Source organism: Amphiprion ocellaris, chromosome 22 (genome assembly GCF_022539595.1).
Source record: "Amphiprion ocellaris isolate individual 3 ecotype Okinawa chromosome 22, ASM2253959v1, whole genome shotgun sequence".
Taxonomy (NCBI): Eukaryota; Metazoa; Chordata; class Actinopteri; family Pomacentridae; genus Amphiprion; species Amphiprion ocellaris.
Window position 1 is genome coordinate 7,655,711 of NC_072787.1, and position 144,179 is coordinate 7,799,889.

Genomic DNA, 144,179 nt, shown 5'->3' on the forward strand with positions numbered 1-144,179 from the left:
AAGTGTCTGGTGTTTAGGGGGGAACACAAGTATAGTGCCAGCAACAACAAGAATTATCCAAAAAAAAAATAATAGGGACTACAAAGTTAAATAAACTGCTATAAAATTAGGTCCTGCAGTTTTTATTCTAAGGCCAGGAACCCCAATCCAACATTAAACTATAAGCATTTGTATTGAGCTCAGAACTGATGGTGTATTTATATCTTACTCATCATGACCTTCAGTTGCCTGGAAACTGACTTTGATGAAGACGTGTGAAGAGGCATAGAATACCTTCTATTACAAAGTATACGTCAAACCTTCCTATATAAAATATACGGACATTTTCAGAGTGAAAGAAAAGAACAACTGGAGTGTAGTGATGGATAAATTAACATTGCCTTCACTATATGCTTTGCTTTATTTGTCTTCTATGTTGTGATCTGTAGTTGATATGATTTCACAGGATAAAAGACTTAAAGTCTGGTTCACTCCAATTGTGACTTTTTCAATGAAAATTAACATAAAATCCAAACATACACAATCAGGCATAAAATTCTGACCACCTGCCTGATATTGTGGTTGTCCTCCTTATGTCGTCAAAAATACTCTGAACCATTGGGCCTGGACAAGAGGACCTCTCAGGGTGTCCTATGGGGTCTAGCACCAGGACGATGGCAGTGGATCCTTTGGGTGCTCTTTGTTGTTCAGTGGGGCCCCTGTGAATCCAACTTGTTCCACTGCATCTTGTTGATGCTTGATCAGAAATGGGTGTAGGAAATTTGGACATCAAATCAACATCTTGGGTGATTGTCATGTTCCTCAAGATGTTCCTGACTGTTTGATGTTTTTGCTACGTGGTGGGGTGCATTTTCCTGCAGGTAGGCCAGTGACATTCAGGGTTTTCATTTGCATGAGGGAGTGTGCTTGTTCTTGGACTATGTTTATTTGAGTGTCTAAGTCTCCTCAACACAGACGCGAAAATCCAAGCTTTTCCAGCAGAACACTACATAATACCAATATGATCAATGTTATTCACCTCACCTGTCAGTGGTCATAATGTTGTGACTGATCGGTGTACATCACATCAAGATAGTGCTCTAAGTAATAATCTACTCTACATGCTCAATGCAGAAAATCTCCCAAAATAATCAAAGCAAACGTGTCATTATTAGCTGCTCATTAGGTTGATACCTAGAAGGGTCTTCTGATGTGACACCAATGCATATTGTCAAAACACCATTGTTTTTCTGTGCCTCCCATACGATTACAATTCACAACAAAAAATTATACCCATTTTTAGAATCTGACAACTACATGGTTAAGATTTCGATTTAAGCAGAAAAACAACTTGGTTAGATTAAGAGAAAGAAAAATATCTATGTTTCGGTTAACTTACGGCTTTTGTTTAGGTCATAGGGTCTTTGTTGTCAGGTTGCAATATCAACCATGTCGTTAAGGCTAAGCAACAATCCTGATAAAGCTTATAAAACAGACTTCACTTGACACTGAAGTTAAAGATGCTGTCTGACCTATCCATCCACCCCAACCTTGTCTCTATGCAAACTTTATTGCTTCATAACACAGTTATTTCACTTCTGTCTTTGCTCATGCCATGATGAGTAAGACTTCTAGAGGGCTTTGTCTCTTGAATGTACGCATTCCTCATTTTGTTTTGCAGCATTTGCTGAACTGATGTTGTTTATTTTGGTATGAGTGTCATCCACAGGCATATTGTTAAAAAAAAAGTATGTTAAAGTTTAAGAACTTAACACAAATATCAATATCTCGTTCTGAAACCATGAGCATTAATCTCCTACAGTATCAGCCGCCACTCTTCAGGGACCATAGCTGCTTGGATTTGTCCTATTCAACCTCCTGATATTGGGTGTTGATGCTGGATGATGAGGTGTGGTTCATAGCCGGTGATCCAGTTCATTCCAGGCTTGTTGGATGGGGTGGAAGTCAGGTCATCCTTAACTGGGAAAGCCATTTAATTGTCAAGTTTGTTTTGTACACAAGAGCAGTGTTTCGTTGAAACAGGAAAGGGTCTTCCCCAAATTGTTGCCACATAATTGGAGTGAACCATTGTCTCAGAGTGTGTTTTCAAATCTGCTTTGTTTAGTCTGGTTGAATCAGTCTCTGGTTCACTTTTCCACTTTGACACAATTTGTTTAGGCAGATCTGAAGACAGCCATCACACTTTTGGGTGTGGACCAAAACAAGCAAATCAAGACGCTTAAGAGGAAGTGATCTTGGTCACAAGTGAAATTTGGAGCGTTAGTGGTGGGAATATAAAAATGCTATAAAATATGATCCAATGCTGTAGATGCAGTATAGTTTCCTTTCACTAGAACTGAGAAGTCTAAACCAAACCATGAAAAATATACAAAAGCAAGCAGACCTGCTGTTGGCTAGAAAGCAAGTGCTTCCATTGACTACTTCATACTAAACTTTTCCTAAACGGGAAAGTTGTTGAATAATGTTTTACATTCTTGACAGTTTTCTTTTTTTTTTTTTTTTTTGGCTGAAGGCCAGAGAACGTTTGGGGAGCTGACCTTTTGAATTTAGTTTTGCTTGGCATTCTAAGAAAATATTCTTTATGATCCTGGCAAGAACAGTTTCTGGCGATCACAAAATGGTAGCAGAAGCAGATAACTGTGTCTGGGGGATATAAGAGACAGCATAAGTGAAGCACCAGCAAATGCAGCTGTATTTTATTCTCTAAAATTGCAATATGATCCCAATCCATCCATCCACCCATCCAAGTGAAAAATTTCTAACCATCGCCTATGGTCATGAGCTCTGAGTAATGGCCAAAAGAATGACAGATGACTGAAGCAACCGCTGATCAACCAACCGATGGATGGATGGATGGATGGATGAATGGATGGATGGATGGATGGATGGATTACAACATTACATAATGCTGTAAAATGAAGTTCTCGTTCGCTTTTCATTTTGAGTCCACGGGTGTCCAATTCCACTGTAGATTATTGACGTGTCACTGAGCTGAGGATTGATTTTATATTTATACCTTAGTTTCAGATTTTTTTTAATCCATACATCACAAAGCCCAGTTAGACACAAGGCTGTGCAACTGTGGAAGTTACTGTGGTTAAACATGTCAGAATCTTCACAAAACATTTACAAATATGCTAACAGGCAAAATATAATGTAATGCTACATTCATGACATAATACAATTTGTCTCTGAGATGAATGGATATGAACAAACATGAACAAACACATTCGTCCATCCAATGTGCTGTAAAATATCTGCAGGACTGAACATCTGAAGTAGCTCCATTATTAGTGTTGGACTGACTTACTGCCTAATTTAATTACTATTACAAAAAGTAAGCAGTTCTGGGGAAATGAGATAGCAGTAAACACTAAGCATCACACAGCATGGCATAAATGAATGTGACACTAATAAAAAAAAGGACTCAACAACAAAAACAAGCTTGTTGTGGCCGTCGATGGCTAACAGTCACTTGAAATCAATTTTTAAAAAAAATGTGATCTCATTAGTCACAGTAGAAGGATCCGCCTACTTCTGGGCTTCACAACAAAGCAGTCAGTCACTGTGTCAGTGTCCAGCCCAGAGGAATGACAGATCAATCCATTTGGGCCCACTACATCTGCTGACACTTAACTAATGGAGCCAAACTTCCGCACTCCAGCAAAGGAGTTTTGGACAACCGATCCAAAAGACAAACCAAAAAAAAGAAAAAAAAAAAGATTTCTCTGATAAGAAAATAACTCATTTAATTATACAAATTCAGCATGTTATATTTATTTTCTGCTTTCAAAAGTCAAATTGTTGAATTAAAATATTTTTTTCCTAATAAAGTTTCAAGACGTTCTTAGGAGGGACTTCATCCATTTCCTTGAGCTCCCTATAAGGTCAGAGCTCAAGCATCCTTGTCTGCCTTGTGTTTGCCAAAATTATTATTTCAAGATGACAAAAATGTTTTATTTAACTAGTTTTTCTATCTTGAAAAAAATCCTACTTTTTGCACAAACAATCTTTCACAAGGGTCATTTATGTTTTGTAAAATTCTTGAATGAACGACTGCCTTCCACTTTATAAGACTGCTCAGCCTGATTTTTAAGAATCTCACTCAACCTTGCAATCAGTACTAGACAAAACAATCTAACCACAACCTCCATTTGTTCTTCAGTTTTCTGTTAAATCGCAGAAAGATGTAAATTTTAGCAGATGGAGTTTAGTGGTCATGGAAATATCAATCATAACTGTTACATAAATTTTAAAGATTTACAGTTTCCAGAAAACTGGGCAAAAAATAGAAGTATATATATACATTACTGTAATATCCACCATCTAATTTATAGGTTTAATGGACAGGAAACGTGTCAGATGAGAAGCAGGAGCAGCAGACAGACAGGATTTCCTGCCCTTCATAAATTCAGGCAGCCGTCCTTTAGTTCATCATCGCAGACAGCCAGCCCGCTGTATATGTTGACTTTTCAAAGCAGTGAAAGAACACTATATCAAATGCCATCAGTCCTGCTTGTCACCCCACTGCCCATTGTGTCTTGTCAATGTGTGACATACATTACAATGCGATATCCCATCAGTTTTTCTAAAACCAAAACAAGGGCGGCCAATTCGTGCATCACTGCTATGCTGCGGCTGACATTAAATCGATATGGAGGGCATGTATTTGTGGGTCGCTCTGTGGCCACAGAGCTAATGACAAAACAAGACAAATTAAGTGTCTGCTTAGGCACACTTCCTCAGCTTGACAAGATGATGGGGGCGGTGTAATGGGAAAAGAGAGGACGAGCAGACAAGAAACCATAAAGCTGAGAAGAACTCTTCATTTTATAGGCCTCATTTGGAGAGTTGTTGGATATGCTTGCACACAATGTGATGTGACACTGAGTGCTGCTGGCATGTCGAGGCAAGATAACCTCTGTACATATGTGTCATGCTGGGTGAATATATGTGCTTGTGTGTGCAGTTTGCCTTTAAGGCCCATTGTGAGACTGTGAAGGTGCAGAGTTAGAGAGGCACAGACCAGAACTGATAAAACAGACTGAGGCACATCACTACATCAGATGCTGGCAGTGGAACAAATGGGGTCAGAGGTCAATAACATCACAATGTCAATCTCAGTCTGCTGCTGGTAAGACTGTTAGTCTAGCAGAAAAAGAGGAGCTGATAAACTACCATCTGAGCTGACACACTATTGCAAAACAGCAACAGAATAGTAGCTCATAGTCTGGCATTTGATTCATATCAGTGAAGCGTAAGAGGGAGGGGTTTGTATTTGAAAAGTCAACAGAGCCTGAAATGATTGTGTATCCAATTGCAAATTAACAGTTAACAAGAATGCAATGCGTTGGGAACAAGTGTGTTGTTTGTGTGATTGTGTTCTCACACCAGGCCTCCGTTTTTTAAAGCGTGTGCTGAAACCTTGTGGTGATTACACCCAGCCATATGTCTAGTCTGTGAACACTGCAGCTTCACAGCCATGCGATCCATTTGGCCTTTTAAAAGCAGCCACTCTCATCAAACGCTTTATAATTAACCATAAAATATGACTGGAGGAACTGTGGTGAGCTGTCGCTTTTGTCCGCTGTCCAAAAAACGGGCCTGGCTTCCTCTAGGAGATGATTTCATGAGTCTTTATAGAAAATTAAAACAGAGAAGGGGGGCCTGTCTGCAGCTCTGTGTGTGTCTCCATCCATCTACTGTATCTGTCTTGACAGAAATTCAAATGTTATGAAGACAGTGAAAAATCATACTGGTGGACCACATACTGCATTCTATAGTTTACCACCAGACAGTAGTGTTTAGAGTGTGTGTATATTTAAGTCACAGTGGCCATTCCTCTCGTTAGCTTAAGAAAAGTGAAAAGGCCATAGTGAAACTACTTAGTAACCACCATGACATGTGTTGGAGCCTATACCAATAAACATGTACTTCTGCCGACTCTGCTTCACAGTGCTGATGTTCACCAGGGACCGAGTTGGTTTTCTTTTTGATAACAGTCTTCTCTGTTTAAAAAGCCACTACATCTGAAGAAGCAGTGGAACTGGAAGTTTCAGTATTCCCAAGTTTCTCACTGTCTACTCCTCTCTGTTTGTATTTCTGCCTCTGTTTCTGTCCCTCTGTGTCTGATTTCTTTTATATATATTGGGGCTGACGAGTGATTAAAAATGTAATCGCGATTAATCACATGATTCTGTATCACAATTATTCACAAATTAATCCCAAATCACAGCTGTCTCACAGTTGCTTTTATTGTGTTTTCAGTGTTCCACAGCTTTACTAAATTCATAAAATGTTCAGCGCACACTTCAACATGATGTCTCTTCTCTCATGTAAATGTAGTTTCTACTGTTTGGTATAATCAGCTGTAACCCCACAGCAGTGGTGTAGTCAAGACAACCTTAACCAAGAAGAAGTCATGCCAAAGACCAGTGAGGACCAAGACAAAGACCTTAAGGAGCTGAGACCAAGTCAAGACCAAGACCGATGTGGGGAAAGAGTGAGTCAAGATCAGGACCATACCAAACAAGTCCCACAATGTCTGACACACTCACAATGAAATATGAAACATGCAAGCCATTGTGGTGAAACTAGTGTTTCCAGTAAGTGTTGCACTGCTAAATTTACATACTGCTGTGTGTTTTCTCTTGGATGCTGTTTAGCATATGAGATGTTTGTGGTTTACGTAGCAGAATTTCATTACATAGAATTAGATAGAAAATTATTCAAAATTAGTCGTTATTTGTGCATTTGATGCCAGAAGTTTTACATTCAGTCACAAAATTATGGTAACAAATAGCCTAAAACAGACAGAAACCTACATGTTAAAAGTAAGAGGTTTTGCTGAGGATATGGATCACACAATAAGGCAGATCTGCTTGGTGAATCCTTTGGTGAATTAACCATTTTGATGATGGTATTTGCCTTCTGCATGCAACAAAATCATTGCCTCATGGCACTATTTTACAGGGACACCATCTCTGCATCCTGGGCTTAGCACTGCCCAAGATGTTTGTGATTGGGTTTAAGAAATACAAACAATCTAGAACTTTTTCCCCCCAATAGTAGAATGATAATGAGCTGCTGCCAGACCATTCTCTAGTACTGACACTGTACTGTATAGACAGGCCTGGCTATGCAAGAAGAAACCTTTTGCAGATACTGTTAGTAAGCAATTTTGTGTAATTTGTACCGGACTGGATAACCCTTCACTGTCTGTTTTATTCAGCCTCATGTCCATTCTCTCCTTCCGAAGACTAATTTTATGAAAACAGCTTACAAATATATAGCTTTGTTTTTAAATAAGGCTCTTTTGTGGCCTAAAGCAGATGAGAAGTAAAGGACTTCAAAGCAAATGTAACTGAAATCAGGACTAGACAGTGCATTTCTTGGGAACTATTTTTAGCTGTGGATTATTAAAAATTTGGAGCTCCAGCGAGTATTTAGGGCAGTAGGATGGTGTATGTGGGATTGTCAAAATAACCTGCAGTGTGTGTGTACTCATGGTAATGAAAGAGCATGCACCCCAGTACAAGAGTGCGGTTCACTGATGGTTTTTAATAGTTTCTGAACAATAATGGAGCTCTGTGGCACAGAGGAATAAGATTCATTGCTGTTTATTGTCTTTATTATGGGATTTCTTAACAGCAAGTATCACTATTTTTGTGTAAGCAAGCATATTCTTCAAGATGATTTTTTAAATTAACATGCACCTTCTACATCACAGTATACACCAGATGTGATTAGTATAGTCCTCTGATTCAGTTCCTCATTCTCTCTACTCTACTCCCTTGCTCTATTTCTGTGTCTGCATCCAATTACATTTTTCTTTCTCCCTGTCAGCCTCCATTTCTCTCTCCCTTGCTTTCTGTCTGCATCCAACTCCAAATCTCTCTATTTCACCCTCTCTCACTCCTGCCTTCCTAGGTTTCTCTCTACTGTTCACAATTTCTTGTCCATCTCTCTCTCTCTCTAGATCCAGCTCCATTTCTCAGTCTTGATGTATATATATTTCTCACTCACTGTCCCTCTTGCTGCATCTGACTACAAATATTTCTATTCCTTTCTCTTTGTAGTCCTGAGTCTATTTGTCTATTCCTGTCTCCTCTCCCTCCGAGTCTGTGTCCTGCTGCATCTCTTTCCCTCGCTGTCTGTCTCTATTTGTCTCAGTGGACAGGTTGGTTTCTCTGAGGGCTGCACTCTGACATGGTGAAATGGAGTTAGTTTGTTCCTGCAGCGACGGCGGCACTTTGCAGTCTGGATAACAACTCCAGATATTGACAGAGAGGAGGAGGAGGACTTCAGGGGTCACCAGGAGCAGGCGGGGAAAGGAGATGAAGCTCCAAACTACTGCAGGCATTAGCTGTAGGTACAGTAAGAGGAAAACACAGACGTCACAACTATACATTCTCAGATTATAATAGGACAACTTCTGGAAGCATAATTGTGGATTGGAAAATTACTGGCACACACCTGAAATGTCACAGCAGCAGCACTAGGTTAAAGTCTGTGCACTGTGATGGATAGTTTGGGTGATAATTTTACCAGTTGCCTTGTTTTTTTTCTCTTTGAAATAAGTTTGAATAGCCTGAAGGTTTCTTCACAGCCTGTCTGATTATCTGACTGATCATGTTTCATGCTTCGTTAGACTTTTTAAAAATAACGCCACGCGGTGAGTAATGGTGACTAAAGTTTTATTTACAGCGCTTTGGAAACAGTTTACACACTAAAGGCAAAATGAGGATAATGTAAACAATAATGTCATGTATATTTTATTTTTCAGTTAACTTTATCCAGTGAAAACTTCCTCTCCCTTCTCGAATCGGTACAGTGGTGCACAGTTTTTCAAGGTACTTGGCAGGTAGCTTGTTTCATGCAGCAGCACTGGAGAAGCTGCCACCATTCTTCTGTGGTTTTCAGCTGTCTCATTGTCTGCTGAGCCTTCATAATGTTGACTCAGTGATGCTGACATCAGGACTCTGTGGGAGACATAACTCTCCATTGCAGTGCTCCTTGTTGTTCTTGTGATTCAAAGTAGTTCTTTATGATTCTGGCTGAATGTTTGGGCTTGTTGTCATGCTGTGGTTCTGAGCAGAGGACACTTTGATGGTGTTGCATATTCGGTAAGAATCTAACCATCTTAAACCTTTGCAAAGTTGTATATACTTCTGTGTTAAGGGTTTAACAGAAACTACGTCTCAGCTGACAGCAAGAACTATAATCAATCAGGCAGGAGTTGATTGTATTTTTAATAGCATTAGAGATTGTAGCAAGTAAGGACAACATGGAGAAAAAATATTGTTCAGTTATCTTCTTCTTTTCAGTAGCACACATACAACGAAGCCATGTACACTGCAAACTTTTCCCTCACAGCAGCCCCCACTCACTATCACAATGAATGAAACACTGTAAATATGGCTGTTGCACCACAGTAGTCTCTTATTCAGTCATAAAACATCCATCCATCCATGATCTGTACGCCACTTAATCCTTATCAAGGTCGTGACAGGGGGGCTGGAGTCTATCCCAACTGACTTAGGGTGAAGGCAGGTGACACCTGGACAGGTCCCCTCACCAGTCTATCACAGGAGACAAACAGTCACACTCACATTCACACCTACAGATTTAGAATAACCACTTAACCTGACCATGCTTTTGGACTGTGGGAGGAAGCTGGAGTACCCGGAGAAAACTCATGCATGCACAGTCCATGCAGAAAGATCCCAGGAAGGCTGGGATGCAAACCAGGGTTCTTCTAGCTGCAAGGTCTAAGTGCTAACCACCAAGCCACTGTGTAGCCCAGTCACAGGACAAGGCAGAATATTAAGTAACTCCAGTTACGTAAGCAGATATATGGACCCATATTTCACATCGCACAAATTGGATGAACGCTGAAGAAGGAATATAAAAATGATTGCTGTTGGGAATGCAATTAAAGAACTCATCACACTTATGCCACTGATACCTTCAGTTTCAGTGAAATAGGCTCTTGCGTCATCCAATCTGTGTTTTTCACTTCATATCAAGATCTAGTAATGTACAAACAGCCATCTAACATTGTTTTACAATTGCAGGTGTATAAGGTGCGATCAGAAAGTTATGATTTAGTTCCTATTGTTCATGAACACTTTAGGAGCACTGCATGGTCACGCACATGCAACAGCCATGAGCGGTAACTCTAGAGAGTCAGAATTCTGTGTGACGTCGTGCAGCCACCGTCAAGACCTGGGTTACATGCATTTTTTTGTCCACTTACTGGTGTTCATTTTCAATTTCACCATGGATTTACAGGTAGAGGATCTCCATCTACAAGACAGGAATATTCCAACCTTTATTAAAAAGATCACCACTGGTGGTGAGAGTCATGTCTACAGCTACAATTCAAAGACCAAACAGCAGCCGTCAGTGGAAGAGCCCGAATTATCCAAGAATAAAGAAAGCTTGTCAGGTCTGGAGTGCACGAATACTATCCTCAATTTCCTGAACATTCACATGGTTTTGCGCCATGAATTCGGCCCTCAGAGTCAATCTATCAGTTCTGAGTTCTACTGTCACATCGAGGGTTAACATTTGGCACAAATGACGGGATTTGTGGTGCGAGGGCTAGTGGTTTGTCCATAATGAAAGTATTACTGAAGTTTTTTGCTACACCAACACAATAGTCTCTTCCTACATATCGTACTTGCCAGATTTTGCCCCCTGAAACGTCTAACTCTTCCCTAAAATAAAATTCAAGTTCTAGGGTTGCCATTCTGACATAGTGGAGACAATAGCATCGCAGATGGTGATTGATGTGCTTTATGCAACTGGACGTCCAGGGAGGGCTCCAAGTGTGGCAGGAACACTGGGAGTATTGGTGCACCAGAGTGCTACTTGGCCAAATTTAAATCAGGAAATGCTTTCACTTTTTTTACAGGTGCTGACTCTGAAGTTTTTGACTGCACCTTGTACATCTAGTTAAGTTCACATATCTGCTTAGATTTCTGTAGACACTGTGCTTATAACTAGGTTTATGCAGAAGATGGTAGAAATATGGAAAAGAAATACCAAACTGGACATTTTCCATCCACATAGTGAGAAAGGCTAAATTAGTCAGTGTACTGCTGTAGCTGCTCTCAGGCCAGCTTTGGACCAATGTCTGCATCTGGAAGCAGTCCACTGTACTGGGAATCATAATGGAGCATCATGAGTCTGGAAACCAGGCATGTTGGATTTAGGCTATTGTGTCCAGTTAATGAAAAAAAAACCTGAAACTCTGAACCAAGAAGGCCAAAAAACCACAATATGACATGATGGTCACTTTAAAGAGGAAGAAAAAATACCCTCAGCTCATAGATGAGTTTCTTTGTTAAGTGTTATTACCGGACTTTGAAGAGGATAGAACGTTATCCGTAACTGAACAATATATTCCTCTCTTTTGCTACACCTTAAAATCCCATTAAGCTGTGATGAGGAGACTGGAGAGCCTATTAGCTTTTTAGGGTGAAAGCCAGATTCATTTAGAAAATTTAATTTCAACAAGTCCTGCCCGTTCACAGCCTGAGGATGATGATATATTCTGAGCAGCATGCGATGTAAAATGTTGTGCATCAGTTTGCTGCCAGAGGAATTTCAGTCTTATTGACGAGTTAATCCTTCACTGTGATTGCATTTTTGTGGCATTTTAATTTTGTACCTTCATGTTGGATTGAAAATAATTGTAAGACTTTGACAGAAAAGTACATTTAGGTGAATTTTTGTGACATGGTCACATGGTTTCTGACACAAATACATTTGATGTGAAAAGTCCCCTCAGTTGTTCTGCTTCTGAGGAAAAACTTTATTTAGGAAAAATACGGTAATTCAGCATGAACCAAAACCTAACTGCATGTGACCATCTTTGGTCTTGTGGGGAAATGCAGTCTTGTGATGTGTGTGTTTGTATGCATGAGATATCATAGTGCAACCACTATTTCCCAACCAAGTTGGGCCTGAATCAAACATCAGCTTTTTTCCTCTGATCTCAGTGGCTCAGCTTCTTTAGCCATATCCTGTCAGTCTTCAGTAAATAATCCAAGACTAAATCACCAGTCCTGTCACATGATACAGTGTTATGTCAACAGCAGCTTCATGACAACAATCAGGCCTTGTGACAATGACAAAAACAGAAAGGACATGCACAATAAGATGTTTAAATAGCCACATAAAATATATGGGGATGACAGCACAGATACTGTACAACTGCTCCGTCTCCACTCACACAAGCACACAGACTGATGGAGGTTCCTCCCACCCCTCCAGCAACACACACACTCACTCATGTACAAAGGCAAGCTTCTCATCTTCCTCAGCAGCCCGTCTCACTGTTTCAGCTAATCTTTACTATCACAGGCCAGGCTGCCATTGTTGGGATTTCCTCTTCTTAATTACTAGGACGCTGAGCTTTGTTCTTACTGTGCTGCTGTTTCAGGCTCCATTTCTAACCCTGTTGTGTGTGTCTTTAACCCCCCTGTGAGGTTGGAGGGCCAGAGGGGCATCTAGGTTTACCACCTGTTGAGGCAATTACTAACTGAACAAAGCGTAGATGGCAGGGAGGGGCTGGAGTTCACCTGTCAGCACTTTTAACATTTCCAAGGTAAAAGTTTTAGAATCAAAAGTCACACTACGACTGTTATCATTTCTACTATTAACGTCACAGCTGCTTTGAATTTCTACTTGGTCGGGCCATTACCTCTAACTGAGGAAAAATAACTTAAAAATAGTTCTACTGACAAGCAAATTTCTCTATTCCTAGAAACTAACAGGTCAAAAAAAACTGCATAAACAGCAAGAAGAGAGTTCTTGACAAAGCAGAATAATGACTGGATCAATCTGATGCCTCCACCTTCTTCAGACACAAAGAAGAGAAGCATTCTAGGGTTATGAATGTGCCGTTTAATGGTGTCATGTTGCAGGATTTCTTAACTGAAGTTGTTAATGTTGTGATAAAAAAACCTCTACTAGTGACAAACAAATGATAGCTTTTTTATTAGTCATGCTCATGTGGCAGTTTTGAATAAACAGTTGCAACCTTGGTTTTGGTACTTCTTCAGTGACACTTGAAGAATATATGTAACAGTCAGATTGATGTGTTTTTCCTTGATATGAACCTTGATGAAGACCCAATGACTTTGGTAGGTCTTAAAGGTTAATTAACCATGTCAAAAAAGTCTTTTTCAAATTTCTAGTCTGCTTGGATGCCACGTATCCATATAAAACAATGGCATCTAGATATCACACAATTGCCAAACATGCACACTATTGCTTTGGAGCATAGTAGCTGTGTGGACAGAAACTTGGTGTTGCATGCAGACGTCTGCAGAAAGATCTACACAGAGTCTTGGGGTCTTGGGCAGATGATAAAATTCAGACCCAGATGGACATACTCACAGATGTGAATGTTACTTGCCGTTCACACCTTACTTTTGATGTCAATGTTACCCCTTGAACTAGTATTAGAAAGCAAATACATTAACTCCATTACTGTACTTAAGTACAATTTTGAGGTACCTGTACTTTGAGTATTTCCATTTTTTGCTACTTTACACTTTCACTTCGTCACTTTTCAGAGGTTGATATTGTATTTTCTACTCTACTGCGTTTATTTCACAGCTTACACAATGGATAATATAACAAGCTTTATAAAACAACACTAGTTAAAGATTAAACCAGTGCTTTATCGAGGTCACATCTAAGAAGTCTGGGAGTTGCTTCACCAAATAGTGATTTTTTTTCCCCTCAAAACCTCTCACAGGGTTTCATGTCAAGCAATGTTTCAATTATTCAATATTTCACCCAACATCAAAGATTACAGAAAAACTGAAAACAGGCTTGTGTATCAGAATATTTTGTTCGTCTTTCCTTTTTCAGTAATCACTTTATGAGTCATCAGATTTGTCTGCTTTATACACTACCGTTCAAAAGTTTAGGGTCACTCAGGCAATCTCATGTTTTCCATGAAAACTCCCACTTTTATTCATGTGCTAACATAACTGTACAAGGGTTTTCTAATCATCAATTAGTCTTTCAACACCATTAGCTAACACAATGTAGCATTAGAACACAGGAGTGATGGTTGCTGGAAATGTTCCTCTGTACCCCTATGGAGATATTCCATTAAAAATCAGCTGTTTCCAGCTAGAATAGTCATTTACCACATTAACAATGTCTAGACTGTATTTCTGATTAACATAATGTTATCTTCATTGAAAAAAATGCTTTTCTAAGTGATCCCAAACTTTTGAACGGTGGTGTGTAGTTGGACTTTTCATGCCATGTAGTGCATGAGATATTCATGCAGGAGACCAAAGTTTGTTTTCCAGTCACAGATGTGCTTTGTTATTGTTTTTTTTAATCCATAACAACAACCTTTCCCTAACCTTCACCACACATTAGTTGACTTGAGCAGAATACTTGTATTGACTGTTTAAAATTCTGCTACTGAATATAGTCTGAGTTTATTTAGAATTGTTCAATATCAACATTCCTGTCAGATGATAGGTTGTTCTCGCTGTAAACTGCTATTTAATACACACAGAGTAGTAACTTCTGCTGTCAGCCTTTCCAGTGTGGATAAAGGGAGTGAAATATATTTTCCTCTCAGTGCATGCAAGCTTATATCTGAAGGAGACACCTTCACAGTATTGAAGCTGTGTGACTCAGGTTTCTTTGGAGAACTTGGACAGACTTAAAGTATATGCTGTATAGATCTCTATGTATAGATCCCCCTGAGAGCAGCGGGTTTCTCCTGCAGTCACCAAGGTGATTTTAGGGAGAGTAATCTCTCATAATTCAAGTCGGATGGATTCACCGGAAATCAAATCAGCTTCCCAGACTGTGAGCTGAGGAGGCAATATCCCAGTGCAATTCTTCATTGACCTACATAGCATTTCTTCCTGACAGTTCCCTCCCGCTCTACACCTCCCTCCCTTCCCTCCATTGCCCTGATCTCTGGGGCTTCTCCCTGTGCGTGTGATGATGAGCAGCACAATATTCATCATCTCAGCCCCCAAAGTAGAGAAAAATAAAAAAACAAGTGGAGGATAGAAATTAACCCACCCCAAAAAGAACTATACATATATATATGTGTACACCAAAAATTGGAATTTGCCAGGCGGTTTGCTCCTTGGCTTTCCAGAAATGTAATTAAGCATCAGAGAAAATGGCAAGTCTGTGTGTCTCCCCAAAAAATGATCGCTTGATTAGGTATCTAGGATTGGGTAATTTCCATCAGTGATGATGTGAAATTGGGGTTCTGCAAGAGCGAGTTGGATGTGTGTATGTGTGTGTGTGTGTTTGCCCTAAGTTCACACACATGCCCACATCCATTTGCAGCTAAACACTGTCGCATGTGCAGACACTCATGCAGGCCCACATGCACACCGAGACAGACAGTAGGCTCCCTCATCATTAATTCAGGAGCCATCACTCTCACCCTCCTTCTGCCCCTGAGAAGCTCTCGATGCTTCCCGGCAACATTATGCATATTTATTCATACATCCTCCCCGCTTTACTAAATGTCACTATAAATGTTTCTACTTCTAATGAAGTCATTTCTTTATGTTTTTGCTCGATTCCCTCAACCACACCCTCCGCCTCCCCTTCCTCCTCCCCGTCTTCCTCTGTGTTTCCCCCTGCCTCCGTTTAAAAGAGGAATATCCCTGAAAATGTTTCGGCTTCGTTATTCTTTCTCTATTACCATAATGTCTCTAAACTTCAGAAGGGCTTTATTCAGCCCTCTGCTAATTCCGTTCACACTTAGTTTCACCTCGACCAAACGCCTCCGAGGAGAAACGCTGCCTTTGTAGCAATTACTCCAGACCTTGATCTGACTGAGCCGGCACCCCCACCACCGCCAACCCGCCCCTCAAAAGTCAGTGGTGCAGGGATTTTTCAGGGTCTCCTCTGTTTTCCATGTATTCACCCAGAGCCTCAGAAAGTAAATATAAGAGATCCAGCTCACTTCGGCTTCTGTTTGTCTCTCTGTGCTTTGGTTTTGAATCCCTTCTCCTCCCTTTCCTTTCCCTCCTGCCTCACACAAACATGTGCATTCCACATTCCGCAGAACACAAAAATCCCAGGATAACGACTCTTTGACAGAGCTTGAAGGTGTGTCGTTTGTAACAGCAAGTCTGCTCAAGAGTGTGTGAAACATTCTTTTGCTAGTAATTATCAACAGCTGCCAAAATGGTGAAACGGGTGCAGCAACTTCTATACTGTGAGAGCTGTATAGCCCCTATTCACCTGCACAATAACCTTTCAGCCCGTGGCTGTCTTTTACAGCGGTTGTCATGGAGGAGAAACTGGAACACTATGCGATTAGTAGGTAACAAGGTCTTTTATAAAGTTCACAGTCACCATCTCTAATTCAGCCTTGTAGTGCAGTGGAATAGGAACATGCATTTAGATATTCCTAGTAGAAGAAATGTCATGTCTGTCATCTCCTACTGAACCTAAAAGTCCAGAATATCCATTGCAGAGCTGTCCCTAATGCACTCACTGACAGTCAGAGTACTTGTTGTTTGAACAGAGGAAACACTGCCAAGATGGATATGGTGTAGGACATAACAAAGGTTGGGCCTTTTAGCGTATAAATCCAAGAGATTAAATGGTCCATATGACAGCAGCAAGCAAGACCCAGTGTTTGGCAAAGATTGGTGCAACATACGTTGGATGATATGACATCAGGACTGGCATCCTGCAACCAGTCATTTGGGGCAGTAAGGCTGAAAATATCAGCCCCCGCTGTGCAGCTGCAGTCGGAAAATGGACGAACTCTCTGAATGGGTGGCCCCACTTATTCCCCCCGAGGCTGCTAGCTGGTTTGATTTTCCTCAGCAGAAAACACTTTTGTGTACAGATATGTACTTTCGGCCTGTAGGGGTAACTACGGTAGGGATCAGTGATAATGGGAGCTAATATAACTTTAAGGCATTTCCAGTGGATGAGGTGGTAAAAATTTGTGCGTTTTATGCTTGGTTTGGTTTCTTTTCACACAAAGGAAGTGAGTGAGGTCAAAATGTTCATTTTGCTCAATTGTTAAAAGTGTCTGGGGCAGGTGTGAATGCAGGAGAAAGGTTTCAAAAATGTCATGTCCACCCAAATATGAAGTAGGCACCTGGCTATGGGAGCTTTTCAGCACAAGCTTAAAGAATATGCCTTGCAGTTTGGTCAGATTGAGGTTGGATCAGGTCCAACCACAAACGAGTATGATTGCTGTGTTCAGATCTGCCAAAACAAATTATACCACTGGGGAAACCAAACCAGTGTCCAAATCAATCAGACTAACCAACACAGGTTTGAAAACGCCTATAGAGGGGAGTGTTGAAGAGATGCCAATATGCCCTATCAGATTTTACTTAAAGATCACAGCTCATATATCAAATTGATTTCTTTCTTTTTAATGAAATCTCCTCCAGACTTTTATTTGCTGTTTTTACATGCAAGTGAATGACAAAATCAACATAAAGTGTCGTAACACAGCTTAGTATCCCTGGGAATTACATCCATACTGGAGGTTTCTGTTTCTTCCGGTTTATGCACAGTGTCAATGTTCAGTGTTAATACATGAAGAGATGTAGGTGAGAGGTGCTTAGGCACTGGGGGTAGCAGATGTCAGTGTCATACAGAAGACCAATACTTATATACAAACCTGTATATAAAAATTGCTAAGTCATAATGTGGAATCATGATGCTAATGTGTCCTAGTTTTTAGTTGCTATACCTTACCCATATTTTTTTTTTTGCCAGTCTTCTGAAATGTATTCAAGGGATAGACACCATTCCTTTGAATGATAATCACACATTTATTGTTTTAATGATGGCCACCTATGTTATCAAGGTTACTTTATGTTTATGGATGATCAGAATGGCCTACTTGAAGGTAGAGGAGGTTCCTACTCCATCATGTATGGTAATGAGGTGCAATTATGATGCCCGTTTAATGGGCTGATGAGGTCGGAATCAGGTGCATAATCTCCCATGGGTGTTGAACAAGTTTGGCGTCTTACTGCTCAGGCCATATCATTCACTTACCTCACCATCCAGTGTGCCCTTGTTCCCCATATGGGAGCATCACTTATTAATTTCTTTTCTTTAATTTGTTTCCTGTCTATAATCTGTCACCCAAAAATAGCACAGAGTGTTAAATCATGTCCCAGTTCTTAGCAGGTGACTCCAAAGATAGACTTTTCAATCAAGAACTGGAGGTGAAATGCTCTCTCTGACTTTGTGCCAGATGCTTTGAGCCTGTACATTTCACTCTGACTCACTCACTTTGTTGAATAAAGGGCAGGCTAATGAAATCAAGTCCACTGCACACAGGAACTATAAAATGTCTGCTTTTGTACCGAAGCTAATTATTCATCAGAGCTGTACTAAAGATTACTGTGGATAAATATGAAGAAGCAAATCCTTTAAATGGTTCTTTTATTGTTCCTCTACAATCCCTCCCTCATTTTAGATACGGCACTGGCAGGCACCCTTGTGAAATGACTCTAAGCCATTGTTCCTGCGTTATCCTAAAGACACGAAAGGCTAGTTAGTGCAGCTTTTGATAGAGATGCCTGGCACCATTTTAACATTTGTGTTATCAGCAAGACAGAGAATTACCGAGGCTGGGATGGGAATAAAGCCACTCGATCCTCTGTCTCTGTCTCTGTCTAGGAATAAAAAATAATAATGTGCAGGATTGCGAGCTTATCTTTCTCTATTGTGGCACAAAAACTTTTCAAACAGGGGACATCTCAATACTCTGTGCATAAAGCATGTCAGCCTCCTGAACTGACTAAGTGCTGCTTGTGTTTCCCATAAGGCAACACAGCGATTTGCTTTTTTTTCCCCAAGAACAAGCAGATTATAACACAAAGTACATCAGGATTATTGCTTCACTACTACTGCAAAGAAGGATGAAAGAGCAGCCTTAATGCTGTGGCATGCAAAATCTGAATAAGATACACACTGAATGTAGTGATTGAGTCTGCAAAAACCTTGAATCAGTGCATTTGTTTATGAAGCCAGCTGTGCAATCTCCAAAGCATTGCAGTAAGGTGAGCCTGAGAGAGCAATGGGTGGCTCCCTGAGCTGCTCACCGGCTCTGATGCCCCCTACAGGGCAGAAGGATCCTATAACCACACAGACCCGCAGCCGGAAGCCTCCGCTTATTTCAGTCAATTGAGCTAAAACAGCAGAGAACTCAAGCAGCAGGTTTAACCCTTAACGCCCAGTGAGAGTGCTTGGAGAAGTTGGGTCAGGAAAGTTTGAGCTGTATGAAGCTGAATCCTGTTTTAGTTTCACTTCTGCTTTCTGGAGAGTTGCACAATGAGATAAAGTATGAATGGATGTTCTGAACAGTCTCTCCACTGTTTATGCACTGTACAGCAACATTCTAGGAAGAAAATGTCCTTAAACAAGACAGGATTATTCATAACTAAAAGTTTGGGGCCTGCTACCCAAAGAGAATTAGCTGTCCTGTTTTTTATACCACCAAACTCCTTCCCAGCTGAAGTGGGTGACAGACAGATTGTTCACACACTAGCAGAGAACAGCTTCTTTGTTCACATGTAGGAACAACGCTGCACTGAGTCCCTGGAGCCTCTATATGTTCCCAGAAAACCACATAAGACCATATAGTGTCTCTGTAATATTAATATGTCATCACGATGGGGATTTAACGTGTATGTTGCACTATAGTGGCCTTAATGCATGTCATTGTATTTTTTTTATCTCTTGTGAAGTCACTTCAATGATTCAACAGGGCTCCTAGGGAGTCACAAATGGAATCTGATGTTTGTGTAATAACCTTATAAAAGTATTTCGTTGTTTATGATGAGGGAATATAAAGCTAGAAAAGACTTTCGGTGAGTGATACGAAATAGAAATTAAATTTCATCCAAGATGACTCACATGCGCAGAGACGCCATTAGGTTAGCGCATTTTCTGTTTAATGTGACATTCTGATGCGTGCAATAAAGGCTACGGGCGGGTGGAGGGAGAGAGGCAGCTGGGTGAAATCTGCATATCGATTGCTGAGACGCACACATCAGCACACGCACGAAAACAATCGCGCGCACCCGCGTACTCATCCCTCGTAAAGGGGCGTGTGGAGCTGGCAGGGACTCAAACCCTCCGCATTTGCATCAGTGGAGGAGCCGAGAGCGGTGGCGCACGGAGAAACGGACGGGTAAAAACTTATATTAGATCAAAAAGGACTTTTATTTTCAATTTACTCAGATCTTTCTCTCCTTGAGACATTTTAGAACCGTCGGTTCTCCCTCACGTTGGTCGGATTTCAGTTGTGACAGCGCTGAATGACAGCCAAACACGCAGAGAGAACCGGAGAGATCAGCGGTGAAGAGGCTCGTTTGTACGCGGAGAGGAGAGTGTGTCTCCGGGCATCGGCTGTGCGTCTTTGCGCGGACTGGACTGGACTGCGCTGTGGTTCTTCCTGTGCTTATAGAGGAGGGGATTTGGAGGGTTCTTAAGTTGACTTGCTTTTGTGGAGCTCTGGAGAAGATCTGGTGCCGTTTTAACAGAATCGGAGGAAGCCTGTCGGATCGTACACTCTGCTCCACGCATGTTGGAAGTGGAGACAGCAGGGCTGGATGCCTGCGGGTTTGCGAGTCTCCAAGACGCAGGTGAATGCAGCTGTTTTTATTTGACCTGGGTTAAAAGAAAAAAAAATAAGAATAGCCATTTCTCTTATTATTGCAGTGATTTTACGCACATCACAAATTTGGCTCATATGGTTCCATTGTTGATTTGCTATCTTTTGTTATTTTTTGTTCTAAAACAGAATAAAACATGATATATAGATTATTAAATTACTTTTTTTGTAATCGTGTATTGCCTTGTGTTGTGTTTATACATGAGTTTACAGTGCAATACATTGATTGAGGTTGCTGAGAACAAGCCGGCTCCGTTCCTTTCTGCGCGGTGTGACCCACTAAGGGCAGCCTTGAGTAAACGACTCGAGGCTGCTATAATTTACGCTTTAATTGATTTCCTCTAAATTTTAGAGTGCCAGTCTAATGGTGTCACTGTTGTGGGGCAGGCTTTAACAATCGGCGCATCTGGGCAGCTTCTGGTGCATAAGAGACATTCACCAGAACTAAGGAGAAAAATTACTTTCTGCCATTTAGCTCCGGAGCAAAAACTGGGCCTGCAAACAGCACTGCACTACAGATGTCCTCCTATTAGTGTTGTGTGTTTTGAAAGATTTTAAGACTCAAAGGGGCAGTTAGATGTCAAATAAAGTGATCAGATAGAAGTGAACGAGGGCCACCTGAGGAGATACCCAACAATAACCATTGAAATCCAGAATCAAAATAGTTTAAAGATGTTTCATAGTGGCCTGTTTTCGTCAAGCAGTGTATTTTATAAATGGCAATGTCTCAGAGTGTTTTTAAATGTTCCTGCGGGGAGTCCTGTTGTGTCACTACATCTTCCAATAATGTCAAGCTTCTTTATGTAAAAGAAGAAAGAGGGAGGGAGGGGAGGAGTGGGTGAGTGAGTAAAAGAGAGAGGGAGGAAGAAAGAGAGAGAGTCGTGTCACTTAACGGACTGCTGGTGCTCCATGACTCAGTGCGCTTACATATAAAGACGCGGGGCTTTTCAGACATAGGTTGGCTATTTGTAATCAAGCCAATCATCAACCTCTCCAATCCCTTCTTTGAGCCTATAGAGGCAAAGCGGTCACAGTTTGGGGAAGGGGTGAATCTTATTTGTATCTGCGCTTTTTTGACAGACTGGGGAATGTCCAGAGCGCACGGCCGCGGCACGCATCCATAACCTGCTCACATCTCCGTCTATGTTTCTTTTGCACTCCACAGCCAAGGATTACATCCTGCCCGGGCATCAACTGAGGGAGTAAAGGACGCAAAGTGGGTGTGGAGTGGGTCATTTCTTCACATATCTTGCGCTTTGGCTTCTTTGGAGAGGATATGGCACGGTCGGCGCTGGAGAGAGGAGAGCAGCCGGCACAGGCGAGAGGAAACAGGAGCTGAATGACAGGATGCCAGCGACCTGAGCCCGCTCCCAGATCACCTTCCAGCTTCGTCAAAAGAGACACTTCTGCTTTATTTGTTTAGTTCAGAAGAGGGAAGAAGAATACTTGCCAAAAAGCTTTTGGAGGAGTTATATTTTTGGAGGCGTTTTTCTTTTTTGTATGCGTAATTTTATTTTTTTGTCGATAAAACAAGGATGCATTGTGGATTAGTCTTTATCCTGTTCATGGGAATCCTCTTGGTGGTCAAGGCTTTCAAAAACGGTAAGTGTGACATCTGATATCTATATAAATAAACCTTTTATGTACCCTGTAAAGCTACTAATCCCAATATTTTTGTAAAAGATTAGCCCTCCCTGATCTCCGCTGATCTTTGGGTAAACTCGCAAGGCGCTCACCTGCCCATTCTACCACCGCCTTAAGAAAACCCCCTAATATTATTCTACAGAGACTTAGTGTTGCTCCGTAGTGACTTTATAAATACTTTGTTATAGTCCTCTTAAACACTGCTCTACTGTTTTATTGTTTAGTTTGTATTTATCATTAATATTCCTGTCGTAAAGCCTGTTCATTTTACTTATATTAATACTCTTTAGACATTATCCCCCATAATACAATTAAATGTTTTAAAATATGTTTTATTCATACTACTACGGTTAATTGTAAGACGTGTAACAAACAGCAAAATAGTTCATTAAATGAGTTGAAGCACTTTTCGCAGAAGTAAAGTTTAGGTTCCGATTACGAGCGTCTGTTTGTGATAAAGTTCAAAAAGTCGCTCCAAATACGCGACTTACACAACTTCCCATGTTCTATTCTCACAGCTTTCCTTCCGTTTCTCCTTTTATTTATTTCGATTTAATAGATTTACAAGAGTTAAATTACTAGATAACGCGTGTTTTGTAATAGAAAATAAATAAATGCAAATGAAAATAAATATGAGTAGCAGTAGTCAGCGTCTGAAAAATAAATGAATGTTCATTTACTTACATTTTATGCGGAGTTTTAAAGAAACAGACTGTAGATAAAAGTGACCTCGGGCTTTGGCAAAACCAAACTTTTCTTAAAGCTTCTACCCTGCTGTCAGACTTTGGTGTTATATGGATCACTAACTAAAAGCTGTTCCTTGCCTTCTTTTAATGTGAGTCAGAAGTGGCTTCATCTTCTGTCTGTAACAGTATGACTTCAGCTCCTGCATGTCACAGCATGAAATTAACAACTGTCTAAGTGCAATTTATGAGCTCATTATAAGTAATTGTCTGTTGCTGCTCTAATTTTCTGTTTTCACTCTGCTCTGTTGCTGACTAAACCTCAAACTGCAGCTTTGTTACACAACTAAAAATCTGTGAAAGAATCAACTGGAATACTCTTTACTGTGTAGATTTATGGGTGGAAATGTCTTATAGAGGCTCCCTTATCAACAGAAATGTTCACCTTCATACTATAGCTTGTTTGTCCTGAACATCCAATATTTTACTCTGTGTTACCTAAAGGAATTAAATGATTAGTTCAAAGTGTAAATGTTGTGTAAACTCATCAGCCTGAAGTATCCCTGAGCAAAGATTAGCTCATTTAGTCCAACTGTTGTCTCTCTGTAAGCTGCCGTGGATAAGATCGTCAGCCAAGTTTTCTTTGTTTCTGTCCCTCAAGAGCTCTTGTCACTCCCCTCTGCAGATAAATGTGGAGGCAACATCAGAATCTCAACCGCCAACTACCTCACTTCGCCCGGATACCCCATGTCTTACCCTCCTTCTCAGAGATGCGTGTGGGTGATCTCGGCACCTGGTCCTCACCAGCGGATCCTCATCAACTTCAATCCGCATTTTGATCTGGAGGACCGTGAGTGCAAGTAAGTACAGCATGAGTTAGCGACCTCCTCTATGAAGACCAGATGCGCTTTTGGCCCCGGATAACTCATTCATTCAATCTGATTTTGTCTGAGGGGTGATCTAAAGTTAGTAGAGGGAGACGGTAAAACCTCTATCAAAACACAAAATCTGCATGACTTAAGTCTGTAGTAGTGATGGGAAGCTTCTCAAGGTGCCTGTTTGACCTCCAGACTTTACTTTGGGAAACGCAGAGAAGCTGCGTTGAAGCTGTTTACACAAACACCTCCAGATTTCTGTTTATTTTCAAGCTAAACTATATATACACGTGTCCCATTCATAAGAGTGTGACTATTGTTGCGCTCCTGCGTGTGTGTGACACTCATTCCTCCGTCTCCCTCATGCCTATTGCACATGAAACTGCGCCATCTAGTGTCAGCCTTCTCACTGGGGCTGTGTTAATGTAATCCTGCTCTGTGAATACATAGGGCAGCAGGAATGTCTCACCCCAGCCATTTGGTTTTGGAATGTCCTTGATTTTCGTCTTTGTGGAATGAAGTCACCGGGGTATAATATTGATTTGAACTGCTGTAATTTTGCAGAAGGGGGAGAGCTATAAGGCCAAAACCTCACAAGAGGCCATTAAATGTGGCTGCGTGCTCTACTGCATGAAAACAATATCTATTTTAATAAACCATTTACTTTCATATTCGCCCTTAAAATGCAATTACTCTGAAAAACAAGTGAGAAATTCCAAGAAACAAGTCTCAGCTTATTTAATTAGGCTTTATTAACGTCAGAGTAGGACCCAAGTGAAATGATGTGACTCACATGGTCTTTCTTCACTCAGATTTCCCCCTGAAACTCAGTGAAAATACCCTTTTAAGGTGGATTTCTCAGTGACACTTAGTTACTGATGCTTATTTGACTCGTAAGCCACGAGCTGCTGCATCCAGCGAAAGGCTAAGCGGCTAACCTGTTGTCTGATAGATAGTTTAAGCCGATGAAACCAGAGACAGACAGTAATGTGATGAGCCCGTGTCAGTGTTAGTGCCCTGAGGTGAGCCTTTGCCTGGGCAGACTGCCTCGCTCTGATTGCCTGTCTTTCTTTGTGTGTGTGTGTGTGTGTGAGTGTGTGTGTGTGTGTGTGTGTGTGTGTGTGTGTGTGTGTGTGTGTGTGTGAGTGTGTGTGTGTGTGTGTGTGTGTGTGTGTGTGTGGTTTAGTGCGTGTGTCGGTGCCTCTGCCCTGCTCTGTCTCAGCTGTTTGTTTACGCTGCAGGGCTCGGGAGAGTACAGGGCTTTGCTGGATCCTGTTACTGTATCCCCGCTCCACCCAAAACCTGGACCCTGCGCTTCTTTTGTGCTCCTTGAATGGCCCCCGTATACGCTTGCAGGGTTTGTGTCTTTTTTTAATCCCGGATTTAAATGCCACTTTAACCCATCCTTACTGCTGCCAGAGATTTATGGCAGGCTGGATGCTGCTGTCTTTTAGAGACTGGATGCTCCTTGACACTTCTTCTGGGTCTGATTTCAGCACCAGAGGGACTATTAAACTGTTCAAGTTGGAAAGAGAGCGCGAGGAAGGGACAGGAGGAGGTGGGGGCAGCAGTAACAATGCTTGTGTTAATCAAATTAGTCAGGAATGAGTTTCCTGTGTCTAAACACATGCAGAGGAAGAATTTAGTCCCCTGCAGGCTCAAGGAAGGCAGTTTTTTTAATTGAAAAGAGAGACGTCTTTGAGTTTACTGATCCATCAATGTATCATTTAAAAATTAGCGCTGCTCTTTCATTTAGCAGCCACACTGAATTTGCAGATTGCGGTTCACCAGTTAATTGGCTGTTCATAAATTTGTTAGCAGAGGACGTTTCAGTAGTGGATGTGCTTGCTTGCTGTTTTCTACCCTACATGCATATTCATTACATGTGGAACAGACACAACCTACCAATACTGTGGTCAGAAGGTAGTAAACCGTTTGTATCGAGGATACGTTAACAAACAACCCAGACAGACGGCTGTGAAACTTAAGTCAGTCTCTCATGTGGGCCACACAGATTGCACAGGAAAACGGGGTCGTCCTGACCTACAGCGTTTTCCTATTTTTAACTTGGTGTACCGTTTCATTTTTAATGTTGTTAATGGAGTGGTTTTCATGGGATTTTAGTTCCACTTCACGATATGCTCCAACTTGTGCAGCTTCACGTTGGCTTTAGTCAGAAAAGACAAGCCGTGGAGGGCAATCCATTTTACTATTCCTCCTTAATTTCAAGTTATGGCTCTGTGTAACATGAGGTTGGATTATTGCGGTAATCGCTGACAAGGCATGCCATAGGTAACTTAGTTAAAAGCAAAGGAATAGTAATTTCTATATCTGCAGACAGTAGTTCGGTGTGATTTGTGTAGGACCCATCAGACTTTCTGTCGCAGCTCCACTCACCAAATCAGTCCTTACATAATGGAAACTGATGAGAGCCAGAATGGCTTCCTTATCTGATGGACTGGCAGAGTGGGTGGAGGTGGAGGCGGTGGGGGTTACAATGCATGCTTCAGTACGCTGCCTTGCAATCTAATTAGAGGGCAAATGGAACACACATGCACCACATGTTCTCCAACATGGCTCTTATCAGCAAACCAAACAAGAAGCACTCAAAGTGGTGCTCGTAAAAAGAAAAACAGTCTTTACTGAGTGGAGTCTGGCTGCGGTGGTGTTGTTGCACGTGTGCGCTACCCTTGACAGGTTTGTTTGGGGAAGTGCAGAGGCCTGTATCCTGAGAGCTGGAGGAGGAAAACACTTCATCGCAGAGATAAGGGCACTAAGTGAGCCTTGCGATTCTGAATGCAGAACGTGTTTACCTTTCACGCACCGTTGTAGACTTTCACAGAGTGGAGTTTGAGGGGCCGCCCTCACTGCCTCTCACAGCTAATGAAGTTTGAGGCAAAGGCGCAGCCTGCATCAAGGCAAATATTTGAAGTCAATTTGCTAAGAAAATCGGTGGAATGAGCAAGCTAAGCTCAAGTGAAAAACTGAAGTAAATAGATATGCTTCTTCTGCACTCCCTTACCATGCAGTCGTTCTCCTTTTGTCTGCAATCTGATAAGGGCTGTCAGGCTCGTTTGACTGCAGTAGCTCTGCAATCTGAACAAAAAATAGAGGTTTCAGTAGATTTGAATCTAAACAAGTGACGGGCAGGTTTCACATAAGGCAGACTGAAGGGCAATTTATCTAAGTTAAAAGACATACTATGGTTCTTAATGTTAAAGCAAGATTCGCTGATCAGAACTGTGATAAAGTTTCCAGTCTTGAACCAAAACCAGATCTAGAAATCTTTCATCCTGAGCTGCAGGCTGATCTCTCCCACCACCTCCTCTCTTGCTGACTCAAAGAGGAGAGGCAACTTTCGATAGATACGATGTACTCCTGACAACATTATGAATCATTGATAGCATCGGATTTGCTGACCAGACCAAAAAAAATGTTCTTTCTCCAGCAGACTGAAATCTCCTGCAGTCAGCCAGTCAGTCAGTCAAGGCTGCTCTGTTTGTTTTGGAGGAGCAGAGGAGAGGGGTTAAAAACAGGAGGGAGAGAGAGAATCTGTCTGCTTTCTCTCAGCCATTCCTCGTTTCTTTGCTTTTCTCTCTGTCTGGATGGTATTTTTCTGGACCTCACAGAAATTCCACTGTGACAATGTGTGCAGTAGATGGGTGGAGGGCTGCGGGAGGGGGAGACGTTGGGATGAGATGTATGGCAGGGTGGTACTAGGCAGTGGAGATATTTGAGGAATGCCTTCTCAAGCAGCTCTTTGTGGGGGAGACCGAGGGGAGACTCAGCGAAAGTCTCCCGCCTCACCACGCTTCAAAAGTCTGTGAGAGCCCCCCTGCCTTCAGGTGTCTGTAACTCAAAGCTTGGAAAAGCACTCTTTTCCTCTTTTTAATTGTAGATCTCTCCTTTCTCTGTCCCTCTGCCCCTTCACTCCAATCCCCCGCTGAGCTGCCCCCGAGGAGCTGCTTGGCCTGCTGGGAAGGCAAACATTCTCCGCTGTGTACCTTCTACAACAGACATCCTGCCCTTCCTGGCATTTCGTGACCAGGCCTGGACTCCAGAGATGACTAAGAGGAGCAGGAGAGGGGGGGGCGGGGGGTATTAACCTACACAGTATCTATAGCTGGCTCTTTCTTTGTCATGTGGAATCCCACTAACCCCACTCGTATGTGGCCCACAAAGAGTGCCACCTGTTTCTAGAAGTGAGGAGGGAGGACAGAAGAGGCTTTAGGGAGAAGATCCGCTTGGCCACTTTCCCTAATTCTCTTGTTATGCTTCTGCCCTGATAGCATACAGCAGCTTCATGATAAAGAGCAGCGGAGCTTCCCAGCTGGGCAGCGAAGAGCAAGAACTCCTCCCTAACTCTCCTTTCACCCTCCTCTGCAAGGCGACCATGGGCAAATAAGGGCTGTGTGATTGTTTATTAGCCGTTGTCATGGAGGAAAATAAATAAGCCAGGAACGCAATAAGACACTTTTTTTTAACAGGCCTGTGGCGGTGGCAGCTTTTAAAGAAGGGAAGTGCTGTGACCTCCAGGGCTGAGGAGATGGGGCTTTGGATTGACATGGATTGTTGGAGATACTTATGGCCTGTTAGAGGACATTTATTTCTGCTGTCAGTGTGTTCTTTTCTTTCAAGTGCATGTCACAGAAGCATCCATGCTGGGGGCGTTCAAAATGGCACTGCAAAATAGGCACAGCAAAATAGAGTGCGTAGGGCGACACCGCTTCTTTTAACTACCAGGTTCGACAAAAACAGCTGAAACTGTGCACCTGGTATTTTCTGCAGCAATAGACTCCCACAGTTCATAACAATGGAAATCAAATTAGACCTAAAATTACAATGAAGCAGTGCACCTTGAAAAAAGCTTGTCAGCGGCACCTCAAAGAGCAAACCGCTTTGAATATATCTTGTTTGCACTTTGCAGCAATTATACCAAAACTAACGAGTATTTTGACAGCATGGTAAAACTTCCTGAGACAAGCTCTCTGTGTCTTAAATTCGTCCTGTTTGCTACCTGCAAAATATAACTGTTAATGAAGCAGGAGAGGTTTCAAAGCAAACAGCAAATGAGAGTCACCACGCTGATAAATTTCAAAAGTGTTCACCTTGTTAGTTAACCAGAGGGCAGAAAAGACTGGACGGCAGACAGAGATGTTGCATCAGAAAGACGCTGACCTTCACTCTCATTACTCTTTCTTCTTCACCGTCTCTTTTAAACATAGAGGGGTGACTCCTGGCTAATGAGCAGGATTAAAGTAGGTCTGTGCACATGTGTGCTTGCATGCATGCAGTACATGCATGTGTGTGTGTGTGACCGTGAGGTTGAGGGTCTTTTTTTTTCTTCATCTGCCGTTGAAGTGTTTCACCTTGGCCGCAGCTTAGAAGGGCAGCCTGATTGAAAAGCTTTCTAGCCGTGGCATCTGCCATCCTCCCCGCTGCTCTGTCACCACTTTGATTCATGCACAACCTGACCACAACCGGGAGGCGAGCCACTCTACCTCACAGCGGGAGGCAGGTCCACTTCACAGCGGAGAAGTAGGAAAAGGAGGAACGAGGGAGGGAGAGGAAGAGACGACAAGGCCCGTGCTCATAAATAACCCACTGGATTTCAAGTCTCTTATCTGCGGCAGCACAAAAGCATCATAGTCTCACGTGTCTGCCTGTTTTGTTTTTCATCTCGATATGGGAGTTAGCAAGTTGTGTTTGCCAGGGACTAGTGTCCCCTAAGCTGTTTCTGGCACATGGCTAGTGAATTCGTTTTTCTTCTTCTTTGCAGCCCCAAACCAATGCAAGCTTCCCTATATGGAAGGGTTTTGTGGAGCAGAGCCACAGCCCACACAGCTTAGAGATGTCGGTTGTATGCTCTTTTACTTTTTATCCAAACAGATTGTTTGAAAAGGAGCCGTATGGAGGGACTTATGATTAGAGGACGTTTGGTAATCTCTGCTGTCTATCTGGACTCACATCTATTTACTGTAAGAAAATTCATACTCATTTTCCTTCCAGCACCGATGAAAAAGCATTAAACACTGAGGCTATAATTCAATTATGCCTTTCTGTTTCCAAAGGACAGTTGGCAATAAGTACCGTCTCCCCCTTGCTCTGCTTCATATAATATAATTAGCAACAGGTTTTCCTCTCTTGCCTTTTTTCTTTTCATCAAATGCTGATTTCTCAGTTTATGAGGCGGTATGGAAAACAGCAAAAACAGCGTGAATAAATGAGGAATAATTAGAGTTCAAGATATACGTGGGTGGCAGAGCAGTAGTCAGGGGTGGATTACTTTAAAACAGTACTTCTCAATGTCTTACTTATCCCCCGTCCCAGAGGAGAAAGGAGAGAGAAGAGGCTCTTTAGTTGAATTGATGAGAGAGTTCTGGACACTTTAATACAGCGTGTCCAGGCTTGTCAGACATGTTTCGTTCAGTGGTCTAACCTTGAATGCAGCCTATGATTTTGATTGATGTTGCTGTGGTCCTACGCAGCTTGTTTGTTGCCCTAACGCCCCGGTGCTTACAGATCCACAAGGGGTGGCAGGTGGGAGGGGGAGCTCAGCGACCACAGGGCTCTTTATTCAAACAATCAAGCAAGTCTCCAGAGGGGCTCTGGGTGAACCAAAGTTTGTTTGCAGTGGTTAAGAGGGCAGGTAGTTAGGAAGTAGGAAGCCAAGGACCATCCTGTTTCAGCCCCAGATCCCCGGGGTCATTTTCGGTCACTGTTTTTTGCGCACAGCGGGCCGTTGGCTTGCTGGTGTTTCTCCACCACTATACTCTGTGTGACTCAGCCAGGGCGGCAAGCAGACAGTGATTGATGGGGCGGTACCCCGCTGCTCTCTGATTGAGTTAGAGCCACTCACAATCGCTGGCTTTGTTTGCTCTTTGCTTGATCTCTCCTCACTAAATTGGCAACATTAGTTGTGGTCTTTCTTTTTCATTGCAGCAACCGTTGCAATTTTTTTTCTCACGGTCTTATTTGCTTTGTTAGGTGGCAGTGATTGTAAAAAAAGGACTGTAAATTCTGCTTAACAGCAAACTTTTCTGGCATTATCTCAGTAGGGTAGTGCTGAAAGTATTATGAGTTGCCTGTATCTCTGGCTCCTGCTGAGCTGTTCCAGGATGACCCCTGCCTACATGGGGATAAGTGACAAGAAGGGCCCTCTCCACCATGCACACTTACACAATCTCCCAGAGGGCTTCACCAGAAAGCAAACGGAAATGATACCACTGGACAGACGGCCTCCAAGTTGACAGGAAAGTTTGATTGTCCAGCCAGTAAAAGGAGGAGTCACCTTGCCCTCCAAATGCTGGCAATAGCTGGCTGGCCATCAGCACTTAAATCAGCCCTGTAATGCCAAGTATTCAGCTTCTCTGCCCAACACCACGGAAGAGATGCACTGCTTGGCATGCGGCCCTCACAGCACGGCCTATTTGGCTTTCAAAGTGCTGCATCATTGGAAAATCTTTGCATGTAGTGGGAATACTGCAGCTGTCAAAATGAAATAAAGGATGAGATTTTGAGCATTAGATATTGCATCCAAGAGCTGATCAAAGGACATTGTCTGACTCTGGCAGCAACTGATTGCCTGGCCGTGTCCTGAAATATGTCCTTATTGTAAAAATGCTTTATTTATCACCATCTTTTTTCTTCTCCCTGTTAAGAACTAGAAATATAGCTTGTCTTGTCTCAGGTTTATTGTGTGGTTTAAGGTCAGGTGTGATTGATTCCGTGTGTTGCATACACTGAAGAGGACAATAGTCCTCCGCATCACTCCCACAGGGTCTGTTCATAGTCTTCCCTGCTCTCAGCCAAGTGACTGAATGTCCAGCCAGATGACCGGGTCACGAAGCACCCAGCCCAGACTGCTCTCTGACCCCCTCCCCGACTCCTCCACAGGCTCTGGGGAGGACACAGAAGAGACAGAGGAGGGAGAACGCCAGGGGGGACGGATGGGACGTTTAATTGAATAATTCCCAGTGCAGTTATTATTACCATTGCCCTCGAGCTGCCACTTCAGAGCCATGTAAAAGAATCTCAGAGAAAGGGGGCATGCTTCAGGCCACTGAACCTTTAACTGGATTCCCGTTGGCACCTGTTTGCCAACCACTGCTATCAGCTATTTGCTCTGTTTTTCTCTTTTGTTAAAGTTCCTTCACTGTCTCTATCAACAGCTCCACTCACATGCCTTCTCTATCTCCCTCTGCAGTTTCCCTTTAACGCTCCGGCACCGCTATCCCACCCACACCACACTCTTTCTCTCTTCCTGCCCATTGTGGAGAGGCGAGAGAGTTTTGAACAGCACCCAAAGGCTTTACCTCTAGTTGACCTCGGCCTCAACTCCCCTCCTCCCTTCCATACTCTCCTCCTAGCTCCTCTTGCCTTTTTGAATGCAGCATGCTCCTTACACAGTTCGTTACCCGGCGGGGAGCACCGCTACCTTCTCGCAGCATCACAAATAGATAGATGATTGCCTCTGTATACGGTGCTCTGTTTTCAGGGAGTGCATATTGATGCTGTTGTTGTTTTTTTACTCGTCGGCTCATAAAATGTGAAGTCACGAAGCGCCCACATGACTAATTTTAGTCCCATTTTAAGTTCAGTGGGTCACTCGCTCAAGGTTGTACACAATTATCTGCGTGTTTCCTTATGTTTCTTCTTGTCACATGGTTCCAGTGAGCCTGACCTCAATCATGTACATCCTACACATGTACTCATAGACAGGATATCCAGTAACAGTTGTGCCCTAACAAGCACCCTCCTTTTGTGACATACCCAAAATAAATGGGACACTGTTAACGGCGTCAGGATTCTGTATGGATCTGCATCCTGGTCTCCTTTATTAGAAAGTTAGGCTGAGAAATAGTGAACCAACCGGAGGTACAGACAGGACTTTCTCAAAAATTCTTTTTAATGAAAATTGTACGAAAGTCGTTGTGTCTGTTCCAAAAAGCATTCAAATGTCATATCAACAAGACAACAAATTCATTAGTTCCAACTGTGCCAAATGTGATAATGCACTCTGCATAGTTTTCTTCTTCTTTTTTTTTTTTTGGTGAACCATGAGGCTTTGTGCTCTCATGAGATGCTAGTTGGACGATGATTCAAGCAGGTGCCAGACCAAATAATGTAACAACCCCCCCACTGTCTGCACATATTGGACCCCTGCTTTAGGGGCTGTAGTGCACTGAGGTATTTTACCAATTCACGCCCTGAGCTGAGGGTTATGGATTTTCCAGTCTTCATTATACAGTAGGCTGAGATCAAGCAGCCATTTGCGTCCTCCCTCCCAGCAGGGTGTGCATGTATTCATGCCACTGATGTGTTCCATGGGGTGAGTAGGCAACGACAGCAGGGCGGGGACAGTGTGTTTAAAAAGAGACCATATACAAGTCGGCCCCTTTCTCCCCATGCCCTGTTATTTTTACCCTTGACTTCTCATTGTTGCGACGACGCCATATCATCTGAGCCGTGCCACAGACCCCTGTGGAGGACTATCTCTTCACTCACCTCTGCCTGCCCCTCTCTCCTGTGTAATCAGAGATCCTCTCAAATGTCAAGGTGGGACAAATGGGAGCCATTCCCTTCTGTAATGGCCCCAGAAATGGGCTGAAGTGCTTCTCTTTCCCTCCCGCTCTTTCTCTCTCCTCTCTTTGAGAAAACACATGGGCCTTTTCATCCTTTCTGTCTTTTAGGCTTGCTTTCTTTCCTTGTATTTTTCAGAATTTCATACCAGTTTCCCGCCTTTCTTTTTTGGATCCTTTGTAAATCGTATCACAGAGTTTCTGGCTGTGTTCTGTTAACACGTTGAACCTTTACCGGAGAGGGTGTTTAACTGATACATTGCAGAATAGCCCTCTGTGAAAATGGCTATATAATAAGGCCATTACAACATTTCTGTTTTACTTCTGTGAAGTGTTTCTTTGAAAAATCACCCAAAGGGCTGGTCGCTTCATTTGCAAAAGCACACTTTCAGACTGGAAATACTCATATCTGCACACTAAGATGAATGTGTGCTGTATTTGCTGTATGCAAAGCAGTTTTGTTTCTGAAGCTCACTTAGGAGGGAAAAAGTGCTAAATTTGTATTTCCATTTTGCCATGAGCAGCTCCCTAATTGATTATACTTACTCATTCTCACTGCGTTCATGATAACTAGAAGTATGATAGAAAAAGAGATGCTGAACAAATTCTTAGTGCTACTTACTTTTTAAAAAAAAAAAAAAAAAAACAGGAATTTATGACTTTTCATTTCAAAATTTTAGGAAAGCTATTGAAATCTAGGTGATAATCAGAATAATAGCAACTATTTATTATTGTTCCGCTGAAGGAATAATCAACAGCTTATATGTGTTTTGTCCACAATTTCTCTTGTTTTTTATTTATTCGAAGGATTTTTTGAGCTCAGAGAGAACTCTGCAAAATATGTTGAGCATAGTCGTTTTGAAGCAAGAATCAATTTTTGGATGCATTAGAACCAAAAACTGTTCGAAATATAGCAGCCTTTGATTTATAATCATTGTAAATGCTGACACCTTCAGTTGTCTAATCAGCAGTGGTGAACCACATCAGGAAAAATACCTCAGTAACAGAGAGTAAATGTACTAAATGTTTTGCTGAAGCTACTGACATACATTCACATTAGTGTAATGATGTTATTGTGACCTACTTGTCATGCTTCATGATTTTAATAAGGGAATAAAGTCCAGGCAGGATGGGTGAAAATATGCACAGCCTTGCTTTGGCCCTGTAGGCATGTAGCCGTTCATGGGAACTGAAAGCAAGTCAGCTGAACGTACTTTTGCATCCCCGGGGTTCAAAGTGCAGTAGGCCCTACATGTGAGGTGAGCCCAGGCGATTTAGACAGCCTGCTAACAGTGGGAGCTTTTGTGATCACTTTTATTCCACCCCCCTCCCACCCCCTCACCTCCCGCTTGTTATTTAGCTCCACCCCACACAGCAGTGTGAGCCTGCTCTGTGCTGAGCAGAAAGGATCCCCCCCTTGGGGCAGAAATCTCCCTCTGTCAGTCCGTGCTCATATTTCTGAATAAAGGATTATTGTGCACGTTGCAGAGGGAGGGGGATGCAATAATTGAGTCTAAACAGCCAAATTCATTAATTTGATTGTTGGCGACAGCAGATCTCTCGACAGTGTAATTAGGGAAGCTAATGGATGGAGGCATGCTAAATCCATCAATGCTAATGATAATTGCAGTTTAGGAAAGCGAATATGCTTTACAAACATGTGGCCGAGGCCGCTGCAAAATCGGAAACAGCTACGGCGACTAAAAATATGACGAAGCCGAGTGTAACCGTATGGGGGTGACACCCAAAGAGGCCCTGTAGATGGTTGCAGCTGGGCCATCTGGGCGGGCAATATCCATCTTTTCATCCATCTTTTTTTTATCTCCATCCATCTATGTGGAAACATGGTGGTGAGCAAAGCAATCATGCCCTTCTCCCCTCGCCGACAAGGAACCACTTCTGAAGCCATCAGCTCTGATTGGTTTGAGGTTTTTCCCGCTGGGTGAGTTGCCACATTCGGAGGCCTTCAACTCCTGCAATAATTTCCTGCAAAGTGAAGGTACATCATCGGAGACGGTGATCGCTGAAAAAAACCTGCTGTTTTTTTTATGCTCCATGGCCGAGCTTCTATTTAAACGATTAGGTCTTTCCCTTCAATAAAAACCTTAATGCCAGCAAGTCAATTAGGGTTAATGTTTTTTAGCTGAGGACATTAAGATGTAGACCTGGTTTACTGCCCCATTTTTTTCTTATTTCCTTGTCTGTCCAGGCGAGTTGACATGGGGGTCATTTCAGCTGGACTGGTGCCCAAGGAAAAAGGGGACCTGTTTTTCTAGTCTGGGTTAATGAATGTCATATGCAATGGGGATGCAGTATGGGATTGAAAGTAAACAAGAGACACAGTTTTACTTCAGCAAGTTATGTCCCCTGCAGGCTCGGAAAAAGTAACTCAGAGATCAACTTGTCTTGGGGCCCCTTGTACAAACGTTAATGATGTTTTGCTGGAGCCCCAAGTGACAGTTTGTTAGACGAGACTCGTTAATACGTGGAGTGTCTGGGCCGGAGTTTCCTGACAGCTGAAAACAAGGTCCTTTTTCCTGCTAAGTCTCCCTGGGCCCCACAGTGCTGTCCCCTGGTCCGTTGTTTAGGCATTTCCACTTGTGCTACCTAGAGACGTTTTGACATGTTGTAGGTGACATGTTTTCATGCAGCGGTAAGCTGTACACCGACAGTCACAGAAAGAGAAATGCAAGAGAAAGGGACAGGCATTTGTTCTGTACACAGCTGAACCATAGGGCAGTAGTGAAGAAAGAGCTCTTGTTCTGGGGTTTTCCACAGCATGCTTGAGCTTATAAATGGTCTGATTAAGAAATCCAACCAATTGTATGCGGCTTATACAGTCTGTCATAGCGTTAGTACATTGCCTCAGATTGTATTGCTTTTGTCGAACCATATCAAGCAGACATTTATAGAGGGAGGACAGATTATTTCCATGGGAAAGCTTCAGGCAATATAACTGTTATATTGTTAGGCCGGTGGTTTGTCGCCTTCTCTTTGGCTGTGTAAGGAGGGCTAATGTTCTCGTTTGACACTAGCGGATTGCTTTCTCTCTGTGCCTGAAGAAAGAAGGCAGGCTAATACATTTGAGTCGGTGAAGCGAAGGTCGTTGAGAATTACATTCGCCCCCTCCCTCACCCTCCTACCCCTCTCTTTTTTCCCTTTAATTTCCCCACTGGATTGGCAAACCGTTTTCACTATTAAAACTGTGGTGGGCAACTCATTGTGTGTGTGTGTGTGTGTGTGTGTGTGTGCGTGCGTGCGTGCGTGCGTGCGTGTGTGTGTGTTGTGGCGTGCTGGCAGGCCCACCCAGACCCAAAGCAGAGCAGACAGATAAATAGGTGCGTGGCTCAACTGGATTGTACTGTCAGGAGGAATAACAACAACATCAACAGCGGTGATACAACATTAAAGGTCACCACACAGAGGAGGGATCGAAGTTTAACATGACGGGTCTAGGAGGACAAAGATGAGCTACCAACTGTAGCTGTTTTTTAAGTAGGCCATGTTCACGTACTTCTTCTCTGGTGCCGATAGAGGTTGTTAAGTGTCCTCTGTCTTCCCTGAGGACAGCCCCACAAGTGACTACCCACAGGTGTTTAGAGCACTAGATTAGAGCTACATTGAACACAGCTGGCACCAGGAGAGACTTTCGAAGGCGTCAAACTGCCCAGCCAAGCGTTTCTCATAATGTCTTCCAGATGATAAGGGCCTGGATGGATCTGTGTTAGCAGAGCAGAGTGTGTGGACCTACTGGCGCAGAACCGCTGCAGTTCTGGCTGACACACTAGTCATTTAGGCACAAATAGAGACATTCTGGAGAAGGAGGTCTCTTCTTTCTATCTTTCACAGCGAGGACCCCCAGGGTGTCTTCTCGCTTTCATCTGCATTCTCTCTCCCGCCGCGCCGCCTTGACGAGGGCCATCCGAGCTGATGATGTGCCAGGATAAAAATGCAATAAACAGCTTTTCTGGAGGTGCAAAGAATCGACATAGAAGCAAAAAATAAGTGTTTTTTTTTCTTTCCTCCTATTTGAATGGTGAAAAAGGGGGTCTATGAGGACAAGCAGGATATAAACATTAGTTGTCTTGCTTCTATTCCTGTGCACATACACCACTACTTGCAATACTGTACACAGTATTGGCAATGCTTTTCATCGACACACATTTGTTTGCACATGTATTGGGGCATACACACCACACACACACACACACACAAACACTTGCTCAGCTCCTTCAGCTGTACTGCAGCTCACTCTTCTCTCCTTCTTCATCTCAGTGATGCATCTCAGCATCAATTTTTTAGACGTCTGGCAATGCTCAGCTTTTGGCAGTTGTGGGACGGTGGGGGTGGAGGTGTGTGAGGAGAGGAGGAGGGTGAGGCAGAGACAGAGGCTCTGGGGTGAATTATAAGTCTGCTGATAGTACAGAGCAGGGCCACGAAAAGATAGATGCCCTCAGTTGAGATGATGGGAGCCGAAAGAGGTAGAGGAGAGGAGAGGAGAGGAGAGGAGAGGAGAGGAGAGGAGAGGAGAGGAGAGGAGAGGAGAGGAGAGGAGAGGAGAGGAGAGGAGAGGAGAGGAGAGGAGAGGAGAGGAGAGGAGAGGAGAGGAGAGGAGAGGAGAGGAGAGGAGAGACTTCAAAAAAAAATTAAATGATATTAAAAAAACGCCTACACAAGTATGTTTACCGTCCTTTCAGTAACTAAAACAACCTCAGGACTTTTGAAAGTATTTGCTCTGGTGACTCAACTAGACTATATGACATCATTATAACAGAAATCCGGATGCCAGGGGAGCTCTTTAAACTAACTAATGAGGAACTCCCTGGCTGTTTCACCACAACGCAGCAGAGGATAACACAGTAAACACCATGTGAAACTAGTCTTTTTTACCGAACTTCTGCTGATAAATCAGCTAAAACATGGTGGTATTTGTGTAAGCTGATGTTGCTACAGCTGGTGGTCTGATGAGGGATGAGGAAGAAGACCTGGACTGAAATCACAGCACAGTTATAGGCAAAATGAGAAGAAGCCAAAAATCCTAGTAGAGATTTCACATAGAAACAGAAAAGACTGAGCTCCCAACAGATTTCAGAACACATTAAGAAGTCAAGTGGAAGAAAACCAAATCTTTCCAGTCAGTTGTTGATGAGAGTTGTAATGCAGCTATAATCCCTGTATAAAAGTGACCCTGACTAGAGGTTTTAGAATTGTAGGACTGGCTATGACAGGCTGCTGGGAGTCCCTGGTTTAAAGACAGACAGCTGCTTTCTTGCTATAAAACCTTTAACCCAAAACACTAAAAAATTAAATGAGAGACGAAGAGGAAGAAGAGCTACTTGATGCATCTTGACAGCTTCATATCACCTCAGATCACCCCGCATGAGCAGAAATACGCGTGAAGTCATCCATCCACCACACTTCTGTGCCATTTCTTTCCAGCTCTGCATTTAGTTACATTCTTTCCCTCTAGCTGACTCCCTCTACTTGCCTTATTATTTTGCATATTAAAACCTAGTGGACACCGTTCTGCACCTCCACCAAATCAACCCCAGTAATTCAATTTCTCTTTTACAAATACATTCTTTTAAAACTCTGAGGCAGATGAAGGAAACCATTTACTAGAAAAAGGTGGCAAAGGGTGCATGTTGATACATGTCAAGTCCCACCTGAGGGATTTAGTCCACCCTAACCATCATTCAAAATGTAAATCGCCTTTTTGTGCAAAATCCCATGCATTAAGTGAGTTCAGAATCGCTAAGGAGGTCTGATGTTTTGACAGTAATTTGGGAATCAAGCAAAACTATGAAAATAGGCCCCTTTGCCCAAAGGGCACATATTTTCTGAGGACACGGAAAGAACACGTGTGTGATTGAATGTGACCACACACCTGCTGAACACACGCACATTAAAATTCATTTCTGTATGGAGTGTGTGTGAATTGCATTTTATTTCTTCTGGTTTCTGATGAACATAGACGAACAGTGCAGCAGGCCGTCAGAGTTTGGGCAGGAATATGTTCGCTAAGTGGCCTGCAGAGCTGAGAATAACACGGGAATTCACGTTATGGGCAATTAGGAACAGTGGAAACCTGAACCGAAATCTGCTTTTGGAGCAGCACTCGCCCCGTCATTCACAGTCAAAACACAGTACGGAAAAGTCATCTCTACCCATCATTCAAACATACACACACACACATGCAGGCATTGGAGTGAAAACCACAACTCAGACGTATTTAATGTACACTTTTAACAAGTGCCTGAAAGCGCACACGCTCACACTGATAACCAGGGGCTGTTTAGACCACCCTCGTTGGCCAGGCGCTCTGATTTCTCCTCTACCAGCTTAAGTTTCGCTTGCCAGAATCCATGTATGTGTGTGTGCGTGTGTGTGTGTGTGTGTGTGTCACGACTCTTGTTCCCAGTCCTATTTCAAAGCTGTTTTCCTTCTCTGCTCCTAAACTCTGCGCCGACTCAATTAAGCTGCTGCTCCTTTCAATAGCCGTGGGTCTGAAATTCCATTTGAATGTGATGTTTGAGTGTGTGTGTGTGTGTGTGTGTGTTTCTAATAGCTTTAACACCTGCTCTTTCTATACACCAACCCAAGCCAAAGGCCAAAATATAATTACGTTCTAGTCCCTTATTCTCTTATAGAACAGGCACACACACACACACACACACACACACACACTGAGGGCGTTATCCTGTGGTTAAACAGGAGAGAGACAACTATTCGGCTGAAGTTCAGTAGTTAAAGCAGTTACATAAACCTGACCTCAGTGCTGCTGGGAGTGTGTGTGTGTGTGTGTGTGTGTGTGTCAGGTCGATATAATGAAAGCATAGCCTGCCCACCTGTTCTCTGAGTTTTAACCTGAGACCTCATTAGTACACAGTGTTTTATTTCCACTACATTACCTGCACAATATGCTGTGTTGCTCTGTGTTTGTGGCCCTCTGAGAATGTGTGTGTGCTGTTTGTCTTCTTACATGCGCAGTATAATCTGAGTAGCAATAGTATTCTAATCGCCAACTTATTTAGAAAGAAAATGAACACCAGAGTTAAGAAGGAAACGATTTATACTGCACTGTGGGACTGACACTGCCTTTCTTATTTGTTCAGGTACGACTACGTGGAGGTGAGAGATGGTGTGGATGAGAGCGGTCAGCTGGTGGGGAAGTACTGTGGGAAGATCGCCCCCTCTCCGGTCGTCTCCTCCGGAAACCAGCTCTTCATCAAGTTCGTGTCTGACTACGAGACCCATGGAGCAGGTTTCTCCATCCGATATGAGATCTTTAAGACAGGTGGGTGAACTATTACAGTTGGTTCACTTCATTCCAGTTATTTGAAACAAGGTATGACACTGAAACTATTCATGATAGACCCCAAACCATAGCTGTATTTCATATTATGCTTTAAAAACTGAAATCTTGAACATTTTTCATTATTGATGTATTTGTATGAACTGTAGCAATAATTCTAAGTTACTTGTTATGAACATATGTGCTTTTTGTGACAAAAACAACGACAAAAGTAACAGTACTCTGCCAATTCTGTACATTCCCCCATATGGCATTGTTAGAAATGCACTTTTTTTTTTTTTTTTTTTTTTAAAAGAAATGCCAATTTGTCATTGGTGATCAGAAATTCACAGCAACATAGAATGTGGCTATTTAATATAGATGTACCCACAAACAAAATGACCTTGCACTGAGCACAGGTGTGTGTTATGCATGTGTAGGTTATGTACGGATACTGAATCGTGTGACCTAAATATGTAGCAGGTGACAGGAATTGATGGGACTCAGAAACACCACCACAATTTAACCATTTGTTCCTTGTATCATTTCCGACGGATAAGTACCGATAAGTCCGTAGTGGTGGATTTATAGTAAGATCGCAATCATGTGATCGTCAACAGGCTGCTGATGTAGTGTTCATTTGTTGTCATAGTTACAGTGACGCTGTGACGCTGTCTCGCAATGACACAGAAATCTTTAACAAATCCGTGGATCCAGACTATGAGTCGCTGCCAAAATCTAATCACTTGTTCCTTGCGTCATTTCTGACATTCCCTGAAAATTTCATCCAAATTCATTAATCCGTTTTTCAGCAATGCAAACGGACAGACAGACAAACAGATGGACAAATGTACACCAATGGTTACATAACTCCACCGCATTCCTTGGTGGAGTAACAAGAAGAGCGACTGACAAAACTTACCACAGAGTCAACTTAGTAGCTGTTCTGGAGCTTTTAATCATGTACTGCAATTTTTTTTTTTTTGCAACTTTTCAGCTGTTATGGAATTTATAGCATTTCCATTGAGTACCTTAAAACTTCAATGTTTGCAAAAACACTTCAATTCAGTGAAAGTTAAGCAAACTGCTGCTATGTTATGTGATTTGTGTCCCTAAGAGTTTTAATTCTCTAACATTTCAGTTTTTGTTTGTGATGTTTCCTTTGCTTTGGTCTTTCGCTGTTTTTCCCATCTGTTATTCCACCGATATAAAACAAGCTGTGAATTTTAAAATCTAGTTACCGCGAAGACACTGACTCTTCACCATCTGCTCAGCTTTTACGTGTACTCTGCTACATGTGCTGCAGACTGAGCTCAGAGTATTTGATTATTTTGTGAACCCAAGCATCTATTTCTTCGTCATGTCCTGTTAAAAAAAAATTTAATCAGATAACATATACGCCAACACTAATATCTCTGTGATAGACCAGCTGACCAATATATTAGTCGTAAAGTACAGTGTGCTCTCCCTGTTCAAAGCAATCCTGCAGATTTCCCACGAAAGTGAAGATCACAAGACAGTCTTTGTGTTATCATCTAATTTGTTAACTTGACTAATATTAAATTAAAAAGGATTCATGTGACCTCTTGTTGCAGTTGCTGATAGCTTGGTTTTAGGTTAGTAGAACACTGGTACAAACGCTTCATTTATCTATAGTCAAATCTATCAAACACACAGAGTCTGATACAGTATGAAAACTGGAGGAATATTTCTGATAATGAAGCAAGAAAGAGCCTCTCCATCTAATTTCATGGTTTGTTTGTGATTCAGTCGAGGCATCAGAGCATCAAATTATGCAATTGCAATATGGCAGGCAATATGCTTCATTCAAAACCAATGAATCATAGTCCCATATGTTCCATAATTGTAGCAGTTTTTATCTGGTGTGAATTATTATACAATAAGCAAGGGCATAATTTGCTAAGCACTGATTTAACAAATGTTGTTCAAGTGTTGGTTTTATTGTCAGATGGCAATCCACAGCTCGAGTATGAAGCAGCCATTATAACCGCTGACAAGCTGATTGTGGAGAAAGTGAATTCAATCCACTTAATAGGGTTCAGGCTCAGGAGGTGCCTTCGGTGCTGCAGCGGTATGCAATCAGTGTGAGGTTCCTTCCTCAATGTTCCACCTAAAAATAATCCCAGCTGTGTAATTATAGCTGGGAATCAGGTATGTTCCACCACAGCATCTCAGGATGTCTATCTTATCAGAACACAGCATAACAAGTAGGAGAATTTCCTGTTGGTTTGCTGCCTTCCTTTGTTTGGACTAGAGGAAGGAGGAGGAGGACAGCATATCTGGAGAGTGACTAGTCGGCAGACAGGTGCTACAGACTCCACTTTCATTAATTAACCTTAGCAGCAGTCTATGGGACAGCCCCCCCCATGACCTCGGAGACATGATGAATAGCCCGGCAAGGTCCCTCCTTCCTTTTAATCTGGGCTAGTGTGTGTTTGTGCTTGTGTTTGTGCGTGTCACCATCACGGCAGGGCAGCTGGTGGCGTGTGGGTCCATTTACGAGATCAAAGCGACACTCCACCCCGACATACACAAACCCGTCCGCACATACTGCCTCATTCCCCTTGATAGGCCGGTTAAATCTACATTCTTTCCATGATTAGCTTGGTATTTCCCAGTCTCATCTATTAGCCAGGACTGATTTTAAATGAGGCATGTTAGGGGCCCTTTGGCGATAGGGGAGGAACTGCTGAACACACTCATAGGCCTCTGAGATATGAGGAAATACAGATCTAACTAGAAATATGGCTGTAAGTGTGGACAGAGATAGAGTCAGGGCTACAGAGCTTTCGTGAGATGACAATCTCTGCTGATTGAATCCAAAGAGAAATCAGGACTCTGGGGGGAAAAAGTGGCCAGGGACCAGAACTTTTTTTCATCTGGATGTTTTGCACCCAGTGCTGTGGCCCTGCGGTGAAGATCACCATGGGTGTGCCATTGCTTCCTTAGTGGATCCAGATTCTCGTTATGCTTTGAATTCGCTCTGTGTTTTGACTACTGCGGCGCCAGCTCCCGCCAAGAACAGGGCTCTGAGATCAATTAACAGCTCTGTTTGTTAGAGCGAGGGAGAGAACCAAGCAGAAAGAGAGATACAAAGCTAGCTGATTAGCACAGCTTATCAACAAGCAGGGTATTAGCTGGGAAAACATTGTGTTGGCTAACACATGTAACGTTAATGATGATACACAGATGCTCTGATAACGGATGGAGGAACGGGAGGCTCGTGCTTGTGCATGTCAATGAAGGGAAATGCAAAGAATGCAGGCTGTTTATCAGTGTGATTATAGGCCTGGATCACTGAAGTCAACCTCGGGGACTGGTACCGCCTTTCATCCCCGGTTCAACACAAGCAGAGGTCACATGGAAGATAAATATACTCACAAAGCAAACATACCTAAGCACATATTCCCTTTAGGGATCACAAGCCAACTTATACAAGTGTTTATATGTACAGGTTTACCCACTTAGGCTGTAAACTATGTAAACACACTTTCACACACACTTGAAAATGCTGGCATTCGTAGCCCTGGCTTTTATCAGCAGTAGCCTGCAAAGTGTCTAATTGGAAGAGAACAGGTTGTTTTGCGGCTCTCTATGGCTGCTTCCACATCAGTCTCTACCGCTCTGCACTCCTCAATCCCATCCAACCATCTTAATTAGCATGGGCTATTTATTTTATGGCCTGCAAATTGGCAGCCTCGCTCCGCTGGCTGAAGTCTGGCAAGAGACAGGAGGAGCGAGATGGTAGGGAAGAAAGAGATAGAGAGGAGGGAGAAGTCAGAGGGAGGAATATTTGAGCTGAAGGGAGCAGATTAGCAAGCTGGTAGTGTTTGACTCTAAAGAGGCCTTCCAGACAAAAATAAAATAGTGAATAAAAAAGGCAAACTGTGACCTTGAGTTGGAAAAACAACCACCAGTGTGAATAAAAATCAGAAATGTCAGCCCTGAATAGTTGAGTAAACTGAGTTGACGTCGCGTTGCCCTCCACCAAAATTTCGCTGCTCTCACAGACGACGGAAAGCTGTGTTTATCCCATCATCTGACAGACTCTCACTTAAAATCCTCAGATGATTCTGGAAAGAGCCATCCTCTTAAGTAAACGCATGCACGCACATGCACAGCATATGTTTTCTTTTAGCAGCTCTGCAGTTTGCTTAGAGCCACATCAAGGCTGGCCGAGGGCCCATTGAAGTGGGCGAGGAGGCAGAGATAGTGCCGCCGGTAGCCCCCCTCCCTCCCACTCATACACACACACACACACACACACACAAACACACACACACATACACAAGCTCATTGCTGTCTCAGTTACTCAGCAGAATGACTAAGCCTGCTGGAGGGAGGCCTACCATGTTACGCTGTAAACATCTTTTCATGCAGAGGCTCTGTTTATCAAGTCAACGTGATGCGGGCGCTTTGACTCTCAGCACACCTGTGAAAACACTGTAAAGGTGCGTGTGTTCGTGCTGGGCAGAGCCTAATAGGGGGCACATTGTGGACGGCACGCCCTGATGGCATAGGTCACATCTGGCATGGAGACGCAGTGTCATCGCACACACGCTCAGCCCTCATGGAAACTTGAGACAACAAATCTCTTTAAGGGGAGCCAGAGGGAGACTGCTAAGCCCCCTCCTGTCCCCCCGTCCCCTCAGCCACTGTGTCATCCCCCTTTAAATGGGGAGGCGGGGTGACGTCATGGTCGGCATGCTAAATGCCTTGTCAGTAGCGCGGCGCCTCAGGATGTGTGTGTGTATATAGCTAAATGTAAACCTGCCTTTCCATCTGTTTCCAACACTCCACAGGCTCCAGGTTAATGTTTGGTTTAGTGTTGAAAGAGTTAATTTTCCACCGGCGATTAACCCTTCTGTTGGTGTGGCATAAGGACAAAATGGGTGGGGGGGTGGGGGGGCAGTGATGGAGGTGGAAGGGGGTGAACTGGGCTAATGATCAGCCACAGAGCAACATAAACAGTGGTGATTTACCTCCCCATCCAACAACAACACCTTCAGCTCCTATGGCTCCGGCCACTAATAACCCTGACTTGAGGGGAGAGAGTGATGATTAGATGGAAAAAAGAAAGATTATGCGCGAGAGAGAGAGAGAGATTTAAAAATGCTGATAGGCTTTCACATATATAACACGCATTCCCTGGCGCGATGTTGTTCCAATGATTAACGCCTAGCCTCTGGTCCGCTTTCAGCACTTGGAACAACAGCTTAATAGAGACACGGAGGACAAGTCATCAGGGGGAGACTAACAGCTAAAAGGCACCCTGCTCCCGTAATGTTGAAACCATATTTATTTAAGATTTATTATAAATCTCAAACACTTGCAAAGATTGAAATCAAATATCCATTAAATATCATTTCGCCGGCTGCAACTTGTCCTGTTAAACAAATTCTAATCACTCACAGAGCAAGTCACCAATGACATTTGTTTACTCCCCCATCCAGAGGAGAAGGACTCAATATAAACGGGAGTAAAAGAAGCCATTACAGCCAGCAGTAAACACTGGAGTGCCTGGTTGGAGGCTGACGGTAAACATTCAAGGTTACTTCTCTTTCCTGCCGTAAATTCGTGAGTTTAAAAGCAGCGGTTGGACTGCTGGGTGCACTGTGGCCAAACTATCTGTTTTATCTCAGATGAAATGGAACAGTGTCTGTGTGTGTTTCCTGTGGGCCAAACCTTTCATATTTACAAAACCCTTTTTGTTTTCTGTTTCAACACTTTCTCCCATCGAGGCGATGAATCCACCAGTACAGACACCAACAACTGCGGCGATAAAACAATAGGGGGAGAGATAGAGAGTGAGGAAAGGGCAGGGAGTTAGCATTTGGCTGACAGCTGGATATATTTGTTTCCTGAAGCTTCTTGTCAACACAGATGCATGCACACACGCTGTATGTACGGACGCTGCCACAGAAAAGCACGACTGCTATCAATGAATGCCTCTCACACAGACATCAGTACAAAGCGTTCTGGGTGTAGCGAGGGGACGAAAGCCCTCCCATGTGGAGGCACTAGATAAAAGAGATCTGTTGGATGATTATCTCACCGGTGGGAGTGACCAGAGTGCTCGGTCTTTCTCGCCACTATTTTTTTGTTGTATGCAGCCAGGCACACAGCAGCTGACAATAGGGACAATTTGTCCTTGGCTCGGCCTCAGTCATGACCATTTAGAAAGAACACAGGAGCAGGGAGACTTAATGGTGATGGTGAGGCAGGTACAGTAAACTGTACACTAGTGTGTGTTCATTGGACGTAAAAGACAAGTGACTGACATGAAGACAAAAAAAAACAAAAAATCAAGTCAGACTGACATATTTGAGTGAAGGTATAAAGTAGAATGGTCAGATTTTCTTACTGTGTTATGCAATAAAGTGAGTATTTGTGTGTATGGGAAGAAAATTTAAAGACAAACAGAAAATAAAGAATATAAAAACAGAAAAATATTAACTAAGTTAAAAGGGGGGCATTACAAGCAGTGACAGCTATAATGACAAAAAGCAAAAGTGCCAGTCTAGTGCTTGGATTTCGACAGGTTTTCAGAGTGAACCATTTCCAACCACCAAATCTGTTCTGGTCAACTGCTGAGCTGAGATAAGGGTCATGGTGGAGGCTGATGAAATGGATGGAGAGTGGAATTCTGAGCCAATATCCACAGGAAATTCAACACACTGACCTGAATTGCACTTTGGATGCTGCAGCTGTCTAGAGCACTCAGGCACCACAGCCACCTTTTTTCAAAGAAGTGGCTTGCATCTGTAGATTTTTTTTCCCCCAGCAAAAAAAAAAAACTGTCTGACATTTCTCCCAAAGAACAGAACTGCAGCATCCAGCAACCCTCTCATCCTGGGAAACTCACTCGCTCTCTCTCCGACGACAAAATCTCTCCATTTTCCAGAGGTAAATACGAGGGGAAGCTGTGAAATTAATGGCGCCTACTGTTCTCGAAAGCCACATTTTAGCTGCCGCACTAAATGTCAACTCTGTTTCGAGGCAAAACACCGCTCACCATGGCTTTCAACTTGGGGAGGAAGGAAATCCACATGGCTCTCGGTCCCTTCACTCAGTCCGCCGGTGGACAGGCTCAAGTGGGCCTGATGGTCTTCAATTAGGGGCCCAGCAAGATGCCTGAGTGACGATAGAAAAAAGCAGTTTGCCACATTCATTTAAGTGATCTAGCTTATCTAGCGATAACTCCCTGCAATTTTGGTTTCGATTGGCCCCATCTGCACCCATCATGCCAGCTGCCAGCCTAGCATGAAAATGATGTTATCCTGGGTACATTTCTGCCACTAATGGCTCCAAATAATTGCCCTGAATGACAGTAGTTCTCTTTTTTCCTGATGGTATGTTTGTGTGAAGCCCACTCTGGACCAGTGCTTGTGCCTGCATAGTGAATACGTCTTACTGTCTTTCTCGCCGTCGTGCTCTTTAAAGTTTTCCGGCAGCTGCTTACATCATTTTTTATCTCATGTCAATCATTCTCAAATCCTAATCTCGTGCTCTCGATGCTGTATGAAGTAGCTAACTTGGGAAATGTGTTAATGCTCCTCATCAGCTGAAAGGCAGCTCCTCGGGGAGCTGTGCATAAATATTTTGACTTTCCCCTGTGTAAAACTGTGTGTTTAAGTGTGCCTGTAAGTGCTGATGTATGCACAGTCATTGCCCTCGCCTTCCATCACTGACGCTGTAATTTTGGCTGAGCACCTCTCATATGTTTCGCAGACATGTCCTGATGAGGACGTGTGTGAGAGGTTTGTGCAGCGCGAATCAAGCTGTTTATTCATCGCTCCCCGATTCTGGTGATTGAAGCCTTTCACTAATGTTTACTATTCTCGGTCCAGATGTCTCAGGAGTCTCATATGTAACACACACACAGTGATGGAGTGTGATGTTTGTTCCCATAAGGGGAAAAATGCAACACAGAGGAGAGTTGAGAGATCCAGATGTAGCTTCTATTGAAGACAAGAACTATCAAGGTGGTCTCTCAGCTGCAGGCTGTAAACTGTCCTCCTGTCAATAGAGCAGCTGGGCAGCAGAGCATCTCAATACCCACCACATAAAGAAACCCAAAACACATCACTTAAGCAGCGGTCATTCAAATGAAATACCTCCACCCTTTCTTTTGTTTCCTTTGTGTCTGATCTTCTCACTTCCATCTCGTTTCCTCTTTTTGTTCTTCCTGCAGGACCCGAGTGCTCCAGGAACTTCACCTCTAACAGCGGTGTCATAAAGTCGCCCGGGTTCCCTGAGAAATATCCAAACAACCTGGACTGCACTTTCATGATCTTTGCCCCAAAGATGTCTGAAATCATTTTGGAGTTTGAGAGCTTCGAACTGGAGCCCGACACGACGCCCCCCACTGGTGTGTTCTGCCGCTACGACCGGCTGGAGATCTGGGACGGCTTCCCTGGAGGTGAGCAAAAAGCAAACATTACAACTTAAGACTGACCTCTCTGATTCTCTCTTTTACATGTGACGTAAAGTGAGACGATGCAACAAACAGTAAAGACCTCCTAAGATGAAAAGTTCTTTACCTTGTTAACATGTCCATATGGTGTTTTTTATATGCTAGAAGACATATTAGCAAAACAGGCAGTCAGTACAGTGACTGAGCATTTCCACCTTGAAAATGTAGTCTACCAGTGACCATCTCAAAAACATGGAGTCAGACTTTCGAGGTTTCAGACCTAACAAACCCTAAAGAACTAATCCTGTCAACTTGCAAAGTCAGCCTCAAACACGTATGGGTAAATTAATTTGAATTTACAACGTGTCATTGTGTAGCCCTAAGTAGTTTCACAGAGTTTAAGCAGAGTTGTATAGCGGAGAGTTATGCTCAAACTCCAGCAGAGGGATATATGGAGAAAGAGGTCAATTTGCATAATCATAGATCTGTGAATACAAAAGGAAGCAGAGGTGTACACTTGCATTTAAGCCATTTCAAAGCATCACAGGATGTTTTCACCGCCAAAAAACTTTTAAATATGCAAATCTGATGAACAGAGATGAGGTTGAAGGAGTTTAATCAATGCCAGGAGAGGAATTTTAACAATCTTTCTGCTGTTAATGAAAAGTTCATTTAACAATAAAGTGGGCCATTCTTTATTGAGTACACTCACGGGTTTCTCCGGCTACTTAATGTAATATTAGTAGTAATGTTTGATGGGAAACTGACATTAGCAAACTTAAAGTCGTTGATTTAAGCTCAAAAACTCAAATCTATGTAGCACAGTTACATATTAGAAGTTTTTACCAAGAAAATAATCAATTTCTGTCCTAGAATTGTTTAGATGTAACTCTACATTGTTTTCTTTTACTGGATTGTGTGAATCTATGAATTTCCTGCCTCTCTCTCTCCAACCACCCCCTCCCTCTGTAACTGTCATAACTACTTTAAGCCAAAAAATGTCAAGTTTTTAATAACCAATGATATAGAAAGTCCCACCCTGCAAGTTGACAGGATTGGTTCTTTAGGTTTGTTACATATGAAACCGCATAAGTCTGAATCTGTATTTTATTTTTGAGACTGTCTTCTGTAAAGTGCAGTTTTGAGGTGGAAATAGTCAACCTTGGCTTTGGGTACTTGTCACAATGCATGCTGTAACATAAAAAAAAACACTATATGAACATGTTAACAAGGTAAAGAACTTGATTTTCACTGAAGGAGAATTGAAGAGAGAGTTGTGTTACTGTTCTTTCTGAGTTAATCTGCTCTTTGTGACTCTACTTGTGCTTCAGTTACACATTTCTCTGGTTTTATTGCTAATCTTATTCAGCTACTCTAATATAATCATTCACTACTTTTCTCTGCTAGTATTAGCACGGTGTGTTTTTTTTATTTCAGAAAAGACTGAAAGAATATCACTGCTATTAATAAGTAATCATTAAAATGACTAACAGTGTAGAACACAAAAGACTGACTGTTTCAACACCAGCACAACAAAGATGGGAAAATGTGTAATATCTCACTGCTTAAAGATCTGTTATCCTGCCATGGGAAAGGGAGAATGTGTGTGGGGGGAGTGGTGGGTTTCAACTTCACTTCTCACTGCTTTTCCAGAGGAAATGAACAGTTTTACACAATACGATGACATTATCTGGGCCAGTGGGCTAACTGCCTTAACCAGACTTGGCAGGGGTTTCCAACACTCATCATGAGTGTAATGCTTCATCATCGCTCAATGCCAAACATTTCCTGATCAGAAGAGCCTCCCACCCTTCACTTCCCAGTCCCAGGCTGCATTGTGTGGGACAATTGGTTGGTGCCCATACATTTGGGAGTTCAAGGTCTAATCTCGGCTGTGGTGTTTAAGTTGGTGTTTCTCTGTGCCCTGACGCATAAAGAACACAGTCCGGTCTTGCAGGAAATTTCTATAAAAGGAATTTCCTCTCTAAGATTCTTGTGTTTCCCACCCAAGACAAAAACTTGCTCATTACACTTGAACTGAACCAGTTTACTCCCATAGTAGCCAGCATCTCCTAGTTGCAGGATTTGTCAAAGGTGTAAATTCAGACACAGATTCAAATATTGCCTTAGAATGGCATCCTCAAAATCCATCCATCTAAAAAATCAGCAGGTGAGCGACAGAGTGAGAGAGGGTGAGCAGTGTTCAAAGCAATGCTTCCATAGCCTGAGATGAGGCTTTGAACTCAGTGAGCAAAATCATCTCTTGAAGTTTTCAGTTTTTCTCCTGGCTATTCCAACACGGGGTGCAGACAAGATGAAAGCGTTTCCCACCCATCAGCGGCTGACAATTGAAAGAATTTTATCTGGTAGTGTTCAAACTGGTGCGCATCGGTATTCTCTGCTGTTGCATTCCAGGTGATAAGGTTGAAGTGTAAATCACAGCCCCTTTTCAAGTGAGTTTACTTAAAGTTCAGTTTTCTCTGAGCTCAAGTCTCTGAAGATGTTAATTTTTCGAAGTTGACCTTTGATTCCACAAAGTATTTTTGTCGCTAATTTGTATGCTTTCCCCTTGAGGTGAAACATGTTTCATTTTTAAGATTTGTGTTGATTAAGGAGATTCACAAAGACTTAGAGAGCTGAGAATATGTCACATTATTATCACCTTTTAATTATTCTTTTTTTTCTTACAAAAGACCTCAGGTGTTTCAAAAGCACAGATTTCCTATATTACTTCCAACTTATTAAGATTCAGAGATATCTCAGTTCACTCAGCTGGAAGTGTGGCACAAAAGAAGCAGAATGAGATGAGCAACAATTTCTTTTGTCTAACACTGAGCCTGTTCAGGGCAGAAACTGGACGCTGCCACTTTGGACTCATGTGGCATCAAACCCTTCAAGTGTTGTTGTGTGTGACAGACGGTCCTGTATAAAAATAAGCCACAGGAAGAAAATAGTGTGTCGCCTCTTGCCAGGCGGTTCCTGTGGTACCTGCTGGATCGATAGTGCATTAGCACAGAAGGCTGGAGGCATGCTAGCCAGCAGGGTGTGCAGAGGTGGGAGATGTCCAGGCAAATGCTGGCCTCCGTAAAGCAGCCGGGGAGTCGCACCTCCCAGTACCACTCACCTCTTAGAGTACACCTCACTGGACAAGCGCTGTGGAAGAAGAACCTCCACTCTCTTGCCTCTCTTCCCCATGGAACAAGGAGGCAGGAGTTCATAGCGCAGTTCTTTAAAATTTCATAGCGCTGGGGAGTCATGCAGATAATCCAAGAGATGGCATTTTTTTGTTCACCTCAGGACTTAGTAGGTTTAAAAGCGCACATAGATTCATACAGCAGGCACCTGGTTTATGAAGATTAATATGAGCCGTCACACCGCTGCCCCATAAGTCCCTGTGGCCTGGCCTTTGCCTTTCATGTAGGAGCTGTGCTGGAAGTGGCATGTTTTGGATGACAGGAGGCCGCAGGGAGGCAGGACTGTCACTCGCCGCTGATCACAGCGTTACTAATCACAGATAAGCTGCAGGTCCCCACACACCAACAGGAACACACACTCACAAATGTGCATGGATCATAGCACACATCAGAGGCGTGGGGCAAGGTCATTGTGCTCCCTTGCTCTCCTGCACCCCCCCTCGTTACCCCATCACTCTTTCCTCACACATCTCTGTCTCCCCCTAACGTCCCTCCTCCCTCCAACTTATTCCCGTTTCCCCATTTGACTCAGTCTGCTCAGTGGAACGTGTCCCTCTTCTTCTTTTATTGCTTTCAGTCTTTTAATGCTCCCCTATTGTCTCTGTCCAGTCTTTAGTTGTTTGATCTCCTTCACAAGACCCACTAGGCCGTGCCTGTGTCCGCTTCAAGTCTAAGAAAATGAGTGTGGGTACAGAAGGTTTGAGGTATTTACAGCCAGCAAACAGACAGAGACGGTGACCTGCCCCACACTACAGGTCCCTCTTCCGCTTTGTGTCCACCAGGCGAGCAGGCATGGAATGTTGGGAGTCTTTTCTCACGCATCTTTATGGGGTCAGGGGTGGGGGGGACGAAATGCAGCCGGTGCCATACCTCACTGACACACTAGTTTTCACACCTCCACAGGGGGGAGTTGGTAGTTGGCAAACAAACAAATATTGAGTTAACCCAAGTCTAACCAGAGGAACAATATTTGTGTTTTTCTCTCCTTTCTAATCACCAGTGGGTCCATACATCGGGAGGTACTGTGGGCAGAACACCCCAGGCCGAATCATCTCCTACACAGGCATCCTGGCACTGACAATCAACACGGACAGCGCCATTGCAAAAGAAGGCTTTTCTGCCAACTTCACTGTCATTGAAAGGACCGTTCCAGAAGGTGAGCTGTCATTAAAACACTAAAAATTAAACAGATGGGGATTTTAGGGAAGTAGAATTACAGGTAGCCAAAGAACCTACGTCCAAAAGTGTTATAAATAAGGTAGAAATTAACAATCCGGAGAGATTTGTTCAGTGAAAGACCACTTAGATGAGCCTGTAAAAGAATTAAAGGCCATGAAAGTAATCACCAGAGGAGTATTACTGAGAGTAAGAGGCAGATCCTGTCTGCTCCTGAAGGTACACATGGTCCTATTAAGACAAATTCCCACTTGTTAAACAGAGCTTAGGAGTTATTAAATAAACACCTCCTGCTTCTTCACTTGGGAAATGTGTAACAGGGTACAAGTCTACCTCCCGTGGTTTACAAGACCTAAGTTTACACACAATGGGCCCTGAGAGGTTCCAAAAACCTGCCTCCCCACCAGAAACCACCCTGGACACACACTTACACACACCCCCAGGGCTTTTACATGCTCCGTGGTTGTCACGGGACTCGACCCCCCTGACCCCATTTTGCAAAACGCTCCATCTAAACATTTCATTAAGGAAGACGAGCTCTGGTTGAAGTCATAAATCTGTCCAGCGGCTAGACCACCCCATATACACACACACACGCAGTCAGTCTTTGAATAGAGATGGATGACATTCAGCCAAATCTACTAATCATCTCCAAAAAGGATTTTGTCTTGCCCAAAGGGAAGACAGACACTGTGTACACACACATGTACACACACACAACAAACGAAACCACCCCGCCTCGAAGTAATGAGCGCAGCGATGAGTGCTGATGTCATTTCTCCTTAGATTCCTCCGAGTTACTTGAGTCGTTTTAATCACACATCTAAGATCAGATTACGTAAATCAACTTTTCACGTTCACCATTAAGAGGCATGGTGAAATATCTGACCTGTGATCAGTAAATACCCTCATTTAGAAGTGAGTTTCTTGGTCTTACATCACCAACTGAGACGCATCCAAGATTTAAAAAAAAAAAAATCTCCAAACTTTGTCTTTGCTTTTCCAAGCTTGTACCACTTAAATCATTCATAATCCCCTTATGCATAATACACGGCAGATTTTCTCGCTTCTACATGGCAAGGGGAAAGGGAAGGGTACACTCTAGCTGAAAGCTACTGATGAGAGGTGATAAGGTGCTGAAAAGAGGCCTTGTCTTTTGTTCTTCGCCGGTTTCTTTTGCTCCCTTTCCCTCAGTCCACCCTCACTATTTTCTCTGCCATCAACCCTGCTTTGTTCAGTAACCCACATGATCAGATAACATGCTTAGCAGCAAATAAACGCCTCTTTTGTTGATCATGGTCACTAATCTAGATAATGTGGGTCTGAGTACAAAAGTTTGACAAGAACAGGCAGTCTCCTCAAAGAGGGCTGAGAATGAGAGTGGAGAGGTGCCAGACAGTTTTCTCAGCCTCACGCAGAGACTCCGACGTACTTGTGTGTGCGAGCACACGCATATGCGACTGCACGTTGACACTGTAAAGCACAAACACACACACTGACCCAGTGACTGAGGTGTGTTCGCAGTGTGGCAGATGGGGAGACCATCTGTGTTAGCTCTTAGGCAGCAGCCACATAGCAGTTCCACACTGCTCTACGTCCTGAGCCCTCTGTGTGTGTGAACGTACACATAAGCACATGATTGCATTTTTGGGCAAAGGGTTTCATATTTTTGGCAGTGGTAACCTTGCTCGTAAAGAAGCACACTTGCCAACTTCACCAAAAAATAGTAATGAGAAGAACTGTCTACATGAATGTGTGAAAGTGTGCCTTCGCATACCTTCATGTTGTTGTGGTGACGTTATACAGCCCCTGCCTGGATCAAAAGGTCATTTTCTTAGTCTTTAGTCGCAGAGCCCCGGATGCCTCAAAACGGCTGCCCCATGTCAACACAAACAAGGGAAGCCACCTCCTGCCATTGGTGGTTTGGCCCCGAGTGTGATATATGGCCCCTAAATACAGATCCTAAAGACACCTAAACTCCCCCAAGAGACCAAAGAGAGGAAAATAGTTACTGTGTGCAAAAAAGATAAACTGCCCACAGGGAGGTGAGGGAAATGGATCCAGTCAGTGGAAAAAATAACTGGAGTGAAAGTCACTCTAATGCCTAATACGAGCATAAACTTAGCCCACACTGAATGTTTTATGAAGACATTTTTACGTCTTAATGTGGAAGACTTCCATCCTGCTTCCATTAGAAACTAGTGAGAGAGAGAGAGAAAGGATATGACAGATATAACAGAAAGGATTTACTGAGGCATTGCTGATGTGCTGTTCTTTTCCGGCCAGCAGCGCTGAGTGCCTGTCGTGTGGTGGCCTCCTCCCCAGAGATGAGCTCTGATTCTGGGGGACACTGAAAGCACATGCTGGGTACATTGTGCCTGCTCTGAATCCAACTAAATATCTTTTACTTTCTCCCTTTTCATCCTCCTCTATCTGTCTTTTTTTCCCTGCTTCCTCCCTGTTCAGACTTTGACTGTAGCGACCCTTTGGGAATGGAATCAGGAGAGATAACATCAGACCAAATCATGGCTTCATCCCAGTACAACCCCAGCTGGTCCCCAGAGCGCTCCAGACTCAACTACTATGAAAATGCGTGGACACCGGCAGAGGACTCAAACAAGGAGTGGATACAGGTGCGTTTTTAATGTCATCCAGAGGAAATTCTTTATACACCACAGATAATTGCTACCTGAAAGGTAGTTTCAGCTGCACAAGAGAGGTAAATAATATCTGAAAAGTCAAACACGGCAGTGCAGAAGAATTCCCCAACTGTCTGCAGAATGTTTTTAGAGGTAAGTCACCGTCTGAGGGTGTATCAGAAGTGACTGCTGCCTGCTTGAACACAGTAGGTGTGTTCTGTGTTTGTCCTTCAGTCTCTGGAGGTGCAGTTTCTCTATAACACCCCACAATTTCGGTGATGAATGTCAGCCGTCCTGATGGACCTCCGGGTGGTGGAGTCCACACCTCACCAAAATTGCCTGTGTCCACTCTCTCTGTCACTGTCTACCTATCTGTCTCTGTCTCTCGCTCCTTCTGTCTTCCTGTCTACCTGATAACTTTCCTTTTCCTTGATAACAGAGACTGCCTCTAGGGATGCTGGGATTTAGTCCAGGCATCCTGCCTAGCTTCACACACACACACACACACACACACACACACACACACTCAAACACACAAACAGACTCTGTCATATATTTCTGTCTGTCGGCTTATCTGCACAAAGCGATCATCACCCACCAAGGGAACTTTATGTGGGAAGATTAAGGATTTAGTTCCTCCTTCCCTAGATGGGGATAAGTCACATATCCCAAGTCTACTCACAGCACAAACCCCCCAGTGACACACCTGCCACAGCACTACCTAGATGCTTTTGGAACGTGTTTGATTTATTAACCGAAAGCCTCCAGGCCTTGTAAATGCTCAGACTGTTTTTCTTTTTCTACTCGTTTTCTACAGTCTTTGCTTCATTGCTGAAAAGTTTGGCCCCAGCATATTCCTCAGGGGATGAATAATAGAGCTGACCCAAAGCCAAATATTTGCTTGGGGAGGGCCATAAGCAAGCTTTTCCTTTATTATTGCAATGAAAATATTGTCCCGGGGGCCCCTGTAGCTCCTTCAGACTAATTTAATCAGTATGTGACTGAGTATGTGTGCAGGTTTATGTGTGTTCTCCCATGCTTGTGTGTGTCCATGTGTTTGTTCTTGGCTTTGTGGGTGAGTAGGAGGGTCTGGCAGGGTCCATATTGTCCTGCAGAGGACCCCAGCATGTGTCTGAGTGGATCAGAAAGAATCGTGGCCTGCCTTACCACCTCCTCCAGCAGTTCCACAGTCTGTTGTATGAAAGTCTTTGTGTCCTGCAAAGGACAATCCATTGTTCATAGTCTGATGTGTGGGTTAAGTGTAACAGCATTGATGTGAAGTCTGCCCTGCCCCACTTTGCCTTTTTGTCAGCGGAAATTACAAGTAATCACAATGATTTGTTGCCACTCTAGAGTCTCTCTGTTATATTATTGATCATATTGAGGATTTGATTTGGCAGTAAAAATCTGGATTTGAAAGGGGATGTGCTCTAATGGGCGTGCTGATTTCCCAATACTAATCAGATGAAAACACTGAATGAGACTCTTCTAATTTCCAATTTCAAATGCAGTAAATGAGCCAACTCTGTGGTTGCCACGTAATTTATGTTTTCTAAGGAGTGCGATGCACTTGTGCCGAGCACTCTGAGCAGAAGTCCAATTATCACAAGTGGTATTAAAAGAGCAGAATTCTTCATTCCTCTTTCATTAAGCCTGTCCATGGTGTTGCAACAAGCTCAGGCCCCCTCGCGGCACGTACAAATCATCTCAGTGTGCAGTCAGATGCATAGTAATCAATTCATTATTTATTTCATTTATCATTCCCTGACTGCAGTTTGAGGCAGACAGTTTTATTATTCATGACAGGCGGCCTTTGATTCCTGGGCATTTTCCTTCGCTCTGCTTTCCTTCTTCTTTGCCGAACATAATCCAGATTTGTCATCCATTTTAATGCTGCCTCATTCTGATGCATGAAGGGAAGGAGGGCAAGATGCTCGAGTCTGTGCGCTCTTCACCGGGTAATTAGATTGGTGTGGTGTGGTTCAGCATCGAGTGCTGGGTTAGTCAGGTCATTAATCAGCCTTTTGGTGTACACAGAGATGGACAGATGTCCTTTGAGGGGGTTTGCGGCTGGAGGAGGGAGTAAAGAAAGAGGCGATAATCCCTCAAAACAGGCCTTCATTTCATTTTTTTCTTTGTTCCTTTCAGATCTATTCCTAATCGCTCCACTCTTTCTCCTTCGTCCCTCCTCTCTAGGTTTACAGATCTACATCAAGGTATAGAGGGAGACTTGTGAATATTATCTGCCTGTGTGACCCATGTCTTTCTCTGAAGCTTAACAGTATGAACAACGGTGGGTTGCAGCAAAAATTAATGAGTGTAAACCAGCAGACTACCCAGTCAATGGGCTGCTCCTTGCTTTATGAACTGACACAACACTGGCGAGGAAATACCTGCATCTGTGCAACACATTTGTCTTGGAGGGGAAGGTGTTGTATGTTTATGGACCGATGTCACGGAAATTGCTAAGAATTTCATATAGTGTGTCTTTGTCAAATAGGAAGCATCTGATGGCCACCAAGAGCCACTAGAACATCCGAATGACACAATAAAAGACTGACTGAATCTATGTCAGACAGCTGCCATTGATTGCACGTACACACAACATGAATAATTTACACAGTCTTGGAAAGAACCCAACTGTCAATACCTGAAAGCCTCTCTGTTGAGCATCTCATAATGGCAATATACAGTACATGTCATCCCATAGAGCAGGCTGGAGTTTTTCATCCTCATGAGTTTGAGCTTGCTCTCCATATCTATAATTTAGCTGCATCAGCTCTTGCCGTTTTCCTCAGTCTTCTTGCCAGGATGCATTATCCCTGACTGCTTCATCAGTATTTATGTATTTATTAGCCTCTATGTGTCTCTGATCATCTAAATTGTTTAATCATAGCAGGAGATAATGAGTCTTTTAACTCTTGTTTTGTGGGAAATGCTTTAATCTCACCTTTCTGACAGATGAAAGCAGTAACCTTGAGTGTATCTGTGTTTGTTGACACAGTATGCATCTCTATCTCCAATATGTGATATTAATCTCGAGGTAAAGTCAGCCATTTACAGAGCAACTTGATGTGGGAGGCTGAAACATGAGGGCATGACCTGTGTGGGCTGTGTGTCTTGCATATCTATAAGACAGACAGTTCTGTGAGTCCTGGCTGGATCACAGGTTGAGTTCCACCACTTGACCAACCAAACAACCACTAATTGCACTCTTCCTTGATGAAACTGCAGTCCTGGCCACCAGGTCAGATGCTAAACCAGCGCCTTCTGCCATATCCTGTTTTCCTTCTCATCCAAATGTGCTTTCAATTACCTCAGGTCAATGATTTCCAAAAAATGCCCCCTTCCTTGCTATCGTCTCTCTCTCTTCGCTTCTGTCCCGGTTCCAGGGCTTACTACCATGCTGGGTGATGAGTAATTAGAATATGGACTAGTAATTAACAGCAGCTTCTCGGCTGATGAAGTCTAGCGAGAGCAGAGGAGCGTAGGCTGGCATGCGGCTGCCGGTGAGATCATCATCATGCCGTACAAATGGAAACAATGGATGCTGTCTGAGCCTCGCTGCTTCTGGGCCTCGCTCTCAATTGGAAAATCAATGAGAGGATAGAGACCCACACTCGTTTGGAGTAGCCCAAAAGTGGGACTAGAAATCGAAACATGCGGGATGGCATGATGTAATGAAATGAAACAGCGCGGCATAAGTACCCAGATACAAAAACTCAGCTCAGCCGTAATCAGTGTCATTTTCAGTGTCTGCATTACAGAGCAGAGAAGTGCCTGAAAGCCCTGCAGTCAGTCATCATCACTAAATGATCATGTGCAGCTGTATATCCAGGGATAGGATCATCAGGCGGATTCCAGACGTGACATACCTTCAAGTCGCCTTCCTTTCCGGCCCTATCAGCGTGTCTTGGTTTCATAATCATTACTCAGAGCGTTAGTCATATGTGTGTGGCAAGGATTGGAATGACCCTGGAGTTAGAGTCTTAAAGATGATTCACAAACTTTAAAACCAGACTTCCTCCAACAGCTGAGACCAAAACCTTTAATCAACAAACAGTACGCATGTAGCTGACTACAACACCACAAATCACACAACCTTTGATTTTATTCTTGCTGTTGTCTTACCTATACATCCCTCTTTGTCAGGAACATAGATGATCTGTGCATGGGAAGACATGCATAATTTAATGCCACCAAAGAGGTGTCGAGGTGCTAAAAATAAACTGTAATTCCTGTCAGGTGAATATTGTGATAAATGGAAGGTCATAAGTGGAGCTCACAGGTCCTGGAGCATTTGAGTAATACAATTTTCATGAAAAGAGAATTAATTACACTTCAGGTAATGGAGCTATTCCTAAAAGCTTCCGCTACCAACCCCAAAGTAACTGTAGGTGAAATTAGGATGCAAATTGTTGAAAGTTGCTTTATATATGACATCTGGGGATAGAAATGCATCTCTAGCTGCATGTCAAAGTAGCTGTGTGTTTGTCAGTTCACAAAAATGTCAGCTTTCTGTCATTACCATACAAGGAAGAGCCTTGTCAGAATTTGTATGCAAAAAAAAAAAAAAAAGCAGGTGACTTGAGGCTTTGCATCTACTTTATGACTTCTGACGATACCATCCTTTGAGATCCATAAAGCATTTCCAGAGATTGTTTCCTGGACCTAGAGCATCTGTCTATGTCTACCAGCTGCTCTTTGACTTTGGAACACAGAGGAGTTCTCCCTTCCTTCTCACCCTCAGCATTTCTCTTGTTGTTGTTTTTGGTGGGGGAAAACGAATAAACTCATTCCCCAGAGGCCTCGGTTATTCAGTCAGCAGCCCACACACACAGCTATTTTTCCCCTTCTGTTGGGAAAGCAGAGAAATGGATTTAAAACAAAAGTCTCTGGTTCTTCTTCTCACAGAGTGCAGATTGCTGCATGCAACTCCTTGGCAACTCAATTATAAGCCAATCAAGCAGCCAGAGATAGAGCTTTTGAGCCTGTACTGTTTCTTGAACTGTTTCCCTTCCCCGGCCATATAAACTGCATGTCTGCTTGCTGCACCCACACAACACTGACGAGGCTTTAGCTTCAATTACATATCATGTGGCCTTGCTGGACATCTGAGTCATAGAGCGCAAAGACAATACTCTGAGCAATGATTTTGAAACTAAACTTGTACAAACATGCATAAACACATAAATACACTGTCTAATATTTACCATCATTTATTCCTAAAGCCATATATATATTTATATATATGAGCCCCTACTGAGCCCCCCCCCCCGAAGTGGATTTCAGTATGTCGATATAACTGCACACACACCAGGCTTTAACTGGCTGATGTTACAAGCCTGAGCATGACTAATTCTTTTTCTGCCTTTCTGGTTTCATTAGTTTGTGAAACCACTGGAGCCGTTCACACTGGCTGTTGTTGTGAGGCAAGGGGCTTTAAGTCATCAGTTTGCCGCACAACTGGAAGGTAGAAAACACCCACAACACACACTCTCACACACACACACATACACAACTAGTCAAGCATATTTTGGAGCAGGAAAAAACTCCTGGGAGACAAGGACACATTGAAGTCTTGCCCACATATCAGCCTGCCACTGCTTTATGGAAAGATTCTGAGAAGCCTGGGTGATTTCTTACCCAGCCTGGCATGTTTATGGCTCAGGTTGTGTGTCCCTCCAGATATGAGTTATTGTGCACCAGCATGCCCAGAATGTATAGTGTCATTTGTCTATAGGTGGGCCTGAGTCCAAACACTCTCATAGGAGAAACAACAATATGGTAAATGTGGAGGAAATACCTGTTCTGTTAGATCAACAGTCTCAAAATGCAGTGCGTCTCTATAGATGCGGGCATAATTCACACCTTTCCACAGAGTGATTACATCACCCATTAGGCATGATTCAGCCTTTCAGGTCTAGATGACAAATAGTTTATCATCTGTGAGTGATATATTTACTCAGGATACACTGTGGACTCCTTGTGATTTCTAAATACTGGTTACTGGTTTATGTATATAGGTCAGCAAGTGCTGTCTTTGGCTTTGGGATAAAAGGAGTCCCACTAGTAATCATTATCTGAGCCTGTTTGTTTTCACTGTGGTCTCTGTGGTGTGGGATGGACTGTGCTTTACATCCAAGCGTCCTGGCAGCCCGTCTTCTTTCCCTGACCCATGTAACCTCAGTCTGTTAGCGCAGCCTCGGCCTCGTTCTTCTGCCTCTAACAAGCAGCCATTAATAAATCATGCTTCACTCATTACCCAGGCCCTGTTATCAGCCCTTGTCTGTGAAATTGATCTAGTCTGTGCACTTCTTCACTGGAGACCCCATGCTTCTGTCCTTCACATCTTGCAAGGCATCACTGTCAGTGGCTTGTTTCCCCTTCCCACCTTCCCCCCTTGACTTTTCTCTCCTTTATCCTCATCTCTTTCCTCTCTCTCCAGCCCTCCCGCTGTCTTTCATCATTTCTCCTCCTCAAATCCTGTGACAACTAACCCGGATGCCTTTTTCAAACTGAAGCTGCCTAGAATTTGAACTTTTGTGCCAAAAACTTTCCCAAAAAAATCACAATGACATGATTTGCTTCAGCATCACTGTGGTTTGTGGAACTTTCAAACTAGTGAACCACAAGGTGATGAAAGTATGTGAAAATGGGAAGCTAAACCACACCCATCAACTGGCAGAACCCTTCAAAAAAATACAAAATAAACTTGGACTAGAATATTGATTAAGGTCATATATCAGTCCAACGCTCTTCAAATGCACCATATTTCAGCATGCTCATGTCCTCATATTGTTCAGTCTGAGCACCCATGAGTGTTCCCAATTAGCCCCGCCACTCATTTCATTCCCAGAGGCTCTTCTTCTCCATTACACCTAATGAGTTCCTTTCAGAGAAAGCATCCCAAGGCCAAGTCTTCCTATTAGACCATTTTTAGTTAAGCCTTTACAGTAAGCCACTTTGCCAGTGGGCCAGACTGGAAATAAACCAGACTGACCATTTGAATGAAGATGTTAAAGACCTGCCTGGTCTAATATATTGAACGCCAGTGCAGACCTTGCTGCCATCCTCTATGCTTTCCCCATCCAGCCCTGGCATTCACAGCCATTTACCCAGCAGAGAGGAAGTCAGCTCCTGCGTTATTAAATGGGAACTGTCGAAAGCTGACAGGATTTGATTTTGTTGCTATTTGTGGACCCAAAAGAAATGTGGGACTTACTGTAAAAGCCCCTTGAGCCTGTAGACAGGAACACAAGTATTCTGTCTCTGTATGTGACTGTCTTTTTTGTTAGTCTCCATCCATCCAAATCCTTTGAGTGGCCAAGAGAGAGTGAGAGAATATCCTGGTGGAACCTCTTTTATTGCTCCCATCTGTTTATGTCTTTTTGCTTCTAGAAGTGAACTCGAGGAGCAGGAATGACCAGCGTGGCATGCAGATGTTCCTTTCCTGCTCTTAATCATTAAGTGTGGTACGGTGCTATATATGAGGTTGGCAGCCAAACCTAGCCGACTGTCTGGTTTTAAGATGCTGGAGCTCTGTTAAGATTTTCGCAGGCAGATAACCCTGGCTTTGATTTTCTGAAATATTTGCACACTACTGTGTCTGTCTGCTCTCTCTCACATGAAGGATTTCACTGCTGTCGCTCTTTCTTACACACCCTTGCACATGCACATACCGATGATCTCCTCTGAGTCGATTCAGTAATCTACTCAAGACTCTGGTCGCCATGCATCAGAGCCCGAGCCCATCTCACGTCAACATCAAAGGCCTCGTCTCTCATCATGATCTTGGAGACCTGTTCCACCAACGCCCCGGCTTCCCTGCATCACTCCGTCACGTTTTAGCAGCGTCTGCACGCAACACCATTACTCCTCATTAATGTCAGCTCAGCCTGTCAAAGATGGTGTTAACGCTTGTTAAAATTAAGCATGCTGCTTATACACTGAGGGGTTGGAATTCTTTGAAAGTTTTTCAGGTTCGCACCGCACCCACTTTTTGCTCCTGTTATGGATGAAGGGATGGTTCGTGGGGTTAAGTAGCCTCCACAGTGGTCAAAGGGAGCCCATTTGTTATTTCTGGTGGCTGAAAAATTGCGTGCGAGTCCCAGAACTAGAAACAGCTGACATCTTCTCCAGACCTGTACTTTCCCGGTGAAGTTAGACAGCAGCGCTAACATGATCAAAAGCCAGTTTGAAGGCTATTTCGGGTCACAGGAACAGAAGCCAGGGTGACATATAGAAGGACTTTGCGTGTGTTCTTTCATTCCTGGCAGTGATGATGGCGTTTGTGAACAGGCGTGATGGTTGGCAGACAGACACTGTGCTCTTTTTCCAGGTCTGATGTGAAGCAGCCACTCACTCTGCCCAGCATCATCTCTAAATACAGCACAAATACATTTTTGGAAAATATATACATGAACATGACTTGCACCCAGACGCTCACACATGTGCCTCTCTGACCCCGCGAAAATATAATAGCCCTGCAGTAATGTACTGCAGTTCATGATTACTTTATAAAGCCCTGCATATTTTAAATGCACAGTATTTGATATTCAATCTGTATCTCGCTTTCCTCCTGGCCGATTCTGATAATGTGATTGCAGACCCCATTCTATTCAACATTCACTTTTATCCAATAAGCTCTTGTCTCCCATCTCAGGAAATTAAGTTGTCATCTACTGTCTCTTTCATTAATGTGAATATCATTTCATTGCTGTTTATTAAATTCCAGGTAGCCGCTGATGAGCTTATGGCCAGAGGTGATTCTGATGGTAGAGCTGTATTTTTTACTCTCCAGATTGTCTCTGTATTATTAATACAGTCTGTGTGCATTGAAAATATTTTCTACAGAAGTTATTTATGCACTTGAACACACAAAGAACGTTACATTTGGCTCTATGTAGCTCAGTTAATCAGTATTCTCCTCAAAACTGAAGGGAAAGAGGCTTGCAGCAGCTACTGCAGAATTTTCTCTGTAAAATGCAGTCATTTAAAGCAGTGTTTTCTCAGTTGTCTCTTCTCTCTTTGCCCTCTTCAGGTGGACCTTGGGTTCTTGCGGTTCGTTTCAGCCATCGGTACCCAGGGCGCCATTTCCCAGGAGACCCGGAGGGTTTACTTTGTCAAGTCCTACAAGGTGGATGTCAGCTCTAATGGAGAAGACTGGATCACTTTGAAAGAAGGCTCCAAACAGAAGGTATTTCTCAACATTTATGTGATAAAACTTTCATTTCAGCCAGGGATGGTGTAATAGCTTCACCTTTAAGCTCTAAGTTAAAAAGTGAAATCAACTGTGAAGCCCCAGCAACCTTTCTGGATATGTTTGCAGCCACGAGCTCTACATGGGACTATTTGCAAGAAGCTAAATGATAACAGTAGTGTTGTGGATTTTTGCATCTCCCTGACCAGAGACTGGGCCATAAAAACTGCTCCTGCATATTTACTGCACTTGGAATATCCCAGTTCAGTAAAGGAGCCAGCTGAGTTGAATTGTGGTCTGTTCCAAGTTTCCTTTGAGCTCAACAAAAGGGAAACTACGCGGCTACATGTACTTTAGTCTGTCTCCCAGCATGCAATTATACCCTTTGATGATATGGTAATATACCCAACATCAGTGTTAAGTGGATGGTATTTACAGCAAAAACTGTGGTGCTAATATAGCACTGAAGCAACTACAGGGAGGATTCTTGTATGAATGTTGCCTCTGTTTTATGTCAGGCACCCATCAACTTGTCATAAAAGGACAAGGGATGACAAAAGACTTGACAAACAAGAGTTAAAGGGGGTGGATGGAACTAGGAAAGGCTGTCAAGTTTGAGCAGCTGGGAGAGGTGGGCCCAGAAGAGAGGGACAAGAAAAGGAAGGAAGGGAGGGATGGCATGCTTGACCGGAGCATGACAGGCTGTAACCATTGATCGCTGATCAGCCTGTCAAACAGACCAGGTTTTGTCCATCTGGAGGCAAACACAGCCTGCACTGTGGGTGTCCGGAAGGTCATGGAAGCATGTGTGTGTCTGACAGTCCTCATGTTTGCATGACATGTAAATACTATGAGACATTTTTGAGTGAAACAGTGAGAAAAGAAAAAAGTTCCCAACAGCAACAGAGCATCCAAACAAGCGTGTTTGTGCTGCTGTGTACATATGCCCCAAGGCTTGATTCTTTTATGGTCTCTCCAAAGTACACAGTCCCCTCTGTAAAGTGGCAGCTTAAAGGTGCCGTGGTAAGCCCGGCCTGTGTTTTTCCGGACTCTAAAGTGCTTTTGTGCGGAGGGGCACCATTTGCTGCATGCTGAGCCTGCAGTTTGGCATCTTAGCGCAGCCCTGGAAAAAGCCACTTTACAGTTAGCGAGTGGAGAGGAGACTCGGCGTGACATTTAACAGAGTGGATGACTTTGTTCCAGGGTCCCTTAGTGATGTAGTTGACAGGTATTGCTGGAGGACTGAGTGGCGAAAGGGTAGGCTGGCTATATAGAGTAATGGGTACGCCCTTGTGACGTTTTAGTTCATGCTAGATTAGCAGAAAGGCTATCTTTCTATCTTTCCATCCTGCTCCTCTCAGCTGGATTTCTCTCTGCCCCATAGCTCCTCAGTCAGGCAGGTCAGGAGGTCGTACGGTCACCGTTGTGATTCAATTACCCAGAATGAACTGTGATGAACTGTAGGGAGTCGTTCGGATGGGTGGCCGGCCCCTCGTATGGTGCTAGTAAACTGTCAACTGACCCTGGGGGAGAACAGTGACATCTCTGACCTTTCAACAAGACACTGCAGTAAAACCTACACCAGATCTGGAAGCAGAGGACAGAGAAAGGGCATCTTGAGCCAATCTGGTCTTTTAAGTGTTACACATCCCGCCTCAGGTTTCATAGTCACAGGAGACTGCCTGATTTGGCTGCAACATGTGGTGCAAGAGGAGGAGCAGGGGCAATTCCAGAAGTAGCAGGGTAACTGTTTATCTGTGCGGCAAGCTTTCATACTATCCTATGTATTTGTCTTGTATAAAAAATAGTTATTGAACCTCAAGGTAAAGATCGCCCCTCTGTATGTTTCAGTAGATTGTCAAGTTTACTTCTTGTGTCAATGTCTTGACTGAGTACAGACAAAGTTCGATCTCTCAGCTCCAGTTGTTTTGTTTATTTTATTTCAGATTCACAAGAAACATTTTAAACATTTGTTAGTTGAAAAAGAATGTGAGTCTTTCCTTGAATTGTCTGTTTCTGTATCTAATGCAGCCAAAGCCTCAGAGAAATTCTGACTCTGCATCTCAACTCAGCATAATCTGTCAATAATTTACTTTTCTCCTGCTTCTTTCACAGGTTTTCCAAGGCAACACCAACCCAACAGACGTTGCCAAGACGATGCTGCCTAAGCCCACGCTGACGCGCTTCGTCCGGATCCGTCCCGTTACCTGGGAAACAGGCATCGCACTGCGCTTCGAGGTGTATGGCTGTAAGATATCAGGTTGGTTACTGCTGAGATCCCTGCTGATCCACATACATATACAAACGCATTGCAGCACTATCTTTGCTCACAGCTACCACTGAACACTGACTACTCTATTATAGAGGTTTTGCTGTAACTGTATACGTAACACTTTCAAATGCAGTAGCCAGCTGATGCCACCAACTCTGTATGACTTCCGCACATGTCTGTGTTTTTTAGCTTCCTTCTTGTTGCAACACAGTTTATTTCCCATCCAGGCCCCAGTTGGCCAAACACCTCACTTCTGCCAGGTGTGAAATGAAGCTCTATTTCTGCAAGAGTCCCCCTCTAAGGCTAAGAGAAGCTGCTGCATAATAGAAAAGTGGCACATGAAGGAGGATTACATATTTATGTTTCCCCATGTTTAGTTGTACGTCATTTAATATAAATGGAGCCAACAGCTGGCAGGCAGAAGGAGTTGGAGCTGGGTGGGCTCTGCATCGCCCCATCCCTTATGCTGATCTCTTCTCAGCCTCCTCTTTAGTCTGCAGTCTGTCTTTTACTTACGTAGCTTTGATTTTGGCAACACTCTTCTTATCTTTGCCTTTTTGTTGATGTTATTTTAATATGTGGTGTGTGCAACTGCCTTTTGCCTGGTTTTAGCACATCTGTGTGCATCTCTGTGGGATTATGAGCATGTGTATTGAATTCTAATTAGTGTTTGCCAGTGTGTTTTGTTCTTCTGTACTTAGATATGGAATATATCTTTCAAGGACAGACAAAAAAACAGAAAGTATCTGCTTTTTGTCAATGTTGTTAGTTCAGGCATTAAGGATTGGATTAAAGTTGGGGTCAGGATTGGTTGTGGCCCACTAAATGCCCTCATATGTGAAGAACGTGAAGAGAGTGTTTTTGTGGAGCAGTTACACATTACATATGCGTGGCTGTTCATGTAATAGCAGAGGGCACTGTGGGTACAGCAGGGTTACAGCTGGGGCGTATGTTTGGGGCATACGACCAGACCGCTGCACAGAGCGTAAACACATCACAGAATCGAATTCACCACAGGGCCTCCGTAATGACGTCAGGACCCCTGGGTGCTCTGAAGACGCTGCCAGCTTTACTGCATGCTAGCAGCACTGTCAGAGAGACAGAGGGAAACTCTGAGGCTCTTGAGGGCTGCATAAACCCAGTGACTCACTCATTTCTACACTGAGTTATGGATCCCTGATACCAGACCTTTAATGAGAATTAAAGTATGGAGAACTTTTTAAGTGGATCTCCACATTTCCGGAAAAGTGCTGCCATAGCAGCAGCCGACCACTGCACCAAATGTGACGGAAACTAGGGGTGTGGAGCTTTATGAAACTATTCAAATGTGCATTTCCATCTTCCCACCCTCCAATTTTGTTGTCAAGACTTTAAGTCAGGTACGTCGAGGAGTTAAGCCCCAGAATGTTGCGGGATGTTCCTTTAATTATCATGGTCACAAGCCCCTGCTGATACAAACAGCTACTCATTAATAAAAAGATCCACCGCCCTGCTGTTTGTAAATACGCCATGGTATATAAATATCACTGATGAACCACTGATGCTCCACCCAAACCCTGAACTCAGCCCACAAAGCCATGTATCTCCCTCTCCACGCCTGCACTCCACAAACATACACACAAGTGTTTGTTCCTGTGGGTGTGTCACTGTGTGCATGCCATCTCGGCAGCTTCTGTGATCGCAGCTGAAGACGATTAACAGCTCCAGATGACCCGGGGAGTTCACTCGAGAGTCTAAACTCAGCTCAGTGTCACAAACGCACACAGACACACTCTTAATCACACACGTACCTTTCTCTATAGCCTCCCACTTCAAAGGTGTCCAGTGTGCAGGGTCTTAGCTTTGCTCTGCCACGGGCTAGCTCTTCTGATCACTCCCAAATAGATCTCGGCCAAAGACGAAAGAAAGCAAAACAGTCAAGAGGCTTCCACACCGACAGCATTTGTTACTTGAGCTCCACTTTGGAGTTTTCTAGAATGCAGGACCACAGATTTGTCTGATGGGTTGGCATTGGAGCTGCTTTAGATATCCAGAGAGAGAAAGACATGTCTGAATGAGGCTTTGTTCTCCAAGTTTTCACTTGCTTTTCCCAGATGCAGCTATGCTATTGAGTCCTGCAGTGGTACAGTGCATACTTTGTCTCATGCAGACACAGAAGAAGTAATAATGCCTGGATTTATCCCTCCGTGGGAGCAAGATAGTAAATATGTTATTGCTTACCACAGGTCTCTGAGTCAGTGTCCCAGGATTAAGTGTTGGGAAAAGTTCGGACACGGCAGACAGGAAGGTTTAAGCCTAATACAAGTATCAGACTTATAGTGTCAGTTGCAACATCGGGAAACTTCTGTAAACTCCTGCGTGTTCTATGAGCTTCACAGAGATGCATTTCAGAAGTGCATAAGATTAACAATAGGATTTAGATGTAAGACTTAAGTTGCACCATTAACCACTGATCATAGTACCCGTGGGACACAAAGACTGTGAAGAAGTTTCACAGACCTTAGTACTGTAAAATGTTACATGAATATTAACAAATAATGCTGTATGCCTTGATATAGTAGAATCTTGTCTCTTGTTTTAATCCAGATGCAAATCCCAGCAGGGGACAATTGAACTATGAAAAATGATTAAATACCTATCTATCAAGCAGTATGGAAGTCCAGCGACGTGATACATCAATACAAATCCAAAATAAATGTACTTTACTTTTTGCTATATTTTAGAAATGTGTAGAAAGGTTTTGTCAGGTTGTTGGATTGCATCTGTTCTTGTTGACAGTGCCGGTAGAGATTTACAGTAAATAACATTTCACTAGATAAGGGCACAACTACAAAAACTTTGCAAGCCAGAGATTTTGTTTGCTACTGTTCAAAGGCAAAAACATGTGTAAAACTTTAAGAATCTGATTCATGCATGCAAATGCATCCAAGCTGTAGCAACAAGTTGTTACCCAATTCAACTTTTAATACAAAGGGTTGTCACCAAGAAGAAGGGATGCAGAAAAATGGGAAGACAGCCATTTCCCTTTGTAAACAAATTGGAAATACACCCAAATATGCTAAAACTTACACACTTACGATAGAATAAGATCAGAGAAGTTGAACAAAAGGAGGAGAAGAAAGTTTGAAATGTGGACAGGAAACAACGAGGTGTTCAAAGATGTGGTCCCACAGATGTTGACAGCTGTGGAGCAGAAGGTAGATGAGTGCAGCAGTGGATAAAACACAAAGAGAATGTGTTTTTGTGTGTGCGTATATGTGAGTCTATAGAGGGAGGGGTAGGGAGATGAAAAGAAAACGTGCTCCCAGAATGCAGGAGGTGGAAGCACCAACAGAGAGAAGGGTTTTAATTGGCTGCCTGGAGACAACTGCTTCAGGCAGAAGAATTAGTATTCATGAGATCAGCAGACAGAGAGAAACAGAGAGAGAGAGAATAGAGGGAGAGATCACAGTAACATCACAAAGAGTTTGGGGACTAGTCCTCCTGACTCTGACTTTGACTAGCCCTGTTGCCCCTAAATGAATCTCAAACTCACCAAACTGGAGTTGTGGCATGGTAAATTATGTTGAACATCAAGCCTTTAGATATAGATCAAGACTTGTTTTTTTATCCATCATCTCTGCAGGTTTTCTTTAATTTGTATCAAAAAGCTAACACCTTTGCCTTCCCTTTTGTCTTTTAGAGTACCCATGCTCGGGCATGCTGGGTATGGTATCAGGCTTGATCACTGACAACCAGATCACTGCGTCCTCCCATACGGACAGGAGCTGGGTACCAGAGAATGCTCGTCTGCTGACCAGCAGGACAGGCTGGACCCTGCTGCCCCAGCCACAGCCCTTCACTAATGAATGGCTGCAGGTGGATCTAGGTGAGGAGAAGCTGCTGAAGGGGTTGATCATCCAGGGAGGGAAGCACCGTGAGAACAAGGTCTTCATGAAGAAATTCCGCCTCGGCTATAGCAACAACGGCTCCGATTGGAGGATGGTGTTAGACACGAATGGGAACAAGCCAAAGGTGAGGGTTTGTTGAACACATGCTACAATACCCTTCAGCAATGCTAAAGACTGTCCAAAACCACTGTGTTGTTTGTTCATTTCTAGTAACAAATTAGAAGCAGAACCCTAACCAAGGAACCCTTGATCTTTTCTTTCTGTGTGACCACAGTTATTCTGGGGAATAGGCTAGAATGGATGGAAAATGATTTGAATACATGCTTCTAAAAATGTTTCTCAGACACGTCAGAACATCGATTCTGATTATGACGCATTTAGTCAATTGTCACTAGAGCGTTGCGCCTGGTAGTTGTGAGTCATTCAACAGTCATAGCGAGTCAATTTCAGCAGTGCTTTGAATCACATTAGGATAAGCATCTCAAGTCTCTCAGAGTCCTTTCCCCAGTTCTCTCTTCCTGCTTTGTATTCTGCACGACACACGGCGTTCAACCCTTTCAATGGGTAGTGAAACCTCTCCAGAGAGAAAGGAGGGGTGAAGGGAGTCAGCGGAAAACAGGGGAGGAAAGAACAAGCAACGTAGAGAAGTGACCAAAGATTTATCTGCCTGCACAGAAGACACACACCAACACGCTGCTCAATGCATGCACACACTTACACACAAATAATACATATAAACTCTTGTACACAACCACACACACCTCCAAGAAGAGCTGCAACAGCCCATCCCCAATTACAAGTGTCCCTGACAGGGCATAAATCTGATCTAGATGGGCTGATGGTTGATTTATGAAGGGAGTGAGGAGGATCCATATCCCGCCTATCCTAGTTAGCTGCCTTTCTCCTTTTGCCTAAGAGGTTCCCAGCATCTAAGGCTCACCAGGCTCCTTCACGTGATCACACCCATTAATCCACTTCCATCAATCCTCTATCTCCTTCTTTTCTTGCTTTTCTCACACCTCCCATTCTCCTCTTTTCCCTCAATTATTCCTCCCCTTGCGGAAGATCTGAGAAAGAACTGAAAGAGCCGAAAGTTGCTTTTGACAGAGGTGTGTGTCATGCTGTCGTTGCCGTTGGCCTCCTGCGTCACTCACCTAAGCTGTGCTTTAGATGTCAGCAGGATGAGAGCGATCTGGTCATCTTCTTTTCTTTCCCATCATCTTTCTACTTACCCAGCTCTCTCCACCCCTCCATATCACTTCTGGTTTTTGGGAGGCAGGAATAAGTCTGCCTCAGGGTATATGCAGTCGGAGAGCTGTATCGTTCAAATGCCCAGCAGTGACATTATTAGCAATATGCCACTTTATGCCTCCTCTCTTTTCCCTGCCAGATATTTGAAGGTAACAGCAATTACGACACTCCTGAACTGAGGACAGTGGAGCCCCTGCTGACCCGTTTCATCAGAATTTACCCAGAGAGGGCCACTCCTGCTGGGATGGGCCTGCGAATTGAACTCCTGGGCTGCGAGATTGAAGGTAAATTTTAAGAGATGGAACTTCCAATAAAATGTATTGCATTGTTTGTGCTCTGCACCAACAATATTTCTGTGTATGTTTGGTGTCATTACTGCCAATGGTGCTGATTTCTACATCAGTAATTTTGTGGTGGCAAAGTTACTATCTAGAGAGCAACCTTCCCTCCAAGGTGTTGACATTTTCAGCTGTAGTAATGCTTTTAAACGTAGTAATGACATTATACTCATGTTGTTGACGTGAAAATCGTCTCCAGTTACGCTTGCATTTTTAGTAAGAATAGTAATCTTCTACCCATGATGATGACCTTAGTAGACACACCTAGATCTCAGTACCTTAATTCTCAGACTGACTGTACATGTGTTCACATCTGAAAAGTCTTGACGCTCACACAGGTGAGCGATCTATCATCCCAGCTAATGACATGGCTGTAAGTAGCTTGCACGTCATGTCTTTGCCACAGTCCTGGTTATTTAAAGATGTGTATGAGGGCTCCCTGTGTTGAGCCCACAGCTGTCCAGCTCCTGCTCTTTATCCCTACAAGGGACAGTTGTCTTGTCTCCATGTAACATCAAAGCTGCCCCCATAGCTAGCCACTTCTGGAGGGGATCAAATGAAAGCCCACCTGGCCCACTAGGATTATTGCATCCTGGCCCTATCACACTCCTCAAAACCCCTGCCTGTCTTTCTTCTTTCAAAGGACATTCACTTTGCTATCTTTGAAATTACCCCTATTTTTTCCTGCTCTTTATCTGCCTCTCTCCAAGCTGATGTAGCACAGAAACAGCTCAGCAATATACTGTGGAGCATGCTAGCCCTAAGTGGATTTACATATTGGATTTCAGGGAGGCCCGTTCTCTTGTAAGCCTCATGGACTCCCACCGGGAGCTTTAGTCAGATGATAATGCTTGTTTTCAGTGTTAATGCCAAACACACACATACTCGCACAAACGTATGCACACAGCGCAACCGCAATCACCTTGCCAAACATGTGGTTACAGGCAAGCATACACAATCATGCATGTACACAGGTGCTTGTACAAGTGTGTGTGTCCGTGTGGCAAGCCATAACAGGAGGGCTAAATCCTCATTTCTGTGAGAGGCTCCCCTGACGCAGCGCTGACCCCATCCCTGACCTTCCCCACCCTGAATCTGACAGGAGCTGATCTGCCTCATATTTCATCTAGCAGAGGGAGAGAGCACGGACATCGGCTCACACACACTCACAATCTCACACACACACAGATACAATACACATTTTTCAGGCCTATCTGTCTCTGCCTGTCTTTCTCCCCCTTGCTGCTCGTTCTTTTTCCTCCGTCTGCACTGGGGAAGCCCGTTCATTACTCAGTCAGCGTAAACACACACAAAAGCACCCACACCACAGAACGGTTGTGCAGCACTGGAGCGTGGAGTGGATCTTGGGCCTTGCCCACATCCAAGTGAAGCAGGGCCGTAATGATAGGCCACAGTGGCAGCCAGGGGCCCTGCCTATAGCCAATCCTAAGTCCTGTTTCTGCATCTTTGAGTTTGAGCCGCCCAAGCCCAGAGCACCATGCTTTAGCTTCAGCTCTATTTATACACCTCCACAGCTTGATAAAAGGAGGGATGCTAATAGCTCAAGCCTATATTAAGGCCCAGAATGTAATTGTGGACAAAGCATGCTGAGATTACAGACACAGGCAGGCTGAAAATCTACTTTCTGAACATGCTTTTAGTGTTTGTTGAGCTACCAGTTTCTGATGACATCTAGTTCTTTGTTTTTTGGGGGGGTTTTTGCAAGCACTATTGTAAGTCGCTGTGGATTAAAGTGTTTTCCAAGTGAAAGATTTCCTCTCATACTGAATGTGTTGGCTGAGGTAATAACATGATCAGACAGTGACTGGACCAAATGGGAATGTAATCCTATACATGATCAAAATTCTCTACCCTACCTTACTGTGCCGTCTCTGCAAAATAAACGAAAACATGGATGACTTCCATGTTTTGCTCTTTTAAATGTGGTCCAAATCAGAACGCTTTAAAGCCAAAGCTTCTCTCGTCCAGCCCCTATCCCAGTGCATTTTTCATTTTTAACTTAAAATCTAATCCATGTTGTCTGCTGTCTCTTCTTCTCCATCTTTCTAGCTCCTACACTCCCGCCCATCACAGTAGTCCCGAGCACTACCCCGTCAGACGAGTGTGACGACGACCAGGCGAGCTGCCACAGCGGCACAGGTGATGACTACGACGTGACAGGTGCTAACATCGCCTTCATGAGACTGCGACCAACTCTCCCCTCCCCTTGTTGCCCTTCCTCCTGCTATGGCTCACACTCAATCTGCTCCCCTCGATTCACCACCTCTTCCCCAGCTTCAGCATTCTCTGCCACAGTTTGATTTCGATACCGCAGCTAATCTGCCATCTATCGTGCACACTCGCATGCATGCACGCACCCACACGTGTGCTGGCATCCACACAGCCACAATTCGCTGCACCTGTCGCTCCCACCTCTCTGTTCAGTCTACGTCTTCTTACCTCCACCTGTGGAAACTCACTGGGGGGGAGTTATTGCACTTGCACTAGAATTGATCCGCACACACCTGCTCCTCAACCTACCAGCAGCAAGCTCTGCCTCGCTCTATCATTTCATCTATCACCTGCTTTGTCCTCCCGCTCCTATTTCCCCACTTACTCCTCTTGGCCTCATTTCCTACTAACCCAGTAACTCTCTATGCCTGCACTGCTGCCTGCACTCCCCATTAACCAGCAGTCTCCAATGATGAGCATGGCACAGTCACAGTCACGTGTTCTGAAAGTATTACATCACGTTAGATATACCAAGAAAGAGCATTTATTAGAACGAAGTGAAAGACAAAGCATGTGTTTATTAACTGCAATTAGACAGCATGGATATATTAAGTGCATGAGAACAGTTTTTTAGGAAAGGAGCCTAACTGTTTGCAGACTATTCTAACTATGCAAATGTTCTGTGTTGTGACAGGTGGCACCGTGATGCCAGAGACCACTACTGCTGAAGTGGATACCATCCCAGGTGTGCAAAAAATGATATATTTTTCATTCCAATCCACAGTCAGACATCTTACTTATGACTGAACATGAAGATTATGAGTGATGACATATAGAGTAAATATTTATCTGTTCAAGGTTTGTTTGGAATTTATTTTTATAGATTTATTGAGAAGTGTACCTTAGCTAATGATTGCCAGCTCAAGGCGGTCTCTCGCCTCTGATGTGTGTCTGTTATTAAAGCAGATGATATGGCCTTGAGAGGCAGCCACTGACAGAGTGAGGGAGGTTGTGTGATGCAAGGATAGCTGATGATTAGCACTGGTGCTCTGCTGCTGCCTTCTCAGCATAATCACTAATCACTGGGCCGACACTGACACACACAAAACACACACACTCTGCAACACAAAACCGGAAAGCACAATGCAAATGGCCAGAGGAAATTTGGCGTACTTTGGGGCCACATGCACGGACAAAACACACATATGAGGGTCTCCTATAGCAGGTTGATGAGGCAGCAGCCAGCTGAGAGGCTGTGCCCCAGTCTGACCTTGGCTAATGGGCCATGGGCTCCACCCAGCCCCCTTCGCTCAATCAGCTGGCTCTGTGGTCTGTCTGCACTCTGCTGGGGCACCGGCAACGATAATAGATGAGAGCTGAAGTGCAGATGTGTGTAAGCATATATGCATAAGTGTGTGTATGGATGCATCTACGTGTCTGTGGGTAAAAACATATCTGTCTGACTTTACAATTCAAGAATCTCAAATCATGCATGCTAATAAGCTCTGTGTGTGTGTGGGTCTGTGAGTGTAAGTGTGCACGCACCCTAATCTCAAAAGATGTAGCTTAAGTTGACATTTGGCAAGAAAAAGCTCTTTTCCTTTTATGAAATGACCAAATGAAACATGTGGCTGCTCATCTTATCCAGAGCTTGTTGGTAGCTTTGGTCAAAGCCTCCCTGTAATGGAACAAAAAAAAAGGAAAAGCCAAAGCCTTTTTAATTGGGAATGGGATTTCTATGCAAAAAAAAAAGGGGCTTGGAGGCTGAAATGCGGTTCCACATGGGAATTCCATCCTTTGTGTTTAATGGGTAAATAGAGTCTGCAGAAGCTAGTTAAAACCTTCCCATTATTAAAGGGAATATTGGCTGGTATATTCTGTCTTTTGGAGAGCCGTATCTCGAAAGACATCTCATGCTGGAGTATAAAGCCATGGCTAACATCCCAAATATCTCACTCCCTTGTGTTCCTTGGAAGTCTTTCTTCATGTAATTTGAAAAACACTAAAGCCTGAGCTCCCACACATACTCTGGCCACTATTGAGGCTTCTTCAGCGCGGCGTGTGTCCATGGGGGATTGCATTGTTGGAGTGGGGCCCCGGCACTGTTACCATAGCTGTCTTCAAATCTCAAGTCCCTGTTCTCATTAAAATCCTCAGCTCTCAGCGGGTTGCTATGAATGTTTCTTCCTGAACTGGACACCGTGTCCAGACTGTGTCTTCCTGTCCCTGTCGTTGTGCCGTGCCTATTCTCAGTGTCTCCTTCTGTCCGTTCTTTACATACCCTGTTACATTCATTAAAAGACATCATTAAACACAGGCTAGATATAAGGTCCGCATGAGGTCTGCGCTGTCAGTTCACTCTCTTTTTCATGTCAGAGCTATAATTTGTCTTCTATCCCAGTCTGTTTCTGGCTCCTGAGTTAGCAGCTACAACCTCCCCAACATGTGGGTCTCTAAACTCACGTCCCATGATTCTTTGCTGCCCTCTAGTGCTTGTAGCTGATCATAGTAATTTGAAGAAGCCCCAAAGAATAGCCTGTAGTCATATCATGACAGGCCCTGCGGTCATTGTTCAGGGAAAGCCCAGAGCTACTGGCAATTTCTCCTTTATTAATAAGGAGGATGATTGGTTTGATCTCCTGTGACACAAGATCTTGACATTTTCTTCAACACACTTGCAGCTTTCCTGTGGTTTGCCTGCGACTTTGGCTGGGCCAATGATCCCTCCTTCTGCAGCTGGACATCAGAGGACACTGGCTCTAGGTGGCAGATCCAGTCCAGTGGCACCCCCACCCTCAACACTGGACCCAACATGGACCACACAGGTGAGACTCTATATATATCTATAATTTAAAAAATTATAACCTCCACTTTATGCTGAAAGTCTGATTTCCTTTCAGGAATTTTGTCTGTCACTGACGCAAGTTAATTAATCCACAGGTGGATCAGGGAATTTCATCTACACCTTAGCGACGGGCCCACAAGAGACTGAGGTGGCTCGGCTCGTCAGTCCTGTAGTGAGCTCCCCAGACTCTGACCTGTGCGTATCCTTTTGGTACCACATGTTCGGGTCACACATTGGCACACTACATATCAAACAGCGCAAACAGACGGTGGATGGACCTGCAGACATCCTGCTGTGGACCGTCAGTGGTCACCAAGGCAACCGCTGGAGGGAAGGTCGTGTCCTTGTTCCACGCACCAACAAACCTTATCAGGTAAGTCAAAATTCTCATGAATTTTAGAAGAAAAACTGCACCACTATTCAGTCTATACCTTAGTTTGGGCATTTGCTCTTTCCATTGTGTCACTCAAGAAAAGGGAGCTGAAAAGTCACTCTGTGCTTTTTTTGAAGGTGGTGATCGAAGGTATGGTGGAAAGAAAGAGCTGGGGAGACATTGCTGTGGATGACATTAAGGTTCTAAATGGACTCAGCATGTCAGACTGTAAAGGTGAGGCTTTTAGTGCTCATAGCTCCAATGCCTGCATTCAGTTCCTGATGTGAAATAGGACTATACAGGCCTGACTGCAGTTTATTTTCCTTTGGCATTGAATTTAATTAGAATTTCTGTTTAAAGATCCTGACGTGCCCACTGAGCCGATGCTACCGGAGGATAGCTTCAATGAAATCCGTGAGTCATTTCACAGGGACAGTGTTTTCACACCATCCCTTTTCATTTGCAAACTCTTCTCAATTTATATTAGACCTCTCTTCTCATTTTTCTCCTCTGTTTCTGTCTCCAGTTGAGGAAATCACAGAATATCCAGACTTTGTAGAAACCAACCAGATCAGTGGAGCGGGCAACATGCTGAAGACGCTCGACCCCATCCTCATCACTATCATTGCCATGTCCGCCCTGGGCGTCTTCCTGGGTGCCATCTGCGGTGTGGTCTTGTACTGCGCCTGTTCACACGGAGGCATGTCGGACAGGAACTTATCAGCTCTGGAAAACTATAACTTTGAGTTAGTGGACGGTGTCAAGCTAAAGAAAGACAAACTCAATGTACAGAGCTCATACTCAGAGGCGTGAGCTGGGACTGAGTGCATTCATGTGACTGTATGACGGGCAGAGCTCGCACAAGACTGTCTCTAGACATAACCTCTCGTCTATCTGCGAGTAGACGGGCTCAAAAGGACTGCCAACACCCTCAACTCACTGGATGAGGGCCAGGTTCAGGAACCAATGGGAGGTTTGGACTGATCCATGCTTTTCTCAGGAGCTGCAGTATAAAGAACCCACCAGTAGGGGACACTGTGTACAAATAAAATACAGAAAAAAAATATGTACAGATGATTTAGATGCTATTTTAATTTTCTATTTTGATTTTCATTCATTTTTACAATCGGATGCTGGTGTTGAGACCAATTTATTAATAATGTTTAAAGTATTTATCGTTTTCTGGGAAAGAAATGTTTTTTTTTTTTAATTATCAGTTCATGAAAGCTGTTGTTTCTTTTCGAGTTTTGAAAGAGACGTATCAAAATCCTAAATGAACCATATCCGGTAAAGCTGTAGAGATGCCCCATAAGCGAGGCATACAGATGTGCCCATAACCCATGACCCCTTTCTCCTTTCACCCCTATCCCTCTAAAGAGAAGGTCCCATTCATGGCAATGTATGGTTCTGACAGTGCCTTTAGTACATTTTGGTTGGACTCCTCTGTTGAAATGGGTGTTTTTTTACTGTACTTGGCTTAAGTTATGATGACAGGAAACAGGGGCACATTACCTTCTAAATACCTGCAAAACAGGAGAAACGTTTATCACTGCGCTTTGTTTTGTTATTTTTTTTGTTTGTTTTCTGTCCAAAAACCACACACTGTAAATACGTTTTAATATATTTTATTGCCCTTTTTAAAGAAAGTAAAAAGGAAAAAAGCTGCAGTATCCCTTTTTTTCATGGGTTTGTGTGTGTGTGTGTGTAAATACAATCTTCTGACTGTTTCGTGGAAGGTGCAGTGTTAATTTTAGATTATGTTGCTCAGGCAAGCAAGGTTTGTGTGATGTTAAACCAATTTTCAATGTGCATTCAAGCCATCTGTCATCGAAACACCCGCTTCATGAAAAACCACCGAAGGACGAATGACTCAAATGGTAACACACGAAAAGAAACTGAAATGTGGAACTCTTAGAGCTCTTTTTCTACTGATCTCTCATAACTTTATGATATCTCTGCTGTTAGTTTGAATGGTCACTATAATATTTTCAGATTGCTTCAAACATGCTGATGGCAGAGAAGGTGGTAAAATATAATAGATATGTACCAGCATACCAAAAACAAAACACCAATTATCATTGCTTTATTTGCTTTAGTCCTTGACTAGCTCATCACCTCCAAACGTCACTGTGGATTGTTCACTGAAGAAGTGCTATCTGGACAATGCAGCTTGAATGCACTTTGTTTCTGATTCCCTCATGATTAAAACTCTGTTTCAAAGAGGGTTTAACACACTAACTGAAGAATGGTGCTATCAGTAATTTAGCCAGACACATGTTTCTCATGAAAAGTTTGTATTGTCCACATGCTGTAGTGTAGCTTCAAGCCTTTCGGGCCGCAAAGAGTTTTACGTGTTTCACGTGTAGCAGCCATAATGTTGTGATGTCAGAGTTGATGTCAGTCGGATGGGACACCGGTACAGCGTGGGGATCGAGTGGCATCACCTGAATCAGGTCATCTGGCCTCCCTTCGTGGCTTTACCAAAGGATGGTCACCCCTTTCTTGTTCGCTGGGGGTTCTCACCAACACACAGCATACTAACTATCCACAGTTCATCGATGGTCTCCACTCACAAAAGAACTGACTACTTGCTTTGCCCTGTCAGAGAACCCCCAAGAGAAAATCAAGAGGGGGAATGGCAGGACACTTGGAGAGACGAGCAATGTGTGTCTGTTTTTCTATCTCTTTTTAAGCTTAAAAGAAGTTCAAATGTCACCATGATGTGAACTCTTCGCATCTCTATTAAGACTCTTGTTTGCAGATGGATGGATGGGACAATCTCACCATTACAAAGGGGAAGAATTCTGAGCAAACTAAGTGTCAGATTGACATTATCAGGACACGAGGGCCAACGGGTCCTGGAACTCTGTGGTTTTTATACACCACAATCAATCAAAAACTTGTTCCTGCAAAGGGTGACGTCTTTTTACATCCGTGTGCTTTGTATGTCGTGCCGTGGTGAACACATTCTCAGCTTGTTCATTTGATTCGACGGCCCACTCTCCTCAGCCTCGACACCGTCCCGTCCTCGCTTTCAGCTATAGAGACCTGTAGCTGCAGCAGCTAGAGAAAAAGGATACTGTAGCGTGGACTCAAAAGAAACAATGTTGCACTGACAAATATATTTAAGAGGTTTATGTGTTTATAGCGTTCATTTGCAAAAAAAAGAAGAAAATCAAAAACAAAAAACACGTGTTCATTTTCTTTCATTTTTTTATATATATATATATAGTTTCAGATTATGTGATATAATTCTGAAATGTAAAAATATTGAGATGTTTTCATTATTGAAAAAGGCATAATAGATTTTTCAACAGTAATGTCCCTCCCCCTACATTTACATGGCATACTAACGCTTCGTTTTGTACTGTCATTCAAATTTTGTGCAGATTCTTTTTTCTTTTTCTTTTTTTTACAAGAACAAGAAAATATGACTTTTATTTTCAATACTGCTTCTGTAATTTGCTGTTGTAGGAAAAAAATTAATAAACAGCAAAGGCCTTAAAAAGAAAAGGGAATATCTGTGTTGTGATCCAGAATTTGAAAGGTTCTTCTTTTTCTTGTTTCAGTCAAGATCTACGTCACAGCCCTGCTGTAAAGGGTCAACCAGCAGCCTCACAAGCAGCTTTTTTTGAAACAGCATCTGTTTTATTGCATCAAAGTTAATATGAAAGCACCATTACAGCAAGACAGTGATGTAAATGAGAACATTTTGTCTGTCTCATAGCCATCGCTTTCCAAAGATACAATAAAAAGGTGTCTTCATATGAAGGAGGTTGATCTTTTATTTGGGTGTTTATCAGCTCAGCTGCAATGGAGTTGTTTTGGTATATTTGACACCACATAAAACGCTACTGATTAGCCCGTTTAGTTTGACACAAAGTATTAAATGGTGAAATATTTGGCCGGACCAGATGGAAACAACTGGAGTGACGTCTCTAATGTGAGAATCGCCACCTTATTGGAGTGGTAAACAGTGGTGAAAATGATGGCATGGAGCGCAGGGCGGCTACCGACCACTAATGAGAAGCTGATGTGAGCTGCACTCAGTCACTCAGCTGGTGTTTCATGTTTTATGTTGGTCTGTCATTAGCTGAAATTAAACCGAGTCTCTATTTTGTCTGATTTTTTTTTTTTCAGTAAGTTCAAATCCTAAACTGCTTGTGTGGTATTTTGGCGCAGCTCTGGCAGCAAATGACTCAGAACACAACACGCTAATGATAATTTGTTTATTAATAGTTTCATTTACATTCAAGTTCAGGATGCAAGTCAAAAGTACAGAATATTAGCTATTATTTACAATGAGTAATCTTCAAACATTAACATGTCTTTAATAAATAGCTGTGATTCTAAGACCCCATCATCATAAACAAGCAAATTAGACTCTGCTATATCCTTCACACACAATTAACTACAAGAGATTGGTAACCAAGCAACACATCTAGATCCTTTATTCCTTCTCCTAAAACTGCTTCAACTAATAATCTCATAAAGCAGTACTTAGCATGAATTAATTAATCAGTCAAGCAAGCAAGAGACAGAGTATCATCAGTCATTTATTTGTCCAGCACACCGAATGAAGAATGTGAGCTTAATGGGATGTATAGAACGACTGCAAAGTGGATGGAGGTCATACATTCCCATTTAGTGGTACCACTTTGACATTTTAAAGCCATATATTTTACTAAAATTGAAAAAAAAAAAAAGCTAAAATCAACATTTTTACAGATGTTACTTATTCTGGGGAAATATGTGTGGCACCACATGATAGATTTTTAATTATTAACAATTTTCTGAGGTGTTTTTCACACTACGCTGCACATTAACCCTAGGAAGATACTTCACCATGCTGAATGTGTCTTTCAGCAACTTGCTTTCCTGTTTCCCATTGTGAGCCGTATAGCATTTAGTTTATCAATCAAATATGTTATATTTTCATGTGTCTTGAGCCTCCTCTCTGCTCTGTATAAACACAGTCTGCAGTTTACCTGAAATGTGACTGTTGGTCACAGCAGAGTCAGTAATGTTTTTTCAGTTGTGCTGAGGAGAACAAAATTTTTTACTCTTTCCAAAATGTGGTGCAAGTGGTTGATTTTGGGTGAGTTATGTTTCCTGTACTGGTTTGTTCAAGGACTGTCAGAAAGCTAAAAATTCAATGATTCACTCTGTTTTTACAATTTCTGGCTCTGATGAATGTTGTAATTTTACCAGTTTTTAAAAGAAAACATGCCTATTGAAGCTGCTGGTGGGTTTTAATTTTGGGACAGTAAACTTAATTAGGCTGACACTGCTGGTTTATACTAATGCTGATTAGTTATAGTCTTCAATAGGAGCAACTTTGGGGTTGGTAGATTGTAAAAAGATAAATAAAAATAACAAGAAATCCCTGTGGTGTTAATGTTTTGTATTCTGTAATAACTGTACTATATTAACATTAATAAATAATCAGTACTTTATTCATTTCTAATAATCAGTCAGTTCTGTAACTGTGAATGTCTGATGAGCAGATTCTGGTCCAGATGTGTGCAGGTCATGAGCTGCATGACGAACTAAGAGCTACACATTCAGTGTCACTTTGAAAGAGAACAAGTCACATGGATTTTCCACAACCAGGAAACTGAGAACTTGTGACCGGCACATCACTGGTCTGTAGAGCACCAGAGAGCAATTTATTAGCCTTGATTGAGTCAATATTTACAGCTTATAAACTATTTATGAACTTTTTAAAACGTAGGGCTCATTCTGCAGACATAAAGATGTGTCATCCTCCTCATTAAGCAGCCATAGAGGCTCTGACCACTGAAACTGCTGCTGAGGACTGAAAACTTGGACATGTAGTTTTCTGTTTTCCCACTGGGTGGCTCTGTGGAGTAACATGGAATATTTCTTTAACAAACCACTTAATAAACTGCAGTTAAAATAAAACTATAGAGTAAAAAACAACAACAAAAATAAATGAATAAAAATAAAAAAAACGGCTCCTCATAACTAGCTTAATATATTTAACACATACACACATAGTTTGTTCAATGAAGTAAATGGAATCCTGCCACAGTTGATCCTAGTTGTGCAAATGTCTCGTTCTATATCATCCACAGAAATTAAATCAGTTTTTTGAAGGCATATGGGTCATTCCAGAATTGGAGGACATTTGGGTTTCAAAATTTTTAAAAAGTAAACCTTCTCTTTTACAATTTTCTGCTCCACATTCAAAAGAATGAGTCATATCCTGATAATATGCATAACAGGGTTGCATGAGGTAGAGAGACATTCAATCAAGGCTGACAATGTTATGAAAATCTGAAAAATAGAAGAGAGGACATAGCTTTGCTTGACACATTCTTTTGGAAAACTATTTGATGATGTTGATTCCAGCGTATCACGTGATTCACTGTTTTCTTCTTCTTATACCAGCTAAAAAGGTTATGCTAACAGGGTTGTGTGCACACGTTCCATGCGTAATAATTATTTTATTATCTTAATTTTAAAAATATTCCCACAATTACAAGAGACATCCATGAAAAAAATAATCACAAAAAGGAGGTATAGGTTTCATTTTAACTGTTTTATTGAGATGCAATTTGGTCATCAGGGGGGTGGGACAACAGAAAAACTGCATTTTAGGGGAAACTCCAGACTTATTTGGTATTTTAAAAAATATTTTCAAACATTCTTTTCTCCTAGTTTCGTATTTTCTCTATGTTTTGGTATTTTGTACATGGATTATTTGAAATTTGGTTGGATGGGACGTAAAAGGCCCTCCAATTGTGGAATGACCCATGTATTGAACCTGAAATAATTCCCTGTCATTGAATTATCAGTAGGCTCAGTATTGTCAGCCTTAGAGTCATCACAAAAACCTGCACAGGAATTTCTACTGTAGACTTTCTGACGTGTCACAGAGGCTAAAACACAGACGCAAACAGTGAAAGCAGCTCTGGCTGAGCTCCATTAGCTTCTGCTTGTCACACTGTTGTGGTTTAGTCTGACCCTTAAATAGAACAGAACTAATATTAATGTTTTTAGCAGCACCTGTGCATAACAAGTATAAACGTCCCCTGTAATAAAAGGCCTATTATTATTTTGTCATGGCAGCTGTTTGCTCTTAAAGTGACATTATTGGCAGGGTCTCACATAAAACTTTTTTAAAAATGTAAGCAAGCTGTTAATGCTTATTTTAATGTCCCTTTTTCCTTGCAGTGAATAAAACTCACCAAAGGGAGGCTCCAGAACTCAGGGAAGCACTGACTAGCACACACAATAGCATATATAGTAAGTCAACATTTATGTAATACAATTAGCTGTAATGATTTACATAAACTACTTATAATACTAGATATTGTTGTATTAGGGATGAAATCATGATCTCCTGAGCATAATATAGCCATTAAAACATGCATTTTATATCCATATTTGTAAGATTTGTCTTGTTTTTTGCCAATATTTGGTGTATATACTCATTTAAATGCTGTTTCCTCTTTACTGTTGTACAACATGGTGTGTTTCTTTCTCCACATTTCAGAGTGTTTACAGAAAGATTAGATCAGATGCTGAACTCTCAGCCTACCAGACTACATTTGGGTTCCATCTGTGTGAGCTGCCTTCTATATCTGTTCTGACAGGATGTGTCAAATATCTGGCCACATAGTCCTCATCTTCTTCGCTTCTGCTTCAAAACTGCCATGTTTTTTTTTTTTGTCCATTCATGCCCAGTCTGAGACATGATTTGTGCAGTTACAGCAAAGTCTCCTTTCCTAGTTTTCGAGTATGATCCCGATCAGTAATGTTGCTGCTTGCTACTGCATGTCCTGAGTTCTCTGGAAGATCATGAGCCCTCCCACGGAGATATCAACTCCACCATTATACTTCATTCTAAACCAAAAAAATATTATTTTAAGCTATGCCACTAATCCCAGAGCGACTAAGTGTATGATAAATAAAATGGAGTAAACGCAGAGATTCCATGCAGTTCCAGCAGATTAATCAGTTCAGTCATCTCCAGAGGTCTGCTGGAGCACTGGGAGATAAAGAGCTACATTCCTCTGTAAACACTCTCGGGAGACTAAACAGGATTCGAGGATCTTCCGGACCTAATAGTTTGTTTTCTCTCACATTTTTTCCACTACGTCCCCAGCGTCGAAACAGAAATAACTTTCCACTAAGCTTAAAGCAAATAAATAACTGACTGGGTTGATTATTTTCACTGAAACTGATCCAAAAACTGTAGAGTTGATGTGCTTTATTGGGCTTCTAATGCTGTAGAAAACTTAATAAGCAGCTTCTGCCTTTATTATACATTTTCATTTGTGTGTTGGGATGATTATACATTTAAATCGAGACACTACCGGCAAAATCACAGTTTTGGGAGGATTTTTTTCATGGATTTTAATATGTTTTGCTTTTAACATGTCGTCTTTCCCACTAGTGAAGAGAAAATATCCAAGATACAAACGCTTTTCTAAACTCGCATCTGTAGATTTCAGTTATAATACATATTTTAAAAGGTAATATTCTCAAAATAAGTTTTTTGTCCTACTCTGATCCGGTAATCTTCACTTCAGTAGCACTTCCACTCAGAAAAGCTTCCATTTTTATTGCTGTCCATATTGTTATGGCTTTTACAGAGGGGTTAGTTCATATGTTGTATCAGTCACAGCCTAATTCAAAGAACATTTCATTCCTTAAAAAAGCCTTTGACTCTAATATGTCAACAAATCGAGACAAACATTTTGAAGCTTAATTGTCCAAGGGCAGTTTCAGATATATGATGAATCCTTTACATTTTCAAAGAAACTTGGAATACAAAACAAAAAACAAAATCTGTGTTATATCTTAAGTAGTCAACTGGGGAAGTTTCATAGTGTCTCCCCTTAACACCTATTGAAATCCTACTGTAAAATGTTTCCATATGGCTTGATGGCTATACCTCAATAAACCCTAACTTTTCTTTCTTTTTGTCCCCTTATATCCAGAACACAAAACTATTTAATACACCTCAGAAGAAGAAGAGTGAAAGATGAGCAGAGAAAAAACTACTTACTTTCAATTACAAGACATACTAAATACTAAATTTTCTTTTCTCACTTGTCACTTGTCACACAGAAATGATATCTATACTGAGAGTTCTTCTGAATTTTACACATTTAACCATGATATATCACAACATGGTGAGGAAAGAAAACACAATCAGTGATTCTTAAATAATATAAAAAAATATATGTATTTCAAAACAGTTGGCTTCGCGGCTAAATTAGATGCTTACATACACAGAAATGTGTATTCCTTTAACTGCCCAATAAGAGAGGCGTGTTGTTGCAGTAACCCTGTTGCTATCTTTGTAGTGTGCTGATGACAGTAACGGTAATGTCTGTGATGACGATGATGATGATCATGGTGTTGATGATGACAGTGATAAAAGATATGCACTTTATTAGAGTTACAGATTGATGTAACATTAAACAGACTCGATGGCAGCATCTGTATAAATAGTCAATTATTTGAGTGGGGGTGTCCTCTGCGGTGACGTAAGCGCGAGTGTCCGAGACAAGTCAATAAAAATTAGAAGAAGTAAGACAGGAAAACGGTCAAATGAGCTTTCAAATTAAAAGTAAATTTCTTTTTTTCTTTTGAGACTTTAAAGCAATATGATCACACAGCATCTAGCTGTTACACATAGAACCCCAGAACATCTGCTGTTAACTGTTCCATGATGGAGACCAGTGGTTCAGGGAGATGGTTTCTTTGTGGTGGCAGCTCCAAAGCTTTGGAACAGTCCTCATCTTTCAATCAAATGTTCCTTCTCCATGTACAGGAGCACATACATGTTGTCATGGCTTTTGGTTGCTTTCAGTGGTTTTAACATTTTAACATTCTATTTTCATTTCTTTTCAGAATCTTATTTTACACCTGCTTGTGTTTTTTTGTTTGTTTGTTTTGTTTTTTGGTACTGATTTTGCAAGTTTTGTCCTGTTTTCTGTTTTACATGTTTGCTGTTGCCTGTCTAACAACATTAACAGAATTTTGCTTGTCTCTGATTGTTTTAAAATGTCCTATATGAATAAATTTAGATTTAACAAATTGTACCTCAATTACTACAAATTGTGGGTTGTTTGTTCCCAGTTGCATGAAAGAAATATTGTGCCATTGCTGTGAAGTGCGTGTGATAAAACCAGAATTATAGCTCCAAAATACACAATAAAATATAAAAACAGCATGCTCTTACTTTATTTATAATTAAGTTACAGTAAGTGTTGTAGAAGGCAAGAAAGCTGGAAAATGTTTCTTTAGGTACGCCTTTAAGTAGAGGCTTTGTAAACGTATTGAAATCTATGGTAACCATTTGTAAGCTAAACATGATTAAATAACCTAGGCACAATATTTAAATTCAACAACTGTAAATATGCTACAACAGAATGTATTTTGGAGAGGCTTTAATTTATCCTTTAAAAGCGGGTTATATTTTGAAGGCTCTTACCGGAACAGCTGTGCTACAGTGTCTCCATCCTGCCTCCTCTGGTCCCCGCAGAGCAGCGGATCTCTGCGGCTCTGACTCTCCGCTGACCACACCGAGAGAAAGAGGTCCGCTCCGGCGCTGCTCGGATACTGTTTCCTCCTACAGACTCCGAACTGTTCCCACATTTGGTTTCGTTCACACTCACTGGAGACGTTTTCTCAGTGGAGGGAAGCTGAGGGGAATGAGCAGCAGGAGAAACCTGCCGTGACTTCAGGGAGGAGAGAGTGGCCCCGGTGCCAGCAGGGCAGATAGTTGGAGCGGCTCATCAGATCACAGCTAGCTTATTGCTGCTGGAGGAACAGCCGAGGTAAGCAGGCTAACTACTCGCTGCTGGTTGTATGTTGGTTTTATCCCAAACCAATTAAGTTTCACGGTGTTGCTGCTACATTTTAACGCGAGTTTTTCATGTTTACTGTACTGAGACTGGTGTGTGTCGCCTACTCGTGTGTTCTGTTACATGAAAGCTTTTTCTGCATATTAAAATGTATTGCAATTTGTATGTCCTCTCAAAAGTCACATTAATCACTGTCATGTGTTTAGATGGAGATGGAAGTTTCAAGCTTAAAACTGGGCTAATTTAAATGTGCAGTTTCTGTTGTGAAGTGATTTTTAACTATGGTGATAGAGGCGTATAGTTCAGTGTATGAACATGGCACATTATAGTGCATTGTTGTATAGTATGGTACAATTTCATGTAATATTGTATAGAATAGCACAGTATAGTACTTCACAGTGTAGTGTGGTATAGTACTTTGTAGTGTAACGTAGTATAGTACAGTATAGCATAGTGAAGTAAGATGGTGTAATATTGTATCACACATTGAAGTGTTGTATTGGATTGGATTATATAGTACAGTATAGTGCAGTATAGTACAGTACTTCATAGTGTAATGTAGTATAGTACTTTGTAGTGTAATATTGTATCGTATATTATAGTATGGTGTAGTGTAGTATAGTATAATGTCCTTTAGTATAATGTACTAGCATAATGAAGGACATTGTAGTATAGTATAGTACAATACAGTACATTATAGTATCATATAGCATAGTACATAGTACAGTGGAGTTTAGTATAATATAGAAAAGTATAGTGCGGTATTGTATAGTATAGTATAGTACAGTACAGTAGATTATAGTATCATACAGCATAGTATATAGTACAGTGGAGCTTAGTTTAGTATTGCATAGTACAGTACAATGTAGTATAGAATAGTACAGTGGAATTTTTTATAGTATACTCTAATATAATATACTATAGTATGCTATAGTATAGTATAGTACGATATAGTGTAGTATTTTACATTTTAGCAGAGCATTGTGTGTTGTGTGTGTGAGTGTACTACAGAGTCAGTATCAAACCACTGTACCATGTGGATATTGTGATAAGGCTGTTCATCCTTTCATCACTGCTGGAGCAGATGCAACAGGCTGTTGCTGCACCCCTCTTTGATGCAATGGTCATCTGAAAGACCCTCAACAAGTGATCTCACATGATTTATGTTATTACTCAGGGCTCACTTCACATTAGACAGCTCAGGGGAAGAGTCACGTTATAAGTTTAGAACTGCTGAAAGCATGAGTCACTGATATCTTCAAGAGACAAAGCTTCTGTAGCAAACAGAAACACAGCTATGGATATGTTGTGTGATTTCAGGCTGACGATTGGATTCATAAAACAGATATCAGGTTACATACGGTAGCTCTCTGACAGAACATCAGGAGCTTGCTGCTTGTTATTGCCCATGCAGGGGGTGATTGACAGCCTGCACAGCTTCCATTGATTGGATGAAGCAGAGATCCTGTTACCCTCACTACATCTGCAGGATGATGAAGGCCTTATAAATACAGCTGACCACGCTGACTCCACGGTGCAGATTCAGAGCCTAGGAGCTCCGTTTAATCAAGGAAATGGAAGCAGGAAGAGAGGCAAGGACAAAGGGACTGAGGGGATGTTGGAAAGATATGGAAGGCGAGGGGGGCGGAGGAAGGACAGTAGGGAGAGGAAGGGGGGAGGAAGGCTAATTGGGAAGGAGGGTAAATGTAGGATAGCGGGGGCGTTAAAGGACGGTAGCAGAGCCAGTAGCCACCAGCTGAATGGATGTGACCTCCGGTCCCTGGGGAGCAGCTGCTGCTACAGGGGCCCGGCTCCCACCTGATTTACGATGCCACTTACTCCACACACACAACAGTGAGCCACACCCAGGCCTTTCTTCTGGACAAGTGACGTTCCTCATGAATGTGAGTGTTTGTTTCTTTGTCGGTGAGTGACGTACACCTTATGTGCGAACTTGTCGCCTTGAGACGGAAGTGATGAATGTGCACTCTGTGGTTTGTGTGTGTGTGTGTGTGTGTGCGTGTGTGTGTGTGTGTGTGTGTGTGTGTGTGTGTGTGTGTGTGTGTGTGTGTGTGTGTGTGTGTGTGTGTGTGTGTGTGTGTGTGTGGTGTTCTGTCCCTTTAGGACAGAGGTGATGAATGTGTACAATTGCACTTTGCGACACATGCTTTGTGCTGTAGGGGAAGATCTCAGACTTAGACGTGTAAAATGGTACAGATAATCGCCTTTTACAGCCATTTGCCTCCCCTACATGCACACACACTCTTACCCTACCCTGAGTTTGAAAGCAGGCCTACAAGTGATGATCCCCGAAGAGCTGTTATCCATGATTTGTTAGGCAGTGACCTAAATTCCTGACCAGCAGGCACAAACTTCAGTCCCTCTTGCATCTTGACGGTTTCTCAAAACACATGGTGATTTGAAGTCAAGCTGAAATAAGGCAGCAATTTTGTATTTTCTCTACAAAATGATAACTTCCCTTGGTGCCTTTGTCCTTTATCATTCCTCTGGATATCATTTTTGGCACAGATTTGTCTATTTTTGCTGCTAAATTGTGGAGCGTGCCTTCCACTTGGTTTTGGTTTGTGACTCCAAGAGCAGTGTTCAACCAGATCCTTTGCCTTTGCTCTTTCCTGGCTGCTCCTCTGGGCTTTTTGTGGGGGTGCCTCCTGTTTCTATAAACAGCCTCCGAAACACCAGTTAGGAATGGCGTGGTTAAAGCTGACCTCTGTTTGCCAGGGTCTGCTGAGAAAATGAAGTTAGACATGTTAGTAGTAAATAGTAGCGGACTTTTCCAGAGTGTGAGCTCTGCCATGCTGTGTTTATTATTGTGACAGTGAAAGTTTAACTGTGAGGCTCTGTGAGTTGGGAAAGAAAAGTTTATGTGCCTTTCATTCACAACACTGCTCAGTTCAAGGATATGAGAGGGTTTGTGTGTCACTAAACACTGGCTTCTTTTTCATCAGTGCTTACAATAACAGAGCAGTAATCAAATAAATAGACATTGTACTGGAGGGGAAAATCGGGGCGGTGTGTCAGCCCTGAATACTTTGTACCAGCTGCTCGATAAGAGAGTGTAGGGAGGTGACAGGAAAAGGGTGGAGAGACATGGGTATGGCATGCAACAAGGATCCCAAGCTGAACTCGAACTTGATTTTGCACTTACATGGTCAGTGTCTTAAACCCGTCTGCCCACAAGACATGCAGAGATTTGTAGTTTTGTTTGCTTTTCACTTGATCCAAGAATATCTGAATTTATATTAGAATTTTTTGCCTTGTCTAGACTTTTTCCTTTAGGCAGAATCCTTGTTTGCTATTATTTAAAGCATTTAAGAACTTTGACTTTGGTGAAAAACCTCTGAGTTTTGGATAATGAATGAAGTTTCTTTGTCAGAAAACGTGTTTTTAGGGTTAGAGTTAGGGTTACAGTAACACTCGTCCTAAAAGTTAGGTATCAAAAGAGATATAATGCTGGTAAGTGTGCTGGGATTTCTTGTAACAAGGAAGTTTTTTTTACACATTTTCTATTCTGAGCTTGGAAATACCTTCACAATAGTATCAGACAATTTCTATGGTAGTTTTTAAGCCCTACTGTAATCAAAAGATATTTTTACAAAACTTTACCTTGATATTTACAACATTTAATTTTTGATATGAAGTATACACAGTTTTAAAGTCATTGTCTTAAATTTAGGTCACTGATAAGTCGCAGACAAAGGCATGTTGGGAGTGTAACTATTGCTAACTGCAGATTGTCTTCTCAAATAGTTAATTATTCATTGGGTCTATACAATAACCATTCCAAGTAACATCTTCAGGTGACTTGTTTTGTCCCAAGACAATGTCAAAGACCAAAAAGGTACATTATGCTTCCTCATAGCACAAAGACAACCAGCAAATACTCACTACTGAGAAGCTGAAGCTGTGGCACTGACAGTAATCAGTCAGGATATTTAGGTGATTATTTTTTAAAGGAGTATTTCATTTGCCTTTGGTATTTAAATAGTGCATTGTGATCTCTATTGCATCCAGTCAAGTAAATTGTCAACTCTTATTAACATTTATGAAATTGGTCTTGTTTAATCATTGACATTAGTATTTGTCTTCATAATTTTGGTCGTTTACCAAGCATTGATCACTACCAATGTTTCTGCCTTTTGCTCCATAAAACATAAAACCAGTACAATGTGAACTCTGTTCTCCTGGTTTGTGAATGTGGGCTGTCAGAAGCTGAAGTCTCAGGGGTATTAAGTGAGTCACCAGCCAGTTTCCAGTTCAGAGACACAATCACATTTTAGCACTGTAGCTTCATACGTAGTGCCTTCTTTAAGGTTACTCGTTAGTGTTGGGAAATTCAGTTTTTTTTTCTGTCAGATTCAGCCAATGCAATCATAGGCATCAAACAGTAGAAAATATCTGAGTCAACCTTATGGTGGAAAAGCTTTAACGCTACACTGATACTCTACCAATGCAAACATCTCAGAAAATAAATGTAATACCTAAACTTTTTCTTGTGAAGTGGCTAAAGAACCACTGTACAAGGGAAGTGGTTTAAGTTTGTTCCTCTACGTTATTACAAGATCCCACACCATCTGCTGTAGAAAAATATTTCTAAAATTTTGAGGAACTTTACAGAAGTAAGTGTAACAGATTGAACCAGACTAATGATGCAAGTCACTAGCAGCCTGTCAGGAAAATGATACCACACTCCAACAAAATGTAGGATAAACTAAGTTTAAAATGTACGCATTTATATTCAGTACCAGCTGTGCTGTTCAGGGACGTCAAGCTTAAAAGCTGTAGAGCAGGAAATGTACAAGCCCTTTACCAAAAGATTGTTGTTCTGATGGAGCAGTACAGCAGAGCTCAACTCGTTTAAGGACATGATGTTCAGTGAGTTGCCCCTAAAAAAAAGCTCTGAGAATTAAACATGACAGATATTCCTTTACTGTTCCCCTGAGAAAATACATGTAACTGCGGAGTGCTTCTGTTTGAGCTCTGCACAGCCTTCTCTCTCTTGGTAGCGGAAATAGAGGCACCTCCAGTTTCAGTGTGAAGTCTGCGGCCTAATGAAAGACATCTGAGTGTCATTAATGTGCCCGTGTTCGAGCATTAGGGCTTCTGCAGAAAGATGATGGAGGTGTGCACAGCTGGCCTATTGCAAGGTTAAAATCAGATTAAGAACAAACCTGACATACTGGAAAGTAACAGCAGTTTCCTCACAGTCTCTGTGACATGTTAGCTTCTGTTGGACAGCCTGTGTATTGTAGTTTGCTCTCTGTGTCCCTGTTTTCACATAAATGTGTGTTATGTGTCTGGTCTTCTCTGACTTCTCCCTTTGTACCAATATGAAGGCTGCATTTGAGTTTTTGAGTGAAATGTCTCAACAGCTATTAGATGATTGCCTTTAAACTTTGTGCAGACAATCTCCTCTGCCTTGAGACAGATTTTAACCTTTATATTTCAATTTTGAAAAGTTATATAGAGGACCTTAACCAACATGAGTCCTGATCATAACAACCAAATATGCCTTAATTTTTCACGGCTTTGTCCCTTTAAATGCTAGTTTGCTTAAATAGTACCATGGTTGGTTTTTTTCTGAAAAACAAAAAAAGAAACACAAAAAATTAATTATATCCCATGTAATAAGTGGCAAGTGGATTTTTTTTAACATCACTTTCTGTCAGCTATTAGTGATTAGCAACAATGATTCTGTGTAGCGTCAGACTTTTAAAAAAATCTTACTTAGGACCTTACTACCTTCATGATCCCTTAACTTTTCATTTAGCGCCACCATATATTCAAGCAATACCTGATGTTGGATGTTGACACATACATGTCCTCCTGTCAATTTGCCAGGTACATTCCTGGCTAATTACATCTTCCCTTTGACTTTGTAGGCAGTTGTGCTCTCTATAGAATTCAATCAGTCTCATTTAACATTGAATTTAAATGCCGACCTGAACCCGTGGACTTGACCTGTTTTCAGCAGATCCAGTTTGTCCCTCAGTAGCAGCTTTTCTGTTGGAACTATTAGCTCTGCAGGAATACTGTTTATTCTCATCTCCATCCCAACAGACTATTCATTAATCACTTCACAGCTGCAAATATTAGTCAGAGACTGCAGACTGCTGTCATGTATCCGAATGATTCCTCTCACTCTTTAAGCAGCACAGGTGCTGCACTAATTTTTGTAAATTGTCCCAGTGGATTATGATCAGTGTCTGCCATTTGTTAATTTCCAGCTAGGCCCTTTGGCTGTGTCGCTGGCATTGTTTGAGGCAGTTTCCGGGCTTGTTTAGCTTTTCCCAGAGCATAGATTACAGCGATGGCCTGGTTTATGTTCAGATCAGACACGCTTTATTCACAAAGACAATATGCTGCCGTTTTGGCAGCTCACAACTTTTTCAACTCTTTGTATCACAGCAGTGTAGTCCCATCTTTCTTTTCTCTCTGTCATTCTTTAGGTTCTTTTTCCCACTGAGCACCAAATATGTCATCTTCATGCCTTCAGTGGGGAGATTTGGCTAATTTCCAGGCTTCTTGAAGCAGGCTTCCTGTGTGATCAAGTTGAGCTTCCTGTGTTTCAGCAAAGGAAGGACAGACTCAGCAAAGACTGGGAGTTTGGAGAGGCTTACAGTATAACAGCTCCCAGCTCCACAGACTGAGCCCTGGGCTCACGTTGTCACAGCCAGGATACCCCCCAAGATTCCCAACATCGGCCTCCAGTTTTGCCTAGTGGTTGGTGGTGAGAACTCGATGCTCCTGCCTTCTCTAGGTCTACTTTTATAGGATCATTATAATCTTTAAAACAGATGGCTTGCTAAACATGTTTGGTTTTACAGATGCTTGGGCAGAGCTTACCCACCGTCAGGATACTGTCCCATACTTAGACAGCTACAGCATTTGATCAAAACTGACATGGAATGTAGCAATGTCACCACATACATAAACTAGACTAGCTGTAAATTGTTTATGTCTCAGTGGGATTGAGGCAGTTTTGTGAACCAGTTTTGATTTTGTGACTCCTGTGATTTAATGTCTTTTGGAGTGATTGCAGAGGACAGGTGGAGAGGACAAGTTAGAAATAGCTTGTTAACACAGCACAGTTATTTTCAACACAGAGATGAAGCTATGAATAGTGCTATGTACTTGGCCTTCTTCCAAGGGTTGTGGTTTTGCCTCAATTGTTTCTACTCAACTGCTGTGGGAGGACAAGATGTTATGAGACGTGATCCCTGTTCGATGAGAATGTATTTTGGGTGCAGAGAAGAAGCCATCTCTGCTTAAGTGTTATAGATTTTGCGACTGGAAAAGTTCAAAAGTCCTTCCGAGGCAGTATCCCTCCTCCAGAAGTGTATCTTTAGCCTCTGTCATACACAAGGGGAATGTTGGCAGGCTTCAAGACAACATATGTGGCTAAGTGTTTTGTGTGAAAAGCAGAGCAGAGACCAGCAACAGGCTCTCTGTTGAAATACTGATAAAACTGGAATTTAGGCTGTAGCTACTTTCCTCATTATTCTATTAAACTATCACATGTGCATAATTATGGGTCTCTAAGGAAATCATTTTGGAAAATGCTTTGAAACACCTGAAACACTTTTAACGCTCTCTATCCTGAATAAGAAAACATGGAGACTGCTTAGTCTTTGAACATTTAACACTTCAACAGCTTTTCTAATACAATGATGTGTCAGTTTAATCCATTGACAGTGGCACATTAGCAGTAAAACATTAGGACTGTACTTAAAAGTAACAGATTGATATATTCATTGGTTTTCAAGCCACAGTTTGGTATGTTTTTGGTTATGCATAGAAAACACATAAAAATGCGTAAAATAATATATTTTTCTGCTTATTATGAACAAAGGAAATATAGTGTTCATCGACTAATTCTTACTGCAACAGTTAAAGCACTTAAATGTTGCATTAGAAAGGACACAGAGCTGTTTCCTCTCAAGTATACAGTAAAACAAAAACAAAATCGATAGGCATCAGAAGGCATAGCAATTTGAGGAAGCTCCTCACCAAACTAAATGTCACATTCCAAGCAGTTTAGAACAGATACACCCCTACAAAACACATTGCTGAATTAAGAGGATGTGTCACTTCACTATTAAACATTGGTCATTCTGGCATTTAATATGGTAAAATTCTGCAGTGAAAACAATTAATTCCAATTGAATCACAATAGTCAGTTGACCAGTATTTTGCTTTTTGCATCTGCAAGACTGCAAGGGTCCACTAGGGTCTGCATGATAAGAATTTTGTCATCTCCCCAAGTCTGGAAAAGCTCACGTGGAAAAATCTGCAGACAGCCGCATGCAGCCAAAAATTTTGTCTGTGCAGACAGTCCACATAGCCACTACAAGGGCTGTAGCTCAGCAGTAGTGCACATGTGCTTAATACTTAAGCGCCTGCACATGTATGAGAATGTATCCTTCAAGCAGGCTAGAAAACAGTGTAATGTAAAACAACTGCAGATCCATGGTCTTGGCACCTGTCGCTGAGCACATTGACAAGGTACTATAAACCAGACATAACAAGTAAATTTACACTGTTGACCAATAGTCAACCACCTTGACAGTACTGATGCTTATGAGCTACAGAGTTGGAAAGAGCAGAAGCTATTATAGCTTATTACCTGTGTTGCACCATTTTTATGTAACCTTCAACAGTCACCCACTTGAATATGATTGTAAAAATATCTTTTGTACTTCTGCATATTCTCTACCGAATTTTACGTTGTTTGGAACCCCAAAAAGCCTCAGTAGTTTCTTGCCTTTTCTGTCACCTAAAGGGGCACAAATTTATCTCTTGAATAAACTGCGTACTTTCAGTGTTCCACTAGCAACTAAGATAATTAGCTAGTGCTAATTGATAGTTCATCAACTTGCGTTGCTCAGATGGCTACTCTGTTTGACTGTAGTCTACTACAGTAGTACAGCAGTAGTTGTGGCAACTAGTCCTGGAAGTAGTCATGTCATTATAGAGTCACATGTTTCACAAGCATGTCATATTCAGATGTGACTAGGGTTTTTTATTTGTCTTAATGTGTCTCAAACAACAGTGCTGTCTTGGCCATCGAACATACTCTGCTGTCGCTTCAGTGAGAAGGTTGACCATCAAAAACCCCCTGAAGTTTCTACCGGCCCTCTCTGTGAGCCTGTCATTCAGGGTGTGCATGAGACCATGCTGCATGCATGGGGTTATATGTCCCCCATGATTTTTCTCTAGCTAATGCTAAAAGCACAGTTGTACCAAGTTACTCATGTTAGCAGCATAACCTGTTGCTGTTTTGACTTCTATACCTATATGGAAGTTACACAGATATTACGTCACTATTATGCTGTAATTGTCACGCCAAGATGTAGTGCTTCAAAAATTGCACATCCTTGTGCAGTGTAATGTATCATTCAGTATGTGACATTTAAGACACCTCAACAATGTTACATTTTATATTTTACCTGTGATAGAATGGATAGTTTGATATCTACTGTTACAACTCAGACATTTTTCTTATTGTGAAAACAGAATAGATACTGATGTCACTGACACGTTCATGTATTTTCTTGAGACTAAATCTGATGTGATGAAAACTGACTTGGCATTCCTTATCCTTGCTCACTCACTTGCTCACTTGTTCCAGTCTTGCTGTTCAATTTTCACAGTTTTTTCCATTTCTAAAAGCTTCTTCTATTGAAGAATAGTATAAAAACTGGAGGACTTACACAATGTGGAAACTATGTTGACATTTCTAGTCACTTGTGCCTTCATCTCTATCATTTAGAGTATTTCTCTTTTTATGTCTTGTGTGGAAAATTCACATTGGAAACTAATATCAGTGTCTTAGGAGCAAAGAAGCACCAAAAGATTGAAGACATCAGCATCTGTCTCATTAGTATTATTTATCACACAGAGGCTCTTCTAGCAAAGAGGGTACGGTTAGTGGGAACACTTTAAGGATCAGACTCTCTGTCATGGTCTCAGAGGGCAGCCTGATTCATTGCTTTTGTCTGCAGCGAGAGGGTCCTCCGGATGGCGGTGGGAAGTGGTGGTGGGGGTGGACAGAGACACAGACGGACACTGTTTGGTATTCTCCTTCAGTTCTGTCGGGCGGCTTGTACGTCTCAGAGCTCAGACATGCTTCCCACTCTGCGTTGTTTGAAGGGTATGTGGAGTCAAAGGGGCCACTGGTTTGGCTCTACTCATGATAGAGGGAGTGAAGTGAGCAATTGTGTGGGCGAAATGAGGGAGTGTGGGAGAGAGAGAGAGAGAGTGAGGGAGAGATGAAGAAAATAAGGATGAGAAAGAGGGAGGATGGGGAGTGTAGGATGCCAAAGTTGTGCCACAGACAACAGAGTGAGTGAGTGAGTGAACACATCTTGGAATGTTTTAATGAAATATTCCCCAGAAACTCAAACTTTCACACTCTATAAAGTTAAGATACTTAAGTTACCAGAGCTATTTATATTCACTTAGCTGCCTTCACCAAATAAACTCATAAATATTCCATTTACAATAAAATGATAAAATAAAATCAACCAGATATTCTGTAATATGTAAATGGAGGAGGGAGGATTAGAAGAGACTGAAGGACTAACTCAGCATAAGCAAGGAAAGTCAGTGAGATCCTTTCCCTTGGATTTGAGGCTGCCCCTTTTCCCTCTGAGCTGTGCACCGCCCTTTCCTGTTTTTCCTTCTTTTCCATTCCTCCTTTTCATAGAGTTGAGAAGAACAGGCATTCTGAGTGAGGGAAGGACCAGGCCTTGTGCTACAAAGAGCACTGTGACTCTGAGCTGCCACCAGTTCTTTACTGCTGCACTGCATGCTTTAGTGTGTCTAGCTGCTTCTCTCCCTGACTCTGCTGGTCATTATTCATGGCACTGCTTGCTGAAGTAAGTGCTTCTAAGAACTTGCAAATGCAGCTCAAGTCAAAGGAAAGTAAATCCAGTCTTTCACTGCTCAGGTCTGTGTTGCTCAGTAAAACAGGGTGTTCGACACCACAGATTTTCACACAGAAACCTCCAAACCGCGTTTGGGTGGGCACCTTGGGAGCCTAAGTTAAATTCACCCGTGTTTAATATTATTATAACTTAGGGCGTTGAACAGATGCAATTTCATATGGTCTCTACCTACCTGCAGGTAGGTAATTTGAGCTTGCAGCTGTCTGCAGATATCAGACTGATGCCAAAAAACACAAACAGCAGGAGCAGATAAATTAGTGGGCAGAATCCTTGCATGGACTCATTAATTAATATGAGATTTTTTTCCACCATGTGGAAACACTGAAATAATAGCAACAAAGTGGAGATGGAGGTTGTGTGACCGAGCGTGTTACAAATCCAGTATCCCTGCATCATGGGTGTCACAGTTCACATTTCTCCAAAGTGCAGTAACAGTATTACAGGTTACTATCCTGGTCAGGCAGCAGAGTCTCTCAGGAATGCCTGAGAAGCTCAGCCCGTTTTAGTCACGCACCACAATGTCTGCCATACATCACCTTGTCCTGCCAACTGATAGACCTTTGGAAAACCCATAAAAACACTGGGCTGCCTTTGGTTGCAGTTCAGGTGTGTGTGACAAGGGAACAGACACAAAGAGTAAAATGTGCATGTATGTGTTTAAGGGAGAAGCAACAAGAAGCTAGGTAAACTGTTTTGTAAAAGTATAACCAGGGTTGGTTTGTCTTGCTGTAGTCAGGGAACTGTCGGGCATTTATCACTATTCTTAGGTTTTCTATCTACAAATCCATTAGAGCATTGTGGTTTTTTTGCAAACATCTCTGTAATGGTTCTCATCCCTCCCTTCCGCACATTACCAATTTAGATTCATATCTGTGTTGCATCAAAAATATCCAAGCTGTTTGTAAAAGTGTACTTATTGGAGAATGCACTTATCAAGCCTCATAACTCAACGGGACTATTATTTACAGTGATGTTACTCAGTGATTCAAGGCTATCTGTTCTTGGCATTATTTTACTTGTTCTGAAATGGTGTGTATGGTTACTGAGCATTGTGGTTCCTGGAACTCCCACAGAGGAGTGCAGTGTAAGGCCGTTGTCAGGGAGTTCTGGAAATATTGTTATTCCCAACTAAGCATGTATGACCACAACAAAACATGCATCAAACTTCCTTGTAAGTCAGAGCAGGTTGTCAAGAGTGCATTGTGGAGCCAGGAAGTCCGATTGTTGAATATCTGCACAGTTGTTGTTCCTGCAGATGCACTTATGAGATCACATCTGCAAAATAAAGTAAATAATATCTGATAGAAAACATGATTAAGGTCCCCCATCATAAATGATGACAAATTGAAGATATATTCTTGAGTGTGTGAACTGTGTCTGAACAATTTGGGGAAAATATGTAATTGTGATTTTTCAGACAGCTATGGTGATTACAATTTGCAAAACCATCAACGAGACAGAAGTGCAGCAATTTCAATTTGCTAATTTTATTATTTCCAATCGCAATTTCAATTTGAGACTGATTCATTGTTCAGGACTAGTGTGAAGGTTCGAGCGTGACCTTGGAAATATCAGAAAAGTTAAATCTATGTAGGTTTTTCCAGAGCTTTAAGCCATATATCACACCCCATATCCATGTTGTTTGTGTTCTTTTTTTAAAAAAAAACTTTTCTACTTTTTATATTTTACTTAACTTTATCATAGTGACCATGTTAGCCAAAACCACCTTCCTATGTTGAGAAGTTTTATTTATGACTGCTGAACTCTGATCCTTCGAGGGGCTCTTAAAGGCAGCATAACATCCTGCTCTTAGTCCTTTCTCGGGCTACTCTCTGACTTGAGCTCTATATTTTATTTTCGTTTTTACTAAGCATTCCTCGGTGTAGCTGCTAAGCTTCATGGGACTGAAGACAACATGGTTATTTTTCTAACTTGACACCTCACTGGAATTTTATTGCTGTAGTTTGCATTTGAATGATCCCCTGGAACTGCAAACCAGAGCTGAAGACAGAACTTCAGCAAGAATGAAAAGAAAATATCTGAGTGTGTGGTTTTGTGAGAAGAGGAATGTGAACTTAAATTCCTTCAGTTTAAGCTTGGTTTCCACTGAAATCAGTTGTTTATTATGCGTATCGACTGTCCTTAAACTTTATAAATAATGTAGCAATCTTTAACAATATATAAAACTGATTCATCTCTATTTTAACATACAGTTCTCTAATTTTCAGTTCTGTGCATAAAAATGTTGTGATTTCTTTATTCTTATAAAAGTCTAGTTTCAACAAGGCAGTGGTGATGGGGTGAGAGTGACAGAACCAGGTTAGATATGTTTTTTTATCTCGCATGGAAACACACACTACCCATGTACAGCACTGGAGATTCAAGCCAGATCTAATCTGGGGGGCTGCAGACAGGCCGTCTGCCCCTCTGTGTCTATATAAACGGACTCTCACAGGCTCTCAGGAATGCATCAGTCAACAGCATGCACACTGAATGTCAGAGCTTCCTCTAGCACAGTATAAGGGAATGCAGTCTTTTAATGTAGCCTCTATGAATAGCCGGCAACAGCCAGTGTGCTGCAGGTTTTGTCACTTTATCGCTGTCTGTCTGACTCTAATTTAAACCTCATGCTTCAATATTCAGTGCAGCAGACATTAGCTTCTGTGGGGATTCTCTTAGAAATGACTCCCCATGAGTTTGTGATTTATGGTCAGGAGGGATATCAGTTAAACATTCCACATGTTAATTAGATTCGGCACATACTGACCCCTTGCTGGCCAGTGCACCTTAATACAGTATCAGTCCATTGATTTGGTGTCTCTCTGTAGGAGCCTTCCCAGCTGTAGCTTACTAGAACTGCCAATAAAAGGTGGTGAGAATCCCAAAAGCATGTCAGTGCTAACTAAATCTTCTGAGGCAGCAGCGGAAATTTGGAATTTGCAGTGACAGGCAGACTTCATTGAAAATCTTTTGTTAAGAGCATAAATATAACCTCAGCTCTGTACTCAAGACCATTTATTCTAAATATCTCTGTAACCTCAAACTCAGGCAAGTTCTCAGACATTTTTAGCTATGCTAGCAGTGTGACTTAAGGGATGATCATTGATAGACTACACCTCTGCTATGAGATGGATTGCAGTGACATTTTGGGCAAACATTCATGATTCCCTGGCAGTGTATCTTAATAACTTTCATAACCTCCTACTTGGTCTCATAGCACCACCATGACCATGAGAGTGTTTGGTTTTTATCAAGCGACACCAAGTTTGTATTAACCCTCTGAAACAGAATTTTTTTTTAAATCACCAAAATTGCAGAAATTACACCAATTATGAGAGAAAGAAATTGTAAAACATGCCAGAATGATTGTATATTCAACCTCCTGAACGCTCCTGATATAATCATGTGGCTTTCAGTTTTGTTGTCAGAATAACTAAAACTAAGTTTAAACTTGAGATATTACATCAGAATCACTTTACCTACATGTCTAGTTTAAACAATAACTAAAAAATAAAACATTAACAGAAACTGGATCGTTTGAAAAACTAATTATTATGCACTCCTGAGCACACGCCTCAGGATGAGAGGGTTCTTCTAGCAAGACAGCGCCTCCATGAGGTTGACATTTTTGTATGACTGTGACCATTTTGGTCCAGCTTGAAATATTTATGCAACTAATGGATAGATTGCCATAATATTTAGTAGAGATCCATGATCCCAACAAGATGAATTGTAATAACTTTGTCCAATGAATGTTCAGTGCATATGAAAATGGTACCTCCCATTTGTGTTTAGCGCTAATCAGCAAATGTGGCCATGCTGATCTGTTGTATGAATATTAAATGTAGAAAATGTCAGAATGTTAGCATCTTCGTTGTGAGCATGCTGTCAGACTGTAGCTCAAACTAAGCTATCCATGACTGCATCCTCACAGAGCCACTACCACGGTTGTAGACTCTTCATAAATCAGGCTTTTAGTGCAGAGAGATGCTTTCCAGCTTTACTTTATCATTAGTAAGTCATGAGCTTTGCATTAAGAGTAGGCTAAGATGCATTGATATGGCTGATCAAAGGGCCTACAGCCAGACAAAGGATCAATATACACGACAGAAGAGGGGTGGACTCCAGGGAACAGATGCTATTTACAGTAAAAAGGATTGTCAGAGAAAACGGACGTGCAGTCCAAGCTAGGGGCAGGTTAATGTGAGGCTGTGCATGCGTGTGTGTGTGTGTGTGTGTGTGTGTGTGTGTGTGTGTGTGTGTGTGTGTGTGTGTGTGTGTGTGTGTGTGCGTGCGTGCATAAATGTTTGTGTGAAAATGGTCTGAATTGAATTAGCTGCCTGTTAGCCTGCGACCGACTGAGAATAGCCAAGCCAACGTTGCTGCATAATTTATTACCTCCAATTATAACCAGGGCATTTACAGATTCAATCTGTCATCTATCGGTGACTCTTTCACGCTCCTCTGGACCCTTTTGTCCTGGGAAATTATAAATTAAAGCATTCAAGCTACCAAACACAGCAGCTATTATTTTCAATAAAGACAGAATCACAAATTGCACATTGCTTTTCAAACCCACAGTGGCTCTATTTATTTTGAGACCATAATACCTAAAAGTGTCTTTTCTTGTGTGTGTTTTCAGATGGACCTGAAGCTGATCTTGATGTCGATATTGTTAGGATTGTTTTGTTACTGTAATGCTCAGAAAGGTAAGATTTCTCTGTTACATCTCATATTGTTGAACATGACTGACTTATATACTGTATTGCTCTAACAACCGTCTTTTGCTACATGATGTCATTTTGTTGATGTCAGATTGTATAGTAAACATGCTGTTCACATTGATGAGTCCCTCCTTGGAAAGAGAGGATGGCTTCTTTAGCTTTATGACGTCACTAATCAGCGCAATTGGAGCACAACCTCAGCATCACAGAGCAGAGAAGATAATAGAAAAGATGGAATATTCTGTCTCCAATTACCATCGAGCCACACAGCGTTCTCGATGAACTGATGTGTAAACACAGAGGGCTTAACTGGGATGCTTACTTTGCAGGGGCTGTGCTGTACCACTGCTCACTCTGACTCTTTTCTCTTTGTTTTCCATCTAGAGGGGAACGAGTGCACCGATGCCAATGCGAGATACTGTGGGAAATGCATCCAGGCTGGAGCCAAATGTGGCTGGTGTAAAGACCCAGTATGTGAACTGAAGTTGTCAGCTCTATTCGCTGCTGAGTGGTGCAGTTTGATGCCATTATTATTTGTATATCCAACAGATTTCTGAGTAACTTTCTGATAAACAGATTTTGTCTTTGTGCTGCTGCTTGTAGGACTTCCTGAAACAGGGCGAGACGGTGTCAAGCCGTTGTGATGAGGTTCAGTCTCTGGTAAAAAGGGGCTGTGTCGAGGCAATGATTGAGAATCCAAAAGGAGACAAAAAAGTCCTCAAGAACAAGGCCGTGACAAATCGCAAAAAAGGAGCAGAGAAACTAAAGCCAGAGGACATCACTCAGATACAACCCCAGAAACTAAGTCTTACCCTTCGATCTGGTGAGAATACTTTTTATTAATGCTGCTTTGTTTTGATCAAAACATTTCAACTATGATACTTATTATTATTTTTACTGTTGTACCTTTATGTAGGTCAGCCACAGTCTTTTGAATTGAAGTTCAAACGAGCGGAGGATTATCCCATCGACCTGTACTACTTGATGGACCTGTCCTACTCCATGAAGGATGATCTGGAGAACGTCAAAAATCTGGGAACCAGTCTGATGCTGGAGATGTCAAAGATCACCTCAGACTTCAGGATAGGTGAGGATTAATCTAGCATAGTCAGACAGGATGGTGTGACTGCACTTCATTATCGCTCGAATAAATGCTCTGATTTGTTTGCATTTCTATAAATTAATCACAGTTGTATTGTGCACAGCTCAGCTAAGAATGCAGCACAGTCTGAGTTGTTTTGGTGGATCTTTTGCGTGCAAGGTTTATCAAACGAATATTGTCATTTAAGTGGGTAACGTCCAACAAACTAGCAGCCTTACTACATGGTCTTAATCCTCTGCAAAATTAGAAATTTTCAGAGTATTGGATTTCTACCTGGGTGCTGATGTTGTTGTTTCCTGTTGTGATTTTGGAAACGGTAACACATAGTAGAAGTCTCGGAGAAAGCACCGTGAGCTGCACAGCCAATGGCAGGCTTATACCGTCAGTCTGTATCCAGTGAGTCAGACCTCTTGAATGCCACATTTTGGAGACATTCAAGTGGTGCTCCCATGCCATAGAGAGAAACTTTGGCTTGTGGACAGGAGGAACTGCCAAATGTTCAACCTGCTCTACCAACTGAGATATTGGCTCAGAATGGCCTTAAGTTTAATTAACAGAACTTTTTAAAAAAAATTATAACACCTGCAAAAGGTACATATTTTTACCCCTGAACTTTTAAAGAACAGTATAAACTATAGTCTTAAAACTGTTTTGGGGTTTTTTCTAGTCTAGTGTGTTCAAATCTTCAAAATGTGGGGAGAATTGACATGCAGACATGCATAAAGATATAGCGTGAGGTGAAACGTGAAAGTGAAATTTGATATTCAAAAAACAACGAGAAGCTAATCTGGAATACTTTCAATGGTGCCAATTTATCAAAGTGTAAGCAAAAACAGACTTCAGAGTGCTCGAAGTAACACCATGGCACCCGTGTACTTCCTCCAAAGCCACCAAAATTATTGAATGAGTTGTTCCAAAACTTAGAATGTGATCAACTTTTAAATAGACATAAGACAAACAATAATAATACTAGTGGTAAAACACATTGATGTTAAATTTTTTTGCTCTATTTTTGACATTTCTGCATCCCATCAGCAATGTTTATCAAAGAGTATAGGGTGGGGGAAGGACGGTTCCCTCAAGAAGTTTGTATTTCCAGGTGTTCTGCTGTGAGTGTTTAATGCCACCCAAGTTTGAATGACCTTGTTCCGACCTGCACAAACAAACCAAAGGACCAAACACTTGAGAGTTCATTGTCCTCCTTTGAATTAATTAGATTTCAACTTACCCACAGACTGTAGTGCCCAGTTTCAGGCATTTTGTTACCAAGATTGCTTGTTGACTTTCCCTGTTCAACTTTCTTTCAAAGGATTTGGTTCGTTTGTGGAGAAGACCGTCATGCCATACATCAGCACCACTCCGGCTAAGCTGCTGAACCCCTGCACAGGCGACCAGAACTGCACCAGCCCGTTCAGCTACAAGAACGTACTAAAGCTGACCAATGATGGCAAGAGGTTCAACACCCTTGTGGGCCAGCAGCACATCTCTGGAAACCTGGACTCTCCTGAGGGGGGCTTTGATGCCATTATGCAAGTGGCTGTGTGTGGGGTAAGTAAAAAGAAAGAAAACTTTGCTGTTCAGTGATCCTCTGAGATTATCACGCTCAGGTTCACAATTTAAGGCAATTTTCCCACCGTTAAAGCACTTGCTTGGAGGGATAGAGTGCTAATAAAAGTGTTTATGTGGTGATGTGTGAAAAGGAATTTTATGAGTCCTTGCTGTTTATGAGGAGATTTTTGGATACCTTGTTAATCAGTAGTTCATGTGTCACTTTCTAAGCTGCTCAGGTACCCGCTTATATAGTAGAATGCTGATATAAGACTGATAGCAAACTATTCTTTACCAACAAGTTGTTTATTCCTTTGTTATCATTTATCAGGACCACATTGGCTGGAGGAATGTGACTCGTCTGCTGGTGTTCTCCACTGATGCTGGCTTTCACTTTGCTGGAGATGGCAAACTGGGAGGCATTGTACTGCCTAATGATGGAAAATGTCACTTGGAGAACAATGTTTACACAATGAGCCATTATTATGTAAGTTGTTAAATGCTGCTTTGACTGTTTTTTAAAGGTTACTTGTGTTGACTTTGTTTAGGTTAATGTTAGTTTTGTAAATGTGACTTTTCTCCTCCGTCTTCTTTTTAAGGATTATCCCTCCATTGCCCACCTGGTTCAAAAGCTGAGCGACAACAATATTCAGACTATCTTTGCAGTCACAGAGGAGTTCCAGCCTGTTTACCAAGTTAGTTCTCTTTTCTTTAATTCTCTTTTTGACTCTTCTTTTCTCTCTCTGATGCTCTTTTAATTCATTTTTCATCTTACTTTGGGACCATCCTCTTCCTCATTCTTTCTTTGTGCATATGTGTGTTTGGAAGATGTCCAGTGCACCCAGCTGGGTTCAGGCATCTGCTGCAAGTTAAAGATAGTATCCCCTTGAAGTTCTGATTATTTCCTTCAGCTACTAAGCTGTTGCTTTCCAGGCCAGTTTCACCCAGCTCTCACTTAGTCTGACCAACTTTGGTCATATTTGTGTTTGTGCATTGCAGCTGAACCAACAGTGTGGAAACATTCATAGAAAAGTATTCTTGATCTTGTGTTGCTTCCAGAGAGCTTATGTTTAGCAGAGTTTTGATAAATCTTTGTTCTGAACTTTTCTTCTCTTCACAGGAGCTGAAAAATCTAATACCAAAGTCTGCAGTGGGCACTCTGTCTGCCAACTCAAGCAATGTAATCAACCTTATTATAGATGCTTATAATGTAAGTACAATGTTGAGATTGATACTCTTTGATTACGTTATCATTAACGCATATAAACCACATGAAAGCATTCAATATTCTGACTGATGAAATGTCCAAGGCTTTTTCCAAACACATATTCTGAGTTAATAGTCAGCTAAGCCTTTGTGTATTGTACACTGTCAAAACAAAGCTACCAGATGACATTCCAATGCAGGAAATAGCAACATTCATATTGTTGTCTCTCTCTTTTTTTGGCAGTCTCTCTCATCTGAGGTTATTCTGGAGAACAGCAAGCTTCCAGAAGGAGTGACCATAGCGTACACATCCCGCTGTAAGAACGGAGTGGTTAGCAAGGGTGAAAATGGACGGAAGTGCTCCAATATCTCCATTGGAGATGAGGTGAGAGTTATAGAGTAGCTTTGGTTGTTGTTGTACTTTGCCAAACGATGATTTAATCAGTCAGTTGCCAAAGCACACATCACTGTAAAAAAACTATATCAGATTAAATACGCCTACTCTGCGTCTACATGAATATTTGTTGTGGACGATGAATATCTCAGTAATGGACAACAGGAATCATAGTATCCTTGCCATTATCAGCACTGACACATTTTTTATTTTATATAATTTTTAGTTTATGAAACTAATGCTAAAACAGTTTTTTTTGTTTAATATCTGAATTTTATCTTTTTTCATTATGAGTTTTACAAACAAGTTTTAAAAAGCTGAAATTATGCTTTCCAGATCCCTTGTTTTTAACTAAATTTGTGTTTCATAATTGTGTTAGACTTTAACTACAGACAGTATTTGTGCAGTGTCTAATTCAGTAGAAAACACATTGCCACTGTGCCATAGAAGGTTTTATATGGGAATTTTTTAGCAACTTGATGGAGAGCAGTAAAATTACACTGTGAAGGTAAATTTGTAAATGACTGATGTTCAGTACAGTACCAAACTTCAACCCAAAACTAGCTAAGATGATGCGTGGAATTCCATTTAGTAAAAAGCACAGAAGCCCCATCATGCTAAATGTTAGTAAGTTAGTATGCATGGTATAAAATTCCTGCCACCATAATATATAAATCTAGACGTTGCCAAATAACCTGTAAAAACTGTGTCAGTACAGGACTTAACAAGCATCATTTATCATCTACAGGAGATCAGCATGAATCTCTGTACACCTCTGTTCTGAAGAATATGTAGGCGTTGATGACAGCATGGTGTATTTTCCCATCCAAAGGCATCAGTCTCCTATTCATATCAGGCTCAAATGAATACATCACTTGAAAATCTAAATCCTAACAAACTATTGTTCCATCTCTTAAACCACCACAAACCTGCAGCTGCAGAACAAACTGTAGATCTTCACTATTAACAAAAGCTGCTACTTGTCCTGAGCTGCCTGTAAGCTCTCAGTATTGTGTTTTTTCTGCCAGGGGTCTGTAATGGCATCATGTGCAAACTCATGTATTCATTTCCCTTCACAAATATTATCTTTGGAGATTTTCACAGACATACAATGAACACTGTATTTTCCTCTCTGAGTCAGCATACATTTTTTTACTTCATTCCCAGGTCACATTTAACATTAGTGTGACATCTAAGGGCTGTCCAAAACAAGGCAAGCCTGAGACCATTAAGATAAAGCCTCTGGGATTCACAGAGGAGGTGGAAATTACCCTCAACTTCATCTGCGAGTGTGAATGCCACAACGACGCTATCAAGAATAGTGAACTGTGCCACTTTGGTAATGGGACATACGAGTGTGGAGCCTGCAAGTAAGTCCATTTCTGCAGCCTTTATTTTAAACATCAGGTCTCCAGACTAACTTTTTCACTGGTAGCATCGGTGCTACTGAATGAAAAAGGAGTTACTCATTTAGTCACACCTCCCACCTTGTCACAGGCAAAACACATCGCTTGCTGAACATCTGCTTATCGATAGACACCACAATTTACACTGCAAGCTACGGCAGTTGCTGTTTGGAACTGCAGTGCTCAGACACGTGTGACAAAAGGGATCTTGAAAAGAGTAAACCTAGGATATTCAAATGTCATATTTGTCTATTATATAACCAAGTGATTTATTCCACATGCGGTCTTTTCTATGAGTGTAAAAAACATATACACTACCAGTCAAAAGCTTGGACACGCCTTCTCATTCAATGCTTTATATTCCTTTGTATTATCTTCTACATTGTAGATTAATACTGAAGATTAACATTTTTTTTGTTTACAACATAATTCCATATGCATTCTTTTTCAGTTTTGTACAAAATAATTAAATAAAAACCATTGAAAGAGAAGGTGTGTCCAAATTTTGACTGGCAGTGTAGGTGCATTCCACATTTCACGAGAAGACCACATTTTTAAGTGTAGATACTGCAGTATACCAAAGTTACGGAAGTACTGCTTTCCACCCTGTGGTTAACACAGTAGCTGCCTGTGCTGGTTAGAGCAAAACCAATATAATGATTATCACGCACGAGCACAATGCCACTACTTGAAATTTTAACTCGCAGACTCTCAAGACAAAAATTTTGTCGCAATCTGGAGCCCTGAACATGCATCTGACATCAAATAATGTCTTTTAAGTGTCATATTTAGTGGATTTCTTTTTTAGTTTTAGGAAATACTTCAATATCACAAACCTTTCTCTCTATGTCAGGTGTAATGATGGCCGTGTGGGCAGACAGTGTGAATGCAGCAGCAACGACGTAGCTACAGAGGACATGGACCGGACCTGCCGTAAGGACAACGGCACTGACATCTGCAGTAACAACGGAGAATGTGTGTGTGGCACATGCGAGTGCAAGAAGAGAGACAACCCTGAGGAGAGGTATAGCGGCCAGTATTGCGAATGTGACAACTTCAACTGTGACCGCTCTGGAAACAAACTCTGTGGAGGTGAGTCAGAATATCTGTCACTTAATTTAAGTTTTCAACTCTTAGGATTCACTCACTGTCGGACAAATTGCTTAATGCAAGACTTTCAGTTGACATAAAAGAAAAGCTCATTATGGTCTAAATTCTCTCTTGTCTCTTCTTTTTGTCCTTCTTTCTTTCTGTTTTCTTTTTTTTTTAGGGCATGGAAGCTGTGAATGCAGAGTGTGTGTCTGTGACCCTATGTGGACTGGAAGTGCCTGCGACTGTTCCCTGGACAACAGCACATGTATGGCCAGCAACAAGCAGATGTGTAATGGCAGAGGAAAGTGCGAATGTGGCACTTGCAAGTGCGATGATCCCAAATTTCAGGGTCCTACATGTGAAACCTGCCCTACCTGTCCAGGAGTCTGTGCAGAACACAAGTAAGTCTAAAACTGGAAACTTACATCAACACGTTCTACTTCTGGTACGTATTCACATTGTTTCAGATTTTGTAAGTCTTTTTTATCAGAATGTTCACATTCTGGGTTGCTGTAATTGTGCCTCATGACCATGTAGCAAGATTTTAATTTGCCAACAAGTAAGAAAGAACAAATGGGGCAGAAAATCCAAAGGGTCAAACTTCAGCTGAAGTAAATTCTAAGATTTAACAGGCTGAATTAGCCTGTTTACGTATTTATCTTTCAACAGGTAGAGTGCAAAAGTCCTTCTTTGTCTTTCCCTGAATGGTGCTTGTTTCCTGAGCCACAACAGAGGAATATTTCCTGGTAGCATTCAATTCCAGATATAAACCTGTGAATATCAAGTCATTCACTTGATTTTAAATCGAATTGAATTTACTTATACAGCACATTTTCAAGCAACCAAAGTAGACCCAAATGCTGCACATGTATAGAACAGATAACCACAAATAAATACAAAAAACATAACATGGAAAAGAACTGATGTAAGATCAAATTTGTAAAATAGATTTAGAATACTAAAATGGTAATACCATTAAGAGAAAATCCTAGAAGGACTTCTGAAATGCATCCAGGTGCCAACACATGTACGTAAAAGAACTTCTATCTATTCATCTATCTGTCTGTTTTCTTTCACTTATCTAGATCAGGTCGCAGTGACATCAAGCAAAGCAGCAGGTCATTTCAGATATCCATGACTTTCAAGCAAAGGAGGTCAAAATAAAGTAGTAGTCCAAGTGAACAAAAAGCCAAGAAAGAGGCAAAAGAAAAAAAGGCAAAATTCTGCATCAAAAAATGTAGCTGTATAGAAAGTTTGGGTTATATTAGTCCACATTTTTTATGTGCCTGTCACATTTTTAGCTCAGAATCTGAAACATATTATAAAATTCACAGTTGCTTACAATCTCATCATATCAGTATGTCCTGTATACAGTGTAAGTTAATGTCCATATATTAGCTTTGGCATTAAAGAGCTCTAGAACTTTAGAAAATATGTTTCTAGGACTCCAGAAAAGATGGATTATTTTTCTTCAGTAAGAGAATATTCCAGTACGAATAGGAACTACTAATAGTTGACTTGGCAAATTTTTAATGCTTCCGATTTGAAAAAAATGTAAACAAACGTACAGCAAAAAGAAAAAAAAATGGGGACAAAGTTGTAGCCCCCATCAACTAACTTACTCTGCTGTTGTCTACAGTGACAGCCTTTGAAAGCCCCAGGTCAAAAGTGAGAAAAAAGACATGTTCATTACATGTAGAACCCAATTTCATTTACCTTTATTGTAGGGCTGGCCCGAATAGCTGTTTCTGGGCTCCGGATATTTGGGCCCTATTAATGACGAATATCCGAATATTTGGTCTGCGCTGTAACATCCAATGGGGGGGACACATTGGGCAAATTCACGAGACAAATACCAATCGCACGACATCATCCGGGGGGGGGGGGTATTCGGATCTCAAAATTAATATCCGGATACCACCATCGGGACCGAATATTTGGATATTCTGGTCCAGCCCTACTTTATTGACATTAGGTAGAATTTTTAGAGGTGCATAACCAAAATATCTGGACAGACAAAGCTATAATTGTCTGCATTGTTAGACCCAACAAGACATAACTGAGAATTTGCTTTCTGGTCCCAGCAAGTCTTGCTGTTTGTTACTAACAACATCACTCTGTTCCCCCCTAGAGAGTGTGTTCAGTGCCGGGCGTTTGGCACTGGTGAGAAGAAGGACAAATGCAAGGAAGAATGTGATGACTTTACCTTGATTAAAGTGAGAGACAGGGACAAGCTGCCCCAGCCCAATGACGCATCTTACCCTGTGATGCACTGCAAGGAGAGGGACGCCAATGACTGCTGGTTCTACTACACCTTCGCTGTCAACAACGACACAAAAAAGGAGGTCCATGTGGTCGAAACACTGGGTAAGCAGAAATCAGGGCCAGCATGAACCAGGGTGTGGAATATTTCTGTTAGAAAGTTAATTACAGGGGATGGTGGTTGGGTTTCAAAAATAGGTCTTTTGTTTATTCACATACAGCTGTGTGATGGTATGTTTTCCCATAGTTTTTTTATTTTTGCACCGTTATTTCAAGCTGCCTAAACACTGCTGCACCCTGCTGCGTTTCAGACTGCCCCAGTGGTCCTGACATCATCCCCATCGTGGCGGGCGTCGTCGCCGGCATCGTCCTGATTGGCTTAGCCCTGCTGCTCATCTGGAAGCTGCTGATGATCATCCATGACAGAAGAGAGTTTGCCAAGTTTGAAAAGGAGAAGATGAACGCCAAATGGGATACGGTGAGTGCCTGGGAGTGTAACCAGTTTTGTGAAAGATGAGGAGAATAAATGTTTTTGATGTTTAAAGGAGGTTTAGTTGAGCAATTTAAATGTGGAAAACAGGTGTTGTTTGGCTGCTCTGCAAAGCCAGAAACTGCCAAAGAATTAAATTGCAAAGGTCATCTGTTGTTTTAGGAGCAGACGAGATTTGCAGACCTGTTGATATCATTATAAGGTGTCTCGCTCACATTCTCCACAGTCTCAGCTGCAAAGAGAGATTGAATTTGTTGCTTTTGAGCAGCACTCAAAATACAACGGAAAATGTTGGAGACTTTGTGGACTTTTTTGGGAAAGCTATGCACTCTGAGCATAGCTGGGCTTTTTCTGGGGAGTGGCCACAGCTTCTCCCCTCCCTGTTTCCTCCTGTATAGCATCATCAGCCAACATCAATATGACAGAATGCTGGAGTTCAGCATAAGCTCATAAACAGTAATATTCCTCCCTCTAGTGGTAAGAGTTTGTCATACCTACAGTGAGGGCAGATTTGATTGTGCATATGTCCTTAATCAGCGGTGAGCCCACACTGTATGGTGGGGTCTTTCTTATTACCATGGGCAAGGCAGCCTAGGGCTCCATATCCCTTTAATTTTGCGAAATGATTGACTGTTGATGCAACTCTGATTACCTACACAATTTCCTGACTAGATAAAAGCCCCTTCTCCTCTTTTAATTTTGAAACCATCACTTTCTGATCTGTAGTCTGAGCAGAGCATTGGTTTTAAGATAAATCACAATTTTGGATCATACAATCTGGTAAAGCTGACCCATGTCAAATTAAAGACAGCAATGTGGCGATGCAGGGCAGAAATACATATTAAGCATAGTTTAAAATGTCTGTAGCAGCATGACACAGTGATATTAAAATTCCTTTGCTATGGGACCACTTTTGAAAAATGATAGTTGGTTAAGAACCAAGTAGTAATTTTTAGGGAAAAAAGCACTATAAAGCCCACAATTCATCTTTCTTTGAAATTATCCATCCATTATCTGTACACCGCTTAATCCTCATTAGGGTTGCGGGGGAGCTGGAGCCAGACTTAGGATGCAGGAAAGAGACGCCCTGAACAGGTCACCAGTCTGTCTACACAGAGAGATAAACAAGCACACTCACGTTCACACTTGTGGAAAATTTAGAATTATCAATTAGCCTAAACATGTTTTTGGACTATGGTAGAAAGCCAGAGTGCCTGGAGAAAACCCACAGAGGGAGAACATACAAATTCCATGCAGGAAGATCCCAGGCCAGGACGCAAACTGGAGATCTTCCAGCTGCAAGGCCACAGAGCTAACCACTGAGACTCTTAATTATTTATTTTTATATTAGTAATAGCCTCCAAGAGACATTATTGATCATTTACTATATAAATACATAAAAATCCCAGTGTGAATCAGTTTATATTTATTGTGAATCAGAAAATGATCATCACTCATCCCCATCCTGATTAGGCTTGTGGGCCATAAATTGAGCACCACAGGTGTAGGACCCCATGAATAGACCAGAGTGGGGCCAAGAGCTCATTAGACACAAAGCTTTGTTTGCAGTGACTGTATTAGCATTTCTTGGAATACACTTATGGGCATCAGTCAGATTTAGGCATATCCTCATCACATCTTTTGCTATTTTTTTTATTAAGCGTCTGTAACCAAGTCTGATGTATTTATTTAATACTTTTCTTTCACAGTACAGATTTTCCTAGGCTACAGCAAAGCAACATTATATTGAATGAAGCCACTGAAAGTGTGGAAGCAGAATACTTCTGCCTTGCTTAACGATTTTCTATTGTTTCTGACTTGTAAATACTTGGATTTGAGAACGGGGTTTTTAAGTCTTAATGGGAGAGATGACAGTAGAGAAACAATAAGAGAGAGATGGTACATAACAAAGGTCCCCAGGTTATTAACAAAAACACCCCAGAGATAACGATTGCGAGTTGTGAGTTGAGTCAAGGTGCTCTGGTAGGTAGGAGAGTGGGATCCCTACATGTCTGCACCCATAGGTTCCAGTTTTGATCCATATCTCTTCAGTTTCTCACATTGCCTTCTTATCATCACTCTCGCTGGACTTAAATCATGCTTTATGTCTTTATTCTGTCTTTTTACTCTTTTTCTGTGTTGTTACTTTTGTTTCCCTGCTGAACTCTTTTCCTCATTCTCCACCTGTAGCAAGAAAACCCCATATACAAGAGTCCAATCAATCAGTTCCAGAACCCAAACTATGGACGTAAAGCCACTGCCCTTTAAGTTTGTATTTCTTTTCCTTTCCACTTGATTTTCCTGCATGGGCTGTTTATGTGTGTCCTGACTTCACTCAGTTCCTACTTTTGTCTTTATTTCACCTGTCCTGTTAAAACTGTTGACCTTGGAGCCACAAGAAAAGTACCTCTATAGTTTGACTGCATGAGCGTGCTGTGACGAACAATACAGCTGAAAATCACAAAACCTACGTAGAACTTCAGGATATTAAGTGTTTTCAGGGCAAAAATACCAAAACCTTCCCTGGTAGGTATTTCTCCTTTTTACCTCCTAAAGTTTGGTTTGATGGCATGGCTGTTTGCAAAATGTGTGATCCAAATAAATGTCATGTACAGTAAGCGAGGATGTTGTCCTGATGGTAGCAATGTTTTTTGCGTGTGACTTGGTGAATATGTCCAAATGAACTAGCAAAAAAATGTTCTATAGGTTTTGACTGACTTTTAGAATTATGACTATGTCGTCCTTTTTCACTTTTCAGGGTGAAAATCCAATCTATAAAAGTGCCGTCACAACTGTGATCAATCCCAAATATGAGGGCAAATGATGGCTTCATGGTTTTCATTGAACTCTGCTATCAAGTACCTGACAGCTGCAGTATTTAAGGTTTGGGGGCTGACAGGAGCATTTGGTGGAATTTGTGCATTTTTTTATGTCGCTTTACCATTATAATGTATCATTTTGCCACTGCATCTATATTTTTACTAACACTTTTGATTTATATGCATTTGTTGTATTTTATATGTACAGTATACAGTATGTGTATATACTTTTAAGTTGCATATTTGCAGAAGTTGATGAAATGATGGTGTTTTTCCTGCCGCTGGACTGGTATGGGCAGAAGATTTAGCTTTTTTTTTTTTTTTTTTAACAACACAATGTGGACTCTATGGTTATCCAACACATGTACAAGAATTCTGCAGCTTCTGTCACTCTCACTCAGACAATTTTGTCTCTGTCTGTCCTTCTCCTCATCTCTCCTTTGTGCACTGACCTTTTTGTGAGCTTCTGTGTGTTCCAGACAGGACCTGGGTTTAAGATGTAAATTCTCAGCCATAGCAGCACATTATGTCCATGTGTGTGTGTATATATAGAAAGCAACTGCAACAGGAAGTTTTGAATATTATTGGGCATTCAGCTTAGATTGGACAGTTAAATCACAGTAGATCATGCAGTGGTTGTAAATGTAGTTTTGAACTGCATCTTAGAAACATCCAGCGTTTAAGATTGTATTTGTCTTATTGAGTACTGTTGCCTATCTTGACGAAGCAAATATACAAGATGAACGTAAATGCCAACTATCATTATTTGTATTGTTGATATATTGTCATGAAAGGGATTGTATACCACTTGTTAAAATTATTAAATCGTGGCAATCATGAACAATCAAATTTGTATAGTCATGGTACAATATACAGTTAAGTAATGAAATATTGTTCTGTTTGCTAACTGCAGTAACTTTATTGCTCATTCTCAGGTCCTTTCCTGTGTTCTTGTCAAGTACACCAAAAATATGTTTTCTGTCAGCTTGTTCAGTGAACTCCTCTGTGAGTCAGTGGTGTTAGTTTTAATGTTTTGTAGACTGTAAGACTGAAACAAGAGTATTTGTTGAGATGTCACATGAATCACCTCTGAAATGTTTTCACACCCAAATGCCTCTGAAGCACCACACGCAAGCCTTTACAGTATTGTTTTCCAAGTGCCTTTTATTTCAATACCATGGTCTCTCCCAATGCTGTTTCTGAGTTATTTATTAAAGTACAAAAACTGTGTCTTTGTCTGTTTTTGTCTGGTTATTTATTATTATGAGATAAACCCATTGTGCTACAAAAATAGCTTTACCCATTTTTCTGAAAATTTTAATGTTTAGACTGTATATCATTCAATATGCAAATTTTTAAATATGCAAATTTCCAGGTGTGGATTCCAAAGGAGTAGTGGCAAGAGTAAGCTGACTGATTTGCTTTATAAAGAGGCTCGTTTAACTCAAGAAAATTTTCGAACATCCAATCACTGATTTGTTCAGTGCATCTACTCAGAATTTGTATGGGACCACCGTCACTTAAAATGGGAATGTCATCCACACAATTGTTTTAGGATATAGTCTTGTTTTCTACAAACCAACCAAAGAGATGCATTCAGATTTCTGAAGCGACCCAAAAATAAGTACTTTGGAACTCTGCATGTCATATTTTTATACATTTATGCAGACGGGTTATGGAAGCTTTCTGCTGCATTGTTTCAGTCCACTCCTACCCTTGGAAGGAAAGGTCACTGTAAATCAATTTAAAATTATTCTGAGTGATCACTTTTATCTCATGATGAAACATACTGTCATGATGGGAGTGGTCTCTTCAAGGATAACAATTCACCCATCCATGCAGCAGAAGTCATAGAAATGGTTCACGAGTACGAAAATGATGTGAACCATATGAACTTCAGTCACCTGATCTCAATCCAATAATGGGAGATTTTGGACTGACTTCTGAGACAGTTACCTGTTAGCAACCTTTTCACTTTTCAGTATGACTATATTTGTTTTTTGGAATGCATCTAGAGTTTGAGGGCCACTGGAAAACCAAGTTTTGAAATTGATTTCACATATCTTGTACCTGATATGGAGTAATTGACAGTATGTCTCATTCCTTGAATTTTGGAACAATGGGGCATGATTTAGTTGATGAAAGTTTAAGTGCTAAAGACAAAGGAGGGTTTGTTAGCCTGTAATTAATTCAGTTCAGTAAAAGCCAAGTCACAACATATTTCATGTATTAGGGCCAAGCTTACTACTTCACAATATTGTAGTATAAGTACAAACTCAACAAACTTGTAAGTTCCCTTTGAGTAGCTCTCTGCTGACTGTGGGAAACCTCCAACAGAAATGGGCTCAGGGAGGGAGGTTGTCTGCCTCACCTGGTTGGGTAAAGGGGTGCAAGAAGAGGACAACAAAGAGAAACTAACAACCAGTGCTGAAGAGAACAGTAAACACACCCAGTAAACGCTGAGGAGGATGGCAAGGACAGTAACCATAGATTAAAGACAGTTAGCTCGAGAGCCAGAAAGACCTGCAGAGAGGAGACACAAAGGTAGTGACATGTAATAGTGAATTGCAATGTTAAATGTATGGGGACTGAAGAGTAGAGGACAGGTGGTCAGTGCAGGAAAAGTTTTAAGCCAAATCCTAAAAGAAAAGAGTGTCACCTTCTGAAGCCAGACTGGTAGTCGGTTCCAAAGTGGAGGAGCCTAATAACTGAAAGATCTACCTCCTAGTCTGCCTTTGGAGACTCTAAAACACACAAGCAAGCATGCACTTTGAAAGCCAAGTGCTCTGCTGGGCAATATGGTGCAAGGTCTTTAAGATATAATGGAGCTTTGTAATTAAGGGTTTTGTATGTGACGAGAAAGATTTTAAATTCTGTTCTGGATTTTATGGGAAGCCAATGATCTCTCTCGCTGGTTCTCATCAGTACTCTCGCTGCAAGATTTGGATTCATCTGAAGGTTTTATTTTTATAGATAATTATTGGGTCACATTCTTAAACAAGACGTTAGAATTACTAAATACATGGAGTAGTTATTTTCCATCACTTTAAGATAGTGTTTTTTTCCCCCGCATTTTAATATGATGAATAATATATGTGCATTATTCCAGTTTATGATGATGTCAGAAACATTTCTCAGTTCAAAACTGTAAATGCAGTGTGTTTGTATAGATACCATAATAAACTTGGAGAATGTTTTTGGCGGTGTGTCTGTTTGGAAAACAAAATGATTGTAATAATTAGAAAATTAATTTTAAGCATAGTAGTAGTGATAGAATGCACATTGAATTAATACGTTATGTGAATACGCATATGATTTCAACATGTTACAACAGTGTGTCCTTGTATTAAGTCATCCCTAAGATAAGCTTCTTGGACATTTTCCCATCGGAAGTGCCAACAAGTCGTACCGGATTTAGTTGGAGTGAGACATCCTGACGAGACAACGATCTGTGCTGCGAGCTGTAAACAGGAGTGCAAGTTGAACAACGTCGTTTTAAACAGTGTCTTCTAGCCATTTATCCAGAGTGACACAGCTCACCGTTAAGGGAAAATGGAAGACGATATACTAACGACGCTGAAAATACTGATAATAGGAGAAAGCGGCGTTGGGAAGTCCAGGTAAGCTGAAGTTATCTCCAAGAAAATGATGTCGTGGCTCACTGCTAACGTTAGCCAGCTAGCGTTAGCGGCGAAGCAAGCAGTGTGAGAATAAAGACCCTGTTGTGTTTTAAAATAACGCAGACGACTCAGCAGTGGTTGGTGTATTCGTTTTTAGACAGCAGGATAAACTGCCTGGGTAAAATAGAAAACAGCCTTTAGTGTGCTAATTATCCAGCTAACCTTAGCTAGCTGACAGTAGCTGTGTGTGACATCATCTTTGTTCACGTATGACATAGCTGGTTGAAGATGTTGCAATAGAGCTCAGTTTACTGCACTGGACATTATATAATCCAGCTGTATGTGGCCATACGGAGAGTAGCAACACTCACTGTATTGGGTGTCGATAATTTGAAGGATAAGCAAGAAGCTTTCTCGCTTTCTAGTTGCAGCTACTGAATTTGTACCATCGGATTCCCCATCGTTACGAGCACAACACAAAATATCTGTACATAGAGTAGATTAATTTAAGAGGTCGTGCTCAAGTAAGCGTGCCCTCTGTAGATGGACTTTTAAAGGCTCTAAGTTATACAATTCCTTTTGCCAATATGAAGTAATCAGAGGTTTTTGTTAACAACACCAAATTAGTCTAATATTCCAATCAGAGTATAATGTTTTTTTACCACCATTAGTGTGTAAGCTTATAGTGTGTGCCACTGCCAAAATAGAGCTTGGTCAGGTTTGCTGGTCTACATAGCTGTGGTCCAGACTGCATGAAAGAATCCTGATGGCCAGCCTGAGACATCAACCATCACATCGCAAACTATGGTGTCGAGTACAGCGTGCCTTTCAGAGCCATGGCTCGGTACATAGATAATGAGCAGCCCCAAGCTTTGTTGCAAGCTCTTCGACAAGTGAACCATCTTGCCAAAAGAAATCATCTTTCATTGAAGGCTGGTGATCAGGATTGACGTTTTCAAAATAACTGAAGGATGTAGAGATATTTGTATAGTAATTACATGACTGAACATCAGCATGATCTACAAGGGATTAAATGTCAATGCTTTGTCCCACAAGGTTGTAAACCATCTTAAAATGCATGCACAAATCAGTGCTCTTTGCATTTGAGATAGTTAGCCATAATGTCCAAAGCATTGGTAGAGATTGTTTCTTTTCTTAGTTGGTCCTTCCTAAAGCAATATATAGGGATCATTTATTGAGCTGGTGTGTGTGACATTTGCTGCTGGTACTTTGTTGACTGTGATGTCTGCTCTATGTTGAGTCCCTGAGTACAGTGAAGGGACTGAATATAAGTCAACATCATAGCACAAACATATGTTTGCTTGTATCTCCAGAAAACAGAAAAACAAGTGCATTCAGGCCAAGGTTTCCACAAAGCAATTTTCTATTATTATTAAATAGGCTTTTGCTTAATACAATAAACAAATGCTGACTGTGATTAGTTTAAAATGTCATCATTTGAATTATCCTGAGCCAGCTTTGGTATCATCAAGTAGGTACATTGATTAGATTATTTCAGAATTGCATACAGATATTCAGTTTGTTTTCCTGCAATCTGCAAAGGCCTTCAGATCATCAGGAAGATATCTGCCTGACAGGGAACACACACGTTTCATCTTACCTGAACATATGACCTATATAGAATACATTTCTAACTTGGCTGTCTCCAGGCATAGCTCATCGACTATATGGATTTCAAACAATAAACAGTCACTGCTCCAACATCCCTCCTGACGACCCGTGAGGAAAAATACGGGAATTGTGTTCAAGTCAAGGGAAAGGAGTGAGCTTATACCTACAGTCAGTAGCATAATTAGGACCTTTGCACTTGATTAAGAAGCAACCCCTGCCCTCCTGACAACAGTCTAGTGGTGATATCATCTGGAGCTTGTATGTGTAATGCAAGCAAAGGACAAAGGAAAGAATCAATAGAAAGACAGAGATACAGAATTATACATGTGTGGTGCTGCTAGACAGGTTATGTGAGTAGGGCAACGGGAAACCTGATCTCAGACCAAAAGCTTGCTCATATTTTGTGGAGTAGAATTGCTGAAAAATGCCACTCAGTTGTCTGTGGAAATGATTCAAGAGACCTAATTTTCTTATTTCTCTTTTCCTGTCAACAGTCTCCTCTTAAGATTCACCGATGACACATTTGACCCAGAACAATCAGCAACAATAGGTGAGTAAAACACGTGAGGTAAGTTTATGAACAGTAAAATTTCGCATTGTAAATTAAGAAATGGTGACAGCTAGAATATTATCATCAGTAAAGTCAAAAGTAGCCACAAACTTTAATGTTAGTGAATGGTTACTTAGGCCCTGGGAAGTTTAGTAACAGGGAAGATCTTGAATTTGAGGAGTTACAAGGTGCGATGAAGGAGTGCAGAGTCTGTGCCTATGAAAAGGAAACGCCGTAGTTGTTTTAAATTTCACCATTATCCCCTTCAAAGCAGTCTTTCTGTGCAGTGATACACTGTTCCCAACGCTCCTGCCTCAGTTGGAATGCTCTCTGGAGGTTCCATTGTGACCACTTAAAGGTTTTAAACTTTTGCGAAGAGCAAACATCAAAATCTTTGTTGAAATGTCTCAGCCTTGATGTTGAGGCTCATCACTGGTGACAGGTTTGAGTCTGCAGCTGTGACCCAGAGACCAAACAGCTGTCTTCACAGTGGAAGAACCCACAGTCTCCAAGACTAAGGAAGGAGCATGAGGTCAACAAAGCTACCAAGAGCATGTTCCTCGTTTTGTTTGACGTTGTCATGGCTGTGCATGAAGACTTCTTCCTCCACGATCAGACTGTCAGTGCTGACTTCGACTGTAACATCCTGAGGCATCTGAGGGAGAATATTCAGTGCTAATGACCCAAACTATTGCACATGCCGTCATGCCAGTGCACACCCGCTCACAACCTGTTAAGAACACACAAGTTTGCTGGCTGTGCCAACACAATACTGGCTCCCTACCCACTCTAATTGCCAGATTCGGCTCCCTTTGACTTCTTCCTCTTCCCCAAAATGAAATTCAAGTTGAAGAGTCACTGTTTTGAAACGTGCTGGAGAGATCCGTGGCACGTCAAAGTGGCACTTGATGCGTCTACAGAGTGAGACTTTTACGGAGTGTGGCAGGAGTGCAATGAGCGGTGTGTCACTGCACAAGGAGAACACTTTGAAGCTGACAGGGACCAAATTTAAATCAGGTACACGCTTAGCTTTTTGGAAACACAATCTTTGAACTTCTTGATCACACCTCATATGAGCAGCTCATTTACTCACGAAAGTCACTTGGTGGTGTAGTAGGAAACTTACTAGCTTATATTAAACATATTAGCTCATTGGCTACTAATGATATCCAGATGTGCAGGAATGAACATGGTAAGGATTATTTCAAGTGCAAGTGCAGTTTAAATTGCAATGCATATGAACAAATAGTCCATTCCGTGGCTGCTTTGCTACATACACCTGTACAATCTAATGTGATCCAATACAACATTTCAGCCTTAAATTCTGTCTTCACATAGTTTGGTTTGGGTTAAGAATACAGGAGAGGTATTAATTGAACTATATCTTCATTAATGAGATTGTAGGGGTTCCTAATATGTTGCCCAAAAAACACAACACCACCACTGTCCAGGACGTCAGCTCATTAGGTCAGTGAGAATATTTGTGCTGTCCAAAAGATTGTATGGAATTGGAGTTTTTAAGAACTGGAAACTACAGCTGCTGTAGAGAGAATTAGATGCTGTGCATGGTCCTTATCACCAAACCCCAAAGTGACAGATCCTTTGTTATGTGCTCCAGGACCAGCACTGGCTCAGTCACTAGGCTGGCTTCATGTGTTTGTTGCACTCCCAGTATTTACAGCAAATAATTTCAAACAAATTAAAAGTCAAGCATTTTTTATATTGGAATGAAAGTCAAGCTGAGGTCACCACATAGACATGTGGCCTGTGAGGAAGTTCTGCTAATAGAAGGTATGAACCTTTGCAAGCTAAAAGTAGCAGTCACTACGTCACTACACACCATCACAGCCATAGCGCTCTTCGATTGATTTTGAGGAGTGTGAAAAAACTCTGCAGCAGGCCACACTATCCATCTTTGTTGTGAATTTAATGGTACTTTATTTTACAAGTAGAGGTTTCTCCAAATTCTGGTCAGTCTGCAAATGATATCAGCTTATTTTAATAGTACAAATCATTTGATACATCAAGGACGCACCTGCTGTGGTATTAAAGCTGTAGCTACTTTTCTGACTCTGATTTATGTGTCTTCGTGAAGTGCATATAGCTCACAAGGCTGCCTTTGTTAAAACAACCAAAAACACAGATTCCATGAGAGGTTTCAACAGTGAAAACACTTTGTTTTGTCAAGGTCGAGGCAAGGACTGCTACTGTTTTACTTGGCCAGCTGGGATTCTTTGCCAAACAGATGTCTTTACTTGATTCAGTTTTACCTCTTTGACTCAAGTCTGTTAAGATTCAGTCTCAAAGCATTTCATCCTCATCACCTGAAGCACTTCATCTGTGGTTGTATTACTTTTTCTGACAGAAAGCTGACCCTTTGGCCTAAAGGTATTAAATAATCAAGAACTGGCCACTGCACCATTGTTTGTAAAGATAATCGGCAGACAGGTGTGCAGGTTAGCTGTCACGGTACTTTGAAAACTTCACAGCACCTAGTTACTTCATGGTAATATCATTGCAAAAAGTGAAAGAAAGACAATAACGCGTAACACTGACAAATCATTTCTCCTGCTAACTGTAACTCTTACCATTTGGCTTTAATAGAATGTGTTGTAATGCCCCAGTGTATTTATATCATACGATGAGGGCTGCTTACGGGTCTGCCTCAAACGAGCTGGCCTGCAGAGATCAGCCCAGCCTTGACTTCGAGCATTAGTATCATCTTGTTGTCTTGTGATATTACAAACAGATGCTTCACTGTATGTTCCTTGGGAAAGGCATGTCTGAATTTGTAGTGAATTAGAACAGGAGAGACTGGTCCAGGTTTCAGCTAAATGTTTAGCGCAAACTCATTTCCACATGCATCTGGAAGCAGTATCTGAGAAACCCTGCTGGACTCGAGGAAGTTGTAGTTGTTGTGATTGACTGTGTGAACAGAGTGTATATTTTTGTGTGTGGGGTACACATGCTGTATGTCATATATCCTCAGCCTGTCTGCATGTCCCCTTTCTCCTCCTCTGTCTCTCTTCTGTTTTGGCTCTGAACTTAACGCTCCTCCCCAGTCCCAGATGTAAAAACAAGCCCGTCACAAGTGTACATTTCCCTGGTAAATCTGTCAGTGGATGCAAAAAGTCAGGCCAATATGTCATCCAGACACTGCACGCTCTGCACACCAAGACACTGCACAAAGGCAATAGAGGAGATTTACTTGCTGAGGCTAAGGGGGACAACATTGTTATTTTCATGTAAATGTCTGTTCCTTTGGGACCTGGCAGGGATCTTTAGGGGTGAATCATTGGTCTCTTAGCCATTTCACAGGTGGTGGTGGGTTTTGATTTTTTAATACAGACCTGTATTGGTTTCAGTTTAGGACAGTAGACTACACTGTCCCTTTTGTGGTGGATATGAATGCACAGTCACACCATAATTTAAGTACAGGACATTGGATGGGCATAATGCCAGTCTGAGTAGCCTGGGTTACCAGAAGTTCAGAGGCATTGTGTGGTGGTACGTGTGTTTTGACAATTCATCATCAATAATTATAGTCTGTCGCCATGATATAATATTCTTGGCAATATTCTTGGCCAAACCTGTAAGAGTCATCATACTGGGACTGGAGAAGGATGAGGTAACCATCCCAGTTTGAGTGACAGACTGACTTCTCTTTGTCTAGGTGTTGACTTCAAAGTGAAGACTATTTCTGTGGATGGCAACAAGGCAAAGCTGGCAATATGGGTAAGTTACAAATTCAGTTATCATTCCAATACTTCAGTAACACTCATTTAAACAAACAAGCAACTCCTGTCTGTCAGTCAGAGCCACGATTAACTATCAAACACCTCCAAGACTCTGGTTTTGCTATTCTCGCATCTATCCAGTAGATGGCGCTTATGCAACACCATTTCTGCCCAGGTGTGCCTTAAGGAGCACAGAGGAGTGTGTTGTTGTGTTCATGTCCATGTGCCCTGGTTTTCCTTCTGTTTGAGCCACTACTTTGTCTTGTGTGTCCAGCGGTGCTGAGCTGTGTGTGTTTTGCAGGACACTGCAGGACAGGAGCGCTTCCGTACGCTGACGCCGAGTTACTACCGTGGTGCCCAGGGAGTCATCCTGGGTAAGCAAAGCCATTGACACCATCATTGCTCAAGCACCTGTGTATATGTGTGTGTGTGTGTGTGTGTGTGTGCGTGTGTGTGCGCGCCCTCTTAACTTTACAGTCAGGCTCCTGTTGTAAAGAGAGTGATGACTTTTCATCCTGTGACCCACGCATATGCACACACTCTCTCTGGAAGTCAGTTTATACCCTGAAGTCAGACTCCTCATATGGGCATGTATGTACAGCATGTGTACACACACATATACAGAGGAAGTAAGTTAAACCTCTAAAACAGACTTCCTCTGCAGTCCATGGTTTTTGACCACACTAATGATATATAGAAACAGAAGGCGTCTTTGCTGTATCGGTGGGATCATGAACTTAGGGCCAATTTTTTTGTCAGCTATTTAATTTTAATTATTGTTATTAATGTTAATTAGTAATTTTGTCTTAGTTTGTTGTGTTTTTAGTTTTTATCAGAAGTTGAAAGAAGTCGGTGGTCTGTCCTTTTCATTAATAAAGCAATCAAATGTGTTGTGAAACTCAAGACTTCTTCACTCTGTACTACTTGACTTCATTAGTTTTGAAGACACTTGTGTGTTCTACTTGGTCCTGTGTGAAAGATTTCATTACTGCAAGACATATTATTATGTTGATAAAATTTTTCCGATCATGGAAAATAATACAATTGTATCATGGATTCAGAAAACCGAATAATACAGTTAAGTAGTTTGTAAATGTACAATCAGGGTACATGTTTGCTTTGGTGAGATAGACAAGTTATCAACTTTGCCAATTATGAATCTGATATTCAGCATTTTTCCAATTGTAGGTGTTGTTTTCTTAACCCATTCACTATAAAATATCTAAATATTAGAATGTGCCACTTTAGCCCCTCGAGTAATCTCCTGCCCACAGCGCTATCTGTAGTATGGTTACACATCCCAAGTAATATTCTCTCAACACTGAAAGGTTGATAGACAGTTTTAAAAAAGGAATTTTAGCAAAGTTTTATTCTGGGGTTTTTGTCTAAATTTTGACCCCAAGCTTTTAATTATAACTGCAAACGTAAATACAAATACCAGTTATCTCCTTGATTACCAATAATCAGTACTCGTCTTGAAGACCACATATTGGTCAACACCTGATTCTAAGCATGTTTCGTTTATTTTGTTTCCCCAGTGTATGATGTCACACGACGAGAGACCTTTACCAAGCTTGACAACTGGCTCAATGAGCTCGAGACATACTGTACAAGGAATGACCTCGTAAAAATGCTTGTGGGAAATAAAATTGACAAGGTGAGTGGGTTTACAGTTGTGTACAAACTGGCTACGGGCTGTTTGAGTAAAGATCAGCAACACATTAAGATTTTTAAAATCAGCTTCAGTACATTTTGCCTTGGTTTTTTAAAAAGCTTTTATTTAATTTTTAAAACAGTTTCTCTGTATCTTCAGGTGCAAAAAGATGCATTATAGAGCAACATACCATGCAGAACAGGGATATAAATTGCCAGAAATAATGTTTTTAAAAGTCAACTTACACCTAGTTGACAAATTACTGAACTGAATACCAGTGGCACTTTCGTATTTTTGGCAGCTGGTTCTTTACCAGGATACCAGAATAAGTCAGTGGGGATAAAAATGCCCACTAAGTACAGTATTATGAATTTATTGTGTCCTGTTCTTTGTCTGTGAAAATCACTTTTCCCTCTCTGCCCTTTGATGACCACAGTAGCTGACAGCTCCGCCCAGCAGACCTCAAATAAGCCATTACCTCTCCTTTGTTTTAGGAAAACCACGAGCTAGACAGGGCCGAAGGGCTGAAGTTTGCAAGAAAACATTCCATGCTTTTTATAGGTAAGTTAAGAGGATTCCCCATTTCTACTAAGACCTGCTGGGCACATGAGTTACAGCAGACTGTTACACAGAGGAAACAGCTTTTGAAATAACTATCATAGTTGCTGAGGAATGCTTGAATAGATCTATTTATAAAACAGGCTTAATATATCATCTTCAGTGTGCTCTTCTTTTTTCCCCACTACTTTATCTTTGAAATATATCAGTGAAGAAGCATCTAAAAGAGTCGCCTTGCACTACAAATTAAACATCTAGTTTTAGTCTTTGTCAAGTATTGAAAAATGATATTTTAAAAATGCTTGTTGGAATGCAAACATTTCAAGCTTATCTCTTCATTTTCCAAGTGATTTCCTACTATATTAATTCTGATATGGTTTTCTAAATAAGATTTATTTCTTCTCCTGCAGTTCTGACTGTTGTGATGTTTCTGGAAGTTATCATGTTGTGCAGCGGGTGTTGACTATATCCCCTAATAACCGCCTAAGGTCCACTATTAGTGTCTGGAGTTGACAGTTATTGTTGAGACATTTTCCACCAGTCGCTGCTGCCGTATGGTGGCCCTGCAGATGATGACATCAAGACGCAGACATTAACAGTTTTCATATCTGTATTTCATCTTCTTGTCTCCACCCTTTCTGTCTTCCTTCTCTACACACCCTTCTCTCCACTCTAAACCCTTTCATCTTTTTCTTGACTTTCTCAATTCTTGTTTTTCCTTTTCTGTCCCTGTCACTTCACTCTTTTTTCTCCTTCATTTCTCCGTCTACACTCTGTTCTCTCAGAGGCGAGTGCAAAGACGAGGGATGGTGTTCAGTGTGCATTTGAGGAGCTGGTGGAGAAGATCATCCAGACTCCCGGCTTATGGCAGAGCGAGAACCACGGCCGAGCTGTTCAGCTCACTGACGAAGACGCAGGAGGTGGAACCTGTGGTGGCTACTGCTCCCTGGTCTAAACAACATGCTCATCTACATTCACACACACACATGCTCAAACATACACATGAATACCTTGCCAAGCATGCACACACACACACATCCTTGAAAGAACAGCGCCCCTCCCACTGTGTGCCGTCCTGAGCTGAGCTCCCCCCTCAGACATGAAGGCAGTGGATGTCCGACTGTCTCCCTTCCGCTGAGCTGAAAGGATGGACCGTCCACACACTCTGTGTTCACACAGACACTACTTTTGCACACTTTCTAATAACAATGCTGCGCTAAAATGCAAGTACAGCTCAGCCTTCCTCTTAATGGAATTTGAGTGAGTGTTTCTCTCTTCTGTTTTGTTTTGAGTTACAGTTTTTTTGCAGTTTCAGGACCTTGGTCAAAATATTAACCGTTCTCACTTGATACTCATTTGATTTGGTCGTAGCATTGCATTCAAATTCGTCCAAAAGTTTAAGCCAAAGTTAGTCAGACATATGGCTAAATCTCTGAAGTATGATAATGAGAATGGAAAATGTTGACCATGGTTCCTTTGTGTCTCCAGCATGCTTTTTGTCCTCGGAGCACTTTGCCTTAGCAAGCACATCTGTATCCATGCAGGGCAGACGTTTCTCCCTCTGCTCTGTCCTGTTCTTCGTCCTGTCCCCCCCAAGCACAGGCTCTAGGAATATTATGCTGCTTATGGAGAAGCTTATCAAGCCAAGCCTTCTCGTGTTCCATCTCACCACTCAGTCAAAGGCTTGGGTCATGTGTCTATTGTCTACACAACTGTCTGATTTCTTTCCAAGTGTTTGGGATATTTTTTTTGTTTCTTTTATTGACTTGGACTTCAAACCTTTGCTGTGTTTTGAAGAGTGCATAAATCAAAGAGACTGGCACCAGCAGGCTTTCCACTGGGTGCTAAAGAAGAGGGAACCTCTTATAACTGCACGCCTTTTTTGTAACAAGTTGCTTTAATGGAGTGCGACCTACTGGCACTCGTTCACTCAGACAGATAATATCAGTAATATCACAAGCACTGCTACAGTCCTTCATATAGATCCCTTTGACTGGACAGAGACAAAGGAAAAGTGTTCAATATTAAACAGGGCAGTGAGTCATAAGGGTGTTTCCACTGAAATTGGAAAATCAAAGAAAAAGCTGTGTGCTGCACATTGCTAATGGATTTTACAGTGCTCCCATCTCTGTGTTAGTGTCTGAGAAACAGTTATAAATGTACTGTACCCCTGACCTCTGACCATGTTTGTAGTATCCGAGTGCTGGTGTGTATTCTGGGAAACGTAGTCCTGAGTGTTTAATCTCTTTGCAGGGATGGTGAAAGTGACATGGATTCAAGCATGTCTTCTCACATGTAGACTTTTTTTTTTTTTAAACATCTTTTTAATTGCATGGGAAATCTGCGTGCCATTCTTTTGTGTTTGTCTGTCCAGTGAATAACCATCAGAGGCTATTTACTATTAAACACTTTAACTTATATTTAGCTAAAAATAAAGCTTTGCATTCAAGCTTGCCATTTGAATTTAATGTAAAACAAAACTGAAGTAGGCTTTTACTTATTGAACTGGTATAGCTGTCTTTTTTTGTGTTCAGAAATATGTTGAAACAAGTATACCTTGTAAATTGTGTTTATTTTAGGAATTTGTTGGGATAATTCCTGTATGAATTGTAAAGCTGAATGTAAACATACTTCATTACAAAACCGCCCTGTGTATTAAACTAAATAAAATTCTTTTTTAAGTGAATAGAGTGGATTCTGCCTGTGGCAACGCAAACTCCACAGCTGCTGACATCTGCTGCTTAAAGAGCCATGAAGAATAAGCCTTTTTATAATTGCATCGATGTCCAAGTCTTCAACAGAGATGACCAATAACTCTGCTGTCATCATTGCCATGTTAGAAATGTCACTGTTAGGTGATGGGTTTTTCACTCAGCGCCCTTCACATTCCTCTGTCCTCAGAATAAAGACGTGTTTAAACAGTGTCCGAGGAACCCTCAGACCCCAGACGTGTGATCCATCTAAATCATCTTTTTGGCCAACATCTCAGGAAACACCACCACAGCCATAACTCGCTCTATCACTGCTCTAACTGGGATGTGCATAATTCCTGGGCCATTATGAAAGGGTTGGGGTTGGCAGCTAAACCGAGGACTCTTCCCTTGCAGCAGATCCCTCATCTCTTGCCGCAGTCCGGGCAGCTGTCTGGAAATATGTCTCAGTCAAACACAACAACGGAGGCCTACAGCGCATTAATGCCTTCATGTGGTCCAACCATGTGCTGAGCTGCAGCACTGTTGCTTCCTTATGCCTACACTGGAAAAACAAGTACTGTAGGAGCTGAGCTGACAGTTTCTGTATTTTTTATAATAATTTGTAGAGTTGGTTGATTCACATTCCACTTTTATTGCCACATTGTGAGAAGTAGTGTGAATAGTCACTTTAAAAAAAAGTTTCAAAACCTCATAGTGTTTTTAAAATAGAAAAATTGTATTTGGTCATTTTAGAAATATAATTTAGTGCAGCTTTTACAGTCTACTTGCCAGCAGTGTAATCACAAGATTGATGAGTACCCTAAAGATTTATTCTGGTAATGTACATTGTGATGTAAGAATTTAGGCGCTGCTGGATTTTAACATGTATTTGTTGGGCAATTTGCCTAATTAAAATAATTAGCATCATCACATATATGGACAGTATTTGATAAACTGCTTGGCTGGTATGACTGGAGTGACCGCTTAATCCTTGTTAGGATCGCGGGGGCGCTGGAGTCTATCCCAGCTGACTTAAGGCGAAGGCAGGGGACACCCTGGACAGGTCACCAGTCTATCACAGGGCTACATACAGAGACAAACAATCACACTCACATTCACACCTACGGACAATTTAGAGTTCCCAGTTAACCTCAGCGTGTCTTTGGACTGTGGGAGGAAGCAGGAGTACCTGGAGGAAGCCCACACATGCACAGGGAGAACATGCAAACTCCATGCAGAAAGATCCTGGGAAGGTGGGGACATGAACTGTCTAAGAAAGAGTATTTATATACTAAGTATGGTATGCAATCTTAGTATATAAATACATGAACCGGGGATCTTCAAGCTACAAGGCGAAAGTGCTAACCACCAAGCCACTGTGCAGCCCGGATACTTAATCCGTTTATGTGAACTTTTCACAATCCAAAATGTCTGCATGAACAAGAAGGTTCCCCAGTTTTCAACTCCCAGTGGGCCAATTTGACTCAGTTTTGAAATTTTTTTTTATGTGCTAATACATTGGACATGCATTTGAGAATCAAGAGCTCAGTGTCATTGGTATGAATGCTGAATATTTCTTCAAATTTCCTCACTTCTGCCCACACCTTTCTGCTGCCTGTAACTCTCATTTACTCACATCACTGTCTCTGTAAGTTATCTGCATCTCCAATTACAAGTATTTAGTACATTAACGACCTCCTTAGCTCTAGGTGTCGCAGATGTCTGACTCCTTATCAACTTGTCATTTCTGGTCTATGACCCCACTCTCAATTCACTCATTACCATTTCCAATGCAGTCATACTTGATTGTCTCATGAAGTCCATACTGTTGAACAAATGCTGTGTTTAAACAACAAAAACATATTCTCCTTTGCTAACAAGGATTGATAGAAGACTGTTTGCTCATATAGATGACACTAGAAGTTATTCAAATTCAACCTGTCTGGGAAATGTACCAAATTTAACAGCAGTCCATCCAGCAGTTGTTTACAACTTGCTCAAAATGAAAAGCTTGTCATGGCACTACAGACAGATCAGGGAATTGCCTAAGTAATAGTCTTTATAATAGGACGCCCATGAATGTTTGTACAATATTTTGTGGCAAATAATGCAATAGTTAGACCAAAGTCATGGACAAACAAAAAGGCTTTGGTGGTGTGTGGTCATATCCCACAGCTGGTGGCAACAGGTCAAAAGTACTCATTTCATCATTCTAAAGGATTGCAAGCCAAAATGCTTGGGGGCCACTGATATACTAGCAGTACGTGGGTTTCTGAGCCACAGACTTCTTCCAGCACCAGAGCAAACACAAAAAACAGCCATGAGGATTGGCTGTTGTTGAGATTGAAGAGAGGACCAAACTCTCTTTGGCACCCCAAGCTGTAGTAACATGCCAGACTCCCAGAACCCTCGTGTCCTGCCCCACCTTGTTGTCTCAGAAGCCTGAGAGCGGCTCTCTGGGACGGCTTGATGGACTGCTTTCTGTCCTGCTGTCTGTGTCTGAGCATGCAGTCAGGCGCTAAGCTACCAGAGCAGATCTGGCTCTCATTAGCACGGTCTTGTCTCCGTGCTCCTCCTCTGCCTGCTGCAGCAGTGAGCCTTATGGATTAGCGTTCAGACGAGCCCCTCAGGAGAGCAGTCATGCTGTCGTGTGTAAAAATGTTACGAGACGTCGGGCATCGTTTCATAAGGTGTTGGGTTCCCAGACGTCACTCACTTTGTCATGCTCATTGCTGGTTTGCTATCAGGTAATTGTTTTGCCATGTTGACTTATAAGAGTGAAGAAGAGAGTGAGAGGATGATTGGAAAGATCATCCTCTAGCACCACCACCTGAATTGCATATTGAGGTGAGGGACTAATATGTTGGCCATAAGGACAGCTCTGTGATAATGAGAACGTGATAGGGCAGGGCTACATAGAGAGGTGCAGCAGGCCTTCACTTTAACAGAGCCTCTGGAGGAGGGTTCAGGGCCCTCTTGGTTTGGGGGCTGAACCTTTGCAAACAAGATCAAACCCTTGTCTCTCCCAACTTGTTCTGGGTAAAAGGAACCTGTAGGTCTGCACACTGTTTCACTGTTTACATTCTGAGGTGAGGTAGAGGAAAATGCCCCTCTGTTCCTGCTCCTTCCTTCCTCCAAAGTCAGCCCAAGTCAAGCTTTGGCCTCTCTAAGGTTACCCTCTGAGCACCAGAAGACTGTGAGGTAATGACTGGCATGACCAGAACTGATGGCTCTGTCACTGCAGGTGGAAACACTTTGATTACGTGGAACCTTGTGTTTACATTGTTGCACCCGTTTACATTTAGACCCTTTGACATTTCATCAGGCATCGAGAGCGTCCTGTTTCAGGCCTGATCTGTTTTGAGCTGTGTGACTTCCTGTGTCCTTTGGGTTACAGAGAAGTCAGTCAGCCCCCCTACTCCTCTAGACTCATCGGGCCAATCCCTGAACCTTCTTGTGTGGGCCTGGTGTGGGTATTTTTTGTATAAAATAATATTTCAGCTAAGACGACTACCTGAATGGTCACCGTGTTAAATGTAGGGTAAACACATTTTTGAGAAAAAGCTGTGTCAGGAAATACTATGGATTCTGTCAACACAGGGGCTTGCTCACATCTTCAGAAGCAGCAGCCTTGTAGCGTAAATGTACCCATCAATCATATCAGGCCCTCTATAACTTAATAAGAACAGGCCCCGGGTAAGCAGGAAACCTCTATCTTTGTTTGGTGTGAACCTCTGGCCTCCGATCCATGTAAGTCAATTCGGTTAGTAATAGGGCTGTAATTGAGTTTCCTCATATTTGATACCCTGTCAATCTAATTTAAACCTAAATGATTGTATTGTAACCCACTCTTGTTATTTTCAAAAACACGGCACCATGTGTACAGGCCCTAAAGTAAGCAGGAGATGGGGACTCCTCGCCCTCCAAGAGAAAACTCCTCTTGCCGTGGGGGTTGCTTTCATCCCGGCCTCGGGTTACTGTGGCAATAAGCACAAGGGCCGAAGACAGGCCAGCAGCAGGGGTACTGCTGCTTTATAGAAGCAAAATGGAAGGATGAGTAACTTCATTCATCATCCCACCACCCATAATTCCCCATGTTTGCGGTGCTCGCATCCCGTGTGGTATATCTCTGGCCTCACGCCACCTCTCCCTCTCAGATTCCGCGGTCGTGTCATCATTCACCGTGTCAGGATGCCCATCCAGATCTCACTCATGCTAGTGCTGCAACATGGAAGCAAATACCCATGTACTCAGGCCAGCGGCTTCTATAATAAACTAATCACATTGTATCAACATGGGCTGGGTGTAAGCTTTCCACATGCCTCAAACATTTTCATGGCCTAGACGCATGCTCGGCTGCAGTGCTCTGCTTCCAGCGAGAAAAAAAAAATTAATAAACTCCCTTTTGGGTGAGATGATTGGCATGTATAGAAACAAATTCATTATTTTGTATAAATAATCTGGCCCCTGTGTAGTAATTTCACTGCTTATTTTTCTTTGCCAAGCTGATCTCGATTTTGGGGTCGGACCAGAGAATTTGTTTCAAACCACCAAGACAAAAAGACCCCAATTTCACTCACTTTGAAGAGACAAGGAGGTCTGGAAGGCTCTTGAAGATCCACGATTGCTTGACAGAGGCTGTTTTCCACCAGGCCAGACCTTCACCAAGCAGAGACTAGAAAGAAACTTTTTGGCACTTTATGTAGGTCTCACAGGATCTTGTAGCTTGAGGCCTTAACCTTAGTCCTTTGTGCCTTGCATGTAACCTGAGTTTAGGTTTATTACTACAAACCACAGGAAGCTCAGGCTGCTTGACTGTATAGTGGACAATTGAATTTGAAAACACAAAGCCAACCTCTACCTCTCCCACCCTCCCACCAGCACGCTAAAGTCAAATAAAGCTCTCTCCAAGGAAATCGTACCCAGGTCACGCAAACACAAGATACTTTCATTTCATTCGAGCTGTGTGTATCTACTATCCACTTTGTCACAGGATTTCCTTTCAATCAGATTATGTGGAATAACAGAGGCGTGACAAGTGTTTTGTAACCACATAGCTTGTGAGAGTCAATTAGTGGAGTTCAAGCACAGGTACCTCTGTCTGTCTAATGGCCTGAGAGAAGACATTGTTTGATCTCTGGTTACTCAAAGCCACAGTTCAGGACATGAGGAAGCAGGTCTTTGAGTGGAGATTTGTCAGAGCAGTCGTTCTGAGCAAGTACACTGCAGTTCGTCAGCTTTGTACTGAAGAAATTTAAAAGTAGCCATAAAAAAAATCCCCAAAAACTACAACCTACAAATCTAGCTTAGTAGAGGAACATATGATTTAGACAAAATCAAGATATTTCACAAGATCTTCTAGTCTGTATCCCTTTTACTCATAATTAAATGTTTTGCATGGTTTATATAATTCTTCATCTTACAGATTTCAAAGATATTCTGTAAATGACATCCATGATAAAATATATACTTTTACAAATAGTAATCTGTTCTTGTACCACATTTGACTGTAAAATATATATATTTTTTGCTGTATTTAGATCAGTTAAAAATGTCACTATTTTACAGATAGTTGCTGTTTTGTTAAATTACAGACAACATCCAGTAAAATCATAGAAAAAACCCCATCAATCTATGTTTAAAAAGTGTCTAAAAATGTTCACACCGGAGATCTGTATTTTCATGAATAGTGTTTTGGTATTTTTACAAAGTGTTGCTGTAAAATTCCACTGAAAATCTCATTATTTTACAGGTTTTATGTTTTTTCACATTTTCTGTCTTATCTTTTCTAATGCTCTCGCTGCCAGATTTAAATTTTTTATGTTTTGTTTTGTTTTTTTTTTACAATATATTGCACATAAAAAATAAAAAAAAACATTGAGCCAAAGTACTTTGCAACAGAGAAATAAAAATGTATGAGTTTAAAAATGAAGGTTAATGTCCTACAATGTTATTTATTATATAAATTTACTTGACTAAATTGAATATTTCCATTAAGACCCTTCAGTATTGTATACTGAAGGGTATTGTTTGTATTGTATTGACTGTAATTTGAAAATTACAGTCAATACAATACAAAATTCTACATGGAAAATCCAACAGATCCAAAGATTCTCTATAAGCAACCATATTTGTGACGGCAGAGAGGAAGAATTCTGAGAAGGGACCTCCTGAAAAAATCTGTCTCAGTCTGAATAACTTACATGTTGGGTTGCTGAAACAGATTTTTGAATTGCACAAAACAGGAAACAAAATGATAGTCATACCTGCATAAGTGTGTCTGTCACTGTTCCAATGATCACTGGGACATGAAAACTGCATGTATAGAATCACCAGTAAAATATGATGTAAAAAAAACAGTTTGCTGACTTTGCCTCAAAATAAGGTTTAAAACGTGTTTTTCCAACAAGTTATCCTTCTACTACTCATATACACAGACAACACTGTACCTGTGTCTGTACAACAAAATGACTGACTTTCTGGTTCGGTTGTTAGAAAGCAGATGTGATTGTGTTTTTGAAGGGAAGGAGCAGGACATCAAATCAAATGCCTTTATTGTCATTGGACATATGTACAACGAATTTTGAATGCCTCTCCTTCATGGGATAAAATGATAACAACAGGTAAGATAAAATATATATATAAAATAGACAATGCAAAAACATATATTTATATAAGAAAATAATTAGATAAAATAACATATAAATAAATAAATATTGCACAAACCCACCCAAAACTAACATATTTCATACAACCACCGTCGTTGGTGTTACAGAACTCTTCCTTTAATTTCTGTTCAGGATTCTTTTCTCCCCTATGGCATCTTTGGTTATTGAGCTTTTGAAGGTATGCAAATTTTACATGTCCTTTTAAATACACATTTCTATGGCACAATACTTTAAGATGTAAAGTAAAAGCCTAAATACCATATTCTTGTTTCAGCTCATGTTTAACCAGTTCTGTACTTACTGTGTTTTGGCTTTGTGGGTCTGTGCTATTCTTGGAATTTAGAGGGGAACTGCTTTTGATTGTTTGTTTCAGATGTTGGATGAAACTGACACCTTCATGCCACAGACTTGCTAACCAGATGTGCGTGCATGTGAGCATTCCTTTATGCCTGCCTGCCTGCAGTGTCTTTCTGACTCTGTGTGTCAAGGTAGCTACAGTACTGGGGTGACTATTTTGTCTACACCTCAATATCCCAGTTGCAATATGGCTCATGTTATCGCCCCGCTGAGCTCCAGCTGGTGTTAAAGCAGAGCAGCAGAGCTCTCTTCTCCCTGTCTTGCTTTACATCAGCTTTCACAAACACCGTGCCCAGAGTGGGCTTGTAATAAAAGACCAACTCCCCCCACCTCACCCTACTGCTGCCTGGTGCCCTCCTGGGGCTGTGAACAGATAGTGTAACAGCAGTGTGTGTGTGTGTGTGTGTGTGTGTGTGTGTGTGTGTGTGGGTGGGTGTAGCACAGTTCTGCTTCCCTACAGCTCCAACCTTGGCTTCTGGCTCACAAGGCCCAGAGCGGCTCCCAAATTCAGTTATGGTGCTGGATGTCTGGGCTCGGCTTCCCAGCAGGCAGCCGTGCTGCGCTCAAATATTTACATTCATCCAATCAAGCATCAGACAGTAGCACATATATATTTCAGTGAGGTCATGAGCTGCCATCCATTACCACCTCCACTGTATGGAGATCAAGGGCTGGCTGCTGTCTCCAAAACACAGCAGATTTAAACACCAAATCCACTGTGGATGTTCCTCTGTTTCTCCTTTCTGTCTCTTCCTCCCTGGTTCTACATTATTCTGAAGGAGGTCCTGCTGTGTTCTGAATTGCTGCTTTAGGGGAAATTTTTTGAAAATGCAGTTATTCATTTTTTGTTGCTGAATGTTAGCTGAGAAGATGGATACTTTTCTCAGGCTTGTGTGAAGCTTCTGCCAGCAGCTGGTTGGATTAAAGCTCAGGTTTAGCATGAAAACTGGAAACAGGGGAAACCAGCTAGCCGACTCTGTCTAGAGTTAAAATCCTGTACCAGCAACAAAAGCTCACTCTGTAACATGTACATCTAATTTCTACAAAATAAAGTGTATAAACAAGTTTTGGTTTCACCAGAGTCCCTGTTTTCCCTTGTCTTTGTGCTAAACTAAAGTCAACAGCTGCTTACTGCCTATTTAGCACACAGATGTGAGAGTGGTATCCATCTTCTCAATAAATTCTTGACAAGAAGGCAAAAAGACACATTTCCCCAAATTTTTGAACTCATCCTTTAAATCAGATATTATGTCTAATATTGCAGGAAGCAGCATCTGATACCACTGAGTGAGAAAGACACATTTACACACAGTACTAATAACAGAAGACAACACATTCATTGTGACACATTTTTGTTTCAGAATCGGCTGTTTTGACTGATCTGTCTCTCCAAATACAAACCAAATGGGCCAACAGACTTTCTCAGTTGCTACAGTATAACTCACTGATGTCCGTACTAATGCTGGAGCAGCCAAGTTGCCGCGGGTGCAAGTATTCTGACGGTTGTCTCAGGTGAATGGTGCAATATTTGCTTTCTGTCATGGCAACACTGACAAGTTGCATGTACAGCTGACAGAATGCTTCAGGATGTGACCTGGCACCACTGAAAGCAATTTTTGTGGGACATATTCAAAAGGAGAGAAAGAGAAAGAGGGGAGCTCAGACTTTGGAGACTTTCTGCAGTAGTATGAATACAACCTCACTCCTCTGCAGGCCCCTTGCAAGTAATGCTGATTAACAGAATGGCCTCCTCTCCGTCCACCAGCGCTGACACCAAGCCCACAATGGTCACAGGCAGGCGACTGAATGAAAAGGATACTGTATGTGACCATATATGTCCCCGTGTGGTGGTCCCACAGCCATCTGCACCCAAAAATGGTATAAAGTGTGATGATTGAATTTAGAGGAAGGCTGTTGCACACTGTGCACTCTGTAGGCACTGAAAGGGCCATATTTTCCAAAGGCCTCAGGAGGTCCTGTGCACTTCTTGCCAAATGGTGCTAAAGTCACGCAGCAGGCTATAAAGCACTACTGTACACATCACTGAGGTCTTAGATGACCCAGGGCTAGATGGGACTGAGGCGTCTCCAACAGCAGGAAACCATGCAGAGGTCATCTCCAGAAACTGGGCTCGGTTTTGGATTCGAAGCGCCTGCTTTGGCTTACGCTGCTTTCCAGCTATGAGCGTCTAATTGGTCCAATATTTTTAAAATAAAATTCCCCACGATGTGTCCAACAAACTCGACAGGGTTTGTGCAGTCTGACCAAAGCAGTCAGAGTGTTTACTTTGTTATAATAACACTGAAGGATTAAAAAATCTAGCTGATGTCGGTCGCAATACCTCGCAGTAGTCTTTCTGTTTCTTCATGCATTGCTAGAAAAAAAAACTGTCGTGAAAAGGAAAGAAATAAAAGTATATTCAGTATCTAACTTTTCAAACTGAGGGTTTAAAACAGAATTTTTAACCCCTAGATGCATAAGTGGGTCAAACATGACCCACTTATGAGGTCATTATCTTTCAATGTATTTGTATTGAAAAGTTTTTATATCAAAAAACATGTTTTTGATATCATTCTGCTTAAATTTTTAAGTTACCTTTTATATTTTTAAAGAAATTCTAATATTTGTATTACTACCCCAAGGTTTGTATCAGTGATAACATCATACAAGAGGTGATGCACAAAGTTGGAGGGACGGAGAGCAGCAACAGCTGGAGGAAAAGAGTTGAAAAATGTCAAAAAGAATGGATGTTGACATTCTTCTACTGCTGGTCTGTGTAATATTTTCTTTTTCAATTATCAAAATCTGTTATAAAATGAAAAAATGAACAGATTTCAAACATGTAATCATTCTTGTGTGGACAAAAACATAATACAAACAATAATACAAATGATTATTCTTAACCAAAATGACAAAAATGGCATAAAATCACATTGATTCTTGTACAGGTAAGTTTTGATCCACTTATGGAAGTATTTAAGTCCAATCACTTGTGCATCTAAGGGTTAAACAAACAATTATAATCTTCGCATATCATATTAATAATGTACAAATGTGAAAAATTCCCCCCTTTAAAAACTGTTTTAAAAAGCATGTAATGTTATCATAGTCATACATTATTTAGCATTTTTACATAGCATTAGGTACGCTTAATAAATGCATATAACACAATATAATGCTTTTGTAAGCAAAATAGCTTCTTCTATCATGCATCTATGCACAGTTATTAAATGTTTGATAACACATTTACATAGTTTTCTGCAGTTATAAATGACTACAAGCATTAACAATTCCTTACAACTTGTTGTAAACCACTTCATCAACTGTATCACAAATATATAAGAGATGAGTTTCAGTTGCTACACATCTATAGACACTAAAAATCTCATCTTACTAACTTACGACATTAAAAATGTGTTTTAATATGTTCTGCATCATCTTTTATGTTTAAAACACTCAAAAACATTATATTTCAATGACAATATAATGCAATGTAATGTCCGCTGTTTTTATTTCATTTACAGTCACAACACATCTATTTATTAACATATATTTATTGAAATGATGAATATCCAAAGAGGAGAGTCTTGATTTTGGAACATCCCTCACAAATTAGCTGCTTGCTGTTTCTATATTCTCTCCCATGTATATCTCATACTAAATCACACATACCACAAAAAGGGTTTGACAGTAAACACCGCAAGTATTAATCACAAATGTTTGATTAATGTAACAACCAGCAGCAGCTGCTTTCAATTACGATTTACACACTGTGGAAATAACAACACTATATTTATCACAGACAGCTTCAAATGTGAAAAGTAGTTCTCCGCAAGAGAATTTAAAAGTAAAGTGCATTGCATTTTGGTACCAGGAGGTAATTTTCTGTACTTTCAAATTATAGCCAGTGAATAAAGATAAATTAGAGGTAGCACAAAGAGAAATGTGGTATTCCAGTGGAGGCATAAATTGAGACAAATAGTCACTCCTCCCAACACTAATGGGTTGGATGTGAAGAGAGACGAATGGGTGTTTAATGCAGCGGGATCTGTCCTGACTTCTCCATACCTGACAGTCACATCCCCACACTTTCTGAACAGGATTGGATGTCTGATGAATGCCACTCCGCTAAAGCAGAGCAGTTGCAGAGAGTGAAATCGGAACCTGGCTTGATCAAACCGCAAAACACCTCTTGAGGAGATCGTGAATCCAGACAGTTTTTTTTACACCTAACATGTGTAAATATTTATCTGATGAGAGGGAGGGTAAGAAACAAAAATAAGAGCTTCATAACTAACATCTGGAAGAGTGAGCTCCTGCATTGGCCGAGTGTGCCCATTTGATTCCAGATTTATGGTAACATTACAGCTTTGGCTCCTGTTGTGTGCTTGTGCAATGTGAGGCCTATTTATTCACTGGCCTTCAAACCTGGCTGCCACACTCTGCCATGCTGCCTGCCAGGCCTAAAGCCTCTCACACCGTCTCTCCCTCCACCTCCCTCTTTGCTTAAATATCACAATATGCTCTTATAAAATGCTCAGATGTGTGTGTCCTGATGTCTTTTAAAGACCACTCTGGCTGTTCAATAGCGCCATCCTTTCAAAATTAATCCTGGGAGTTTTGTTACATCTGGACTGGGAGGTCGCTATGTGTGGGATTTTTTTGATCATGTTGATTAAGGAGGTGGGACCCACCACACTGTCCTCTCACACACACACACACACACACACACACTCATATACATTCACATGCACACAGGCAAACGTGATTCTACCCCACTCAGTCAATCAACAATGTATTTTTGTGTTCCCAAACACAAAGTGTTAACGTGGGAGGACCTTCCAGTCTCTCTCCAGGCCTCGTTCACTGCCAAACCGCATTCCTCCGGCAGCTGCCATTTCTTACATCTGCTGCATTGACGTGGTTTCACTTGACTGTAGTGAGGAATTTATTTAGCTTTTCTGTGATGAAATATTACACAGAGACATCAGGCCCTGCTCTCCTCTATGTCTTATTTGTGATCCCCTGGCTGTCATTATGCTATGAGTGGTTGTGGCTTCTGTTTTACTCTGCAGTCTGCCCCGTGCTGCTGCTGCTGCTGCTGGTGGTGCTGGTGGTGCTGGTGGTGGTGGTGGTGGTGGTGCTGGTGGTGGTGGGAATGCTCTCTGCCCTCACTGGATTTCAAGCTGCATCCCAATGTGGGCTCTGGGTCCTAAGAAAAAAATGAACCAGCCCACTTCCACT

General features: G+C 41.8%; 3 protein-coding genes across 9 annotated transcripts; all 3 read left to right on the forward strand.

The window, feature by feature from the left end:
• Positions 1-20,128: 20,128 nt before the first annotated feature.
• Positions 20,129-80,276, forward strand: nrp1a (neuropilin 1a). Of its 5 annotated transcripts, none has more exons than XM_055007168.1 (18): positions 20,129-20,654; positions 21,764-22,285; positions 23,672-23,870; positions 40,582-40,763; positions 48,976-49,203; positions 53,392-53,547; positions 56,034-56,200; positions 65,250-65,405; positions 67,524-67,668; positions 71,363-71,694; positions 72,961-73,105; positions 75,230-75,340; positions 76,086-76,136; positions 78,073-78,216; positions 78,332-78,609; positions 78,747-78,843; positions 78,970-79,023; positions 79,136-80,276. In XM_055007168.1, the coding sequence occupies exons 2-18, from the start codon at positions 22,219-22,221 to the stop codon at positions 79,420-79,422; spliced, it is 2,799 nt and encodes a 932-aa protein (XP_054863143.1). In that variant the 5' UTR covers positions 20,129-20,654; positions 21,764-22,218; the 3' UTR covers positions 79,423-80,276. The 5 variants fall into 5 exon arrangements, with proteins under 5 accessions (XP_054863143.1, XP_054863142.1, XP_054863144.1 ...); XM_055007167.1 differs by having other exon boundaries at positions 21,849-22,285; XM_055007169.1 differs by having other exon boundaries at positions 20,130-20,654; positions 21,849-22,285; positions 75,230-75,319.
• An 8,875-nt stretch (positions 80,277-89,151) lies between these two features.
• Positions 89,152-118,696, forward strand: itgb1a (integrin, beta 1a). Of its 3 annotated transcripts, none has more exons than XM_023262632.3 (17): positions 89,152-89,429; positions 105,066-105,132; positions 105,532-105,617; positions 105,751-105,970; positions 106,064-106,234; positions 107,559-107,797; positions 108,129-108,284; positions 108,397-108,492; positions 108,918-109,007; positions 109,248-109,388; positions 110,565-110,767; positions 111,657-111,895; positions 112,074-112,296; positions 114,027-114,262; positions 114,469-114,635; positions 116,838-116,915; positions 117,406-118,696. In XM_023262632.3, exons 2-16 carry the CDS (start codon positions 105,066-105,068, stop codon positions 116,913-116,915), a joined length of 2,412 nt encoding a protein of 803 aa, XP_023118400.1. In that variant the 5' UTR covers positions 89,152-89,429; the 3' UTR covers positions 117,406-118,696. The 3 variants fall into 3 exon arrangements, with proteins under 3 accessions (XP_023118400.1, XP_023118398.2, XP_023118399.2); XM_023262630.3 differs by lacking the exon at positions 89,152-89,429 and adding an exon at positions 91,202-91,360; XM_023262631.3 differs by lacking the exons at positions 89,152-89,429; positions 116,838-116,915 and adding an exon at positions 91,202-91,360.
• Positions 118,697-120,883: 2,187 nt separating this feature from the next.
• Positions 120,884-131,903, forward strand: LOC111563534 (ras-related protein Rab-18). Its single transcript, XM_023262643.3, has 7 exons — positions 120,884-121,086; positions 123,213-123,268; positions 126,942-127,003; positions 127,307-127,379; positions 128,544-128,662; positions 129,154-129,220; positions 130,003-131,903. Exons 1-7 carry the CDS (start codon positions 121,019-121,021, stop codon positions 130,170-130,172), a joined length of 615 nt encoding a protein of 204 aa, XP_023118411.1. The 5' UTR covers positions 120,884-121,018; the 3' UTR covers positions 130,173-131,903.
• The last annotated feature ends 12,276 nt before the right edge of the window (positions 131,904-144,179 follow it).

What these genes read in the sequence shown, in the direction of transcription:
- nrp1a (XM_055007168.1), top strand. Translation starts at nt 22,219, where the DNA reads ATGCATTGTGGATTAGTCTTTATCCTGTTCATGGGAATCCTCTTGGTG. An exon ending in ATATGAGATCTTTAAGACAG is followed by an intron (nt 40,764 to 48,975) that starts GTGGGTGAACTA and finishes TTCTTCCTGCAG; the next exon opens with GACCCGAGTGCTCCAGGAAC. An exon ending in TGAAAGGACCGTTCCAGAAG is followed by an intron (nt 53,548 to 56,033) that starts GTGAGCTGTCAT and finishes CTCCCTGTTCAG; the next exon opens with ACTTTGACTGTAGCGACCCT.
- itgb1a (XM_023262630.3), top strand. Translation starts at nt 91,217, where the DNA reads ATGGATGTGACCTCCGGTCCCTGGGGAGCAGCTGCTGCTACAGGGGCC. An exon ending in GTGGCTGGTGTAAAGACCCA is followed by an intron (nt 105,618 to 105,750) that starts GTATGTGAACTG and finishes TGCTGCTTGTAG; the next exon opens with GACTTCCTGAAACAGGGCGA. An exon ending in TTATTATAGATGCTTATAAT is followed by an intron (nt 109,008 to 109,247) that starts GTAAGTACAATG and finishes TTTTTTTGGCAG; the next exon opens with TCTCTCTCATCTGAGGTTAT.
- LOC111563534 (XM_023262643.3), top strand. Translation starts at nt 121,019, where the DNA reads ATGGAAGACGATATACTAACGACGCTGAAAATACTGATAATAGGAGAA. An exon ending in AGAACAATCAGCAACAATAG is followed by an intron (nt 123,269 to 126,941) that starts GTGAGTAAAACA and finishes CTCTTTGTCTAG; the next exon opens with GTGTTGACTTCAAAGTGAAG. An exon ending in AGGCAAAGCTGGCAATATGG is followed by an intron (nt 127,004 to 127,306) that starts GTAAGTTACAAA and finishes TGTGTTTTGCAG; the next exon opens with GACACTGCAGGACAGGAGCG.